The sequence below is a fragment of the Thamnophis elegans genome, chromosome 3 (genome assembly GCF_009769535.1).
Source record: "Thamnophis elegans isolate rThaEle1 chromosome 3, rThaEle1.pri, whole genome shotgun sequence".
Lineage (NCBI taxonomy): Eukaryota > Metazoa > Chordata > Lepidosauria > Squamata > Colubridae > Thamnophis > Thamnophis elegans.
Genome location: NC_045543.1, coordinates 92,794,204 through 92,938,382, shown reverse-complemented (window position 1 = coordinate 92,938,382; position 144,179 = coordinate 92,794,204). Strand labels below are relative to the sequence as shown.

General features: G+C 38.5%; 1 protein-coding gene across 4 annotated transcripts; it reads left to right on the top strand.

Moving 5' to 3' along the window:
- The first annotated feature begins 28,804 nt into the window (after positions 1 to 28,804).
- Positions 28,805 to 106,916, top strand: CSNK1G3 (casein kinase 1 gamma 3). Of its 4 annotated transcripts, none has more exons than XM_032212932.1 (15): positions 28,805 to 31,136; positions 31,604 to 31,841; positions 40,099 to 40,167; positions 44,904 to 45,320; positions 67,554 to 67,594; positions 77,710 to 77,779; positions 79,268 to 79,416; positions 80,033 to 80,267; positions 81,955 to 82,040; positions 82,139 to 82,223; positions 86,163 to 86,311; positions 87,399 to 87,494; positions 90,543 to 90,638; positions 97,783 to 97,889; positions 104,665 to 106,916. In XM_032212932.1, the coding sequence occupies exons 4-15, from the start codon at positions 45,146 to 45,148 to the stop codon at positions 104,717 to 104,719; spliced, it is 1,344 nt and encodes a 447-aa protein (XP_032068823.1). In that variant the 5' UTR covers positions 28,805 to 31,136; positions 31,604 to 31,841; positions 40,099 to 40,167; positions 44,904 to 45,145; the 3' UTR covers positions 104,720 to 106,916. The 4 variants fall into 4 exon arrangements, with proteins under 4 accessions (XP_032068823.1, XP_032068822.1, XP_032068824.1 ...); XM_032212931.1 differs by having other exon boundaries at positions 44,901 to 45,320; XM_032212933.1 differs by lacking the exon at positions 40,099 to 40,167 and having other exon boundaries at positions 44,901 to 45,320.
- Positions 106,917 to 144,179: the final 37,263 nt, after the last annotated feature.

The following is a 144,179-nucleotide window of genomic DNA, read 5'->3' as shown; positions in this document are numbered from 1 at the left end:
GGTGATAAGACTTGGTTTGGACTCTCTCAGATAAGCCATCTGTTTTTCACCAACATACTGTATGTACAGATGCAACTCTCAGTCTTCTGAAAGTTTTTTCCCCCATTTATTTATTTATTTATTTATTTATTTATTTATTGACTTATATACCGCTTCATAGGGCTTTCAGCCCTCTCTAAGCGGTTTATAAATTTTTTTAGCAAATTGAGTCAGCAACTTACCCCCACAGTCCGGGTCCTCATTTCACCCACCGCGGAAGGATGGAAGGCTGAGTCGACCTTGAGCCGGTGAGATTTGAACCGCTGAACTGCAGATCACAGTCAGCTAAAGTGGCCTGCAGTACTGCACCCTAATCACTGCGCCACCTCGGCTCTTTCAATTTTTCAATTTTGGTCTCACCTCAGACAAGTCTCATTACATCACGCTATACAATTCTTGAGGGGGTGAGGAGAATAATACTTCCTCTTGGTTTTCGATCTTCATTTTTCTTTATGAAGATTACTGGGGAACTAATTTTAGCTTGGTAGGGGCGCAGTGGCTCAGTGGCTAAGACGCTGAGGTTGTCGATCAGAAAGGTTGGCAGTTCAGCAGTTCTAATCCCTAGCAGCCCGTAACAGAGTGAGCTCCCCTTACTTGTACTAGTTTAAAAACATGTAAAAATGCAAATAGAAAAATAGGAACCACCTTTCTATGGGGGGAAGGTAACAGCATTCCGTGCGCCTTCGGCGTTTAGTCATGCTGGCCACATGACTACACAGATGTCTTCGGACAGCGCTGGCTCTTCAGTTTGAAACGGAGATGAGCACTTCTCCCTAGATTCGGGAATGACTAGCACATATGTGCAAGGGGAACCTTTACCTTTACCTTTAATTTTAACTTCAGTGATCTTCAGAAGTGGAGCCAAATGCCTTGCTCAGTCTCCAATACTTTTACATTATCTTTCTATCTAGCCTTGTAGATCTTCCGTGGCCTTATTGCAGAGAAACCGTCCTTGGGATGAGATCTATATCTTTAAACTTATAAATTGAGAACCAGAATTTGCACTGAAATAAATATATTGAGCAATTTTTAGATGTATAAAATGTCTTCTGGGAAATCTATATCTATTATTTGCCTCTTCCTGTTAATTACAATATGTCACATGACCTTAGTATGGGAAAAACTATTGAAGAGTTCAAAGCTTCAATTTCAATTCTAGCCTATTTTCAGCAACTTAATGATAGTTGTGTAACATTAAATTTTTCTTATATTTCCATGCTGGGAAAACCTGCCATATGGACCTCTGAGACAGCTGGAATTTGAAATGTCTTCTGCAATGGTTATAACCAATCACAATATGATTCCTACCAACATTTCCATGTTCTTCAGAATACTTCATCCTACGTTCAACATACTTTTAACTGTGCTTTTATTACTACTATATGATAATATTTTTCTATAACCCTATTTTATTCAAATCAGTTACATAACTTTTCATGAGTATGCATCCAAACAACCTGGGATGCATTTAACCTACACCTCTTTCTTCTACCTCTCTCCTACCTCCTTTCTTCCCTCCATCATCCTTTTCTACTCTACTTCCCCTTCCTTTCTCCTTCTCCTCTCTCTTCATTCCACTCCTCCTTATCCTCTTCATCTTCCCCCCTTACTGTCTCTCCTATCCCTCTCTTCCTATCTTTCTTCTCTCCTTTCCCACGCTTTCTCTCATTCACTTGGTGTATTTCGGCTTCTGAGCAAACTCCATTCTGCGCATGCGTGGGAAATAGAATGGCTGCCGAATTCCACCGCTCCGAATGCTTGCGACCAAGAAGATATTAACCGTGGCGCCCAGGACCCCTAACATGGTAACGGAGGGGTTCCTTTTGGGCACCAGCCTTCAGCCTTCCCAGGGAGGTGGTCGTTTAGGGAGGGGACCGCCCTTAAGCGGCTCCAGGAACAGCTCCGGAACGACGAGATCCTCCCTGGCGTGGCTTTTTGCATCGGACTTTCTAAACAGCTGGGAAGCGGCGGCGACGGCTTTGTGCGAGAGGCGGAGGCTTTGGCCCTGCCGTTTGGAGGAGTGCCGAACCCCCTCACTGACTGACCAACATCGTGGGGCTGGCTTATGCCCCGAAGAGGAGGTGGGAGGCCCAGGAGAGATGTCTAGACTGGACTGGGACTGGGACCGGGAGGCAGAGGAATTGATTTCCTGTCTCCGTTACAGCTTCGCTCCTATCCCCCCCTGCATTTTAAAAGGGCGTTTTGCCACGATTTCATCGCTGTTTCTGCAGGACCTTAAAAGGTCTGACCATCTATCGGCTTGGTTTAGGAGTAAAACTGGAAGAACTAATTTACGGACTCCCTGTGGCAGCCATTACCATCAGCTGCCACCATTACAATTATCACTGCCTCAGGAGTGCTGTGTTAGCTGGGAAACTGAACTCCCTCTAGTGGCCATTACGGGTACTTATCTGAAACCTTTACCATCATCCAGCACTATTACATCAGAGAGGCAGTGTGCCAAGAACTTAGACTCCCCCCAGTGGACATTGTTAGCATTTCTTTTTGGACATATACTTTTCTGGACCATTTACAGCTTTCTATCGGACTCCCATTAGACCTTATTAACGAGAAGGCCAATCCTAAGATCCTGCCTTCACCAATTCGCACAACCGTTTAACCGCGCAATTTTTATCTGGTATGATGAGTGCATGGGATTGTATGTGCTTGAGTGAATGATCCCACTTTTATTATTCATTATCATTGTATTTTTATGTGTTTTAACTTTCTGTGGGGACTGCTTGGGTGAATGAATGAGTATGTCTGATTCGGAGGACCTGCCAGGAGAAGCGGGGGCCATGGGGGTGGTTGAGGGAACTAGAGACACGGGAGAGGGTCGGGGTATTATGGTCGTAACAGGGAGGGGCAGATACGGCGGGGACTTCAGGGAAGGCCATTACCGGGGAAGGAGGGTTCGCTACATTACAGAGATCCCTCCTTCCGGCCCTGTGAGTCCCACTCCGAGACCAGATGGCGCAAGTAATCAGGACCCTGGACTCAGGCTGTTGTCGCTAAATGCCAGGTCTGTGGTACATAAAGCTCCTCTCGTCCGGGACTTAATTTTAGACGAGAGGGCAGACCTGGCATGTATTACTGAAACCTGGCTGGGCCCAGAGGGAGGAGTCCCCCTTGTAGAACTGTGCCCAGAAGGATTTCAGGTGCTGCACCAGCCGAGAGCCCAGGGAAGGGGTGGGGGTGTGGCCGCTGTTATCCGGGAGTCGTTAGTTCCTCGTAGGGTCCCTGCTCCGGAGCTTGTCGGGTGTGAGTCTCTGCTGATAAAGTTGGACCTCAAGGGTCAAGTGGGTTTGCTGTTAACGTACCTGCCTCCCAACAGCGTTGCAGCAGCCCTCTCCTCGCTCCTCGAGTCGGTAGCCGAGCTGGCAATTGAGTTCCCTAGGTTGATGGTCCTGGGGGACTTCAATTTGCCTTCGCTCGGTGAAAACTCTGATGGGGCGCAGGAGTTCATGGCTTCCATGACAGCCATGGGCTTGACCCAAGTAATTCGGGGCCCAACCCATTCGGCGGGTCACATGCTCGACCTCGTATTCCTCTCGGAGCAGTGGATTTGTGATCTTGGTCTGAGGGGTAACGACATCATACCCCTGTCGTGGTCAGACCATTGCCTACTGAGGCTCGACTTCCAGAGACCAAACCCCCACTGTAGGGAGGAGGAACCGACCAGGTGGTTCCGCCCCAGGCGACTCATGGAACCATTAAGGTTCCAGACGGAACTTGGGGTCATTCCTGATTCTTTCGCCCACAATCCGGTGGGCGAAAGACTTTGGCTGCTGCCTGGCATTCGGCAGCATCAGAGGCCCTCGACCGGATTGCGCCACTACGGCCCCTCCGAGGCGGCGGATCCCGGAGACCCCCTTGGTTTACCGAGGAACTCCGGGAGATGAAGCGCCGGAGGAGATGCCTAGAGCACCGATGGAGGTCCAATAAGTCCGAATCGAACCGAGCAATGGTAACCACCTGCACCAAGGAATACACCAGAGCAGTTAGGGCAGCGAAAAGATCCCACATAGCCACCTTGGTTGCGTCCGCTGAGTCCCGCCCAGCCGCCCTGTTTAAGATAACCCGCTCCCTATTAAATAAAAGGGAGGCGGGGGAAACCTTGCAGGGCAGAGCTGAGGATTATGCCCAATTCTTAGCGGACAAAATTGCTCGGTTTCGGTCGGACTTGGACTCCACCCCTGCAGTTCCAGCCGAGGCACAAGAGGATCAGATGGAACATCTCTGGGTTGAGTTTCAGGATGTTACCCCCGGGGATGTGGACAAGGCCATGAGGGCTGTGAGTGCCTCCACCTGCGTACTGGACCCGTGTCCCTCATGGCTGGTTACCAACAGCAGTGAGGTGACACGAGGCTGGATCCAGGCGGTCGTGACCGCCTCTCTTCGGGAGGGGAACTTCCCCGCCGCACTGAAAGCGGCGGTGGTGAGACCCCTCCTAAAGAAGCCATCTTTGGATCCAGCTGTCCTTAATAACTATCGTCCAGTCTCCAACCTTCCCTTCCTTGGGAAGGTTGTTGAGAAGGTGGTGGCCTTTCAGCTCCAGCGGTCCTTGGAGGAAGCAAACTATCTCGACCCCTTCCAGTCAGGCTTCAGACCCGGTTACAGCACAGAAACCGCTTTGGTCGCATTGACTGATGATCTCTGGAGAGCCAGAGATGGAGGATTTCCCTCCATCCTGGTTCTCCTTGACCTCTCAGCGGCTTTCGATACCATCGACCATGGTATCCTTCTGCGACGACTGCGAGGGGTGGGAGTGGGAGGCACCGTGCTGCGGTGGTTCTCTTCCTACCTCTCAGACAGGTCGCAGTCGGTGTTAGTGGGGGGGCAGAGATCGTCCCCTAGGCCCCTAACATATGGGGTGCCTCAGGGTTCGGTCTTATCCCCCCTACTATTCAACATCTACATGAAACCGCTGGGAGAGATCATCCGCAGGCACGGGATCAGATACCATCAATATGCGGACGATACTCAACTGTATCTGTCCGCCCCGTGCCAACTCAATGAAGCGGCAGACGTGATGAACCGGGGCCTGGAGGCGGTTATGGACTGGATGAGGGCTAACAAGCTTGTGCTCAACCCAGAAAAGACCGAGTGGCTGTTGTGTTTCCCTCCCAGGGATTCCACCAATATTCCATCTCTCAGGCTGGGGGGTCAAACTCTATACCCCTCAGAGAGGGTCCGCAACTTGGGAGTCCTCCTAGATCCACAGCTATCGTTCGACCACCATTTGACGGCTGTGGCTAGGGGGGCATTCGCCCAGGTTCGCCTGGTGCGCCAGTTGCGACCCTACCTGAATCGGGAGGCACTCACAACAGTCACTCGGGCCCTCGTGACCTCTAGGCTGGAATACTGCAATGTGCTCTACATGGGGCTGCCCTTGAAGAGCATCCGGCGTCTTCAGCTGGTACAGAACGCAGCCGCGCGAGCGATTGTGGGTGCACCGCGGTTCACCCACATTACACCTATCCTCCGCGAGCTGCGCTGGCTACCTGTCGATTTCCGGATGCGCTTCAAGGTGCTGTTAATCACCCATAAAGCCCTACATGGTAGTGGATCTGGATACTTGAGAGACCGCCTTCTGCCAATCACCTCCCTGCGACCAATAAGATCACACAGATTGGGCCTCCTCCGTATTCCATCGGCCAGCCAGTGTCGGCTGGCAACTACAAGGAGGAGGGCCTTCTCAGTAGTCGCCCCGACCCTTGGAACGAACTCCCCGTGGAGATTCGTACCCTCACCACCGTCCAGGCCTTCCGCACAGCCTTGAAGAACTGGCTAGCCCGTCAGGCCTGGGGATGAAGATAGTTGCCCCTCCCGAATGATGAATGCATGTTGGTTACTGTTTTATTATATGTGTCTTTGTTATTGTCTGCATTTCCCCTTCCCTGATTTTATGTGAGCCGCCCTGAGTCCCCTCAGGGAAAAGGGCGGCCTACAAATGTCAATAAAATCTAAAATCTAAATCTAATAATGGGTTAATCTTGGTTGAGAGTTTATAGTTCACTGTTACCAAAAATACATTGCCTCCTCGTTTTTATTGTTTTGTTTTGGGGAATTTTTTGGGGGAGGGAGGGCTATACTCTTCCAAAGGTAGCACTAGAGTACCGATACTCATCATTCCCCTCCCCCTTAGAAGAGTGCTTTAATGATGCAGAAATCTGGCATTTTGCTTTAAAGCATGCCAGTATTCCACTTTTAAAATGTAACATTATCTGGTTAAAGGTCAGAGAAAGCAGGGAGGTAAGAAAGATCTTTGCATGCCAGTTGAATTCTATAACATTGTAATGGTGCAGGTGCACAAGGACATCCTCAGTATAACCGGTCCTGCAGAAAAGTTAGTATTGTCTCATTATGAGAAAAGCTGGAAAACAGTCAGGTAATAACTCAATGCCAATGAAGGGAACAAAAAATATTATTTCCTTAACTTTCCCACCATTTTAGTATAGTATCAGCATTAGCAGCATTAACTCAAAGAAGTAAATTCTTTGCATTTTTTCCAATAACTTATATATGTTTGTTATGATTAAATGCCTATTATAGAAGACTATTTTGCCTGTTATTTCCTAATTCATGCTTTTTAGTAGTTTAGATGAGACAGTGAAATTTAAAAAATTGAATGGCAAAATATCTTCATGTTGTTGTAATTCATGCAGTCAAGGGAATCAAAGTCAGCTCAAGGATGTCTACCTTTAAAAAATTGCCTCAAGAGCTAACTAGGTAATTTCTACTATATATTTGTGGCTATTTTTATATTATTCCTAGTTTTCTTTCCATTCTAGTTATTGAATTAGTGCTGAAGAAGACAATTTGAGTTCCATTTTTTAATGTAGCATGCATCCCAAACTCTTTTTCATCATGTAATTTGAGATGTATATTCAAAGCCATATATTTGTGCATTTTTAAATTGAAGTTGCTTCAATAATTATTTTTTCTTAGTGGAAACAGGGCTCAAATATAAGCCCTGCATTATCATTCTGTGGCATGTCATCCAAAACTTTGTAAAATGCCAACTACATACACTTAAGTAACATTGGGATAATTGCCCACTGGTTTAAATATTTAGATATTATAGATGTTAATGCTTTTAGCAAATAAATAAATATCTAGATGAGGCCAATTTGTTGCCCACAACAAAACATTTTTATTTCATTTTACAAGGAAACAAAAGTGTATTTCCATCTTTTTATTTCAGGGTCCAATTACTGAAATACAGATTGAGTAATAAGGCTCTCAGTTTATTTATAGTAGACATTTTGCCTCCTTTGGTGACAATTCAGCTTTTTCTTGTTCCGTGCATTTTTCTGTGTGAGGAAAAGCAGCCTTTGAGTTCTCCCTCCAAAGGAATTTCTAATTGCTGCTTTATCCTAGGAAGCTTCTCAGTAGGGCTTCCAAAAAACAATAGGCAAGTAGACACAGAATGTGCTGTTTGGGGAGTAGGAACACCTGCCACTCTGTTCAATGTGAAAATTGAGGTCATGCAAATGTTGAATCAGCAATTAGCTTCACTGTTCTGGCTCTGGACTCAGTGGAAATTGATCCAGGCCAGGAACCACTATCTCCTCTTCCCAGCCCTCAACACTGCCAACACTGAAGAGAAGGCATCAAAAGGGGGCACAGGAATGTTTAGTCTTCAAGCAAACCTGGCAAGGCTCCATTACAGTAAGTTGCTGATGGGAGCCAGGTCTGAGCCAGCTGTGATCAGGCAGAATAAGCAATTATTTAGAAAACAACCTGGAATCAGGAATGCTGTTCTATGAAATCCTTACTAATTTCTGCTGTAGAATTCCTAGATACCATTTCCCTCATTTAGTTTCCCTTGCTCCCGCTTCAATTTTATTCTATTTGGTGAGCCTGATAGGGTGTGCCTGAAATGTGGACTGAATTTATGATGTTGAAATAGGCCCAATTGATTTACTGCTGCTTTAAACCTGATAAATCACAACTATTTACTACATGGGACATGGGCAACATCATTTCTCCTTCCCATATTAAAGATGAATCCTACACACTGTACTGTAGCTCTTCTTGAGATGTTCAGCACTGTTTGGTTGGCATTAATAATGCCTATGTGAACAGCACGGTGGCCTAGAGGCAGGGGTGGGTTCCTGCCAGTTCTAACCTCTTCTCTCTATCGGGCGAACTGGTAGTTGTGATCACTGGCTGGGCTCGCCCACCCGCCACTGCGCTATCCTTTCCATTTATAACTAACTTACTGGCTCATTCCTCCTGCCCATGCTGCCCAGCTGAGTTCCGCGCCGTACGTGCTATACTCACCGGAGCTGCCTGATTTGATTAGCTGCATGTTTGAAGCTCTGTTTCTGCCCTGCATGCCCTCACAACCAGCGAACCGGTTGTTAAAGTAAGTGCAGCCCACTTCTGCCTAACGGGGGAGCTCTCGCCTCACAATCAGGTAGCAGCATATATTTCTCTCTCTGGGTGCAATGAATAATTGTCTGCTGTGAACTCTGCATAGGTGTCAGGAAGGGCAACTTGTCAGCAAATGCTCAGTTCCACTCAGTCACACTGATTCTGTCCCAATGCCAGGGGTTAAACAAAACAAAAAAGCTTGTTATGTGAAACTATAAGAGTAACAAGCAATTCATGTTTAATCATGGTTTTTTGATTAAACCAGAGTAGCCAGTAAGCTATAAAAACCTGTACGCTCTTTCTCTATGTCTACAAATATGAATGTATGTGTGTGTGTGTGTTCGTGTGTGTGTGTGTTCGTGTTCGTGTGTGTGTGTACACACACATGTATATGACAATTTCTGTGTGTATGTATATTTTATTTAGTACTTGAATGTGGTAATATAAAAATAATGAAAAAAGAAAATATACTGGTATCCTTCGTTTTATTGTATTTCCTTTGTTGTGCTTCACACATATCACTTTAATTTTTCACAAGATCCTCTATCAGCAAAAAGATTGGTGAAGATTGGTGATGATTACCATTTTAGCTCTAAAGTATTTTTAATTAAGGTACATACATTTTTAAGCACAATACTATCGCATGTTTCATAGTCTATAGTATAGTGAAAGATTAACTTTTATATGCACTGGGAACCAAAGAAAATGTCTTTCACTTTATTGCAAATTGATTTATTGTAGAGGTCTGAAACTAAACACACAATATCTTCCTAATATGCCTATAATAGCAATATAAATATAATAAAATAAAAATAGAAGCCCAAAAAGGAAAAATAAAACAATAAAAACTATGATTTATATATCATATTGGCTAAGCTGAGGTAAAATCAGTTAAACTGGGTTCAAAATGTTTCTAAAGTCTTTTATTGGTATGTCATGTTTCTCATGTATGATCTCTTGTGAGGTATTTCAGCTTCCAAAGATCTTGATAAGAATATAATCAAATTAATTTGGAAAGAGTCCTTTCTGGTGACGGATGTTTATGAAGTTGTCCTAGCTGCTGTTTCATTTTTGCCAGTAGCTGTTTCTTTGAGAATCTGCCAGTATTTTGATACTTCATCATCACCAAAAGGCTTGGTTAAGGCTAGTTCCTTATGCACCATGATTAATTTTAGATTTCATTTGTATAGCAAAGCCAAGGAGCATAATTTTATCAGAATTGAAATGTTATTATTTCTTTATAAATAAATGCTGTAGTTTTAACTATTTTCATATAAAGGGGGAAATAGCTTTTGAACTGAGTGGCTATCATGATCCATAAAATATATGTAGCATATTTTGCAAATCAGTCACATTACTAAAATAATTAATGTTGTTTGTTTTGCAGATGCTGTTAGGAAAATGAACAGTGAATCAATTTCTATATGATTTTTTTCCTCAAAAAAAAAAACCCACAACATTATGCCTACAAGACAATATACAAAATCCTGTTGCTTCTTTTGTGTTTATGCTGCACAAATTAATAAGACTAAGCTGGTCATTTAGTAGTGGAACTATTCATTTATCATATAAAAATCAAATTGGTCAGTCAGCAGCATATAAAATTTACATCTTGTGCTCCAAGCCTCGCTTCCCCATAACTTGTCAAGGAGGCTGAAAAAGGAAAGCAGAGGTTTAGTATTTTCACATATTACAAATTATCAGTTGCATTATAAGAACATAATAGTAAACATTAAATGAAATATTTACATTTTGTCCTTAGTGAAACATACAGCATGTACTTCTTTGGGAATTATGCCATAAATCCATATAATTATAAATAATACATTATTAAAGATTTTAATTCACTGAATAATCTTTCTTTCTTGTCATGATAACCATAGTCATTAGGAATTCTTTATTAACTTATTTTCTTGACCCATTTTCCTGGGCAAATCTATCATAAAAATTTTGAATGTATGTATAAACCATTTCCTGTACAAGATGGCAGAAGAGAAGAATGTATGCTTCACTTATAGCTCCAATACCTTCATTGGACTGCTGCCAATCCTCTCTCTTATGGTTCTTCCTGGTTTATTCATTCCCCCAGAGGCCTTGTATCATATCCAGGAGTGGGCTTCAAATTTTTTAGCAATGGGTTCTCTGCCTGGTTGCTGGGTGGGCAAAGCCATAGTGGGCGTGGCCTAGTTGGCCTCCTGTACAATGGCACAGGGGGAGGGCTTTTCACCCCCCCTGCGCTCCCTAGGCCTTCCTTGAGTCTCCGGGAGGGTGAAAACAGCCTCCCCCAAGCTCCAGAGGTTTTCCTTGAGTGTCCAGGATGGGGAAGACGGCCTTCCCCGGACTCCGGAGGCTGTCTGCAGGCTGGAAACAGCCCAGTTTCTGGACTTGCAGGAGGACCAGTTTTCGCCTTCCCCGGGCCCCGGAGGCTTTCTTTGAGCCCCTGGGAGGGCAAAATCAGCCTCCCCTGGGATCCAGAGGCCCTCCAGACACTAGAAACAGGCCTGTTTCCAGCCTTTTGGAACTTCTGGGAGGCCCGTTTTTCACCCTCCCCAAGGCTCTGCATAGGCTCTGTACTTACCTGGCATTCCAAATGGGCCACGTGGGCTTCTGGGTGGGCCAGGGCGGAGTTGGAGGGGCAGAATGCATGGGGTCATCCAGTGGTGGGATTTACGGGTTTGCTGAAATGGGCAGATCCTTAGCTAGAAAATCACGCGAACCTGTGTGAACCTGCAGCAGCCCACTCCTGATCATATCCTCTCTTATGTCTCACTTGCAAAAGTAGTGAAATGCTCTATACCAGTGATGAAAGAAATGTCCTTCTGGGTTCGGCTCCAAGTGAGGAAAAAGACACTGGAGACATGGAGGCTGCTTGGAAAGATGGTTTATTGTTGGACAGGGCCACATGGCTTGAGCCCTGAACAGAAAAGGTGATCACATGCTTCAATATTGGTGGAGAAGAAGAGAAGGGCTGAGGGAGGGGCTTGCTAGGCTTTTTATAACCTGTTCAGTCCCACCTCTCTGTTTCCTGTTCCTGTGTAAGAAATGTATTCTAATTGGTTGTCAGACTCCCATAGGGCCATGCAGGGGCAACTCTCTAGGCTGTGTTTTGAATCCAGGTTTAGTTGAGTTCTCAGATGCCGTGTGGTCAGTTGAGTAAAGGGCCAATATTATCATGCCTTTACTCCCATCCCCCCTGGGGCTGCAGTGGAGAAGTCTTTATTATGTAAAAGAGACTAGCTTGGCCATCTTAATAGCCCATTAACAGTTGGGATGGGCAGGAAGCTACAGGCAACTATTCTGTCTTTTAAAACATGTTTCTTTCTTTTCATATCCAGAGAAATATTCTGTCTTTTCAATATTTTCTAGGATATTTCATTTTTATGGGAGAGGGCCGGATTATAACTTCCCACACCAGGCTCCTTTAGCTATCTGAGACATCTGCAAAGTTATTATAAGGTTTGGGTTACTCATGCAACCCATAACATTGCAGTTCACTAAAAAAATTTACCTGTTTGTTTGAAAAGAGGTAACAGCTGATTCACCATGGCATATGTTAGGAACTACGGAGACTCAGGCCCAAGTCAAGCTTCAGTCCCCGAAGCTCACCAGGTGACTCCAGGCCAGTCTTCTCAGTCCTGTGAAATAAAATATAACTTCAGCAAGCCATCCTGATTGTTTAAATAATCATAATGGGCTTGTTTACTGAGTTTATTTCACTCATAATCAATGATCGGTAACAACTTGTCCTTCTTGCCAACAGACAAGTACTGTTTCTAATTGGTGTTTCTGCTAGCCAGTAATGAGTACATCATTCTGCCTCTTCAGTTTCACACTATAAATTTTTAAAAAAATCCCCTTTCTAGAAATACATGGTAAAAAGAATTATATTTTTAGCTTTCTGCTTGCTGGTTTCAAAACTGGCACAATCCTCCTGCTGGCAAATATTTTGTTTCATTTAGCAGTTCTGAACCTCATTGATGCTGAAAAACATCTCCACTAAACACAGCTGCTTTTAAGAATTGAACTTTGCTGCCTTCAAGGGGGAGCTTTGTCTTTCAAATGCATACAGACCAATGAAACTTATCCTGAAGGGTTTGATCTCCTATGTTGTGCCATGTGCTTGTGAAGTGGTTGTTTTGTTTCACCAATGTACAGATCTGCACATCTTTCACTGCATTGTATTGCATATATCACATTGCTCATTTTGCATCTGGGTGTTTTATCCTTGGGGTGGACAACTTCTGCCTTAGTGTATTCTTGGGGTTAAAGAAAGTACAAGAATACATTAAGGCAGGAGCTTGTCCACCTCAAGGATAAAACCAACACAACATATATGTACACTTTAAACCCAAGAATACACTAAGGCTGAAGCTCACTCTTTTGAAGACAGAAAAGTCCACATTTTGGATAGAGAGGGCCATCTATGTTAGAATTGAACACCCCTCCCTCAACATGGGGGGGGGAGGAATAAGACACCATTTATCTCCACTTTACAATGCACTCCTTGCATTAGTTCCAAGAAGATTCTACAACCATTGCACCCTTATTTAGCTGAACCTGAGAGAACAAAGAAATTCCCAAGTGGCCTTAACAGCCTTCAGAGAATGCTAATGACTAGATGACTGCAAGAAATAAAATCCTCCCACCCACCCCCCTCACCATCCTATCTCAAAACATATCCTTCCATCACCTCACCATTGAGTCTCAATGATCCATCAGAATTGATCAAGCTTCTTGGATGAGAAGAGAAATATTTTCTTGTTCCTCCTCAAGGAAAAAACAGTCCAGTTGCCTTTTGAAAAAAAAAAGCACCTTTATGCACCCCCCTTTAAATATTAGTTGCTATGGGCAGGATGGGAAAGTCTTTGGTCTGTAAATAAAACATAAGAGTAAGTACACTTTAGTCTTTGGTGTGATGATATACAATATTTCTTTGTTCATAGTTAAATGCTCCTTTTTAGCTACATTGCTTTGGGAGAATTATCACTGAATAGGAAAAAAAAACTTTGGTCAGCTGTGAAGATGCACTTCTGTCATCATAGTCCTGATGATGCCATGGTTATGCTGTTCTGTGGCTTTGATCTTTAGTCCAATTCATCTTTTATAAGTACCATCCAAGAAATAGACTTTGATACAGTATTCCAAAAGGTTACATTTCAGCATTTTAGTAATAACATTACAGTATGTGCCCATTTTGGACCTGATCTAATACTTGCTAAAGTTAATAGCTTGCTAGAGTATTTTTCAGTCTTCAGGCAATCTCTCTTTGCCAATTTTCCACTGTGCACAGAAATAAGGAGTGAATAATAAAGCTGTATCATACTGTACCAGCTGAGATAGTTATACAACCATAAAACCAATTTATCCCAGATGGTATACAATTATCTAATCAAAGCAGAAAGGTAGATACCAGTATCACAAGTTGTTCTACAGCCATATTACAGACTAATCTAAATTATACATTTGGCATACTCATTATAAAATTTCACAAACAGAATATGAAATAGATTAAAAAAAATGTCAGAAAAAAGATGAAAACCTGAACTTGTACAAGATAAAATGGCAAACATTAGAAACAGCTGGGAAAACACTTAAGATGGACCAAGCTATTTCTTAATTGGAGAATGTTGCTTTGTCTAACACATTTGTCTAAAACTGCTGGGTGGAAAAAGTATGATTCATTCCTGGGTCATATTCAGTATGAGCTGAGTCACACAGCAGAATTCACATATTGTGGGAAATTTTGTAGAAGAAATAGGACAATGTAGTGAAATGAAAGGATAGAACAAATGAGAATGAACTCATATAATTAAAAAAGAATTGAGCACATTTCATACTACAGTTTGACATTAAACATAAAGTCAAAATTTGGAAATTACTGATCTAAACACAAAATATGGTTCAAAAGTCGAAAGAAGTAAGAGAATGAACAGTCAGTCATATTCTGCTAAAAGTGAGTGCTGAAAAATCCAGGCGAATGAGCTGCAGGAATTCAGCTCCAGAAGGGATGAAAATCTCTACAGTAGGATATTTATTTCACTTTTATTCCAGGATTCGAACTTTGATGTGTGTGATATATCAAACATGAGGCCACTTGGCAGAGCCCTATTCCCTTTCACAATATTAAGTTACACATTTAAAAATACTAAAACTGGGCTTCAAGAAACTACGAGAACACATTAGGTTTATTTATCACATATTTCTTTAAATCATGGTTTGTTGACTGAGGCACAAAGGTTTACCATAATTCAAGTAACATTTAAATCATAAAGCAAATAACTTTGAGTCATAACGTAGCACACAAACCTAGACTATATTGGTGTGATAAAAGGAAGAGAACCCAAAGATAAAGAATGCAGACTTTTAGAGAACCCATTTTCACATATCAGAATAACTCAAACAAATTTTTTTCTTGGGGACATGGCTGGGCAAAAATGAAAGAGAATGTAATCCAGAAAATTAAATAAAGTTGGATTCTCTTCTAATTTAAAAAGTACAAAAATCATTCTTCCCAGAGGTGGTATTCAGCAGGTTCTGACCAGTTCTGGAGAACCAGTAGCGGAAATTTGAGAAACTGGTAAATACCACTTCTGACTGGCCCCGCCCCCATCTATTCTCTGCCTCCAGCTGATCGGGAGGAAATGGGGATTTTGCAGTAACCTTCCCCTGGAGTGGGGAGGGAATGAAGATTTTATAGTATCCTTTCCCTACCATGCTCACCAAGCTACACCCACCAAGCCATGCCATGCCCACAAAGCCACACTCACAGAATCAGTAATACATTTTTTAAAATCCAATCACTGATTCTTCCACCGATGACCATATATTGCTGCTGCTTTCATGTCAGAAGCACCAAGGTACTTCCACAGTGAAAGGATTAGCTGATGATACTACTGTTGCCCAGGGAATGACCAGTTAAGAGGTTCCCTTCATGTCCCCATTAATGTGCCCGTTAAAGTGGTACCTATCTATCTACTCGTGATTATTCACTTTTGAACTGCTAGGTCAGAATGATCTGGAGTGAATGACAGCAGCTCACTCACCACCTAGCAACACTTTGGTCTCCAACTTACTGATTGTCAACCCAGCATCCTAACCACATGAGCCATGCTCCTCATGAGCCTATATTTAAATGTTATGTGGATTGTTATAAGTGATTATTTTTACCTGAGTCCTCATACCTGAAATACACTAAAGAAAACCCAGCAACTTTGGTTGTTTATGATAAGAAATAAGAGCTTCTCCAGTTGCTGCTATGAATAAGTCAGGGATTTTAATTTACTTGCCAAGAATTCCTAGGAGGCACATTCTGTCAGTAGATGGAAGTGTATTGCTCTGACTTTCCCATCTTTCAGAACTGGTGTTGTTTTTTTCCTGGCTCTTTGCCCAACAGCATTCTCTCTCAAAAGCTTTGGAGTTGTATGTGAAGTGGTATCTGACAACAGATGTTTATTCTAACCAGAATTAGCAAGAGGATTTGCTTGAGAAATATTATAGGTTAAATCTATGGTTACGTTACTGTGTATTTGTTTGTCACAGAGTTTAAGCATATGACTTCCACAAAACAAGGGAATATAAATTGCTTAGAAAAAATGTCATTGTGTTAGAGCTCATGTGTTGGGACATAAGGATTGATTTTATATTGCATTTTGATTAATAGTGCACATGTCACATGAAGCATTTTTAGTTTTACTTAAGTTTATTCATCTGAAGCTACAGATTACAAATTACAGTACTGTATGTCTTAAGTATTATGTGAGCTAACCATCATATGGAAATAGTCCCTACAGGAGGCTTTTTCCAGTCACTCATGGGATTAGCTCAGCAGTTGACCTAATTCTGTTATTACACACCTATCACTGTGGATCAACAGAAGGTTTAAGACCTGGAGAAAACTGGTTTTAAAAGGACAGTTATTCCAAAGAGATACGGTTCATTTGTTTTCTCTCTTTGTTATTCTAAGAGCTAAAGCTAGTTATCATAACAGAAAGTTCTAAAATGCTCTTAAAGATCTGTGGTTCATTGTCCAATACAGTGAACCACAAACTACAGAATATTTTACATTAATCTTATATAAACCCATCCCTTGTGACTAATTTGTTCAATGTATTATATGAACCTAAAGAATCAGATAAGTCATGATTCAATTAACAATGAACAAGCCTGTTATGTGAACACAGACATTGAGAGCAGCAAAGTCATTTAAAAATCATATGATAAATACTGAGAGGATCCTTGGTGCTGTCTGAGCTTGGTTATTTTCTTGCAAAAGTTTCATTACCCAAACTGGCTAACATTATTATTGCTAGTAAGGAGTGGGTTTACTCTATATTTTAGTGGCTTGTCCTATCACTGTTGGTACAAATGGTCTTGGAGGGCTGTTTACTGTTAGCTTGTTTGGATATTGTTTACTTCTTGACTGTTGGTCTGATGTTAATCTTGTTAATATATGGTCATCTGGGTGTTGATTGCTGGTGGGAAGGTGTTTGGGGTTTTGTTGTTCCCTTTTTGGTCATTGTCTCTTTTGTAGAGGATGTAGATATTGTTTATGTCTATGTGTTTATTGATGGGCCATTTTTCAGATTGCCAGTTTACCAGGATTTATCTAGAAGTTTTGGACTTGCCTTGGTTTGCTATGGTCAGTGTTTTTCATTTGAAACTATGGTCTCTCATATGCTGTGAACTACTGCTGCTGTCTTCTAACTACTAGTTGGTGTTCATAGATATGTTCTGTTAGTTTTCTGCCTGTTTGTCTTATGTAGTGGCTTTGCAGTTTTTACACTGTATGTTGTAGATGACCCCTGGTTTTTATTCTGAGCCGGCTGGGTGTTTTGGTTTATTTAGTATGTTTTGGACAGCTTTAGTTGATTTGTGTGCTATACTAATTCCATGTGGTTATAAAAGTGTGTTGGTCGTTTCAGAGACATTTTTGATGCATGGCAGTGTTATCCTTTTTATAGATTGCATTGGTTGTGCTATGTTGGGTTTACTAAGATGAGGAGGAACTTATGTTGTGATGGAATGACTCTGCTTTTGTCAATTGTTGAAAGCTTTGAACTGTCAATCCATTTAGTCATGGCATAAGCTGACAGAACAGGATCGTGGAAACAAACAACTGACTACTTTGATCTTGTTGCCAAGATGGATTTGAGTTTCTCAACCATGGAGAAAACTAAGAAAGAGGTCTTTTAAGTGTGTAGCTCAGGCAAAATATAGACTATATTAAGGTGAAATAGTTGTGCCAGAATGACTAATTATTCCTTTAATGAAGTTTATATAGTACAAAAATCTATTGTAAAAATTGAATTTGAAAAAAAAGCACAGAATTTTTCAAAATAGGGAAGATAGTGAAACAAATATACAAACTGTCCTAATTCATGTACAATAATTTTTAAAATTATTAAAATAGCAGGTTTGCAAAAAGTTGATAACTGCAATTAAAATTGGGGGTTAAATTACTAATAGTTTCATCTAGGCAGATAACACTTTAGCTGAAAGTAATGACAACTTAATTAAATTCATTATATAGGTAAAATTGTCATCTTGCATACTTAATGATTCTTTATAATCAAAACAATGAATGTAAATAATTTTACTGAGCTCATAATAGTTAAAAGTTGATGTCAGCAACTGAAACTAACATAAACTATTTATGAAGTTTTAACTAAATATCCTGAAAAATGGAAAATCCAGATTACTCATGGATAATCCAGTTGTACAAATTAAAACATTTGTGTTAATGTTTTAAAAAATTCAAGGGTGGCATCTGTGGATGGTACTTTTTCATGGTATTTTGGTTAAAAAACTTATTTGCCTTATCTGAAGTTATGTTTCTCATAGCAAAGAAACCATGATCTATAGGTATTCCAGTGATAAGGAGGTAAAGCAGTAATTTTTGAATTAAACAAGGCCTATTTGCTATGTCTCTGATGAAGTATACTGTAGCTTAAAATTCTTGGTAATGTTTGATTCCAATAGTAGAAATTCCAATAATTAATATATGGAAATGCCAGCAATGCTGTGAAAAAATTAGCTAAGAAAATTATTAAAAATAACAAACATGAAGTAATCACTTTTCTGATTATAACATGCACAAATTATTTGGGTGGTATGGAAACACTGGTCAGAGAAAATTATGTTTCTTCTACAATAGACAAAAGAGTGTAGCCTTTCTTTTAAATAAATACAGACCCAATATGAATATTTGTTCTTGTGCATGTAGGTCAAGTGAATCTGGTTTAGTTTCTGCTATATGGCATGATCCTATCCATCATAAGTTTCAGTAAGCTGTTTCATGGTTTGGACTAAACATTTGATCAGTGATAAATTTTCAAAAGCATCTAGTAAGGGCCTGGGTGAATCCTTCTAATATACCCTCTTTCATATTCTCTGATATCTGTTTTTTAGACATGGCCATAAAGGAAACAGAAATCTTGTCAATGCTCAATTCTAATTCTAATATTGAGCATCATCAAAATTAAATAGGGGACATTTGTATGCATCTTGTTGATGAATATTATTGCTTTTAATTCCATATTTATTGCAAATTTTTGCACTTAAAATATATGTTAAAGAAGGCCGAAGACTACCATGAAAGATTACCGTACTGTAAAATCTCAGATTTGTGGGGTTCTTTGATGCTTTCTGACCTTGAATGTTTCCTTGCAGACATCCAAGCTCAAATGTCTCTAAGGAAACCTTGCATTACCTAGGTAATGCAAGGTAGCGGGATCTGCTCTCATTTTATATATTAGTGGTTTGCCCTATCAGTATGGGTGGAAGTGGTCTTGGTTGTCTCATGATTAGGCTGTTTATTGTTAGATTGTTCATCTGAGTTTGCAGTTCCCTGATAGGGATATTGATTCAATATGTGAATATTTAATATTTGGCTTTGTCAGATGCCTTGAGAATAAAAAAAAACTATTGACCAATTTCATTATTAAATAATGAATACAAACTTTTTACTGAAATATTGGCAGGTTTTAGTCTTGTATTCATGAAGACCAATCTTGCCTTTTGCTAAAAGGACAACTAAGAGATACTATAATGTGAGAACTGTTTGGAATGATATAGAATATTTACAATACAACAATGAGAAAAAATATTTCTGGATGTGTAGAAAGCCTCTAACAATTTAAATTGTGTCTTTATGTTTAAAATCTTGGAAGATATGAACTTTGGGAAGAAATTTATTTAAGCAGTTACAGTGATTTAAACTTCATAAAAGCAAATATTATTGATGGAAACTTAAATAAACCATGTGAAATTCAAAAGAGCATGAAACTAGGATGTCCCATATCTCCTTTGTTGTTTATATCGATGTTGGAAATGTTGGCAAGAGATATTAGACATGAAGAGAAAATAAAATAAATAAATAAAAAGGAAGTGTATAAATTGAGGGCTTTTGCTGATGAGTTAGTTATATTTCTATGAGACCCCAAAACTAGTATAGAATACTTGATGAAGCAATTAAATGACTTTGGAGCTTTAGCAGGCTTCAAGAGAAATAAAGAGACACATTCAATGTTATCCAAAGGACCTTGATTCTTTTAAACATTTTTTGGTTACAATAGTTAACTAACTCACATAATTCTTGAGCCCATCAGTTGTAAATTTTATTTAAGGAGGCCATCTGGTGTTTTATAATGTCTTCATTAGAAGACATTAGAAGAAATTTTCAAAGCCTTCTTATGAGCAATTTATAAGCAGTCACTCTTCCCACAGGAAAGGATATTTTTAGTTGACTTCTACATCTTTTTAAAAACCAATTTCATCTAAATTCCTAGTATTTAAAAACTAAAACCACATTTTCATCTCTTTTGCAATTTTTACTTAAAATAAAATGTTACAAAACTAGCAACGAATATTTTTCTTCTTAAACTGATAAAAGAAAGGCTCACTCAGTGAATACAAAGCTTCCAAATTCTGAAGAGTTTTCAATCTTGAAGAGGTTGGATAAGGGATGGATTAAGGGAAGATGATATATTTATTTTCTTGTTTATATTTGTTGTCAAGATTGGAAATTACTGTATTTTCTTTAGCTTTTTCTTTTCTTCAACCTATTTTGAACTTTTTCCTTCTTTTTATTTTCCCTTTTTTCTGAATACAATTTGTATTAGTTTTTATTACAGTAATGAAAAATCTTCAATAGAATATATTGAATATTTTACCTATCCCTGTTTCAATGATTTCATAAGCCAAGTTACATTTTTTTATTAAGATTACCAGATAAATACTAACAATTTATAACATCAGAATTATACAGACCTACCTCATGTAATATTATGGAAATTTTATAGGAGTGCAGTGGCTCACATGGTTAGCCTACTAGGTTGATAATCTGCAAGCTGTGTTCGAAGCTTGAGTGCTGCTTCGTGATTTGCTTCAGCTCCTGCCCACCTAGCAGTTCAAAAGCATGAAAACGAACGTTGGTACTTACCTCAATGTCGCTTCTGTGGGAGGGGCCACTGGTATGCCATGGAGAAAGTGAGGAGATAAATAGGTACCACTTCAGTGGGCTCACTAATGGGAACATGAAAGGAGCCCCCAAATGGATGTCCCCTGGGCTACGGAGATGTCCCTAGTTAATCCTTTCACCACAGAAGCTCTTTGGTGCTTCCGACGTCAAAGTATAGTATGAGGAAAACGTATTAGTACTGTATTTCAAACATGACAGGCTCAAACCTTCTGGAAAAATACTTTGAGACTGGATCATCTACTTAAGATTCTTTGTGGCATAAATTCTTTTAAAATCTATTTTGGCAAGTCATCAAAGAATTAAACATAAAATATAGCATTACATTCTTATAAAGTTGCATTTCATAAACTGCATTCTTCCTTCATTGTGTTGGGGGAGTTGTATACCCATTTTTGGAGAGCATGCTCATTTGGTTATTTGTTCTGATAAAAGTTTTAGGACATTGTGAAAATCTCTCTCTTATTATTTGTAATTCTGCTATTGGTTTAATGGTCAGCTTTATAAACCGGTGTAGCATAAGAAATCAATTATGTTCTTATTGTTATCTGCTAGAAACTGCAAGTTTAAAATACAGTAAACAGAACAGCAAAAAGCTCAGAAGAATTACATTTAGAGAGAGTTTTAGTCAAATCTGGTTGTCATTTTGAAATTATATTAATATTTTATAACAGAAATATTTTTCTAGGTAGAAATAGTGAATATATTGTTTGAACTGCATTTGTAAACTCTTATACCTGTTTTAAAATATTGCAGTCAGGAATTTTTCTCAGCAGTAGCAGAAATGAGAGATGCCAACTTATGTATAATTGGAAGTATTTCATTCTAGGAAGGAAATACATTAAGAAGTGTTCTGATGATGATTTGTATAGTGATTTATGAAGTACAGTCACTTATGAGCTTTGGATTGTTTGCAAAAATAAAATAGGCTCTTTAACACTAGACATTTTCAACAGAAATGTGGAAAACTAGAGTTTGTCAGATGGGCAATTTATCCTATGATGTTTTATATGTAACAAAAAAATGAAGCACGAATATCAACACACTAATAAAAACCAAGATAGTGCTTACACATGATATTGCTATAGCAACATTGATGCTATAATTATGCACCTATTGCCTAGAAAACAAGTTACTGGGCCTTACTCTCAGTAATAGTGCATGGAAACATATCCTAAAGAAATAATAATAAAAAAATCCAATCCATTTGTGCTTGCAGTTCTATGATTTAATCTGATCAGTTTAGTCTGATGTGAATTCTAGCTGAATAAAATAAGTGTTGTGCTGGGAAGAACTGCAGATATCCATTATTTGGCAATTTTCAGTGGATTCGGGGCACCATAGATTAATTTAGAAAAAAATGTATGTTAATAAAAGGAGGACCAGTAAAAAAAAGAAGATATATACTCCACAGCAATGAAGAAAATTCAAAACCAATGGTGTTTTTCATTATTGGATTCTCAGATTAGATCGCTGATGTTCTTCTGTAAATGAGTCTAATGTAATCACTGAAGAGTAAGATTAGAAATAAGAAGGCTCAGCCTCAAAAACCATGTTCAGCCATGCAAATCATTCTGTTGACTCAGTCTCTAACCACAATCTATTTCAAAGGATTATTATTCTTAAGATAGCTTCCATGTGTTGCATATAAATAGAAAGGAGGAGAGAGATGCTTAATTTTTTAAGGACAATGATCCACAATTATGACTCCAGTATCAGGAGAAGTCATTTGGATGGGGTTTAGGATTCTCTTTGACTTGGAAACCTTGAGGATATTGATAGGTATCTGAATCGGTAAAGACAATCAGGCTGCTTTCCTCTGCCTTTTTTGTTCCATAACACTATCCCAGGGGTTGGCAACCTTAAACACTCAAAGAGCCATAAAGATCCTAACTGGAAGCTCCCTGTTCAATTCTGGAACCAACCAGAAGTCCGGTTCCCCACCATAGACACCTCCTAGCACGGCATCCCTTTTCCTCTACCTGTCCTAACTGAAAGTCCTATCAATTGTGGAGCCGACATGCGACAAGGAGCCACAGCAGAGGGTGGAAAGAGCCACATGCGGCTCCAGCAACACGGGTTGCTGACCCCTGCATTATCCCCAAAAGTATCCCACTGAAGTGAAAAATATTATTTTATGGACAAAGTTGTTCTTTCTTAAAAAAAAATTAATACACTTTTTATTAAATGAACTTCTAGGATACACTTGGATATTACTGATTATGTAGACTTATTTCAAGCCACTTTCAGGTGAGATATGGGACTGAGATTAAGTTGGTCACTTTAGATGATCTTGGTGAAGAACTTGGTCTTATCAGTTATTTTGACTTTTCTGTAGCTTATAGAAACCTACTTATCCTTCTACATGCTTTGTGATAAGGTTCTCCAGACTTTGTAGTATTAATACTAAGATGCCTATCAGGTTTTCTGCAGATGCTTTACCAGAGCAATAAATCCAAAGAGAAGTTATGTTATGGACTATGTAGTCTGCATCATTTGAACTCGGGGGTGGGCGTGGGTGTTGGATATTCACTAGAGGCCCTGTGAGGTTCTTATAATATTTTTGCTGCATTCCAAGCTGGTTTGTTCTTAACATGTTTAAATCAGATATCTTTCAAGGACTTTTGTGCGAGAAGAAAAATATTTTTTTCGGGGTCCTCATTTTACCCACCTCGGAAGGATGGAAGGCTAAATCAACCTTGAGTTGGTGAGAATTGAACTGCTGAACTGCAGCCAGCAATCAGCAGTAGTCTGCAGTACTGCCTTCTAACCACTGCTCCACCATGGCTCATATAGCCCTGTATAGTTCGACTTTGTAGTACATGCCTTATAGTTGGGTTCTCTGAATTTCAGAGGATTAAACCAAATGCAAGAGTTTTTCAGTATAATCATGCAAAGTAGGAAAGGATAGTTATAAAATTTATACCGTGTCTAATTTTACTTTTTCATAAAGATCCTGGTATATTTAAAATATTTATTAAACTTATATACTGCCTGACTCCCAACAATTTTGAGTGATTTACAACTTAAAAAATATTTTAAAAATGTATATTTAGGTACTGTGTTTTCCCAAAATAAGCACTTATTTTTGGGGAGGTCATTATTTTTGAGGTGCGGAAGGCGGTGAGCATGGTCACCTCATGGCTGCTGCTGTGTTGCAATATTTTCGGAGCCGGCTTATTTTCGGAGCAGGGCTTATTTTAGCGCTTGTGCTCAAAAGCTCGATTGGACTTATCTGGGGAGGTCTTATTTTCAGGGAAATAGGGCATACACACAGTCATACACCATAACAGATAAAATCAAAGAAGTAAAATACAACAAGACAAGAATAAAAAGAAACAGACCCGCCCGTCCACAGCAAGTCGAAAACTGCCAAGGATGGGACCCATTGGTTGAAGAGACATCATTTTACTATGAAGGATACCAAAGATCCTTCATAGAGGATGAAGGATGAGAAACCAGATGTCTGCTACTGATGCAAAGGAAAATATCATCCCTTTGGGAATTGCTTGTCAACATTCATGCCTGTTGCCTCTACCATGAAGTCAACTGGTATTAAATTTAAATGTGAAACAAAGTCATTTGTTTGGAGATAGTTAAAGATCCCAAGTACTTATTTTAATGATAGCCAAAATATCGCAGAGAAGGAAATACTAGCCACCTTTATACAGATTATCATGATCATGATCATCTTCATTTAACAACCCCATAATCCCTTGTGGGGTGGACTCTAGGCAACTGAATGGAGCTAGCAGAGTGTTTTAATGGTCAGATGGTCTTCCAATGCAAAGTTTTGTTCAGCAGAAATATTCTCAGTGTGCCCAGAGAGAAATATCTCCCTCTACCTAGGATCGAACTCACAGCCTCCTGATTGTGTGGTGAAAGCTCCGCCTCTAGGCCATCGCACCACTCCTACAGATCGCCATGATGCAAATAGTATATTTTACTGTAACACTTGTATTGATTCAAATTGATGATTCAAGCTCAGTTCATAGCATCGTAATTTTATTAATTTTTATCTCAGGATTTATCATGCATTATTTATCTAAAGAAATGGGGTTGACTGAAGACTATGCAAACCAAGATTTGTATTTGCTCTTCATTTTAAACTCTGTGCAGTGTGTGAGTAAAATGTTTATTACATTTTTTGAACAGGGCCCAGGAAGAGGCAACAATCCAATGTACAATTAAGGATGCTTAAGTTCCTTTGAAATAAAAAGAACACAATGGGAATTAATGTGCTTAACAGCATACTGGATGGTGGCCACTTTCTAATCATCTTCAACAAATAGGTTTTGGTTCCAGAGCTTGGGAGCATGTTAAATAATAAAGTGAAATTGACATGGAAATGCAGCTTTTAAAAAGTACATTTTGATATGAGAGACACCATGAAGATTTATGATGGGATATTGAAGTAGCATTTATTTATTTATTGAATTCTTATTAATGCCTATTTGCCCATGGCAACTCAATGAGGCTTGCAGAATATAAAACCACATTGAAAACAATATAACTAACAAAAAGAATCAAATAAATTAATATAGTAACAATAGCATAACAAAATCACTCCCCACCTCCCACCCTGGCGATCCTAGATCACACAATCCATTTAATGGGCTCCATCCCACTCTGGGTTCCCCAGGACCGCTAGCAGAACCAGGTCTTTGGCGCCTTCCAGAAGAATATTAGAGTGGTGGGCATTCTAATCTCTGAGGGAATGATGTTCCAAAGAGAGGGAGCCACCACGGAGAAGGCTGGTCCCACCAGGTATAGCTCCCTCAGGGATGGGACCTGCAACATTCCCTGCCTCCCCACTCTGATAGGTTGGGTAGATGTGACCGGCAAGAGATGGTGCTTCAGATAACCTGGTCCCAAGTCATTTATCTAGCAACAGGCAACAAAGCCAACAGAAACTTTTTTGTTACTTTCAGCAAAAGTAAAACCTATCTTTCTTCTTTCTTGAATTGGTCCAGACCTTTGATGCTTCTGACCACTTTGACAGTGACTTCTGTTGGCTTATCTTCATGTTTTTCATTCTCATCTTTGTTTTGCCATCTAAACTGTTCAGGACCACATTCTCTTTCAATTCAGTCACCCGTTTGGCTCCTACTAGTTGATTATATAAAATATCAGTGGCAGTCATGGAATAAAGCATAAGAGACATTTTTCCTAGGAAGCCAAATGAATTTCATTAATTAAACTGTGTTTTAATACTTGCACATACCTTGAATTATACAAAAAAAGATGTCTGTTACATTCAAGGTAGGTTATCACTACAGAATATTTGACTCCAATTGTATATAAACTGAATCAACCCCTGGGGCACAAGCTGAATGTGAATTAAAATGCTGTGTTAAAATCTAGTTAGTATCCAACTGAATATGCCATTTTACTATTTAGAAGGATGACCTCTTTAATGATTTAAGTTGTGTTTGTCTGAGTTACATAATTCAATAACAACTTTGCATATTCTAAGCTAAAAAGCTCAAAGCTAAAAACATGATAAAACAGCAGAATCAGGAATGAACAGAACTGTTTAAAACACACAAATATTACAAAACAATTCAACAAAAATGCAGGTGCAATATATTTTTAATAAAAGTAACATTTTATTGTGATAAAAGCTTTCAAAAATGCAATAAAGTAAATAGAATTTCCATGAAAGATTTTTATTTTTTAAAAATAAACATAGCATATATTTATAGCGATAAAGCTCTCAAAAATGGCATAAAATAAATAGAATTTCTATGGGATATTTTTTTAAAAAATGCTATTTTTTTCTACTTTTGATTATATTTGTTACTTGGGGTGATTTTAAAAAAAAACTAGGACAATACATGGCTTGTTTTAAAAATAAACATAAAAGGTACATCTTGAATCTTAGATTTACATTACGCAAAGGGATTTAGAAGGAATGTTCTCAGCTATCTTTTTCATCTGTACAATATGCTTAATTACCCATGTTTAGATGCTTACAGGCCTGTTTCATATTACACCAGCAACTGTTGTCCCAGGGTAATGCTAGTATAATTTTCTAACTTCTATGTGCCTTAATCTGCAAAATAGAAAACAAAGAAGTAGTAGATAACATACTAACACTCAGTGCTACAATCAGGAGATCTAAAGTAATTCTGGTTGAATGCGCCAATCATAGCAATGAACAACAGTAGTTTCACAATTTATGTGTACAATTTAAGGCATCATTTGATATGCAGTATCAGTGGTTATACCAGAAACCCAGTATTCCAGAGTTCACTATTCTTTTCTTTATCAAGCAGTTAACAAATAAGAAAAACATCAAATGTTAAGCTAAATCAAGGGAAACGGCAGCTACATGGTTACTTTCAGACAATGGCCAAATCCAACAATCAATGGGAAGGTCCAAAATGGAATGGAAATAAGCAACTAATTCCCTACATCAAAAGATAGGAGCTTTATGTGGATAATTCATAATGCCAGTTGCAAGTGAATGCATATGTTGCAATCAATGGTGTTGCAATAAAATACAACTATTATGGTATTTATGTTTTTCAGCAGGCATGACTTTGATATGAAAACAGGAAACTGATATTTATTACCATATTTTTCGGACTATAAGACTCTCTGAAGTATAAGACACACCTAGCTTTTGAGAAGGAAAACAAAATCTGCCTCTGAGCAAGTTGCCTCCTCACAGCAAAGGGCAAACAATATAGTAAGCTTCCTCACAGCCTGATTTAGCACATGCAGCTGATTGGTGGTTGGAATGGCTCCTGGAATACCTCCTATGAGCTATTCTAGGCTGTAAGTATTGCCACTGCCCATTGCCACCATCACCGCTGCTACCTATCGTTGCCTCCCCATTTTCGGCCTCTGCGCATCCCATTTTCAGCGTCCGCATGCCTGCTTTTTCGGCCTCTGCGCCTCTCATTTTCAACTGGTTCCAGGAGGCAGGGATCCCCGCTATTGCCTATCCCCGCTGCCTGGAGCGGTCCAAAAATGGGATGTGCGGAGGCTGAAAATGGGGCATATGGAGGTGGCGATAGGTGGTAGGGCCGATGGGTGGCAGTGATCCCTGCAGCCTGGAACAACTGATAGGAGGTAATCTGGCAGGCAGATCCAACTGCCAATCAGCTCAGGCTGTGTTAAAGCTGACCATGCTGTTTGCTGCAAGAAGGCAAGTTGCTGGGGGACAGAGGCTGAAGGGTGGGGGGCAGTGGGTAGGCGGGGATTCAACAACATTCACAGTAAAAGATGCACATACATTTCCATCCACTATTTGGAGGGAGAAAAGTATGTCTTATACTCCGAAAAACACGGTATATTTAGATCAGGTCAATTTTACCTGATGAATAATTGCTCTGATGTTTTCCAGTGATTACAAAACTATTTCTAAACATCAAGGTTATTCTGTCTAAACTTCATAGTATTAGTAATAACATTGTTAAGAATAGTCTTGATGACCAGGATTAAAAAACAACAACCATGTAGTCCAGTACTTTGTATGTTATAATGTTCAATTTGAGGCATAATTTAGAAAAAAAAAGGAATTTCCTAAAATAAAGGTAGAAATTAGGTGTCTGTGTTTATTCCCACCTATTACCTATATAAAATACATCTTACCTATTTATCATAAACTCAAATGCTAAAGGCCACATTTCTTGTGGAATTTAGGGAGTCAAACCAGTGATTTGAAACAATTGAAATATGTTCCCAAAAGTTAATTGAGGCAATTAACCAGATTTTCTTTTATCTTTATTCACATACAACTCAAAGCAGTGAATATACCACTCCTCCTATTTTCCCCAGAACAACCACCTTATGAAGTGAGTTGAGTCTAGCTCAGGGATGTCAAACTTGTGGCCCACAGGCCAGATGTGTCACGCACTGGCCATGTCCACCCCCATTTTAGCAAAGGGGAACAAAGTTGTGATATGTCACGTGACAATGTGTCGTTGAGAGTTTGACACTTCTGGTCTAGCCCAAAGTCACCCAACTGGTTTTTCAAGAATCCTGGAGATCAATCTCACAAAGAGCCATAAATCCATTCTTACTACTTCCCATAGAGAGGTCCAGAAATAATGTAGACTCTTAGTTGGGATGAATGGAAATTGTGTTTGGGTGAAGGTGCTGTCTTGTTTCATGGTATGTTAGTAATTAGCTATCAGAAGACAATTTTCTGTTTAAATGCATATATTTTATCTTATGTTTGCTTTAAAACAACTATTATTTATTAAACAAGTTTATATAGCCTCTCAACTAAATGACTCTGGACCACTTACAACTGGTACATGACATAGAAACAAACATAATTAAAGTCTGACTTATAAAAGAGCAGCCATAAAACCTATAGCAGGGTAAGTCTCACATTTTTTTAAATAAATCAAAATTGGCTGAATTTTCACAATGTTCTGACAAAAATGTAAAAAGTCCTCCTGGCTTATGGCAGTATGTGCATCCAAGTATCCAAAATTTCCATATTCTTATCAATTACAATAAAATTAGAAACAGTTAAAGAAATAATGGCTTTTATTCGACCACTAGTTGGAAAGCTAGTTCTGGCAGCAGCACAAAAGAATGAATTTGGTCTTTACAACTTACTTTCACAACAGTAGTAAAAGCACAGCATAAAACTCGGTGATTTTCTTTTAAGCATTTTCAGCTCAGCTTTTCAGTTGTCTAATGTTTTTTTAAAGATTCAAATAATCTGTTTCACTTACAGTATTTTGGTAGTAGAGAATGTACTAATAAATAAGCAAGATAAGGTACTGTCTGAGCTCTGATTTTCTCTCTCTCCTTTCTCCTTTTTGCAATCCTATGACTGAGAATCCATCCACTCCAGTATGTAGCCACAAGCACATGGTGCACTTTAGCTGCAATCCTAATCCTATATCCATCCAGTATGGACCAACCAAGTGTATGATTACACACATTTAATTTCTTACCTTGCTACTAGAAACATGTTCTGTCTTTAAAGCCTCGGATTAATAAATACACCAAACTCTGGCCTTGATTAATGGAATATTCTAAATTTAAATTGTTCTCGATACACCCCCCCCTTCCTAATATGTCCAGACTTACTAATGACTAAAGCAGTTTAGCACTTACCGCTGAGGAAAGCAACAATCCTTCCAGAAGAGAGCTACCTGGCCTGTCAACTATCCACCGGGAAGGCTAAGAGGTTACAAGAAAAGCCATTGTTTGTCCCATCAGATACAATCCTCTGTCCGCTCACTTCGGAGTAAACTCCATTTAATCAGAGGACTGATTTCTGCAGTCAACGCAACCAGGAATGCCTTGCAAAACTGTAATCCTTTGTCAGGTTACTCCTTTCGGTTTACCTTTCGGGTAAACACAGGACAGACCCGCAAACCATGCCTCCAAGCCAATCATTACTCGGGTAAAAAAAGAAAGGAAACCACCGTCCCACAGGTCCGTCTTTCTTCCGGGCAGGTAAAAACATCGCTTGCAAAAGACGGAAACCTTCCTCCTTTCGCTCAGCATGTCTCTCCTGTTGATTGGGCAGAAAATGTGTCTTTCAAACGAAAGATGAAGGCGGGCTCTCCAAACCACTAACCAGAGGCTTAGTTCTCCCGTGGCGCGTTTTCTCACCAGCCGCCCTAACACGTTCCCGAGGCTCCTCCCTCCTCTCCGGCGTGACTCATCCCCGCTCTTAATTCCGCCCACTTCCCCTATTGACTCCGTTTAAAAAAAACAGTCCTCATGGTCGGCTCGCTCGTGGGCGCGGCTCCGCCTCTTTCCAGGAGGCTCCGCCCCCCACTTCAGGCCTGCGGCCCGTATAGCTACGGCTCCTGTGGTTCGTGAGGCGGGGCGAGAAGAGCCAGCGAGGAAGCTCCGTTGCATCAAATCGCCGCAGCCAGTCCCAGAAAAGAGTTCCGTAAGCCGGCTCCTGGCTGAATCGAAACTTCCGGGACAAGGATTCGCGGGGCTCGTTATTCCACCGAGAGGCGGAGGAGAGGCAACCAGAAAGACGACAGTCCAGTCGCTCGCAATCCCGGGGACTCGGTCCCGAAAGCCTCGCCCTCGCTGCCTCCTCACGCCGGCCAGGGGCAGCGCAGACTCCTCCCCTTCCCTCTTTTTCCCACCCTCCCCCGTAACCGCCGCCGCAGCAGTGGCAGCGCCACCTTCCCTCCTTCCTTTTCCCGGTTCCTGCTGCCCCCGAGTCTGAAGAGGCACCTGCACCTCCCGGCCACAGTGAGAGAAGGGCAAGGCCGGAGTCGGCCGCAGTGACTCCTCCAAGGTAAGAGTGGTTTCTGGAGCGCGCCGTGGCCAAAAGGTGGGGGAAGGCGGCGGCCGCCACGGGGATGGAGAGTGGAAAGGAAAAGGCGGCGGCGGGGAGGGGTGGCTTTCCTTGAACGGTGTACAATGGAGAAGGTGGCAAGTGGGGGGGAGTGGGGGGGGGTCTGGGCGGAAGAGACGAAGGCTCGGGGCCCGCTTCTTAGTTGTGAGGCTTGTTGCTCCCCTTTTTGGTGGGAAAAGGGAGTCGCAACCCTGCGGCGGATTGGAGGTGTTTATGTTCCTTGTGCGTGGGCTTCCCTGGAATAAGCCTGGGGGTCCGCGTCGCGAAGGGCAAAGCAGATCTTCTTAGGGGAACAGAGACGTAGGGTGGCTTGCACTGAAATTCCCTCTGTTCTTCCGTGCTGTGTGGAGATGTGGAGCGTGTTGTGTATGGCGTGGTTTTTCTTTCGGGTTTTTCCCCCCCTCCAGAGCGCTTACAGTGGAAAGGATTATGTGTGCATAATACATGAGGGTGGAAGGCTCTCACAACGCGCACGCATCTGCCGTTCCTTGCGAAGGAGTGTTAATGCGATGTGAAGATTGGGGAGAGGTGAGACCAAGGCTCCGCAGTTTGGCTGCTCCTCCAGCCCGAAAAACAGAAGACAATTAGCAGCCTGATCCTTTTCCAATGAGGAACCATCCTCCGCAGACGAGATTTATTATCATGGTAAGAAACCTCTCTCTCTCTTTGCTCGGATGGATCGGATCTTCCTTTCCCAGTCACCCCAGATAGAAAGCAGAGGTGATTACTTTAGATCACTGATGCTTGTCTTAAAAAATCAGAAAAGCTTTCTGTAAATATCTGTTATTAGATGTTTTTCAGAGTTTTAAAAAACTAATGGCAACATGGCAAAACACTGTGAAGGTCTCTTTCTAGAGGCTTACTCCTATCTCTCTCTTTCAGAAATGGCTTTATTAAGTGGCAGTTATGACTTGTATGAATTGTTCAACTGAGAAAAAGTATTTACAAGAGCACTGAATTATCTTAAGAATGAACACTCTTATTTACTTTTAAATGATTTGTGAAGCTCTTTAAATGTTGCATGCATTATACTGGACTTACATGCAAGTTTTGTATTATATTGAGGTATATAATAAGTCAAAATGATATAATGGGCAGAAACCCAATTAGCTTTCAAAGTTGATAATTACTTTGAGTTGTGAGTTGTTACAAAGGGTTTTGTATGTATCATATTTTTAGCCTATTCAAATTCATTTTGAACTAATTCAATCTCTTCTTCAACAAATCCATTAAAAGTATTGCACTCTTTTCTTCTGTAAAGCTATTAGGAATTGTGTTAAGACGGTAAAGTTTGGATTAATGTATAATAGCAGAAGGTCATACAGTAGTATTAATAGCTCTTTATTAGACTTTTCCTATTGCTGTATACCTATATCTGTATAATTTGATATCATTTCTTTCAAGATTTGGATATACGATATGATCTAAAACTGTTTTTGTGTTTTTAATAGATGGCTCATAATGTGCTCATAAAATACTGTTCTCATGTTAGATTATGAAAACTCAAAAGTTTCACAAATATACTGTACATGTACATTAGCTGGTTGTCGGGTTTCTGAGGCGCAGTGGCCAGCTGGTCGTTGGGTTTCTGGTGCTCTGGCACGTGCGCACACACACACACCTTCCAGTTTGGGCACTGTGTGACTAAAACGTTCGCCATCAATGTGCTACTGTATTCTGTGCTTTTAGAGCGTGGGGGTCTAGTAGTGTTTCTCAATCTGGGCAACTTTATGATGTCTGGACTTCAACTCCCAGAATTCCCCTATCATCCATGTTTTAACAAGGCTAATCAGAAATTTAATCAAGCTTGAAAATTAGCCAGCTGACTGAGTAATTCTGGGAATTGAAATCTGGATATCTTAAAGTTTCTCAGGTTGAGAAACACTGGATTCTTGAGTTTATGAGCTGGCTAGATGTAACAATCAGTTATGATTTTTGTAAAGACTGCTAATGCAGAGTAAAGCAAATTTTCCTTCTCTATTCAGAGAGAAACGATACTAGGTGGAAAATTGCCTAATGAAGGATTTGAAGAACCTATTCCCATGCTTAAATTTTTGTTTACCCTTGTTACACTTTTTTATCTATTTTAAAAATGTAATGTGCAATTTTGTCATAAAACAAATAAATATGTGTTCATAGCAGAGATGGCAACTGATTTCAGCTCCATTTCTGAAATCTATAATCAGCATTGTCAAAGTTTCTGGTGTTTCTTGATACAGGTGTTTGTTTTATGAGTATGGACTAGTAAATTAAAAAAAATATTATATGTATTTACAATATGGCAGGATTTACATTAAATATGACCTGGTTTCACCTGATCTGTTGAATAAGTAATGAATACATAACTCAAGTTCTTGAGTTCTTATAATTTGATTGCACCAAATTATTTAATCTCAATGCATATGGAATTTCAAATTCACTGAAAAAGGCTCATGGGTGGACTGGGGATACTTGTTGATTTCCACATAGTCTGATAGTTCAGGTGACTGGTGGTGAAGTATTCCTTTTTTCTACTGCATTCATATTTCTTGGTTAGGACTAAATGGACTCATTCATTACCTTATGAATAGTTTGCTGTAGAACACTTTACATGGGTGAAAATAATCCAGAAACTGCAATGATTCAGGAATCCGGTGGAGAGATTTCTGCCTTGCATTCTCTGTTGGAAGAATGTAGTATGTACTCTGGCTCAGATGCACTAGCTTCCCATTGCTACCTGAGTCAAATTCAGAGTGTCTCTTTTAACATATACAACCCTTTACAGATTTGTCTTGTTTACCTAAAGAACAACTTTATGTTATTAATTGGGATCTCTGTTTATCATCTGTGGGCTTATAGTAAGAACAGCTGAAAATTGGATGGCTTGCTAGAGATGGTTAGGTCGAGGGTCTTTGAAGTGGTGGCACCAATATTGTGAATGGTGAGTGGAGACTTCATCTCTACTGGATGATATTTTTTAAAAAAAATCAAAAAGCTGTTTGTATAAATAAACATTTCCTTATTAATTCCCAGAGTACTTACGACATCTGATATTGATCTTGGTTTTATATATGTTTTATATTGTTTTATTTGATGCTGTTGGAATTTGATTCTATAGTGTCCATGTATAAATTTGATGAGTAAATGAATAAATGCATGAAGTTAGGCATACATTTGAGAAATAGTGATTGACCCCTTTATTGCAAGAAAACATTAGTAATAATGCTTTTAATTTTATTAAGACACAACATTTCTGTTTGCCAGTCTGATCATTGTTTTTCTGATTATCAATTCTAATTCAAGAAGTTCATCATAATGTAGAAGAAGAATGGGGAATATTCGAGCTCAGGTATGCCAACTTCAAATTCCATCATTCCTGGTGGGAATTGTTAACATTATCTAGGACAGTGATGTCTAACCTTTTTGTTTTCGCGTGCCAAAAGGGCACGCATGTACATGACAGTGTGCACACGCATGCCCACACCCATAATACAAAGCGTGCATGACCTTCATGTATGACTCCCTCCCCCGTGCATGCACACACTGTTACAGGTGTTATGCCTGCTTGGAATGCAGCTTTATTCCTCTCTAGCATTCATCTCCATTGTTCAGTGATATATTTCCTGCCTCTGTATGATTTACCTCTATCTGCTCCTGTGAGGCACTTCCTGTTCCTGTTGGATGTATATAGTTATATTCTTGATGGCTTCTATAGTGTTGATTAAACAACACATCCTGTAGAGATCCCAAAATCTATGTGCGCATGGGCTCTATGGCTCATGTGTTGGCAGAGATGCCTCTGTGTGCCACCTGTGACACACATGCCATAGGTTCGCCATCACAGATCTAGGAGGTATATTGATTCCCCATCTCTGATTTCAAAAATGCTAAATGCTCAAATACTTCCCTAGAAAACCTGTTTATTAGAGGCATTCAATTGTTACAGAATCAGAAACACAAAAATAACTAGAGAATTTAGTTCAGATCTTTTTCTTGGTTACAGAGTTGTCGTCCTAACGTGGGGAAGTAGTCTCATAATCCTACTATTCATTGTAGTTAGGATTCATGGGGATTGAAGTCCAAAATATCTGAAAGATGCCAGGTTGCATATCTTGAATTAAGAGTATAATAATCTTAAAATGAATATGTAAACCATGATTCATTTAGCTTTTGTATTGCTTCATTGTAATATAGTTTATTTTTTAGTTTCAGAGTCTTTGCAAATAAAGTGTTATATCATGATATGTGATCTTTTAAAAATAGATACAAATAATATATTTGAGAAAATTGTGTTTTAAAAAGCTGTTCATACCTTCAGTGTTGTGTGATTGGTGGATTGGGGGTCATTCCCAAATTATTCTATTTTTAACTGTTGCAATATAGTTTAAATAAAACAGGATGTCAACCTATAGCTCCTGAAGCTACCAGTGGCTATAACAAATCCTTATAAAGTTTATTTTCATTTTGAAATGGAAACACATGAAAGCTACTGTGTATTCCAAAGAAAACCATTGAACTTCAAAACCTACCCCACTCTGTTTCTCCCATCAACCTCAGATATGTTACATTTTGGTTACCAGTTTTCCCATCCCTTGAAATAGCATTATACAGTATTTGTTCTTAAAATTATGCCCCATGCTTTACTATGACTAATAAGATTTGTAAGGGAAAAAATGTATAATGTTCAACTATCACGCTATTGGGAGATCTCAGTATATCATTACTTCCCAAACTAAAAAAAAGTCATGCAGTTTCTGAATAGTGTAGCTGTTCCAGGAGGGAGCTGTGGGGATTTATTCAACAGTTTTTATATTTAAAGCAATTAGCGAATAAGCTTTAAAGAAGATTTACTCCTTTTTCCTTACATAAGTTCTTTTAATGTAAACAGCAAAAAGTGCTGTTGAGGAACTAAAGTGTCTTTTCCTAAATTGAAGTAAATTTACTTCATTAACCAAAATGAACTTTTCCAATGAAGCTTTTATTATGGAGTTACCATGCCTGATTCATAAAATGTTACACGGAGTCCAGTGGTTTTTATTATTTTTAAAACCTTTTGTGCTGTAAAAAAAATAGCTGAGGAAGAAAATATATAATGGCTACCCTGCAAACATAAGTAGCATTGATGTACATTGTATAAACATTTTGAATGTTCAATATTTCTGCAAAAATATAATCTCAAATTATGTTTTCCACATATCCTAAAACAACCCAATTAAGTGAATACAAAACATACTTGTCCATTTATTTATTGAGGAAAATGAATGAAAGTTACATATAGGTAATCCTTGATGTATGACCATTAGTTGAGTTAGTATCTGAAGTTATGACAGCTGTGCATAAAAGAACTTAGAATGAGCGTACGCCAAGTTCTGGTTGTTACGGAGTCCATGAACAAAATTTAGACACTTGGCAACCAGTTTGCACAGCAGTGTCCCACAGTAACGTGATCACTATTTGTGACCTTCCTGCCAGCTACCCACAAGCAATGTCGGTGAGTAAGCCAGCAATGAAGTGGGGGGACCTCCCTCTCTCTTATCTGATTATTCCCAGGCAGCATTTCTTTCCTTCGTTTCCCCAAATCAGTCCTGTCAAACTGGTGGCCTGCGGACCAGATATGGCCCGCGCAGGCCACCCTACCTCATCTCTGCAAAGGCAAAAAACATTAGGACATGGCACAATATGGCCCGTGATGCAAGCAGTTTGATTCCCCTGGCCCAAATAATCCAAACATTCCATCACATACGCAGCTTGTATCTTCTTTTCCTGGCCTCACTGTGATCACACATATCCCATGCCTTGTTCTCCAAATCCTGTTGGTTTAATAAGACTAAAATAGAACTTTTTCATAAACTTAATAAACTTATAAGCACCACTGTCTAATTAATGAAAGAATACATTTTGAGTTGAACTTGCTTTATAATATAGTGTGGATTTGCCTTGTTTGAAAATATTTAATAGGATATTTAAAACTAGAAAATTGGATTTGTTCTATATTTAGAACACACTAATACAATCCATTTTATTATTTTATTCATCTTATTAGCATAACATTTTAAGGGTAAAATACATAGTTGTATCCTAGAAGATTTTCAAAAGGTTTTTGAACTTGGATGTTTTTGTCTCAAACCCAGCATATTTTGAAAAATCTTACTCCTGTGACATTTTTATTTCTTTTACTAGTGTATTCTTTGGATTATAAGAGGGTTTTAAATCATGGTTTTATGATGTACGTAATTTAAAATATGCGATCCTATCCACTTATAGCCATAACTTTGTTGTTAACTCTTGAGCAAACAAGCATAAGATTGTTCTGTAAATGTTACACATAATTTTAGAATGTTCAGATTGTTAGAATGAACATTTGAAAGCATAGTAACTAATGTAACAAAGACAGCACTGACAAAGTTTAAACAGTCAGATTTAATATTCTACCCCACCTCCAGCTGAAAAAATGTTGAAGGTCTTTAGGCTTTGTATAATTGTATTGAATATAATTTGTTCATCCTAAACTAGAGAAAGCCCCACAGGCCATAAGATCAAAGCTTCACAAAGGTCCCTCTCCCCACTCTATACTCCCAAACAATGAAGGGTTATAGAAAATATTGAGAAGTGTTCGGTATGGTGATTAATTTGAGGAATGAGTATATTTCTGTTTATTTGTTTCCTGTGAAATGGATATTCCATTACTGGTTGCCACATATTATATTAACTATAAGTGAATGGCACCTCCAATTGTAGTCATTTGATAGTATACATGTGACTTACTTAGAATCTCAAATCTGTATCCAGTTGCACAAAAGGAGAAAATATATTCCTGATTTTAGGTTCCGAAAATTATATACAATGTAAAATAGCACTAGGCATTTCATCTTTGGACTTCCTCAGTATATGTGATATTATGGCTTTTTGTGTTTGCCCTCTAGTTGCCTATTATGATCTGAAAGAGCTGTTTGAGTTCTTTGTAGTTATTTTTGATTCACCACTGTAAACAATGTAATTTGCAACAACCTATTCTTACCCACACTTCATTTATATTAAAAGGCACTAGTCCCAATATAGTTCTTGGTATAAATCTGTTTTTGAACAAACGCTTTTTATTATTGTAATTTTTTGTTTTTGCTCAAAACTATTGTGTCACAACTCATCAAGTGAATTCAGATTTTATTGTAAGTAGCCCAAGGTCACCACAAATAGCAGTTAGTAATAGCAGTTAGACATATACCGCTTCATAGGGCTTTCAGCCCTCTCTAAGCAGTTAACAGAGTCAGCATATTGCCCCCAACAACAATCTGGGTCCTCATTTTACCCACCTCGGAAGAATGGAAGGCTGAGTCAACCCTGAGCCAGTGAGATTTGAACAGCTGAACTGCAGAACTGCAGTCAGCTGAAGTAGCCTGCAGTGCTGCATTTAACCACTGCGCCACCTCGGTAAAATTGAATTATAATAGTATTTTTAAAACATTAGTTGCATGAAATATCTATGCAATTTGTAGCAGAATTATTTATGCTAAATAATAATTATTTGTATTCACTTTTATTATACCTTGTTTCCCCAAAATAAGACCTCCCTGGATAATAAGCCCAATCAGGCTTTTGAGTGCATGCGCTAAAATAAGCCCTCCCTGAAAATATTGTAACACAGCAGCAGCCATGAGGTGACCACACTTGCCATCTCTTGCACTTCAATAATAGTAAGACCTCCCCAAAAACAAGGCCAAGTGCTTATTTTAGGGATCAAAAGAAAACAAGACCCTGTCTTATTTTCTGGGAAATACAGCACAACAAACCAAGAAAAATAATATTGTTAATTATATAAAAAATACAGATAGTCCTCAGGCTCCAATGAAAATTGGGACCAAAATTGCTGTTACTAAATGATGCAGTGATAATGTGTGATGTGACTGTATCACTTAGTAACACTAATAATGGCAATTATGGTTGCTGTCATAGCCCCAAGACATTCAGGTTGTTAAGTGGGAAGCAGCAGGAAAGGACTACTTGTACAAGAAACTCTGCAAAGCTGCTTGTTGGTGGAATTTTGAAACTGTCAATATTTTGTTCTTGGAGACTGCATAAAGCAAGCAAAACAATTAGAGCACCTCAGTCTGCCCTATCCTATATGCTCCATTCCATTGCTGGTGTTCCTACATATCTGTTTTGTCTGTATTCCAAAGATACCATCTGGAACTTCTATAGGGTATAGACCAAGTTGAGACAGCAGTTCATAATGTATGTCTCGAGATGGTACTTTTAAAACTTAGATTACCAGGAAAAAATAGAACACATTTTAAACTACCCTGTCTTCCCCAAATCCTGTTTTTCTATGAACGTGATTCTGAAAGCCACTTGAATTGATAAGTTTTAAGTCATGTTCCTTTTGAAAGAATGAAATATGCTGGATCACCCAATTCTAGTGAACGCTGAAAGCCTAAAAAGGTATAGATCTTGTCTTTACAAGAATTATACTGATTCTTTATCAGGCAGATATGTGACTTGATGATAGCTCTCTTTTAAGAGTGTTCAAATGTTATTAAGCTAACTGATGTGTAGTTTCCTGGCTATCCATCCCATTTATTGCTTTTTGAACCTCTATCACTTTCGCTACCTATCAGTCCTCTGGTATGAATGCCAGGTTTTAGTGATAAGAAAGGTGACCAGGATGGTTTAAATGTATTATTGTGGAGTAATACAGGAGTTGAAATCCATAAAGGTCAAAAAATCTCAAGTATGTTCACAATAATATTTTCAGTCAAAATACATTGCTGGTATAGCTTTCATCATCATCCTACATGCATACACATATATTTGATAGGGTAAATTGTAAAATATTAATTGCACCAAGAAGTATTTATATTACAGTATTTTGTGTAGTAAAATACTGAATTATGTTCATTGATAATATTAAGTGAATTTTTATTTTCAGATGCCATGCACAAATAAAACTGTATAGTTTGTGATGAGAAAATATGAAAAATGTGGAACATTTTCTTGGGTGAGTGTGATTTATAAATTATTTTATTTACAGAAGGGGAACAAATGACAGATCACAGGTCTGCGACTAAAAAGCTGTTTGATTATTTTCATCTAATTTCCATGTATTTTGGTGTGCTGAAAACAAAATATTGAAAAAACTCCTAGATGTCATGATTTGCTACAACATGGAAAATTGTCTTCAAATTTATCAATTTTTTTTAAATTTTTGGTATTTTTTTATATTATGAGTTTTTAACCAAATTTAAAGTCCAAATTACTATTAATTAATTCACATAAGTGCATTTAAGATATAAAATGCCCAAAAAACTTTAAAGGGTTTGTCCGAGTTATGTAAAAAAAATGTAGCACTGTAAATCTGATGATCAGCAATATATACATAAGCTAAGCAAGTTTTAAATTTGTGCTTCTAATGGTAGAAGGGGTTAATCTTTCCTGAAGAATCCAGCGGGAGGGAGACACGGCAGATAGCACCATCTCCAGTCAGTGCAGGGGGCGTGGCCAACACTGTGACGTCTCATGTACAGACACAGAGCTGCTCTCTCCTTCATGCCACACTTGTGCATGAATCACCATCAGGTTCTTGGTTCAAGGCTGTTCATACTTTTTCATCGTAATTCATGTTAGCTTGTCATTCTTCAACCGTTATGTTAGGGCTCCGCGAAAGTGTATTAATTCACCAGACAGTTTCTGTTTCATATGTGGTGAATATACAGTGTTGAAGCAATAGCAGAATACTACAGACTTTGTGAAGAAAGTATGCTTTGCATACTTTGGACTAAAAATTGGATATCAAGATAAAGTTTGGCGCCTCATAAAGTGTGCAAACGGTGTGTTGAGGACCTCTGAAACTGGTTCAAGGGTAAGAAAAAATCTTTCCATTATGGGATTCCTATCGTATAGCGAGAGCAAAAGAACCATAGTGATGACTGTTACTTTTGTTCATGCAATGTGAAAGGGTTTAATTCCAAATGGAAGCATTCCATTTCTTACCCCAATCTTCACTCAGCAATTCGTCCCATCCCCCATGGCACAGATATACCAGTACCCAAGCCCCCTGCTACCTTGAAAGAGATACCTAGCTCCGAATAAGGTGAAGTCATACCTGAACCAGATGATGAATCAAGTTCTGACTTAGAAGATGATACAAGACCAAAATTGTTTTCTCAGGAGGAGATGAATGATTTGGTAAAAGACTTGAATCTTCCCAAAGATGCCGCTGAGTTACTTGGTTCAAGGCTGAAAAGCAGGAATTTATTGTTGCCAGGAGTGTCGTCATCCTGGTTCAGACATCGTGAAAAGGAGTTCATTCCTTACTTCGCCCAGGAAGACAAGTTGGTTTATTGCATCGATGTCGAAGATCTGATGGGTCAATTTAAAATCCAATGTGATTCAGAGCAATGGCGTCTTTTTATAGACTCTTCAAAAAGAAGTCTCAAAGCAGTTTTACTTCATAACGGTTTTTACGCTTCCATACCTGTAGGTCATTCCATATACTTGAAGGAAACCTAGGAGAATTTGGAATTGGTTCTTCGTAAACTTAAACGTGAAGACCATGGTTGGCAAGTGTGTGGGGACTTGAAGGTCTGGTGCATACTGCTCGGGCAACAAGCCGGGTATACCAAATACCCTTGTTTTCTGTATCTATGGGACAGTCGAGACCGCTAAAATCACTGGACCAAGAAGAGTTGGCAGCCGAGGGTGCTAACAGTTGGTTTTCTCCTCCGAGAAACTTTAATACCTTCCTATAAAGCTCTTCTATCACCTCTCCTCATAAAATTGGGATTGATGAAGCAATTCATAAAATCACTTTCAAGAGATGGAGAATGCTTCAAATACTTGGTCACCAAGTTTCCATGCCTGTCGGAGGCAAAATTGAAGAAAGGTGTGTTCATCGGACCAGACATTAGAAGGCTTATAGTTGATCAAGAGTTTGTCAATACCATGACGGATTCTCAAAAAGAATGGTGGGTTGCATTTAAAGAAGTCGTACAGAAATTTTTAGGCAATAACAAAGATCCTCACTACAAAAAGATTGTCGGAAGAATGCTGAAAGCATTTCAAGCTTTAGGTTGCCTGATGAGTTTGAAAGTGCATTTCCTCCAGTCCCACTTTGACTACTTTCCTGAAAATTTGGGAGCTGTGAGTGAGGAACAAGGTGAACGATTCCACCAAGACATTAAAGAGATGGAAAGGAGATACCAGGGAAAATGGAGCATTACAATGATGGCAGACTACTGTTTTGGATGCTTCAGAGAGACATTCCAGATGCTACTCACAAGCGTAAATGCACCAAGAGGAGCCTCACAAGGAAGAAGAATCGAGTTTAGTATGTGTAGGTGAGCTCATTTCAGTTCAAAAAAGGATTTTCATGAAAATATTGTAATAAAACTTTAATTTTATAAGTCTGTTTCCATTTATTTTGAGGTATTGCCTTATTTAACATAGTTACCTAAATTGTCAGGAAACATGATGTCCTATGACAAAATGGAGGTCATTTTTGGATTCAGCGCACCAAAAAACATAAAGATTACGTGGAATAATCAAAACAGCTCTTGAAAATTTTTTTTTTGCAGACCTGTGTAATAAGTGTAATTGTAGGGAGTTCAGGAAAGAAATTAAAGTGAACACCTTTAGGAAATAGATTTTTAACTACTCAACAACAGCAGGAGTATTAATTAATAAATTGCCAAGCCAGATTTGTTAGCATTTTTGATTCCTGAAGTTCCCTTTTCTGTTGCTGAAATACTTTGACCTGCACTTATATTTTTGATGACTCATTATTTCTGATATTGATAGGCCTGTCATCCAATTGTGCTGCTTAGTTATTTAGTCTATGAGTTTAGCTCTAATGGGAGTTGGGAGTTTGTAACAGATACAGGTAGTCCTCAGGCTATGACAGAAATTGGAACAGAATTACTGTCGCTAATTGTTGGAGTTCTAAAGCATGATATATCACATGATTGCATTGTTTAATGATGACAGTCCAGATTGCTGTCATAACCCCAGGATCATGCAGAGTGTTAAACAAGGACCTCATGTGATTGTGATGGGGGAAGAGGCAGGAGTTCCAGGCAAGTAGGCTGGCAGGTGAGAGTTACAAGTGGGTACTGTGGGTGGGTGCTACAGAGTACAGATATCCGAGTGCTACAGAGCATGGGTGGGTAGGCATTATGGAGTGCAGGTGGGTAAAAAAGAGCCTGTAGGAGATGACTAGGGTGAACCCCAGGGAGGGGTCAACCTATCATATGTCAAGATGCCTGCAAGAAATCTTAAGTCCAGCCCACCTTCATTCAATGCCTTTCTTATTTCCTGCTGATTTCCCTTGACTACTAGTCGGCCAGATTCATGTAGAGACATTAATCTTGCAATAAATCTTTATACTAATTCTCCTGGGGATAATTAATGCTAAATAAAACAGAAAGTTAAAGTACTTGATGTTACACATAATAACGGTGGCAAGGATTGCTTTTGTGCAATATTGGAAGAATATGCTGCCAGAGGGATTGGTAATCCAAAAAATATTTGATTGTGCAGAAATGGACATGCTTAAGGGAAAGGATGATTCGGAATACTATGCAGTATAGGAGAAATTGTATGAATGGATAGACAATAGAAATAAGAAATGGAAACGTACATAGGCTTAGCATGTTTGGAAATAGAATGTATATAATGTATTGAATATTGATTCTAGTTGTATGAATAATGCCATAGATCTGTTAAATATGGAATAGAGACATGTAAAGGAAAAACTGTGAAATAAAAATAAATATTAAAAAAATCTTTATACTCATATAAACTGCCTGAATCTCCTGATTGCCCCAGCGCTTGGCTTGACAAAGACGGGGCAACTTGCAATCTCCTACTAACTTGCCCATTGAGTTTGTGGGAAGCTGGTAGGCAGAGAAGGTTGCACATGGTAATGATTCGACTGTGGGTCTTGCAGTTGTTGTAAGTGAGAACTGGTTGCCAAGCACCCAAATCGCAAGCATGAGCTGTGATGGCCAAATTTCAAATTTCAGGATCACAAGTCCCCCTCGCTCAGTAACATCATAACTGAATGGCCTCTTAATGAGTGGTTGTAACCTGAAGACTACTTGTTGTTAATGGAAATGCCCAAAGATGTGTTCTAAAAGAAAATGAAGACAAAGGGGTAAAATGGGTTGTAAAAAATGCATTGGTGGTGATTGTAGGACTAGATGACAAGGGCAGATGGCAGTATTGACTAGATGGGCAGCCCAAAAGGCAAGGATGGGGAGAGTGGATAGGCAAGCGGGGATTTCCAGAGCAAGTAGTTCTTTAATTGAGATTTGGAATTTTAAGGGATCAAGTTGGGAGTGGATTTGATTGGGGTCGGGTGGGGTTATTTATTTATTGTATAGCACATTCACATAACATTTCAGTAAAAAGAATACATGAGTAAAATTGAGGGGAATATTTGGTTAAGGACTGATGGGGTTCATTTAAAAATAGCAACAGAGACTGAAATTAAGTTTAGGATTGAGCATATATTATAGTATAGTTGTTTTGATTTGTATTTGTGGGTTTCTGCAACTTAATTTCAGTTTGGTATGAATTATTCTGAATAATTATTTGTGGTATCTTTATTGCTTTTTTCATTGCAGGTATTATAAGAGCATGTGTAGCTTTTATTAAATGTTTATTGTTTTAAGAAATTTAAATTTTCTGCTATATGCAACACAATTCTTTAATTAATTATTATTTTTGTTACAGAAGCACTTTAAACAGTAAATGGTGCTGATAGAAGATCTACTGAGATTTTGCTGTAATAGCTACCAGTGAAAAACACTTTGCGAATGGGATGAATACGCAAAGAGTGACTGCCTGCAGCAGCTTCATAACTCAAAGTAACTAAGTGGAGCACTTAACTAAGGATGTTTTCATTTCTACTTTACCCCATTTGACTTGGTTTGCCTTGATTGGGGAAGACATTCAAAGTGGAGTACCATAAACTTGATATGGATAAAAAAAAAGACAAAGACAAACTGGATGATAGAATGGCAAGGCCCAGTGCACGCTCAAGTCACAATCCACGAGGTAGCAGCTCATCAAATTCTGGTGTGTTAATGGTTGGACCTAACTTCAGAGTTGGAAAGAAAATTGGTTGTGGCAATTTTGGGGAGCTACGATTAGGTAAGCCTTTCTTTATTTAAACAGTCCAGTAAAGACATCTAAAGAGAGTGTGTGTCTAAAGAATAATTTCATTCACTAGGACATTTAAAATCATATCCACTTATATTTGTAACAGTTCTACCAATATGTTTAAACAGGAAGTAATACCGTGTTTCCCCGAAAATAAGATAGGGTCTTATTTTCTTTTGACTCCCCCGAAATAAGCACTTGGCCTTATTTTTGGGGAGGGCTTATTATTTTGAAGGTGAGCATGGTCACCTCCTGGCTGCTGCTGTGTTGTAATATTTTCGGAAAGAGCTTATTTTCAGGACAGGGCTTATTTCAGTGCATGCGCTCAAAAGCCCGATTGGGCTTATTATTCGGTGAGGTCTTATTCTCTGGGAAACAAGGTATATAATATAACACCAGGTTAGATCTTTGGAGTTATTCACATGTAAGACTCACTTGGGATTTTAAACTACAGTCTGTTGAATCATTATAGTCCGTTGGGCCACACTTCATAATAAAACATATTGGGTATAATGTTAAAAAGATAATAGAATAATTTTAGCTGTTCCCACTGGAAGACATAAATGATCAGGCAACCTATGTTAGAATACTGCTTGTTTAATCTTAAACTATACTTCCCAAACAATTTCCACTAAAAGTGATATTTAACTGGCCTGTTTGAAAAAAAATATATACTAGATGATTCAAGCTAGAGTTCAAGTTAACCTTGTAATGTATTAAGAAATTATTAATTCAGTTGGATTTGATATGAATTTATAATCTGATAGTAATTTAATTTGAATTCTAGTTTTTAGAAAAATACTTCTGCAAATAAATGTACATTTGGATCCATGATTGAGCCCAAGATAGAAACTTCTGAGAGAGCAGTTTCAGAATGTTTTATATGATTTCGTACATTGCTCTAAGTCATGTATTGGTTTAACTAAAGATTATTTAATAAACCATTGGTTTACATATCATGCTCAGCTATAACCATGTTTACAAAGCATAGTGAATTGATTTATAATCTTACCCACTCACTCAAAAAAAGAAAAATTGTAGCATGAAAAAAAACAATAGTCAAAAGTACTATTTTGGATGGATGAAAAGCAATTTAGAAAAAAATGAACTTTATAGAGATGTAATTGAGAGAGTGAGATCAAAACAAGCTGCCATGTAAAAAATAAATACGGTTAGTTGGACACAAAAATGGCCTTTGTTAAAAATGTTTTGAACAAATTGGCCAAAGCTTAGTGAGGAGCTCAGGCAGAAGATAGAAAGAAGACAGAAAAGACAAGATGTACTGGGCAGATCTAAGATAATTAAATCAGATAGCAGAAACTGACAGCAAAATGAACATTAAAGGAAATGCATATGCCACTAGACCTAGACCCTGAGTGGGTAAAGCCAATCTCTAAAAGAAAGCTGAGGAATAGCAGGAAACAAGTTGGCAGCTCTTCATAGTGTTGTTCATGTATTTTTCTCAGATTTTTTTGTTTGCTAGTTTTTCTCTGGAATTGTCTTTTTACTTTACTGCTTGGATTTAAAATGTTATGAAAATTTTGAATTTGAATACTGGAATGGTGGTTTAAAGTTGATGATGAAAACAACTGCAAATCAGTTACTTACCTAACGCATGCATAGGAAAGATGAAGTTGGTACCATGACTTGGATTCCAATGATGTGTTTAATCTGTGTGCAGGGTACATGATAGTAAAAGGGGTTGCTGGGAAAAGGGATGTTGCTGGATCTCATTATTAGTTGTCAAGCATATTGATATGAAGACAGGTAAGTTTTGATTAGTAAAGCTAAACCCATCAAATTATTGCATTATTCAAATTTACACTATTCAAAGCAATATTTCTGTAATAGTAATTTGTTCCAATAGTGATAGGCAATGGAAAATTGTAAACATAAATGTTTATATATGTGTGTATGTGTGTGTGTATGCATGTATGTTTATGTAATGAAATACATTCAGAACCTAGATGTACTAGTAGATTACCGTATATAATATTAAATTTAGATTAGATTAGGTTTACTACTATTTATTTAGTAGCAAACAGCTAGTTGGACAAGGGCCCTAAAGATACAGAGTTTTTTTTGCAGTATTTAAGTCTTTTTCTAAGCTTTACTTACACATCAAACTCTTGATTTAGCAATTCATTTACTTATTTATTTACCATTTGTTTAGCAAATTTATCTTCCTATTCATTTTCGACCTCTCATTCCCGTTTCTTTTTTTAACTTTCGTCTTATTGCTCTCTTTGTTTTCTTGCCTCTTTAGTGAAAAAGCAAATCTGCACTAAGCAGAGTGTCATTTTAGTGTAATAATTTATTGGACTTTGATTTGATTCAAAGTCCTGTAACTAAACTTGGAGATCACTGATTGAATTCAAGTAAACTTTAGTCTCTGGTCCAACCTACCTTACAAGGTTGTTGTAGGATTAAAAGGAAGGGATAATTTTCAGTGGGTGCAGATTAGATAGAGGTCTGTTAGAATTGCTTACAGAAATCTTCTGGAGAATGTTCTTATATTTCTTTCATAAATGAGCATCCTAGCAGAGACTCCAACAGAGACTCAGGTGCTCCTAATATTAACCTAACCAGTATGGAAAATAAGGGATGTAATAAGTTATGCTTCAGAAAAGATTCCTTCCCTGTGATGTACATTATAGCTGTATCTTGTTGTTATATATACTGCACAACAGTATGAAATCACAGCTATCATTTCTTTAGTTGGTGTTGGCTCACATTCATATCATATTCTTCTCAAAATCTAGGACGTGCAGATCCAAGTAGTGTAGCCTTTTGTAATTGACAACCGTAAATTTTGTCAATCCACAGGTTTTCTAAGTGTCATCCAAGACCTTTTGATATGGCTTCCAAATGTGCTATATCAGTGATGGTGAATCTTTTTCTTACGGTGTGCCAAAATTGCATGCACATGTGCCCACACCAATTCAATCCTCCTTGCCCATTTGGGCATGCCCGTGCGACACCCCCCCCCCACATTTGTGCACAACCCCTCCCCAGGCTTTGGAGGTTTTCCGAAAGCCCAGGGAGGGCAAAAATCGCTTCAGAAAAGTCTCAGGAGGCTGGAGAGGGTGAAAAATGGTGGGCCAACCGGAAGGTCAGAAACTATCCATTTCCAGCTTCCAGAGGCCCTTTAGGGGGGCAGGGGAAACCATTTTCACTCTCCCCAGGCTTCAGGAAAGCCTCCAAAGGCTGGGGAGAACATAAAACAGGGGCAACAGGCCAACAGGAAGTTCATTCCCAAACTTCCAGTTGGCTTGTTGGGGTCGCTTTTCACTCTCCCCAGCCTCCAGAGGCTTTCCTGAAACCTGGAGAGGGGGAAAACAGCCTCCCCCACCCCTCCAAAAGGCCAAAAATCAGCTGGCTGGCGCATGCATGCGTGCCGGAGCTGACCACTGGCATGCCAGCAAATATGGTTCTTGTGTGTCACGGTGCTATAGCATGCACAGTAAGAAAATACCAATAGCACTTAGACTTATATATGTTTTCATAGTGCTTTTACATCCCTCTCTAAATGGTTAACCCAGACATCCTAATGCCCCCAACAATCTGGGTCCTCATTTTACCCACCTCGGAAGGATGGAAGACTGAGTCAACCTTGTGCTGGTGAGATTTAAACTGCCGAATTCCAACTAGCAGTCAGCTGAAGTAGCCTGCAGTACTGCACTCCAACAACTGCGCCACCTCGGCTCTTCTAAAATAGTTAAATAAATACCTGCTACTCAAATAACACAAAAACCTTAAAATCAGAACCAACAGTAACAATAAAGTGTCAACCCCTCCTCCCATAATGATGAACAATAACTTTTCCAAAGCCTTCTGGAATATCAGCCTTTTTCAGCTTCTGGAAAGCCTTTATCAGTGTGTGTGCCAGGAGGGTTGTATAATTTATACAAGGAGGCTGTTCCAAAATATAAGTGCCCTAGTTGAAAAACTACTTTCTAGTCTCGACTTCCTTCACCTCATAAAAATGGGATATCAGCATATTCTTCTGAGAATATCTCTCATTGGGCAGAGGAACACTATTTATAAATAAAAATTAGTACTTTTAATTGCACCTGGAAACCTAATGGTAATCAATTCAGGTCCTATGAGATTTTGTTATAATCATCTATTTACAGCCATAGTAAGCCCGTTTATTACAAGTTGTGACACTATTTATTATAGTTGTAAGTTGTGACAGTCATTAAGTGAAGTGTTAATGTGATCACATTGCTGAATTACTAAAACTGTGATGGAATCTCCAGTTAGAGTGGGGATGGAGAGGGAGGTGTGATGAGGTTAGCTAGTGTCCTTGCACAGCAGGAAGTGACACAGAACTGACTTCCCCTGGAATCCCTGAAACCCTTATCTGGCTATTGCCAAGAGTCAGTCTGGCAAGATTCTTGCAAATAGGCATGCAACAAAAAGAACCAACTCTGATTAGGTGGTTGTTCTAGTTCCTTGAGCCTGACAGAAATTCCTGCTGTCCCTGTTGTGTCATTAACAGGTTCCTCAGAGGAGGCCCTGAGAAGTCTGGCATAGTCCCAGGTTTGCACAGCAGCACTTCACCAACTTACATATGGTCTGCCCTGGATCTCCCTGGACATTCCTCTCTTCCAAATACCTTCTGAAGTACTCCAGCTAGGGTGGAAGATAATGGAGGGTGGTGGTGCTGCAGCATCCCTGTGGGTTGGTCATAAGGATGGATGAATTACTAAGAGCTTGAATTTTGTTCACATGACTAAGGGGTCATTGCAATGGATGTAACTTGGGGAAAAGGCCATAAGTCTTTTCATTCAGTGCTGTTGTAATTTCAAATGGTCACTGTAAAACAAGCATTATATTTTCAAGCTTACAATATTCTGATACAATACAATACAATAGCAGAGTTGGAAGGGACCTTGGAGGTCTTTTAGTCCAACCCACTGCCTAGGCAGGAAACCATATACCGTTTCAGACAAATGGCTATCCAATATCATCTTAAAGATTTGCAGTGTTGGGGCATTCACAACTTCTGGAGACAAGCTGTTCCACTGATTAATTGTTCTAACTATCAGGAAATTTCTCCTCAGTTCTAAGTTGCTTCTTTCCTTGATTAGTTTCTACCCATTGCTTCTTGTTCTACATTCAGGTGCCTTGGAGAATAGTTTGATTCCCTCTTCTTTGTGGTAACCCCTGAGATATTGGAACACTGCTATCATGTCTCCCCTAGTCCTTCTTTTCATTAAACTAGATATACCCAGTTTCTGCAACCGTTCTTCATATGTTTTAGTCTCCAGTCCCCTAATCATCTTTGTTGCTCTTTGCACTCTTTCTAGAGTCTCCACATCTTTTCTACATCGTGGCAACCAAAACTGAATGCAGTATTCCAAGTGTGGCCTTACCAAGGCATTATAAAGTGGTATTAACACTTCATGTGATCTTGATTCTATCCCTCTGTTTATGTAGCGTAGAACTGTGTTGGCTTTTTTGGCAGCCACTGCACACTGCTGTCTCATATTTAAATGGTTGTCCACTAGGACTACAAGATCCCTCTCACAGTTACTACTATTGAGCAGGGTACCACCTATACTGTACCTGTGCATTTTGTTTTTCTTGCCTAAATGTAGAACCTTACACTTTTCACCATTGAATTTCATTTTATTAGATAGTGCCCAATGTTCAAGTTTTTCAAGATCTTTCTGTATCTTAAGCCTATGATAATGTAGCTTTATATTAAAATAGAACTAGTTTGTCTTGTGCTTCCTGATTGGTTTATCTGGTAAGGCTGACATTATGGCAGCTCCCCTTTTAGAAACAGTAATTCCAAATATTCCTTGTGAAAATGAAGTAGAATGTTTTTTTCTCCCCTCTAAGTATAAAGCTTTATGTCTGTAAGATTGACCTACTTAATAAAGGTATCTTCTAAGCTTGAATATATCCATATTGAAGTAAAACTCATCACATTTCTTGATAATTGTTTCCACTGTCAAATCAACTTTCCTGTAACTTTACAGATCATTAGATCATTTTATATGTCCTGCACTCTAGGACATGAGGAATTAATCTTTTCTGCAAGATCTCTTCAGGTAGATGAAAAATGCTTGTCTGTCTGTCTGTCTGTCTGTCTGTCTCTCTCTCTCTCTCTCATCATCAGCTTTTCTCCTGTTGGAACATACCCAGTTCCCTTAGTCTCAGTTTTAAGGTTTCTAATTTCATGATTTCACTTCTCTAAATCTATTAGTTTCCCTGTATCTTTTTTATAATATACCCAGAACTAGAAGTTAATTCACAAAAAATAGTTTGAAAATATTAGTTCTTCACAAATCTGCACTGATCTTTTGTAATTACTGCAGTTTCTCCACCCTGATTTCATTTACTTTTTTGAATATCTTCTCTATAATTTTTTGAATACTTTCTCTATAATTCCAGTTTTATGTAATCTTTTGTGACCTGACTTGTTTTCCATTTTCAACATATGTCTTTGTTTTGGTTTGTTTCTTTTATTTCTGATCTTTATTAGTCTAGTCCAGTGACGACTAACCCTTTTCCCATCGCGTGCAAAAAGCATAGGGCCGTTTTTTGCTCCCCGGAGGCTTCTGGGAAGTTTCCTTAAGGCTCCGGATGGCAAAAAATGGCAGAAAATGAAAGCCAAAGTCAGCTGGCCAGTGTGCGCATGCACGTTGGAGCTGACAGGACAACACCTCGCATGCCCTAACAAATGACATGGTGTGCCACTTGTGGCACGCGTGCCATAGGTTCACCATTATGGGTCTAGTCTTTAAACCTTGGCCTACTTTTACAAGCTGCTTCTGCTATCTATCTTCAGGGGAAGGTCCTGATAGGATTTTATGGAGCGAGTTTCAACTTGTCGCTCCTGAGGAAGTGGACAAGGCTATGGGAGCGGTGAGTGCCTCCACCTGTTTACTGGACCCGTGTCCCTCCTGGCTGGTCTCGACCAGCAGGGAGGTGACACGTGGCTGGCTCCAGAGGATTGTTAACACCTCTCTTCTGGAGGGATCCTTCCCACATCCTCTAAAGGATGTGGTGGTGAGACCCCTCCTTAAGAAACCATCCCTGGATCCAGCCATTTTAAACAACTATCGCCCAGTCTCCAACCTCCCGTTCGTAGGGAAGGTTGTTGAGAAGGTGGTGGCCTTTCAACTCCGGCAGACCTTGGATGAAGCAGATTATCTGGATCCCTTTCAGTCGGGTTTCAGGCCTGGTTACGGCACAGAAACTGCTTTGGTCGTGCTGATCGATGATCTCTGGCGGGCCAGGGATAGAGGACATTCCTCTATCCTAGTGCTCCTTGACCTCTCAGTGGCCTTTGATACCATCGACCATGGTATCCTTCTGCGACGGTTACAGGAGGTGGGAGTGGGAGGCACCGTTTTAAGGTGGTTCTCCTCCTACCTCTCAGACAGGTCGCAGTCGGTGTTGGTTGGAGGACAGAGATCGACCCCTAGGCCCCTCAAATATGGGGTGCCGCAGGGTTCGGTCCTCTCCCCCCTCCTATTTAACATCTACATGAAGCCGCTGGGTGAGATCATCCGGCAGCACGGGATCAAATATCATCAATATGCGGATGATACTCAATTGTATCTGTCCGCCCCTTGCCAATTCAGCGAAGCAGTGGAAGTGATGTGCCAGTTCCTGGAGGCTGTCAGGGTCTGGATGGGAGCGAACAAGCTTGTAATCAATCCAGACAAGACCGAGTGGCTATTGATGCTGCCTCCCAAGGTTAGTCCAGACATTCCACCTCTTAGCCTGGGGGATGAAATTATACACCCCTCAGAGAGGGCCCGCAATTTGGGTGTCCTCCTGGACCCACAGCTGACGTTAGAGCACCATCTGTAGGCTGTGACCAGGGGGGCTTTCGCCCAGGTTCGCCTGGTGCACCAGTTGCGGCCCTACCTGGACCGGGAGGCACTTCAAATAGTCACTCATGCCCTCGTCACCTCAAGACTGGATTATTGTAATGTGCTCTACATGGGGCTGCCCCTGAAAAGTGTTCGAAGAGTACAGCTGGTCCAGAATGCAGCCGCGTGAGCAATATGGGGTGTATCTAGATACACCCATGTCACACCTATCCTCCGCGAGCTGCACTGGTTTCCTATTGGTCTCCGGACGCGCTTCAAGGTGCTAGTCGTTACTTTTAAAGCCCTACATGGTTTAGGACCTGGCTACCTGAGAGACCGCCTCCTGCCACTTACCTCCCAATGACCAACAAGATCGCACAGGTTGGGCCTCCTCCGGTGCCGTCAACTGGACAATGCCGGCTGGCGGCTCCCCGGGGGAGGGCCTTCTCTGTTGCTGCGCCGGCCCTGTGGAACGATCTACCTGCAGAGATCCGGATCCTTACCACTCTCCCGGCCTTCCGTAAAGCCGTCAAGACCTGGCTGTTCCGGTAGGCCTGGGGCTGTTGATTGATATCCAGCCCCGCTTAGATGGAATGGGTGATATGAATTTTAATATTGTATTTTTTTATTTCTATTTTTTTAAATTTTAAATTTTTCTTTGTCTTGTTGTGAGCCGCCCAGATTCCCAATGGGAGTGGGCGGCATACAAATTCTATTAAACTTGGAAACTTGGAAACTTCCATCAGCAAGGGCATTAAAGATGAAACGTGGCTGGGTCTTTCAGCATGACAATGATCCCAAACACACCGTCCAGGCAATGAAGGAGTGGCTTCGTAAGAAGCATTTCAAGGTCCTGGAGTGGCCTAGCCAGTCTCCAGATCTCAACCCATAGAAAACCTTTGGAGGGAGTTGAAAGTCTGTGTTGCCCAGCGACAGCCCCAAAACATCACTGCTCTAGAGGAGATCTACATGGAGGAACGGGCCAACATACTAGCAACAGTGTGTGCCAACCTTGTGAAGACTTACAGATAACATTTGACCTCTGTCATTGCCAACAAAGGATATATAACAAAGTATTGAGATGAACTTTTGATATTGATGATCAAATACTTAATTTCCACCATAATTTGCAAAAAAAATCTTTCCAAATCAGACAATGTGATTGTCTGGATTTTTTTTTCTCAGTTTGTCTCTCATAGTTGAGGTCTACCTATGATGTCAATTGCAGGCGTCTCTCATATTTTTAAGTGTGGGAACTTGCACAATTGGTGGCTGACTAAGTTCTTTTTTGCCCCACTGTATGCCACAGAACAAGCAAGAGGTTTCTTTAAGGTCTTGGTGTATTTTTAATGTGTCTGGTTTCTTTTGAATCCTTGGTAGAAAGATTTTATTGCCATGATAATTCAACAAACAAAGCTTCACAGGGCACAAAAGTCAATACATACTGCATATACTACTTGACAAACCACTCTTGACAGTGTTCTTTCTAGTTGACAAGCAGCCAAGTTTGTTGGACTGCCGTATAGTTGTTTCTAACACTTTCATCAGACACTATGAATTACATAAACTTGCTTTAGAAGCAGAGTTCAGGAAATAAGCTTTGGTATTTGTTTCAATCCTTGTGTTTAATTGTTTCCCATATCCATAATCATTGCCCTTATGTCATCTCAGTTGAATAAAAATTGGGATATTGGAATCTTAATGCAAATATTATTTTTTGCTATTTAATGAAAGAGGTTTGCAAGCCCCACAATGTTTTGCAGAAGGCTGGTCTGCATGGAAAACTGAGGAACCATTATTTATTACTTTATGGAGAATTTTTAGAGTGGTCTGGTACTTTGGATTTGAAAGCACAAAGATCCTATAAAAGGTATAACAGACTTGAATGTAGCACTTTTCTACAATTTCCTGAACTAAATGTGCTCCTGTACCTGGTATTACAGTATCAAGAGGTAGTTTACATGATCTCTGGAAAAGTGCATGCAGCTGCTTTAAGAAATCATATGCTAGTAGAGTTTAGTATTTTTATTTGGTATTCACTTTTAACTAAGCAAAGCAGAGACCTTTTTTTTTTTTTATAACAACTTTGTCAGATGGGTTGAACTGAGAGCAAGTGAATGGCCCAAAGTGACTCAGTGAACTTCCATGACTAAAGACAGATTTAAACCAGGGTCTTCCCTTTGCTTGTCTAATACTTTATTCATTACACCGCACTGGGTCCCCTTCTCGCTCTCCCTCTCCCTTCAATCTTCAATCTGAAGTGTTACAAATGTCTGCTTTTCTTTTGTTTCTACTGTGTTCTATATCTCTTCCCCTCACCTAGAACAGTGTTTTTCAACTTTTTTTGTGCAAAGGCACACCTTTTTCATGAAAAAAATCACGAGGCACACCACCATTAAGAAAATGTTAAAAAAATTTAACTCTGTGCCTATATTGACTATATATAAAGTGTTTTTCCCATGGCACACCTTACACTATGTCACGGCACACTAGTGTGCCGCGGCACAGTGGTTGAAAAACACTGACCTAGAAGACCATTAATGTAGGTAGCTGAATTCTTACACTGAACCTGATTTGTAAAACTTCCTACTTTGACCTGGTAAAGATGTTATGTGTTTTATACAGTTAGTTTTTGCTTAACAACCATTCCAAGTTATGATAGTACCAAACAAATGATAGTTACAACTTTATATGGTTTAATGGCCATATAAAATTATGTCTCAAATCTCTTTATTAGAATACAACCAGACAATACAGGAAATTTTTATGCAATAGTGTGTGGAATGCAACGCTATATGCTGTCATTGCTAACACTTATAGGTATCCTACCGTTTGATGCCAAAATGACTGCTGTACAAAAATGTCTATTAACACCAGGTTTGTGCAAGACATTCTTGAGAATTACATTTTACAAATATATGTTGTATGACTGTAATTCATTGGAAGCTTGCTAATAAGACAATTTTCAATCACATCATTCCAGTCAAAATGTCAAAGATCACAGAATGTGATAATGAAACCATATTTTTTGCAAGGCCACTCTCAAAAACAAACTTGATATTCTAGATTTGCTATTCAAGCTGTTATAAAGAAATTTGAGATCAAGAGAAGTCAAAGACAGAAAAAGGATTCGAAATCCAAGGAAACTTTGGAATTCTTATGAGAAGTTCCTCATAGTTTTTTCTTTGAGAGACTGGAAGAGTTTAGCAAGGACCTGGCTCAGCATCTGGCAGCTTCATCAGGATGCCAAGTTGGCCCCTCTACAATATGAGAAGCTTGATTGGGAATGGTTTTGATTGGGAAATGGAAGTGTAGCAACCAAAAAAACCCCACTTTTGTACAAGGGGAACAAGGTGAAAAGGCTAAGGCCGGGATGGCGAACCTTATGGCGCGCGCTGGCAAGCTGAGTTCAGCCTTTTTAAAAGCCATTTTTCACACACCCCAGGCTCCAGAGGCTTTATAGGAGCCTGGGAAGTGCGAAAACAGCCTCCCCCCCCCCCCGGAGGCTTCAGGAGCTTCCCTGAAGGCTCCGGAGCACAAAAAAACTGCCCCTATGGGCAAACCGGAAGTTTGGGAACGGACTTCAGGTTTGCTCGTAGGGCTGGTTTAAGCCCTCCAGAGCCTTTAGGGAAGCTTCCTGAAGGTCCCTGAAGGCTCCGGAGGACTAAAAACACCCCTATGAGCAAACCAGAAGTCACTTTCGATTTGCCCGTAGGGCCGGTTTAAGCCCTTCGGAGCCTTCAGGGAAGCCTCCTGAGGGCTCCTGAACACTCCAGAGGGCTAAAATTGGCCCTACAAGAAACCCGGAAGTGACTTCCAGTTTGTTGGTAGGTCATTTTTTTCCCCCTCCAGAGGCTTCAGGGAAGCTCCTGAGGGAGGCAGTTTTCACTCTCCCCAGGCTCCTATAAAGCCTCTGGAGCCTGGAGAGGGCGAAAAAAGCATGCAAAAAATGGGGTATTGCGTCTGTCATGCGCACATGCGTGCTGGGGGGGTCGCACATTGCATTATGGGTGCGGCATGCCCGCGCAAGACCCCCCTCCGCCCCTCCCACTTAGGGCATGCGAGCCAAAAAAGGTTCACCATCGCTGGACTAAGGTATGCTAAAGCTCACAAAAACTGGACTAAGGATCAGTAGAAAAGAATATTATGGAGTGATGAATCTAAATTTGAAATTTTTGGCAATATGTGAGAAGAAGAGTTGGAGATTAATGGAGGAGTGCTTTCAGCCTTCAGTGAAATATGGCAGAGTGTCTGTCTTGGTTTAGGCCAGTGGTTCCCAATGTGGGGCCCACGCCCCACAGAGGGGCAATTTGATTTTTAATGGGGGCAATTTGAACCTTGTTTAAACCAAGTTAATGGCCTTTTAGGCTTCCTCCATGTGAGTAGAATTTGCTTTTTGAGTAAAGTACGAATTATATGTCACGGGGGCATCATAATTTTAGAGATGCTTAAGTGGGGCATGGCCAAAAAAAGGTTGAGAACCACTGGTTTAGGGCTTCATTTCTGCCAGTGGTGTTGGCGATATTGTCCATATTAATGGGATCAGAAATGCTGAAAAGTACAAGTTTTAATTCATCATGCCATTTCTTTTGGAAAACACCCAATTGGGAATAGGTTATTTTCCAGAATGGGTTTGCAGGATGGTCCAGAGATGGTATTATCACAGCCAATTGGCCTCGAGACTGGGTTGAAGCTGAAGCCATGCCTCTGTGCTCCTGTCCTCTGACTGGTGTGGCTGCACTTGAGAGACCGCCTCCTGCCAATTACCTCCCTGCGACCTATTCGATCGCACAGATTAGGCCTCCTCCGAGTTCCATCTGCCAGTCAGTGCCGACTGGCAACTACGCGGAGGAGAGCCTTTTCAGTAGTAGCTCCGACCCTCTGGAACGAGCTCCCCGTGGAGATTCGTACCCTCACCACCCTCCAGACCTTCCGCACAGCCCTCAAGACCTGGCTATCCCGTCAGGCCTGGGGATAAAAATCGTAACCTGCCCCCACCCGAATGATGAATGTTGTGTTTTATTTTTACTTGCACTGTTTTCATGTTTATTGTTTTATTGTCTTGTACCCCCCCTTCCCTATAAATTGTAAGCCGCCCTGAGTCCCCTCAGGGAAAAGGGCGGCCTATAAATAATAAACTCATAAACTCATAAACTCCAGTTTCAATCTAGTCTGGCCAAAGAGAGGTTGTAAATTCTTGACTCCTGATCTGATTCAACATTTCTGGACCATCCTCGACTCAACTTGCTTCCTTCTTACAAGGACACCCTTCCTTCACTTCCCAGTAAGACCCTGCTATTAGCTACGGTTTTTCTAGCTACTCAGGGTTAAATCTCAGGGTTTGGAGGCTCCAGTGGCTGTGTTGCTATCTCGGTGGCCATTTTGGCCTGTGACCACGTGGAGCCCTGAGAGGGCAGATCAGCGTCGGTGGGGCCTAAAGGGCTCTGGTTTCCAGCCCGACAGCCCAGAAACCTAAAAGGAGAGTGTGCCTCACTGCAGCAGCATTAAAAGAGGGTGCAGAAGAGCGTGTGGGCCGTGCGAAGGTTGCAGAAGCCCCAGGAGCGGCAGAGACGGCTGGGAAGCAGTGCGGCAGCAGCAGACTCCCTGAGAAGCCGCAGCAACCCCGAAATGCGCCCAGGTGATGTTTTAAAATTTGAGGCACCTGACGAAAGGAGTGAGGACCTTGCCATTCTAGCTGCGGAGGTGGGGGTGAGGAGCGAATCGCAGGAAGCACGATGAGTGGTCATAAGTAGTTGCATGATGGTGGGTAGATCCCCTTCCCCCCATGTCTCCTGGGGAGGGGACTTCCACCAGGCAGCATCCCACTGCCTCTTCCAGGAGGCTTAAAGCCTCGGCTGACACTCGCCCTTCCTGTGCCAGCCAAAGAGACGAAGCTAGGAGACCCAGGGCCTTGGTGAGAACTTTCTCCAGAGCAGAGGGGTTGAAGACTCTGCAGGACAGGATCAGTCCCTCCCCCTCCAGGTCCAGGTCACCCCTTGGCGGCCCTTCCAGGCAGGATTCTCCTAGGTCACCAGATTCCTTGAGGGAATGCAGTGAGCGGGGGGGGGGGGTTTCCCATTCCCCTCTCCTTTCCATGGAGGATTTTGACCAGGTAGATAACCAGCCTGGGTTTTTATCCCTAGAGACTCAGCTGGGAGGTAGAGATCCATCCAGGCCAACTCTGGCATAGACAGGTGCCTGGGGCATCCAGCTGGGACTCCTTGGATATGGAGGACCTGCCTGTGGGTCTTCAGAACGTCATTGAAAGAGCCATTGCATCTGGTGTGGCTGCAAGCATGCAGCGCCAGGGGCCTTGCTCTGCCTCTCAGGGCAAGGTCATGGTCTCCAGCTCTTCATCAGCCCATCCACAGGGCCCTTCCCAGCCAGTCTGCCCCCCTGGGTCCCCATCCTTGACAAGTGAAGGGTCTGTCCTGGGGGACAAGGCACAGCGTGACCCAGATCTCTCTGAGGAGGAGGAACTGGAGCCTGAACGTCCAGCGTTCACGGGATTGTTCCCTCCTAACTTGTTCCGGTCCCTCCTACGCAAGGCGTGTGCCACTGTTCAGATGGGGGGGGGGTCAAGGGATCAAGGCAGGTGAGCCAGCAAGGAAGCACCAGGGCACGGTCTATTCCGAGTCCAAAGAGGTTAAAGAGGAGATTCCTGCTTCCGACCTTTTTCTGGAAGTAGTTAAGAGACAGTGGGAGACACCTGGGGCTTTCTCCACTCCAGGCAGCAATGACAAACAGTTCTATAACATTGAACCAGATTTCTCCCAAGCATTGCAGATGCTCTCTGTGGATCCATCAGTGGTGGCCTTGGCTGCCCCAGCATCGCTGGTACCCAAGGATGTGGCAGACAGAGGACAGGAAGGTGGAGATGATCCTCAGGAAGACCTTCCAGTTGTCGGCTTGGGCCATTAAGGCGGTGGCCTCCGCCTCGTTTTTCAACCGTATGGCTATCCTTTGGATGGAGCAGATTCAGGAGGATGTACGTGGAGCATTCCACAGGAGGACGTACGCCTACTCCAGGACATAAACAAATAAGTGACGGTTGCTCAGTTCTCAGCTCTCTTCGGGACTTCCCTTTACCCCATCCTGGTGGAGGATAAGAACAAGAAGAAGGCGCTTCCAACATCAACCAAGAAGGCGGACCAGAGGTCCATGTCCTATTATTGCAGGTCAGCACAGCGACCACAGGAACAGGACACCCACCAGAGCAGGTATCCGGGGGGCAGGGCGGATAGGCCATCTGAAAGGTGATTCAATAGGGACAGACCCTGCTTCCAGCCTCAGGGCAAACGGCCCTTTCAAGGAAGGGGTGGTCGGCCCTTCCGCTGGGACAAGTAGGTCGCCTGTGACCCCACACATTGGTGGCTCCCTAGCTCTTTTCGCAGACGCCTGGGCAGAGATATCCATGGATGCCTGGGTCCTCAGTAGGGTGATCCATGGTCTCTGCCTGGAATTCCTTTCCCTTCCCCCCAATTGTTTCCGGGTGTTACCCCGGCCAAGAATGTTGAGAAGCACCAGCAGATGCGCCAGGCATCCAGCACCTGCTCAACATTGCGGCCATAGAGAGAGTCCCTGAGGATCAGGCAGGCAAGGAGTTTTATTCAAACCTAGTGCCAAAATCATTGGGGGGATGGAGAGCCATTTTAGACCTAAAGCTCCTAAACCAATTCTTAGTGAATAGATGTTTTACGATGGCTTCCCTCAAATCCATTCTGGCAGGGATCCGGGAGGGGGACTACATGGCATCCATTTTTCTCACAGAGGCTTACCTGCACATCCCCATCCTCCCCGAGCATAGGTGCCTTCTCCGTTTCTCCTTCTTTGGACTTTATTACCAGTACAGGGCTCTACTGTTTGGGTTGGCTTCGGCTCCCAGGACCTTTACCAAGGTGTTAGCAGTAGCGGCCGCCCATCTGAGAGAGATTCCCATCAGGCTTTTCTGCTATCTGAATGACATCCTTGTCCAGGGGGCGTCTCCTGCTCAGATTAGGTCAGACCTTCAGCAGGTCATTGACACCCTCCAGGGCTTAGGGTTCTCGATTAATTTTGAGAAGAGTACTCTCTCCCCATCTACCCGAATCCTACACTTGGGGGCAGGGATTGATTCCCGGTTGGGTCGAGTGTTTCTTTCGCTGGACCGCAGGTCCAGCTTGTTGAAGTTAATTAACCAGATCCAGAAGGATCGTTGTGTTCCCATAGCCCTTCTTTCCAGCTTGCTGGGAAAGTTCATCTCATGCATCGAGATGGTCCCGTGGGCACGACTACATGCCAGGACGCTCCAATGGAGGCTGCTGCCATATCAGAGGGCCGATTCCAGCAATTCGATGCTCAAGGTACCAGCGACGCCGCAGGTGCTGATTTCTCTCAAGTGGTGGGTGTCCCCAGCTTTGCTCAAGGGCTGCGAATTCAGGGAACAAGAGCACCTCATACTGACACCGGACGCCTGTTTGGTTGGGGGACGACCCTAGGCTCCCAGCTGACACAGGGCCGGTGGTCAAAGAACGACCTTCAACACAACATAAATTGGCTGGAGCTTCGGGCAGTCCACCTTGGCCTACAACGGTTCTAAACCTCAGTAGAAGGTCATCATGTCCTTGTCTTATTATAAATTATTTTATTTTTTTGTTACATAAACAACACATACCCACAACAATGGGGAAAAAAAACAAAGCAAAAAAGAACAAGAAACAAAACAGAAGAAAAAAAACCATCATCACATATAGCATGTCATTTGGTTACAGGTGTTTTAACATTTATCATTCTTATACATTTATTATTTCATTTAATAGGTAATATACGGTTTGGGTTGCTTTGTTTACCATCCCTTTATGTTGAGATGGTACTTCCGCCAACCCAGATATAATTTAGTATCATTTCTTATTCTCTTACCTTTACTAGTTTATCCTAACTATATTTCCCCCCACAGACACACTTTGTATATACACAACAATTAAAAAAAAACACACACAACAAGTATATGTTATAAAAAAGTATATCAGCTGGTTACAAGAGCCGAGGTGGCACAGTGGTTAAATGCAGCACTGCAGGCTACTTCAGCTGACTGCAGTTCAGCAGTTTGGCTGTTCAAATCCCACCAGGCTCAAGGTTGACTCAGCCTTCCATCCTTCCGAGGTGGGTAAAATGAGGACCCAGATTGTTGTTGGGGGCAATATGCTGACTCTGTAAACCGCTTAGAGAGGGCTGAAAGCCCTATGAAGCGGTATATAAGCCTAACTATTGCTATTGCTACAAGTTTTTGTGCATCTCTTCCATTAATTCATATTAATTCAAATATCTTAACTCAAATGTTTACTATATTAACATCATCATACCTCCACTTTTAATTGACTACAGTTATTTAAACATCCTTCATCCTTAACTATACGAAAGATTTAATCCATAACCACATGCTGGCATTTCATTTACTTATTTATAAAATCCTCCATTAACATCAAATCCTCATATCCTGTTTTAGTTAAACATCCATAATATTTAATACCAAAAATTTCATCCTCCATATGTATAATTTATTATCATTCTCCTTTATTTAGTTATATCCTATATCATAGCATTTCCCCCTATTAGTTAAAATTTAACTCTATATAATTTCATTTTATTTTTTATAATTATTATTGTGATTAATAACCTTTATATATAGTACAAATATATTTCTAACCTTCCCTTCTCATATCCAATTATTATTTATCGTAGCAACTCAACATTATATACATTATTATCATTATCAATTATTATTCAACTATACCTATTACAAATGAATTTAACTAGGTTTAACTAATTTTAAATTATACTCTTCCATCTATCAGCCTGTGCCTCTCCAGTAACAGAACAGCCTTAAATCTGTTGCCATTCGTGGGTCCAGTTCTCCAAACATCTTTATGAGCAAGTCCATACGAAGAAATCTTTGCACCTTTTTGCTTATGGTGCCTCTCATATAATGCTGCCGCCCTCTTTTTATTTCCTTTATCAGCTTGTCTTTAATTCTCAGTGGTGGTATCAAATGTTTTGCAGATGGTATTTCATAAAGTATGAATTCTTTAATGCTTCTCACTCCTCCTGCGCCCTGTCTTTTGAAGTAAATCTTCTGTGTGGCTGCTTCCCCTTCAGACATTCCATCTTTTTCTCCCTCAGAAGTAAACCAGTTACCCCGAATATCAGCAAGTTGAGAATCTTTATCTCTGGCATCCTTAGTTTGTATTTGAAGAACATTCTCAGTTTTCTCCTCGTATTTTGTTGCTAAAACGCCAAATAATCCAATTTTCTCTCAATTCTATCTTGTGTGGCAGATAATTTCTGTAACGCTGAAAAAATCATTTGAATAGACGCTTGAATAGACGCCATATTTGTACACAGTTAGTATTTTTTCTTGAGAGCTCTGAGGTATTTGCAAATAAATGCAGCTGGGAATGTGCAGTCTGTGCAACCTTATCAGATCTTAGACCAATACAGCCAAGCAATAAAAGTGTCAAGTTGTAAACAACCAAATTATAGTGAATTAGTTTACAGCCCGCTTGCAGAGGATCAGAGGAGGTGTTGGAGTAATCTATCCTTTGTCTGTGTGAATAACATTTAAAACATTTAAAAGGTAGGATAACCACCATCCAAAAACCAATAAAAAGATCAAAATTGCCGCTAGATTCTTCTGTTCTTTAATTTAAATTAGCTTGAATTTTTAGGCGGACTATTTATCTCTGAGTAATAAAATCATCTTACCAGCTGGAAACACTTTCGACATTCTTTAGGGCTATCTGCAGTTTCAGTTAGCCTTATGGCTAATCTGGAAGTCACTGGCAAAGGAGGTTTTTTACAGATCCCCCAGAGACTTTGCGAACATTTCTGGGCCCACTGGATCTCCTCCTACCTTTCACTGTCTCTCCGGGACAGCTTGGGTCCAAAAAGATACCGTCCAAATGCTTCGGAATAGAGGAGTTTCAGGAGTAGCCTGAAAGTCCGTCTTCTCTCTGCTAAGCCCCGCCTTCTTCCCCATCACGTCCTTGTCTTAACTGACAATGTTGCAGCAAAGGAGCACATAAATTGACAGGGGGGCACATGATCCAGGGCGTTGCACACCAAGGCGATATCGCTGGGATACTGGGCGGAGAAACACCTGCACTCCATCCAAGCGGAACACATCACCAGCGTCAACAACCATCAGGCGGACTGGCTGAGCTGGGAGCTGGGGAGTGGAGTCTGTCCAAGTAGCTCTTCCAGAGGATATGCCAGAGATTCGGGAGACCGGTGATGGACCTGTTCACCACTCCATCCAATGCTCAGCTGCTGCAGTTCTTCTCTCGGTTCCCAACTTGGGGAATGGAGGGGGTCAACGCCCTTCGCTCCAAGTGGCCAATTGGGCTGCTGTACACTTCCCCCCTACCTCTCCTTCATGGGATCATCCAGAAGGTAGTCAGAGAGCAGGCCGAAGTAATCCTAGTGGCCCCCTACTGGCCCAGGAGGGCTTGGTTCGCAGACCTGCTGAATCTGTCGGTAGGGAGACTGTGGAGGATTCCCCGGGGGGAGGTGAGATTGCTACAGGGGAAGTTCGTTCATCCAGATCCACAGTGGCTCCAACTGGCCATGTGGAGATTGAGCGGAAGCGCCTGAGAGGTGCCCTCCTGTCCCAAAAGGTGATCAGAACCATTGAGGACTCCTGCAAAAAATCAACCAACAGGATTTACGATTCCACTTGGGAGACGTTTGTCTCCTGGTGCCAGGCCCCCCACGTGTCCCCCTTCAGGGCCACGGTCCCTCAAGTCCTGGATTTCCTCCAGGAGGGTCTGGACAAGGGCCTGTCCCTAGCCACGGTTAGGAGACAGTTGGTGGCACTAGCCACGGTTCTACCTGGGGAGGGGCCTGTTGGTAAGCTCCCTGTTGGGAGACAGAGTACGTTCAGAGAAGTGTTGTGGGAGTTGTGTTAGATAACACAAACCAGCATACAGAGACACTGCAGTTTAAATAGGCTTTTACTTTCATGGAAATAGAGGTGTCAGAGTCCATCAAACAGTCCAAGTCATACACAGATAAGATAGTCAGTCATCAACGTCTTTCAGTTAAGGGATAATCATTAAAACAGTCTGATACTCAAAGTTTGCTAGCAGTTGCAAAACTTACAATAGCTCATGGCACTTTCTAACAGCCAGTTTCCAAAATACTCACATCAGATCAGCCCAGCATCTAACAAACAGAGAGCTAACAGTCATTCTGGCTCCCTCTTATGGCCGATTGAGGAAAACAGCAACCAATCACATTTTATAATATGATTTAAAGAAACAGGTACAGCATTGTTACATGACTTATATATTGCCAACCCAACCGTTAGATTATATTCCTAATAGGGCCCACTCCGCTACCTCGTTTGCCCTTAGTTAAGAGGTTCCTCAAGGGGGTGACCCACCTTCGTCCAGTCGACAGGTTTCCTACGTGGCACATTCCCATGGTGCTGTGGGCCCTTATGGCCGAGCCTTTTGAACCACTCTGGACGGTTAGCTGGCAGATCTTCACTTGTAAGGTTGTGTTCCTGGTGACTATCACCTTGGCTAGGTGCGTCTTGGAGCTGCGGGCTCTCTCCTCCAGGGAGGATCTATGCACGTTTCACAATAACAGGGTAGTGCTACGCGTGGCCCCGGCTTTCCTGCCAGAGGTAAACACAGACTTTCACTGGGCGCAGGATGTGGTTCTTTCGGACTTCTGCCCAGACCTGACCAGGGAGCGGGAACACAGTTGGCACCATTTAGATGTAAGAAGTGCCTTACGGATTTACCTAAGGCGGACAGCAGAGTTTCGTAGGTCTGAGCTTTGTTTGTGTCATTCCAACCCTTGTCACTAGGGAAGAGGGTCTCCCCATCCACCATTAGCTGGTGGATCCGTCTGGCCATTGCCCTTGCCTACGAGGTGCAGAACTTGCTGGTTACGGCCGGTATCACGGCCCACTCCACTAGGGCCTCCCAGGCCCCTATAGAAGACATCTGCAGGGCCGCGATGTGGGCATCCCCATCGCCCTTCATCCGGCACTACAGGCTGGATGCCTTCGCATCTTCTGACGTGGCGTTCAGCCGCATGGTCCTGCAACAGGTCCTGTCGGATCAGTGACGGCCCACCCTTGGGACAAAACTTGGTTATGTCCCATCTCTGGACCATCCTGCAAACCCACTCTGGAAAATGACAGTTGGTCTTACCTGAACTGTTATTTTAAGAGGTGTTTGCAGCATGGGCCAGTTCCCACTCTAAGTTAGATAGACAGTATTGGGGGTGGAGGTGTCTCCTTTGTGACTTGTTTTCAGGATCTTGGGAGCGCATACTGCATTGAAACTGGAGTCAGAGGAGAGGAGCCCAGAGGTGTGGCTTCAGCTTCAACCCAGTCTCGAGGCCAATTGGCTGTGATAATACCACCTCTGGCCCATCCTGCAAACACCCCTTAAAATAGCAGTTCAGGTAAGACCAACTGTCATTTTTCAGCATGGTAATGATCGCAAGTACACTGCTACTACAGTTAAATCATATTTAGCAAGGAAAACAGCTTGCTAAATATTATACGGACAATATGGGATCACCTGAACAGAGAAACAAATAAAAGAAAACCTGAATCTAAAGGAGAACCCTGGGAAATGCTGAAAGAAGCCAGGTATAATATACTAGAAGATTACCTCAGAAAACCTCAGGATAATCTCCCAAAAGAGTTCAAGATGTGCTTAGAGCCAAGGGAGGTCACACTAAATATTGACTTTTTGCCCGAAGTAACCATTTTGTTCTGAAAACTGTTGTTTGTTTAAATTTTGTGTACATATTTCCTGTATTTTCCATTTGAATCTTAATACTGAAAAATTCATTAAAACAAAGTGGGTGGTGACCTAGGACTTTTGTGCAATACTGTACATTTTGATAATATATCTGCTGTGGCTTGTTTTTCCATTGACATAATGGGAGAATTCTTCACCTATGCCCCCCTTTCACTCATTCCTACAAATCCTAATATCCGTATTTTCAAGCTTCCAAATAATTCTGAAACAAGGAGAAGAGATTGGGTCTTTTGTGCATTATGGAAGAAAAATGAGAATTAAAAACAATGTTTTAAAGTATGTATTGCTGTTTTTTAACTATAAGGCAACATTTGAATGTATTAAATTGTTAGCTACTATGAGCACAGGTAAAAATATTAAAATAATGTTGAGACATTGAAATAATAACATAAAGCAGAAGACTGAGTTATATTAGTGTTTTTGATTTGTAAACTAATGCATGTCAGTTTTGCTTAAGCTATTAAATGTGTTTATGTTTTTTGCTATACTTTCAATGAAGATAATTTGAATTTACTTATATAGAGAGAGTTATAAATTCTAACATTCCTGTTTTTCATTTTTTTAAGGAAAAAATTTGTATACTAATGAATATGTGGCAATTAAACTGGTAAGTTAACATTAGTTATTATTTGAGACAAAAATGCACAAGATTGTAATCTCTTGTCAAGAAGTTTAAAAAATCATTGAGCTTTTTCAAATAATTTCAGTGGAATACAGGCTTTCTTCTTTTATGTGGATATCCCTCCCCTATCACTCTTTTAGATTTTAAATTCCAAGACTGTAAGATATAAATCATCTCAAATTATATACTTTAACATGAAAGTCATAATAAAGAAGCTCTGTGCTGATGTTGTACCATGTTACATAATAAGAGGTTTCCTCATGAAATAATTTTGAAAGCAATAAAATTTCATTTTTCACATCTGAATAACTTATTTCTTAGGATTGGAAGAAAAGTATTTGTATGATTTTAAAAAGTGAGACTTTTCTTGTGAAGTACATTTTCCTTTATGCTTTCATAGATCAATTTACTTTTCATTTCTATAAAGTTAAAAAAGACAACCCAGGAGCATTATTGTCTTTTCCAATCTCTTGCAGGATTGATAATTAATAATTAAATGTTAAACAATACGGCAGTTGACATTTTAATGTAGGAAATACAGAATGTAGGAAATACACACATTTATAATTTAATGCAAAAGTTGCAAACATTTCCAAAATTGCAGTGTAGCCTAAACTCTTACCTCTGACTGTATAAAGAAAAAAAATTATATTAGGGGGTGAAATGTTTGAATGTGCATGCTTATATTTAGAACTGCACAAGATATTTCCAGCCCCCAAACACCCAATAGGTGGGTGCTCTGACTATGATAGAAATATTCAGAACTCAAAAAAGGTGTTTGAACTCAAACACAAAACACTTCTGGAGTGGTCAGTGTATCTTGCTTGAAAATCAAAGGCTCTGCTCTGAACTTCAAATGAACCTTTTGAACTAGAAGCATGAATGTTTTGCACACCTTTGGCTTACATTCACATTCATCTGTCAGTTTATACTGTACAATGACAGTGATGTATTGTATATGGCAGTGATAGTGAACCTTCTTCTGCTTGGATGCCAAAAGGCACCCTTAATGCAATGCCCTCCCCCGCGCATGTGCACACAACACTCCTGCCCCTCCCCACATGCATGCAAGCCTCACTGAAGCCTCTGGATTTCCGGTAGGCCCGTTGGGCCATTTTTTGCCCTCCCCAGGCTCCAGAGCCTGTGGATGACAAAAAATGGGCCCAACAGGCCTACCGGAAGTTCAGAAACTTCCTCCGGAAGGCTGAAAATCAGCTAGCCAGCATGCGCATGCGCGCTAGTACTGACACAGGGCAACGCCTCGTGTGCCCTCAAGCATGGCTCCGCGTGCCATAGGTTCGCCATCACGGGTGTGTGGGATAATATAGAAAAGTTTTTAAAGATTTGGAGATAGGATTGAGATTATTGCTTATTATTGGAAGCAACCAATAGTTTACTCTCTGATGAAATTAAAAGATGCATGTACTATATAATAGTTTTGATGGTTTTTCCAGCAACCAATAGTTCATTACGCAGATGTTATATGACTCCCTATTTAAAGTATCAGTATTGCAATTTTACACTGTTGAAATTTAATTTTTAAGTATCACATCTCATATACAGTATGTGTGAAAAGCCTATACTCACAAAGACACACATACATGCACACTTATTGTTTTCTTTTCTTGACAGTTTTTTGTTTTCTCTTTATTCATTTTTTTAAAATAAGAAGGCAAATTTTAAAAATACCCTAAATGATGGTTGGATAGAATAGTACCTGATTTCCATTATATGAACACATGTACATACACAGACAACTTGTGTGCATGTATGTGTGTGAGTGTGTATTATGTAGAGCATAGTCATTTCAAGTTCACCGAGACAGTTGGGTCAGCACTCAGCTGTTGGCAGCTTCCCAACTTTCCAGCATTTCTCCAATGAATTTCTAGCAATTAAATGTACCATTAGTACAGTTTATGTTACATTTATGTTGACTCTTTACATGAAATTGTAACTGATAATGTCAACCACAGTATCCTTATGAACTGGTTGTGGGGGTTAGGGAGTGGGAGGCACTGTGATTTAGTGGTTCACTGTTTCCTTAGTGGTCAGTTCTAATTGTGTTGACAGAGAGAAAGAGATCGATCATGTCCGTAGCTCCTCACATGCAGGGTGCCTCAGGACTCGATGCTCTCTCCTCTCATATTCAATATCTATATGAAGCCACTGGGTTAGGTCATCCAGAAGTTGAGGTTATGACAAAACCACAATGCTGATGATACCCAGTTCTATATCTCTATCCCAAGTGGCACTGTACAATGTATTGACCCAGTGTTTAGTTTAGTTTTAGTTTAGTTTTATTGAACTTGTATGCCGCCCTATTCCCCGAGGGGACTCAGGGCGGCTAACAAACTAAATAGGGGAAAGGGGAAATACAAAAAACGAAAAGACGGACAAATACAAACAGATTAAAAACTCAACAACAGTGTCTGGAAGCTGTAAGGGTCTGTTGTGGGATAGAATAGACTTCAGCCACAAGACTTGAGTGTGGACTCCCTGGGTTGGGGATGTTACTGTTCTTGATATTGGAGGCAACTATCCTTCCTCATTCAAGATAGGTGCATAACTTGGAGGTCTTTCTGAGTTACAGCTACTGTTTAGTTTATCTTTGCACCGGTCCAACTTGTACTCCAGCTGTGTTCTTTCCTGACACTCATGTCCTGATCACTTAGATTATTGCAATGAATTACATGGGGCTGCCCTTGAAGACCACCCAGAAGCTACAGCTGGTTGAAAATGCAACAGCATGAGTAGTAATGGACACCTTTTGGGGTGCCCATATATAATCACTGCTATGCGAGCTGCATTGGCTGCCAATTGGCTTCTCAGTGCACTTCAGAGTGCTGTTTTTTAATTTATAAAGCCCTGTATGGCATAGGGCCTGGATATCAGAGAAATTACTTGTCTCCAATTGTTTCTGCCCATCCAATACATTTCAGCAATGTGGCTTTGCTTCAGGTCATGTCCATCAAACATTGCTATCTTGTTGAACCTTGGAAATGGTGCCTTCTCTGGTGCGTCTTGTACCATCTGAAATAGCTTCCCCTCAAATATAAGGGTAGTGCTCTCTCTCAGAGTTCTAGAAAGCTTTGAAAACTTGTATTTGGTCCCATGCCTGAGATTGATGTCTATTATTTATTTAATTGATCCTGTTTTGTTTTGTTCATTTTGTTGTTTATTGTTGTTTTAGTCTGGGCTGACTAATTTAATGTTTTAGTTGCTTTATGTTTTTTTTCTAGTTATGCATGCCCCCCACAATCTACTGGAGCTGGATGGCCAATATATTTAATTAAAAATAGATGGATGGGTGGGTGGGTGGATGGATGGATGGATGGATGGATGGATTGATGAACAAAACAAAGACAACATGTAATAAAGATAAATTCTTCAGATTGATTGATCAGAACTGCCATACTTAGAGATCTGGGTTATAATCTACCTTCAGATAATCTTGGCTATTTTTTTCCACTTGCCTCAATTTCTCTCTCTCATGAGATCTTTATATTGTCACTGTTGCTGAGGAGTTTAATATAATTCTTTTGATCTTGGTTTGCATTTTATTTTAAAGTATTCTATCTTTGTTAGGTGCTTTGATTCCTTTTTTATTCAATGCCATCTATTATATTTTGACCCTATAAAAGTTTATACCCATTTTTCCCTTGTATTTTGGCTTTGGTCTGCTTTCTCTGTTCCTCTTTGGCTATTTTCATTTTAATTTAGAAGTCCTGTATGCTTTTATATGTGAGTGTGTGTATTAATCTCTTGTGGTTGGTAGTCCACTGGCCTTACAGCTAAGGTACACGGACTTTGTGAATATGCTCACATGCTATTGTGATAAAGATTCATATCTTGAGCATATCTTGAATTGTTTTGGAGCCAATTTTGATATATGATGACTTTCAGTCATTTTAGTAATTTTAAACTTCTTTGTTTGGATTTTACAAATATACATCTTGGGTTATATACTGTCCAATTGAAGGTAATTTTTGTATTTTTTCTATCTGTTTTTTATTATTTATTAATCCTGCTGCAACTTGCATGGCTGGAATATATCCATTTTTCTGTGTTTCCTTTTATAATATATTGGCAGTCAGCTATGCTATCTACTTAGTTGGAAAGTGAAATCTTCTTGTGTTGTTTTGGATTAAAACAGTTTGTCAAAAAGAGGAATATCTTTTCCTGTTCAAGCTTAAGTATAACTTCCAGAAGTTTCTAAGATGTTGGAATGTTAGCCAGCCTCTGTATTTGTTATACTAAAGATTTCAAATAGCCTTATGCCTCCATTATTGCTATAAACCTTAGAAGCCCAAATTACTTTCCAGTCAATAAAGACATTATTTGAACTTCTTTATGCTATTTAAGCTGTAATTAGTTTACTTTCTTGTTATTATTGAATAAAGGTGGAATTTATGGCTGATTTGCTGAATACAGTGCTTCTTTTAATGAAATGAGAAAAGAGTGGAGATGTGAAGGGATAAAATAAAAATACAATGTTTTTCCTTAACATTTTATTTTTGTTAGGGTTAACTTGAAAGAAAAAGATATATACATTTTTCTAAAATGCTATGCTTTAAATGATAATTATCCTACAATATTTCAGACATTTGTTTTCTTGATATTTAATATAAAGCAGGTTTTAAATTAGAAACACCTTCCAATAAGGTAGAAAAAAATCAGCCCACTTCCACCCAACCACAAGTCGAATAAATAGGTCTTTAAACCCCCTTTAAAGGCTTATCAAATATTCACAAAAATGAAAGGAACAAGCCAATTCCAACATCATGGGGTCAGATGCCTGCAATCTGGAAGCTATATCTGTAGAGAATTGACCGAACAAAAGTCAAAACCTTGAGACTCCAGTGAAGGACACTAGAATAATTTGGGAATCAGTAGACTGGGGGAAAACATAATAAAGAACGAAAGGAACCATCAAGCTGAAACATACCAATCTCCCTATACAGTGAGATGATAAAAGGATATTGAAGATGAAATGTTAATAAGACATTCCAATATAGCTGACTATGTGCATTTATCAAAGACTTCAAAAGACTAATAGATCTGAATATCATCAGCATTGGGTGAGAATTAATTTCTCACACTGATAAGCATAGCAGTAATTACCAAATGAAAGTAATCATTGGACAATCATGAGTAAGACACAAAGAATATTAAGGGTAAACAAAATAGATTTCAGGACTAATTCTCAAGGGTGCCACACAGCATGCATTTCTTAAAGTACAGTATAACTTTACATTTGTTGTGGTAAAAGATAAATTCAGTTAATAAATAATTCATCCCCATATATTAGGTTTTTTTTAGGTTTTATTAGGATTTGTATGCCACCAACTCTCTAGGGACTCAGGGCGGCTTACAGAAAAAAGAGAGGGGACATATAAAAATTAAAAGAACAAACATTCAAATTCCACAACATACATGCAGCTTGGAGTGGGGCTGGATAATTCAACAGCCCCAGGCCTGCCAGAACAGCCAGGTCTTAATCACTTTGCGGAAGGCTGGAAGAGTAGTAAGGGTCCGGATCTCCACGGGGAGATCATTCCATAGGGCCGGAGCAGCTACAGAGAAGGCCCTCCCCGGGGAGTCGCCAGCCAACATTGACCGGCAGATGGAATCCGGAGGAGGCCTAATCTGTGAGATCTTATTGGTCTCTGGGAGGTAAATGGCAGGAGGCAGTCTCTCAGGTAGCCAGGTCCTATTATTATATTATTTTAGATAAATCTAGTTATAGTATGCAAAGCAAAACGTACCTATAAGTCAGAGGTCCTACCGGTTTGCACTGGTTTGGTAGAACTGGTTGGTCAAGTCTACCGAACAGGTGAGAGGAGGTTCCACTGGTGGACCCGGAGTAAGTTCCAGAACGCCTGCTCTGGGCCTGTCGCTCGCTCACGCCCGTCCGGAAGCCGCTCCATTGCTTGCTCCCCCTGCCCGTCCGCACTATCCTAGCCCCACCCACCCTTCACTGATTGGCTATCTCACCAATCTCTCCGCCCGTCTCTAAGAACCCTGTCTAAACCCACTTACCTTTTTTCCTGTTTGGCTCTCTATTGCTGCCTGCCAAGTCCGAGGAGGTAAGCTGCAACTAAGCGTGGGGGGGGGGGTGGCTGCCGTGGCCCTACACTGTAAGCGAGTCCGGTGACCTTTTGCGGCCTTGCAAGGATCCTGGGCTCACTTATAGCACATGGCCGCCAGAAAGCGCGGGGGTGAGGACGGCGGTGGGAGCTTACGCGGTATGGCTGGCGTCTTTGACAAGTTCGGGGACCTCGCAAGGCCTTTGCAAGGTCCCAGGACTTGCCTAAGATGCCTGGCCGCCAGAAAGCACAGGCCTTGCAAGGCCTCGGCGTTTTTTGCATCGGAGCGTGCAGCAAGAGAGAAGGAGTAAAGACCTTTTCCAGATTGTTGGTGGTGAACGTGCGGACCCGTACTCACTAAAGCAAGTCCGAGGATGTCCTTTGCGCCAGCCGGAAAAGGTCTTCACTCCCCCACCTCTTGCAGCACGCCCCGATGCGAAAAATGGCGAGATCAGCACACTTTGGGCTGCTGCTGCGATGCCCAAGGAGGCTAAACCAAGCCGCGCGCCCCTCCCGACTGCTTTTGCGGCTTCCTGGAGCACCAAGAATATCCACACTCTCTGCGCTCCTCTGCTCTTCGCGATGGCAATAGACGTCCAGAAGCAGCGGGGGCTGGAAACCCAAGCCCCCATTAGCCCCAAAAGCCCATCCTGGATATCTGTTGCAGTCGTGAGGAGCCAAGGAGAGTGCGGATAAGAGCACGAAGGTTAGGGTTACTGGGCAACGTTTGTGTGTGTGTGTGTGTGGGAGGCTAGAGCAGTTCCGCTCTGAATGGAGGAAGAGGAAAAAAGTTGGGATTCTCCCTGCTGCAGCCTTTAAATGGCAGAGAGAAGCCAAAGTCCGCCACCCCCATTCACAGAGGAGCTATTGCTCCCTTTATGTCCCCCCGGCCCGCTCTCTCCCAGGAGTAAAACCACCTGAAAGGGACAGGCAGGCTGCCACAGCTCCACTGAGAAGACATTTCTGAGAAGAGAAACTTCTCCGGTCTGGCTGCACCCGAGCTGGTGGAGCGCCTGCAACCAACAGCCCATCGCCAGGGAGACAGCTAGTGCAGGTGAGCCGCGTGGTTGCTCTGATCGCACAGGCGCTCCACCAGCTCGGTGCAGCTGGACCCAAGAAGTTTCTCTTCTCAGAAATGTCTTCTCAGTAAAGCTGTGGCAGCCTGCCTGTCCCATTCAGATGCTTCAACCCCCAGGAGGGAGGGGGCCAGGGGGAGCATAAAGGGAGCCGCAGCTCCTCTGTAAATGGAAGGAGAGGAAAAAAGTTGGCATTCTCCCTTCTGCAGCCTTTTAATGTTAGAGAGAAGCCGAACTGCCCCCCTTCACAGAGGAGTTGCTGCTCCCTTTATGTGGATGTGTGATATTTTGCAAGGACTGGGAAATCTCTCATGCAGTCTCTGAACAAGAAAAATGCATTTGCATTTCCACCTGGGAAACAGGTGGGCTAATTATAATCTTAAACTATTTTTGGCTTACTATACAGATAATTTAGTGCGAAGCTGTGTACAACAGTATTAGATTTCTGTGGTTTTATCTTCCTTGGTTGGTTTTGGGGAGAGCTATGGAAAGCTAAAACAAATGCTGTGTAACAAGCGGGAAACATTCCTTTTGATTCATTAGAGAATTAAAACCAAACATTATTTCAAAGGAGAGAAGATTCATATCATGCAACTTTCATCAAAACTGTTTCACATGCCCTTAAATCTTTGGGGCGGGCGAGACAATAGTGAACATCTAGGAAGTAGGGTAGTAGTGGCAAATATATTAGAATAATACTTTGATACAACTATTATAAATTGTTCAGCAATAATTTAACTAAAAGAATTGTGCATACTATTTATAAATTGTTATTTCTTAGCAGGAAGTCCAATATTTTTTTCTTTGGATTTTCTCATTTGGCTGAGTTTTTCAGTACTCCAACACACTATTCTTTTTTATTGGGGATATATTTATGAATTAATTTTTTTAAGCAACAGGCCAGAACCTTTTCATATTAATAAGTAGGAAATCTATTCGACATCAAGCTTATGTTAAAAGTATCATTATATAGAACTCTTTTTAGTAGTCTGGATTATGAAAGAATTACAGGAAAATATTAGATAAGACAGAAATAAGATAAAATAGGGGTGGTGGTGGTGAATCAACTTCTTGTTTCTTGCCCATGTTTTGTTACAAACTACTTTAATTGCTGCCTGGTTTTTTTTAGCAATAATGATTACATTGAATATGATATTAATATGTAAAGCATGTGATATGGTTCCAGGATTAGAGCTAGTCTATATTTGAATGGCCTGAAGGTGTTTTAACATTCAAGGAAGCTAAAGCTGCAATCTCGGAAAGGCAGTTCTTGGCCCCCTAAGTACTTGGAAAATAGATCACCTGTGAACCATATGTAAAACCACCCTGATTGCCATATAGAAGAAAGTATGAAATAGGCTTGTATAAATCATTTTGTGGGATTTCAAAGCATTGGAAAGTTGTAGGAGTACTTTGGAACATCTGCTTCATTGACCAGATCTGGAGGAGTGCTCAGAATCCTGTAAAATAACTTGCCTAGCTTTAGTACAAATGCTAGGACTGCATGGTACTTTGGATTCTGTTCCAAACAAGACTGTAAATATAGTACCCCATCCACAACTCTTTAAAGTAGATATTTCATGAATCCAGGAAAAAGCTGCCGCTGCTTTAAAAAGTATCAAGTAGATGCTGTGGGATTTACATTCCTATATATTCAAAAACAGTGCATAGCCCTAACAAACATTATTATTTAATGAATTTAAGTTGTTGCCACTGCTTTAAACTTAAATTCAGGTGTATGGATGCCTCTTTCTTTTCTGTGTAATTTATACCTCTATCTTGACTGGGAATGCTGACATTATCTTGGCCATTCCCACCCGGTCACATGGCTGATAAGCCACTCCCACAAAGTAGGCCACACCCACAGAGTAGGTTCCAAAATTTTTTGAAACCCACCACTGCTATAAGTGTACTAAAAAAAGTACTTCATACATTTCAACGCGCCCCCCCCCCCCCCCATTGTTTTCTTCTGTTTCAAATTTTCTGGAGATTTTGACTCAGTTTTTTCTCTTTTGCATGCCTCTAAATATTGATCAAGTCTTCTCTGGAAAGTTGTAGAATATATCTTTAATTATTTTGGGTATTGAATTGGAATGTTAATATATCCTGAAGTATACAGAGAATAAAAATTCTGACATTTAAATATTTGATACAGAACAAAATCTGATAAGGTAGACCTGTATGATTACTCTTTTTTTAAAAAAAAAACATAAACTATATAACAGTAGGTACCTTCTAAATGCTGCAGTACTTTCCAGAAAGTAGGTACTATTACAGAGAAAGTCTATCTGAAGTTGTGACAGAAATCACATGAAATCACAGAAAACTCTAAACACATTTACCAATCCGAGCTGGTAATACATGTTTACATAGCCGTAGATGTCACTTTAACCTCCAGTAAGATCAATCTTTGAACATTTCAGACAATATCCTTGTTCTGTAGGAGGTATATGGTGCCAACTCGAATAAGTATATATCACATGCTGGCTGGGAAATTCTGGAAGCTGAAGTCCACACAGTTGATGAGATTAGAAATACTGTGTATGCACTATATATTTTGTACTTATTTAGGCATGCATCTGATTGATATATTCAACCTCTACATGGGGCTGCCCTTGAAGAGTATCTGGAAGCTGCAGTTGGTACAAAATGCAGCAGCGCGCATGATTTTGTGCACATGTATCATCTCCTGTGGGAGCCACATTGGTTGCCTATTTGCTTCTGGGTGCAATTCAAGGTGCTGGTTGTCACCTTTAAAGCCCTTAATGGCTTGGGACCAGGTGATCCGAGGGACTGTCTCTTGCTGGTCACATATAACCAACCTGTCAGAGCCATTACATATCTGCAAATAAATCTATTTTAGCCTGCCCCTTTTAATTATCTGTATTATATTAGTGTAGAGTTTGGCTTTCAAAACAAAACATTCTGATTTTTCCAGGAGCCAATGAAGTCAAGAGCACCACAACTGCACTTGGAATACAGATTCTACAAGCAGCTAGGGTCTGGAGGTAAAGTATAATTTATAGTGGAATATAAATTATTATTGAAACAAACCTGTACACTAGTACTGGTTTATGCCACTGACTGTCAGAAATATGAGAAAGTTTTCTTGACTAGTCCTCTCAGACCCTGTAAATCTGATAAGGCAGTCAGGCTAGCTTTTGTCCTTTCCTTGACAGGCAAGATTTGATCAGTTCTTACTCAGCCTTTTATCCTTAAGTCAACTTGCAGCTAAAAGTTAAATAACTTGGTTAATTAATTATTTCTAATTGTTTTGCTTTAAATATGTTTTAATTATTTCAATAATGTAACATTGTTTTTATCAATATTTTACTATGTAGTAATTGGGAACTTGTCATTTAGATTATGAAAGCTTATTAACTATAATATTTTTGCTTTACTAGACAGTGAAACATTTAATGATATGTATTATTGATACATAGCAAATTACACATTTCACTGCAGTGACATTTAGCATTTGCCTGATAAGTTATTCACAGGTAAAACCAACCATCAAAGTACCTTTGTCTTCATAATTCATCCTTTTCAAACTGCCTTGTAATTGAAAAAGGAGTTAGTGCTTTAATCATATGTGGCTATAGTTTGACACTACATACACACAGTGAATGTTTAATTAAAAAAAAACTAAAATAAGGTTTGATAAGGTATCATCTATTTAAATAAGATGCTCTATTTCTCATGGATAGAGATAGTTAAAAATTTACAAGCATTTTATACACATTTACCATGACTAGCATTATAAAAGTCATCATTGTGGGATAAGATTTTATAACAACAAATTTATAATAAACGAAGATTTCACTGATTTTTAAAATTGACCAGTTTGTTATTTTAGATACTAATGAAAGGTGGAAATATTTTGATTTGGAGATGCTTACAAATTAACATAGTTTGAGATCCTTGAAGCTTTTAAATTAAGTATATGAGGCTTGCCGCAAAAAGCATTAGCTATTTCCTTCATTTTTTTAAAAGCAGTTTCATTAATTTTTTTATCTATAATGAAAAGGGAATTTGATACAATGAAATTTGAGGAGATATAATGATTTTTAGGAGTAATAATAACCTAAGGTTATGCTTTTGTACAGATTTTTTTCTAGATTTATTATTTGATTTGCTTATGAATCATGTTGCCCAAAATCTAAGAGAACCGAAATTATAACAAAAGAATTACTAATGTGAAATTGGTAACTTGTATAGTTAACCCCTTTAACATATTTTTGTACTGAATATTATGTTCTTCCATATATTTAAGCTTTTCACTTGATACTGTTTCTATGGAAATTGTTAAATAACAGACTGAGACTGAACTGTTGTGAAATTTCATGAAGGATGTTGTTGCCTGATGTGTTTTTCATTTAATGGTTACAATAAGCAAGATAAATTTTCATTTGCAAATATAGCTAAGATAAAGAAAAGCCTGTTTAGGAACTGAATGCAACTAAATGTGATGAATACCATTTGTTTTCACTCTTTAGATGGAATACCTCAGGTTTATTATTTTGGCCCTTGTGGCAAATACAATGCCATGGTGCTGGAACTACTGGGACCTAGTTTGGAAGATTTATTTGATTTGTGTGATAGGACTTTTTCCCTAAAAACTGTACTTATGATAGCCATACAACTGGTGAGTATAGCTTCTCTATAAATTATCTTCTGTGCCTTACACTTAAATAATATAAAAATATCAAGAGTGCGCAAAAAGTGTATCATTATTGGGTTCCTGTTGTTTTTTGAGCTTTCTTCTTTTCCTGCTGATGTTTCATTGCCAGTCCAGGTAACATCAGTGAATGGGAGAGTGGAGTTTGCTAACTGTTTATAAGTGGTAGGTTATGTTATCCGCTTTGATTTGGATATTGTTTTTCCTTGATTGATGTTGGTGCTTTATTATTTTAAACTATGGAGACATATTTGACTTTGAGGTTACTTTCATTAAAAAAAAATAAAGTGGGATGTTATCTTTTCCTTTGTAGTTTGTCTTTAACTGGTGCTGTTTCCTTATCTGGGTATTGATTAATAGGTGTGTGATGAAAAAGGATGTGTTTGTCTTTTTCTTTTAGGTTTGGTTGTTTGCTTTATTATTTTTATTATTTATATTATAAAGCAAAATAAATTAGAAAAGTTTTCATTTTTTAATTTCATTCATGAAAAATTTTAGATTTCAACACAGAAACTCCTTTATTTGTTTTATTACTAAAGATATGACTATTTTAATTTCTTTAAACTTTCATTTTGTTTGACAGATTTCACGAATGGAATATGTTCATTCAAAGAAATTAATATACAGAGATGTAAAACCTGAAAACTTCTTAATAGGACGACCAGGGAACAAAACTCAACAAATTATTCATATTATAGATTTTGGTTTGGCAAAAGAGTATATAGATCCAGAAACAAAGAAGCACATACCATATCGAGAACACAAAAGCCTTACAGGAACTGCTAGATATATGAGTATAAATACACATTTAGGAAAAGGTATGTATATATGTACATGAACACAGCAGTTTCACTAGATTTTTGTAAGCAGCTTGTATATTAATAATGTTTTTATAAATTTATAGTCTATTTCGTTGAAACATATGTAGAAGAGTATGGATATAATTCTTTAATGTTATCGTTGCATGGCAAAATACTAATTTTTAATAAAGGTTTTTAATTGTCAAGTTCAGTTATATTCTTATTAATTAAAATTTAGCCCTAAGGTTGTACAGCTCCTCAGTTTTTTGTATAATGCAGCAGCATTTATTAGATTTAAATAGCCATCCACCTCACATATAACTGCTCTGGATGGCAAACACAATTGCAGGTAGTCCTTGATTTATGAACGTAGTGGAGCCTGTCCATTATGGTCATAAGTTGTGACAGTTGTAAATTACCGTATTTTTCAGAGTATAAGACACACCGGAGTATATGACGCACCAAGATTTTGAAGAAGCAGATTAAAAAAAAGTTTTTGCACTCTGCAGACCTCCCAAAAATCACCTGTTTTTTGTGAAAACGGGCCTGTTTTTTTTTTAAAAAAGGCATGAATAGCCTTTAGGAGGCTTGTAGAGTGCTTCTGGAGGCAGGGGAGGGACAAAATTGAGTAAAAAAACTGCCTGTTCTTCATTCATTTCTGCTCTCCCCACTCCTCAGCAGCATTCTGGAGGTCTCCTAAAAGCTATGCACAGCCATTTTGGTGAAGGGAGCGGGATTTCGGGAGGCCAAAAATGCTGTATTTAATGTATAAGACACACCCAGGTTTTCACCCTCTTTTCTCTACTCCGAAAAATACGGTAGGTCATCATGTGACCAATCTGATTGTATGATTTTGTTTGCAGCAGTCGTTACATGAATCATATTGGTCATTAACTAAATTCATAGTTGTTAAGTCAACATCACAGTTTTAAAGTGAACCTGTTGTTTGCTGTGGGATGTTTTTTGCCAAAATTGCTTTCGAGAAAAATGTAAATCGTGGTCATGTAACTGTAGGATGCTGCAAATGACTGTGAATATGGGCTGGTTTCTGAGTACCCAAAATGCGGTCACATGAGATGGTTTTGGCTGTTGGAACCTGGGTTGTAAGTACTTTTTGGGGAGTTTGTTGTAACTTTGAACAATTGTTAAATGACTGGTCATAAATTGAGAACTACCTGTAAAATATCAGTAGAAAATAAAATCTGTTAGAAAATGAGAAAATAGGAAAAATCAATGAACAATAAATTAATTCAACTCAATGGTCCCAAACCTGAAAAATTGCACTTGTGTCGGTTTTTCTATATTTTCATAATGACAATTTATATAGATTTAAAGAAAGTTTTCTTTCTTTACTTTATAGATTTCTGGGAAAACTTGTTAAAATGTTGGAGAAAACATTTTCTGGGGATCTCTGCCTCTGGAAATCTGTAATCAGCAGATGTAGAGGAAAAAAAGAGAAAGCTTAGAATCACAGCATTCTAATTAGTTCAGCTATGAGTCTATAGTGTCAGTTAATGCTTTTACATTTTGTGGGATTTGTCAAGATTTACTTGATGGAGTTGTTAATTCCAAATTTGCTGTTTGTTTATAATGTTCAGACAATATTACATTGCTTTATACAGTTATGCAGTTTATACATATTTTCCTTTGATTTTATACATCAGTTCAAAAATCTAGCCTTCATATTTTCAATTTACATTTTCAGAGCAAAGTAGAAGAGATGATTTGGAAGCTTTAGGTCATATGTTCATGTATTTTTTAAGAGGCAGCCTTCCCTGGCAAGGCTTAAAGGTAGTATGAATTCTTTTGATTTGCCTTGTTTCTTCTGATATTACCAAAGTTTCATAGAATGTTTCTGAAGCAGTTAACTTGATGCTCTTTCAATTTAGGCAGATACACTGAAAGAACGGTATCAGAAAATTGGAGATACTAAGAGAGCAACTCCTATTGAAGTACTATGTGAAAACTTCCCAGGTAAAGAGTTCTGCTATTGAGTAGGCTGTGAGTGGCTATATTGCTTGTTACATAATATATTATAGTGCCAGATAGTGCAATTAATGATGCAATAATTAGACTCAGAGTTGGAAAGGCCATTTAGGCCACCAAATAGCTTCCTGCACAGTTCGAGAATTGAAATTAAATCTGTCTAGACTTCCCTTGAACACTGCAAATGATGAGTAGCACATCCCTTCTCCGATTAATTAACTGCAGTGTGAAGCTGCTCATAAGGTTAGGAAGCTTTGTGTAACATTCAGCCAGAATAGGTTCCTTCCTGTAACAAAGATTCACCATTTCCTGTCTTAAGTCTGTAACAAGAGAGATCAGGTTTTGACCTAGTTTTTGTATGACATACTTAATGGGTATTTTGATGAATGCTGACTATTCTAATATTTCTAGTATTCTGTTATCCTTATTGCCGTTTTCTGAACCTGTTTCACTGTCACTGAATTCTTAAAATTATATGTCTAGAACGGGACATAGTATTTCATATGGTATCATAACAAAGCAGAATAAAGTAGAATAATTACTTGCTATGAATTGTTTTGTTGATGTCGTTTAAATTTAAACTGTAAATGCACACTGCTGGCTATACAGTATTCAGTTTGCAAACATTCAAAGACCTTTTTTTACAAGTGTCTTTACTAAGGCAAGTATCCTCCAGCCTATATATACAGTGCATTCAGAAAGTCTTCAGACCACCTTCATTTGTCATGCTTCAACCTACAGTTGTTGAAATTCATTTTTATCATTAATCTATATTTAGTGCCCCATAATGACAAAGTGAAAACTGAATTTTCACTTTAGAAATATCTGTAAATTTATTAAAAAGAAAAAAAATGAAATGTCACATTGGCCCAAGTATTCAGACCCTTTGCAACAACACATGAAATTCAGCTCTGGTGCCTCCCATTTCTCTTGATAGTTGCTGACATGTTTCTACCCCTTGATTGGAGTTCACCTGTGGTAAATTGATTATTTGGAAAGGCACACACCACTTTATAGAAGGCATATAGATGACAATGCATACTGCAGCAGAGCAAAAGTCATGCGATCAAAGGAATTGCCTGCAGAGCTAATAGACAAGATTATTGCAAGGCACTGATCTGGGGAAGGCTACAATAAAATCTGCTGCACTGAAGGTTCCTAAAAGTACAGTGCCCTCCATAACTCTCAAATGGAAGAAGTTTGGCACAACGGAGACTTCCAAGAGGCGGTTGCCCGGTCAAACTGAGCAATTGAGGGAGAATGGCCTTAGTAAGAAGTGACCAAGAACCTGATGGTCATTCTGACTCGGCTCCAAAGATCCTGTCTATAGTTGGGACAGAGTTCTAGAAGGACCACCATCACTGCAGCCGTCCCAGTTGGAGTTTGCAAAAAAGTACCTGAAGTACTCTCAAGACTTGAGGAACAAGATTCTCTGGTGTGATGAAATCAAGATTGAACTGTTTGGCCTCAGTTCTAAATGATATGTCTGGAGGAAACCAGGCACCTCATCACTTGCCCAATACCATCCTAACAGTGAAGCATGGTGGTGGCAGCATCATGCTGGGGAGAGGAGTGTTTCAGCAGCAGGCACTAGGAGACTGGTCACGGTTGTGGGAAAGGTGAATGGAGCAAAATACAGGAATATCCTCAATGAAAACCTCTTCCACAGTGCTCAGGACCTCAGCCTGGGCCAAAGGTTCACTTTGAAACATGACAATGATCCTAAGCACACAGTCAAGACATCACAGAAGTGGCTTAGATACAGGAGTAGCTTAAAATGTCCAAGAGTGACCCGCCAGAGCCTTGAATTGAACCCTATTGAACATCTCTGGACGGACCTGTAAATGGTTGTCTACCGACAGCCTCCATTCAACCTGACTAAGCTTGAAAGGATTTTCAAGGAAGAATGGCAGAAAATCTCCCAAACCAGATGTGCAAAGCTTGCCGTGTAATATCCCAAAAGACTGAAGGCTGCAATTGCATACTATCTGAATGTACTGTACATGCATTTATTATTTTTCCCTGAATGAAGAATTTTGCACTAATTCTACTGCTTTTAACCTGTTTCTCTAATATTATGCTCTTTAATCAGGGTGTATATCATACCTTCCACCACCCGCATGATTATTTCTTGATTTTTGATAGGCACCATGAAAAAGAAGGAAGTAATGAATTTGTTCATCTGGTTGATTTTTTTTAAAAAAATGTTCAGTTTTCCTTGTTTATGTGTTTGTCAGAACACATAACGTTTGTCATTTGTATTTGGTATCCTGAGTTGTCTCCATCTACAACTCAGTAGAAATATCAGTAATTTAAAAGCATGTGCAACTCATGTTACTTGAACATTTGAATTGGTTATTTGAATCCTTGTATATTTGTTAATATGCCATGAGAAATATAAGAAGTTTTGAAACTATGCTTCCAAATATAAATGATTCTCATCATTACCTATCAAACTTGCATATACACTTAGGCTTGTTATTGAAAGAGGCTTTAGAATAGCTCACCATTTCTGTAAACATTTTCAAATGAAGCGATGAAACTTTCTCAACTTTAATCATCTTCATGAAAAACATCCAAGCAAAAATGATAAAGACTTTGAATATTTCAGAAATGTTCATAGGTTATTTATTAAACATTAAACAATACTTGTTACATTAAAAATGTTCTAAGAATGCCAAAAAGACTTTACTCATTTTACTGTATTTCAAAGTTTATTGCTAACATAGCATTGATAAATGCCATGTTTGCAGGAAGTTATTTCTATAATAATGCATCAAGAACCAACTGAACTATTGAAACTCTTACCAAATAGTAATATTGTGGTACAAAGAAGCATTGATAAAATGGGTAATGTTATTGAAAACAATAAAATTTTCCCTATGGTTGGATAAAGCTGTGGACAGCAAAGTTTTATTAATGGGCTGTATACTATATTTTGAAGATAACTTTATATCCTATAAGAAGATATGCAGCTACAAAAAGTCTTATAGCTATAGCAAATCAATTTTGCTGCATTAAAAGCATACCTTGAAAATGCCAGTATTCCATTAAGTAACATTATTGCTGTGTGTAGTTGATAAGAGTTCTGCGGAAGGAAAATACTGCAGATTTATGGCATTTTTTAAAAAGCAACTCCAAACATTTTCTGTATTTGTATACTTCATAAGAATTGCTTTGCTGACCATTTTATGTCCAGACGTACACAATTCACTAAATATTGTGGTAAGTGAAGTGAATAAGATTAAATTCAATTATGAAAGAATAAATTGTTTCAGCAACTTTGTTAAGATAACAACAGTTTGTTCACTTATTTAACATGGATATTTGGTAGATTTTGATACAGATTTTGATTTTGCTGTTTGATACAGCTGTGGACTTATTCAAGATTAGGTTTGCATTTTATCATAAGGAAAAAAAATGGATTTCTGCAACAGAAATATCGCTGGCTATAAATTTTAGAATAGTGACAACATGCTATGATACAAATGATGTCATCCAAGCTCTCAGTTTCATCTACTGATATCCCTCCCCCCAAAGCAGTATTAATTTCACTGATTGTTACCCATTAATTTTGAAATTGAACTGGCTGCAACATGGTTTTATAATAATATTTAATAAATGATATATTTATTTATTTATAGTGGCTTTTCATCCCCCGCCCCTTCAGTGGAATAAAAGGTTGGAAAAATAGGTTGCATGAGTATTTTTTTTCTATACTCCCTTCTCCCTCCAGATCTTCTAATCACAAATTTGTTAGAAAGACACATACAATTTGAATAAATGTAATTGACAAGATTGGCAGTACGTATATTAAATGGTAATTTATAAAGATATTTTCTCCTACGCGAAGAAGCTGAGGCTTATAGTAATTGATGCTAAGTTTTCTAGCAGTTAGTATTACCAATGTTTTCTTTATTCCTGTAGAAGAAATGGCTACCTACCTTCGTTATGTGAGAAGGCTAGATTTCTTTGAAAAACCAGATTACGACTACTTAAGAAAGCTCTTTGCAGACTTATTTGATCGGAAGGGTTATATGTTTGATTATGAATATGACTGGATTGGTAAACAACTGGTAAGTATGTGATCACCATTTGCAATCTTCCCAGTTACCTTCTGACAAGTAACGTCAATGAGGGAAGCCAGATTCATGTAATAGCCATGTGATTTACTTGGCTATTGCAGTGATTCTCTTAACAACTGTTGCAAAAAGGTTATAAATTGGAAGCAACTCACTTAACAACTGCTTTAACATCCTGTTCCCAATTGTGGTCATATGTCAAGAACCACTTCTATGTCTTTGGTTCTCTGAGTTTAGTTGTTTGCTTGCTGATTATTACCAAACCAGGTAACATCAATGCTGATGAGTGTGGGATTTGCTTCTTGTTTATAAACAGTGGTTTGCCTTGCCAGTGTTGGTAGGTGGTGTGGTTTTCTCCTTGTTAATTCTTTGATTAGGGTATTGTTTTCTGCTTGATAGTTCAACTGGTATTAATCACTACTTATTTGAGTGTTGGCTTTTGGAAGGTGGGGTGACGTGTTTTGATTTTTGTTTCCTTCTTAGCTTTTGTTTCTTTTGAATTGTAACTATAGTTTATTTTTATATGTCTGATTTCTGATTTGTATATTTTTATATGTGTGATGGCTGATTTGTTTCAATGCCAAGCTTCCAGAAATTCCTCAGCATTTTTGGATTTGGCTTGGTCTAGGGTACTCTCAGAAACTGTGGTTGAGTTTTTCCATGTGTTGTGAAATTAATTTTTATTATGTTTTCAGACTGCTTATTAGTGTTCAGGAATGCAATGTGCTATTTTCTGTCTGCCTATCCTACATAATAGCTGTTACAGTACTTAAATACTCAAGTTGTAAATGGCTCCCTTAGGCTTCTGTTTTTCTTCTTGGGTAACTGGATCTTTTGATTTAAGATATTTTAAAGGGATTTAATTGATTTGTCTGTTGTGGTGATGAATTTACTTATTGTAAGTTAATCTTATAATCAGTGAAATTATTTCCCTCTGTCCACATGTGCCAATACTAAAGGTTTGCAAGTCAGGTTATCATGGAAACTAAAAATAATCTTTCACTATTTCTCAAAATAAATATATTAATAGTTACTGTCGTCCCAGTTTTCTTATCATGTACCTCTAATACTTTTTGTGCAGCCTACTCCAGTGGGTTCCATCCATTCAGATCCTGCGATAACTTCCAATAGAGAAGCACATCCACACAGAGATAAGATGCAGCAGTCCAAAAATCAGGTATGCCATCTAGCAATATTGTATGCCAGTTTCATGTTGCATTGTAATAGTAATAGGTTGTGACTAAAATTATATATCATTGTTTCTTTGAAGAAATATTTACTCATATCATTTTTTTGACTCTAGACTTTAAATAATCTTGTGTAATACTTTATTGTACAATATAATGTTAAAAAGTTATTATTGTTAATACAGGCATAATTAAATGGAATTTTAAAGTTTAATAGTGGATTTGAGATTATCCCATTGCTGTCTTCAAAGAGAATTTCTCCCTGTCTTCACAGTGGTTAAACATATTATCATGGGAATTAATTAAAGTTCTGTATAATCAGCATCCTCTTTAGATCAGGATTTGAAGCCCGCTTCAAATTCACATTTTACATATTTTTATTACTGAATTTTGTTTCTTTTGAGAGGTAATATTGAGGCTTCTAAACTAATTTTTTTGGCCTAAGAAAGGGAAAATTCATTCTAAAGAAGTGATCCACAGCTTTCATTTGGTCTTTTTATAATCATTGAAGTTGTTTATTATTATCAATCTTTTTTTTAATTTTAAAAAGTAAAACAATGACCTTTGAGTGTAAAATTAATATTATTATACTTCCTGTAACTAATTCGGCTTTTCTTAGAATTTTTGGAATGAAAAATAACTACATGGAAAATAATTTTTGTGAGCAAGAATGAGTGATAACTTATTATACTGTACTTTATCTTAATTGAGTGATAATATACTATATTCTATTTTATCTTAATTTTTGTCTTTGCGTATACTCAAGTTTTTCCAGCTCTGTTGCATAAAACCTGAGAAAGGAAGTGGGGAAGGAAGTAAGGAAGAGGGGCAGGGAAGAAAGCTAGGATGAAAGGAAGGGTGAGATACATGAAGTAACAGAGGAAGGAAGAAACTGGAAGAAAGGAAACGGAGGGAAGAAAGAAAGATTTCCAGCACTACCCGCCAGCTTCCCACAAGGAAACTCAATAGGGAAGCTGGCAGGAAGTCTGAAGGTGCTTCCGCTCCAACTGCCCCTCCCCACTTGTGATCATCCTCTTTCTCTGTTCCTCACTAAGGAAATATCTCTGAAACAGTATGCCAATGGGGCACAATTTGCTAGTAATAAAATGTATATTAATTTTGCCATCTTGACATGATCTTTAAATGTAAAATAAGTTATAACTTTAAAATATAGTAAGATAGGTTATGGACATATAATATTTTTAGTATTTAAACATTAAATTTGACTATAATTTGATATGTATAAGTTAAGTTTGCATGCCATGAAAATACTGAAGTTTTCATTTTATTATTTTGTGCTCCTCAGTGAAAATTCTTGAGGTGTTTATGAAATGGGAAACGAAACAGTATTTTTAACAGAACAACCTGCCTAAAATATTCTGTTAGAATATTTTAAGTTAGCTATGTTCAGCTATTCTATGTCTTAATGGAACAGAACTAAAAACATTTCAAGTATTGTGGCCATAAATAGCAGTGGACACTCAGAAGTTCCTTGCTCCCTTTGTTTTTCATCCACATGAGGATGTAAGAATAGATAGAATAGTAGTCCATTATTACATCTTTCTCCAAAAAGGTGTGTGGTTCATGTATGTGTGCCTTCTTCAATTAGTATCTGCATCTACAAATATAAATGCTCTCAATTAAATTGACACTTCATAAAGCACAAATTGAGTTGTGATGAAGCTGAAGCCAAGCATTACATAAGAATAACTGTATAGCTATGCTGACTGCAGAAAAGTGTTACTTAATTATACAGCTACTTTGTATTAATGAATATCACTCATTCCCACTATTATTATTTTGACAGACTTTGCCAATAGCAATGCCCACATTTACAGCTCATATGCAAAATAAAGAGTTGTTGTTTTATATACTTATTGCAAACCTATATTTCTGCAGAATAAAATACAACTGATATTTAATATTCTGTGATATTTTCAATTTCTGAAAGGGATCCTGAAGTTCAATGTCAAGATAGCACAGAAGTACTTAGAAACCAAAATAGCTTCCATCTGGTTCAATAAATGAAATCAGCATAAAATCATTTTTGCATTTCTAAATGCATGCTGGAGATTCTTATCTGTAGGCAAATGTCCAGACTGCATACAGAAAGTCTCAACAGAGTACAGCAAGACAGCATCTTTTCATCACTTTAAATGCACTTGGTAACTCCATATTAATAAGCACAATAGATAAGATCAGAAAATAAGTACAATATTCTAAAATCAGGATTAAAAAATGAAATCCCAAAGAGGGCTTGCTTTAGAGAGCATGCAGATGTAATATATACTCAGCAACACAAGCATAAGTTATAGTGACGCCACCATAATCGCATGTTCCTGACAGCACTCCTTTTCTTCTTTTTATGTTTCTATCAAGAAAAGTTGAATCGGGAATGGCTACTGACTTAATCATATGGTGTGTAATTACTTCCCATTGCTCCAGTAGTTCATTTTTCTGTTACCCAAGCATATATTAAACTTGATATTAAGTTTAGAAAATAAAATCCCAATCTCAGGAAGTAAGAAACACTCAAGTTGCTTGAAGCAATACTTGAAATGATGACAATTTTAAAAAGTTCAATTTTGCTCCATTCTCAAACTCTCAAAACACCCTCAGATCATGGGTGTTTTATTTCAGGAAGATATTGCTTGATCAGCTGATTCATAATCAAAATGGTTCTTCTTGGAATCATTTTGCATGCCCCTAATTATTCAGAATAATTTAGAAATTAGTGTGTATAATTGTATAATTTCCAAAATTAGTTCGCCAAATATTTTTATTCTGCATGGGATTCCATGTTTGACATGTTGTTAAATGATTTAACTCATTGTTGAACTCTTTTTAAAAGGGGGGACTTTAAACTGATTTGTTTCTGCATTTGTACATGTTTTATTACACATGCATTGGCTTCTATGCATTTTTGTGCTCTATATTTAGAATAAAATACCATTGATTAGCTGTATGATGTATTTAATATATTTTGGGTTCTTTTTCCTCCTCTTTTATGCATGCTTAATGCATTATATTACTGGCAGTCAACAGACCATAGGGCAGCTTGGGACCCCCATTCGGCCAATCCCCATCACTTGAGAGCTCACCTGGCAGCAGACAGACATGGTGGCTCGGTACAGGTATTTTCTGTTTTTTGTATGACTATTTCCGCATCTTAAACTCCTTGGACAAAAATGGCATGCATTTAGTTGCCATTTACTTCTAATTGTGTCCATAACTATACATCTTCTGTTATAAAAGCCATAATAAAAACATCAGGCAAAAATTGTTTTTGTTTCTACAAGTGCTTGTAGAAGAACAGCCATCTGCATTTTGAAATATAGTTGGATGATTCCTAGGCAATAAAATTGTTATTGAATGATGTGTAGTGAAAAATGGCAGTACCATTAGAGCTTCAAATGATTGCTGACTCTTATAATTTGATCATATGAATCACCCGTTATAGTAACAATTTCCAGCTCTTATTTAATGTCCTTTTATGCTTATGATTGAAAACAATATTGATATTCCTGTTATTATAATAATCCATTGGAAGTGTAGTCAAATCTACCTCCCCTCGATATATTATCTGCCTAGTTTGTGAATGTTATATTTGCTTAATTAGTGAATAATATCTGAAATATATTATGCCTCTGTTCATTTTCCCTAAAACAGTCTTGAAAAACAAGTTTACTAAATCCAGTAAAAGTTGTTGCAGTCCATGTGATGTAAAGAGAGCTCATGTATCTATGATTATACAAATTTGTGCAAAAGAGAGAAGCAGATGGAATGTTCCCTGTCACCTACTATTCCTTCTCTGTTTCAATAAGGATCTGGATTATTTCCTGCTGCTTTCTTAGCAGTTCTTTTATACCTTTTCTTTTACTTTTACTTCTACCAAAGGGCTTATTTCATTTTTTTAAACCACCAATATCTCTCCATTGCTAATATATCTTTCTTATGTATTTTTGAATGGCTATATAGCAATTTGAAATCACCCAGACCCTTTGAAAAGGTATATTTGAAGAATCATTTGTCTAGCTGTAGTTGTCTAGTCTGCTGTTGTCTCCCATACTTAATGATAATCTAATTTCCTATATTAAATTACTGTAATTTGCATCTGAGACAGGATTAGTGATTTAGGGATAAGCCATAGAGATAATAATGCTTTACTGCATGATACATTCTGCTTTGTTGAAAGAAAATTAGACGGCTTCATTTTTTTAAAACTGCCCATAATTCCTAAGTAAAAAATATGTGTGCATTAACTAATATTGAAGTACCGTATATACTCGAGTATAGGCCGACCCGAATATAAGCCGAGGCACCCAATTTTACCACAAAAAAACTGGAAAAGTTATTGACTCGAGTATAAGCCTAGGGTGGGAAATGCAGCAGCTACCGGTAAATTTCAAAAATAAAAATAGATACCAATAATGTTTTTGAATATTTATTTCAAAGAAAAACAGTAAACTAGCGGTGTATTCAATGAAATACTTCACTCACCTCATGATGCTGATGTCCCGCTGTGATGATGATGTCCCGTGCAGCCGCGGGAGCGATGTCCCGCCTCCTATGACACACGGCACAGTGATTCCTATCATTGGATCACTGTACCAGAGGAGGTGGGACATCGCTATGTGGCTGCTTGCCATAACAAGGAGGAGGTGGGACATCGTTGCAGAGCGGCAGGAGGGGGAGGAAGGGGAATCGTAAGACAGCCCTGCATTACATTAGAACGTGAGGAGGGGGGATGGTGCGGTGCGCGCTGCACGGCAAACTGACACAGAGGGAGGGGAAACTCACAGGGGCACTGGGCCATTCACGAGTGTCACCCAGCGGCATGGCCCCGCCCCTTTTTCTCCTCCATTTCGGGCAAATTTTTCACTGACTCGAGTATAAGCCGAGGCGGCTTTTTTCAGCCCAAAAAGTGGGCTGAAAAACTAGGCTTATACTCGAGTATATACAGTATAACATTATCTCCAAGGAAATGCACTTTGTTAATTATTGTTTTTTCTGTTGTTCCTGTAAAATTTCAGATTGTAGTCTTCAGCTTATATAGCCTTTAAAAAAAATCTATCAAGTACCATATTTTTCGGAGTATAAGATGCACCGAACTATAAAACACACCAAGATTTTGAAGAGGCAAAAAAAAAATATATATTTTTTTGCACTCTGCAGACCTCCCAAAAACGGCCCGTATTTTGCAAAAAGGGCAGGTTTTTGTCAAAAAAGGGCATGCATAGCCTTTAGGAATCTTATAGAGTGCTCCGGGGGGCTAGGGGGGAGCAAAAACAAGCAAAAAACAGCCAATTTTTCGCTAATTTTTGCCTTCCCCAGCCCCCAGAAGCACTCTATAAACCTCCTAAAGGCTATGCCATTTTTGCAAAGGGGATGGGGTTTCAGGAGGCCAAAAATACTCTATTCAATGTATAAGAGGCTCCCAGATTTTCACCCTTTTTTGAGGAAAAAAAGTCCGTCTTATTCTCGAAAAATACGGTAAATTTTTTTAGGGTTGTTTATTACAGTTTTTGGAAAACATGTAACAAACTTCTTTAATACACCTTAACAGCATGCCTGAAAGATGATATGATTTCTCTTTTGGGTATTTCTCACCTTACTCAACCTTCCGTAATCTCTTTGTCAACCTTTGTAATAGATGTAGGAAATAATTGTCATTCTGCCTAGTTGGTGGAGATAGCATCCAGGATGGGTTAACTCTGTTCAGTATCCACTGAGTGTACAGTTATGATGTCACGCCTCCTCTGGTGAATCCTCCCAGCTTTAGACTTAGTCCGATCAAAGGAGTGGATGTTTTCTCAGGGGTTGCCACAAAAAAGAGGGAGTCAAACTATTCTCCAAGGCACCTGAGGGTAGAACAAGAAACTAATCAAGAAGAGAAGGAACTTAGAACTGAGGAGAAATTTCCTGACAGTTAGAACAATTAATCAGTGGAACAGCTTGCCTCCAGAAGTTGTGAATGCCCCAACACTGGAAGTCTTTAAGAAGATGTTGGATAGCCATTTGTCTGAAGCTGAATAGGGTTTCCTGCCTAGACAGGGGGTTGGAGTAGAAGACCTCCAAGGTCCCTACCAACTCTGCTATTGTATTGTATTATTGTATGTATTCCCTTAGCTCTCCTCCAAATTAGCTAGCTAGATGAAAAGAACTTTTTTCCTTTCAATTGGCTTCCTGCTTGAATTTCATCTAGAGTTCCAAAACATCAAAATCTCTGATCGGGGTCCGTTCCTCCCCCCCGCATTGCGCGAGCCTCGCCTCACATGGGGCACCTGCCCCACCTTGCTTGATGGCCAGCAAAGCATACGGCGAATAGCGAGCGCCACACATTTGCTCTGGAGCGTTCCGCAAGATTTTTCTCAGCGGACAAGCCCCCTGGCGGTAACATAACAATCTCTGTCCTTTTCAGACCAGCAATCAGCACCATTTGCATCTATTCTTTTGGCATGAGTCAGCAGCGGCCATTTTATTTCAGCGCAAAGAGGTGGTGGCCATTTTCCCCAAGACTGGGTGAGCTTTCCCAAGCGCATCGACCTCCCTCAGGTCCTTATAGCCACGAATCATGACCTCTCTGGTCAGGGGTGGAACAGGATCTTTTCAGTGGCCCACAGCCATCCCTTCCTGACAGTCTGATTGCCGACGTCAAGACAGACAATAAACAGGCAGCCCCAGATCCACGATTCAAAGGACTCCCGGCCAAAGCTTCTAAGGCAACGCAAAAGGCGAAGCCTCATCGCCAATGGTTGTTGGACAAAGAGTTCCTCTCCCCTTTGGAGAGCTAGTCCTGCCTAACTTTTCTCTCTCTCCAAGACCTAGGCTTGAGTGCAAATAGCACACACTCTTGATGTATGACACACACTCCAAATTTACATCAAACGGACTGCTGGGTTCAGACACACATAGGCGTTGTTCGTCTCATTTCAGCAGACCGGACTGGGCTCCAAGGTATCTTCAAAGTCTATTGGACGCTGGATCAGATCCTGCATTTTAAAGTCCTACGGGTCCCAGGCCTTGCTGACTCCTCAACATATGACGGCCCATTCTACCAGGAGCGCCGCCACGTCAGTGGCATGGTCCACTCAGGCCTCGGTCGAGGAGATCTGCAAAGTGATTACGTGGACATCTCCTTCTCTCTTTGGTATTTCTTTGAAAACGATCAAGTCCTGTCCATCAATTCGCAGCCTGTTATTATAAAACTCTTGTAATATCGCATTTCTGGATTCTCTTGTAGCAAAATATATAATTATATCTCTCGGAAGCTGTCTCTGTTTTGCCGCCCACGAATTATGGCGGTAAATTTTTTGGATCTGCCAATCAAAGTTGAGTCCCGGACTTCCCACCAAACGACTGAAAGCCTCAGAAAAAGTCTGTTTCAAATTCTCCTGTTCATTTTCACGCAATCCCCTAACTCTTATTGCAAGCGCCGTCTTTTTATAATTTGTCATAACAAGTTGTTTTTCTGCATTTTCAACTTCCTGTTGCAACACTTCAATTTTAGATGTCAGATTAGAATTAGCTTCCTCCAAGAGTTCCAGCTTATCTTCCATTCCAGCAATATAATCTGTCATTACAGTTATGACTCATATCATATCCTCCTTTGTTTGAGCAATCTTGGCATCAAGCTTGTCACATAAGTCCGAAATAAGTTGCTTCATTTCCTCTCTAAATTCTTTAAGAGTTTCAAAAAGAAATTCTTTCGTTGACAAATCTCCAGTAGAGGGCGTAGAAGGCAAGAGCTGCGGCTTTGTAACAATTACTTGGGATGTGTTGTTAAAAAAACGTCTGGGCTGCTTTGATTTCGGAGCCATTATAAATTTCGGAGCCATTATAAAAGGGAAACAAACAGAGTCTCTGCTCACGTTGGTTTAAGATAAGGTACTTTCAATAAACTTTTAGCAATTGATAAAAAGAAGTCTTCAAGGAAACAGGGCTAATTAATTTGTGAGAAGTTATTCCCTTGATTCTGTGCCAGGAAGGTGGAAATATATCGTATAACAAATGCAGAAGCTATAAAATCGCCATTTTAAAAAACAATTAAACAAAGGAGTTTTTTATAAAATTGAAGCTGGTATTTTGAATAATAATTTTAAAAAAAGGGTTCTTAGGAATGGTCACTGCTCGGATTGATTTTAAATAACTTAGTTTCAAAAATTTGTCCTGAGGGGGGAGGGTAACTTGCCTTGAGCTGAAAAAAGACAGCTGAGAAGATCTGGCCGGAGTGAATGACTCAGCTTTTGTTGAACCTTCTTCTCCGTTCACAGCCAAAAAAAAAAGAGCTGTGAACTACAAAGAGGATTCTAACGACTGAGTCCCTCCCTGCTTCTTTCTTGCCTGAAAAAAGAGATATCTATAGATTTTAAATAGATATACGAACCAGAACTCTGACGGCAGCTCCGTTGAGCTACCGGCGACGGCAAGCCCCTCCCCTCGGAAGCCTGACATCTCCTTCTCTCTTTGTATGTCATTATCGCTTGGATAGTTTTGCATCGGCGGATGCTGCCTTTGGAAGAAGAGTGTTGCAGCAGGTCCTCTCAACACAGAACACTGAGGTCCAGACATCAACCCTCCCTTGAGGCCAGGCCAGGCCAGGCGTTGGTATGTCCCATCCTGGATGCTATCTCCACCAACTAGGGAGAATGGGCGTTGGTTCTTACCTGAGATGCCCGTTCTCTGGGTGGAGATAGCATCCATCCCCACCCTGTATTAGCCGAACCTTATAATAAGGAATAGGGACATCTTAGGGCACTTGTGATAGGTACTGGAGGAGAATGTTGGCTTGAAGGATTCCTGTTTACACCATATGTCAGTCTACAGATTCTCTTTGTCAAAAGCTGGGAGGAGTCACCAGAGGAGAGGTGACATCACAACTGTAGACTCAGTCCAATTGAATACCGGACAGAGTTAACCCATCCTGCATGCTATCTCCACCACCCAAAGAACTGGCGTCTCAGGTAAGAACCAATGCCCATTTTCATTCTGAATGGGAATCTGGTTCAATTACTATGGCCTGTCTTACGTTTTGGGAAAATAGTTCTATGTACTGAGAAACATAAGTGTTTATCAGTTTTTACTAAAGGTTCTCAGTGATGAGAGAAGTAGTAGTTCCATCTATGCAAAATGGTTTTATTTTTGTGCATTTTGTTCCTGGTAATGAATGGACTTTATTCATTTTCTTTAACATAGTTTCCCAGCATTTGAAATACTGCTCTATATTACTAAATTAGGCAATCATAAAGCAATTAGCAGCATCTTTAAAGAGAAGATTTTTGGAATTGAAATTCTCTGACTTGAATTGAAACAATCTGTTTCAATTCCAATGTTGGTAATGATTATATTTTTAAGTCACTCAGAATTGCAATTTGGTTATTTCTGTATTCTGCCTTCAGTTTTATTCTGTATTTTCCATTTCCACTAAAGCTTGGATGTCCAACTGGGGGCCCATGGGCTGGATTTATCATGCACAGCAGTGGTGGGTTCTGGGCGATATGGCCCGGTACGGCCATACCGGTAGTAGCCGGGAGAAGCGGCCACCGGACCGGTATGGTGGCTTGTTTGGCCCACTGCGTTCCATGGCCCTTTAATAATGAGATTGGCCCATTGCACATGTGCACACAACGTGCGGCGCCTGCACGACCTCCGCTGGCCAGCTGGGTGTTGTAGGGCGGTTGGGTGCACATGCACATGCAGCGCGTGTGCCCATTTAGGATGCCCAGCCTCTTGCGCAGCATACCAGCTGCGCCGGGGTCCAGAACCCACCACTGATGCACAGGCACGTCCACCCCAGCTCCGTGAAGAGAAAAAATCTTGCAATATTTTGTATTGCTTACCACCATTTTTGTAGATGGCTTTTTCTATAAGCAGTTGGAGAATTATTAGTAATTAATAAAGGCAGATATATGTGTCCAAGGATAATGTTGCAAGACCCAAACTGGGTTGGTCACTGGGACCAGAGGTTTACTATTCTGAGCTTTCAGACTTGTACAGGAGCCCATCCTCGGGATCAAAAAACCTCTTCCAGTAGAGAAAAGTTTCCTGATGAGTCCAAAACCTCAGAAGTGTAAACCTCTGGTCTCAGTGACTGATCCAGATTGGATCTTGCAATGATTAGTAATAGAAACGTTTGACTGAATAAAAAAAAAAACATACTACCATCTTTGAAATAATATGTTCATACACTAATTCCAACTCTTTGCTGTCATAATAAACCAGTCTAGTAAATGTAGGTAATTGTTATTGCATAATTTTTGAATCTGTTTGCCATTGCAGGTTGTAAGCTCAACAAATGGAGAACTCAACACCGATGATCCTACAGCTGATTGTTCAAATGCACCCATCACAGCCCCTACTGAAGTAGAAGTTATGGATGAAACCAAGTATGTAGGCTTTGAAATAAACTCTTTAGAAACAGCACATTTTGTGAGATTCAATTCTCCAATTGAAACTCTCACGATATTTAAGTTCTTAACTATTACAAGTAAAACATGAAGCCCTTAAACAGTTCTTTTTTTAAACTCTTAAGAGACAAAGGAAATGTGTTCCAGAATTCCAGAGAAAAATAGTTACCTATAACTATTTTAACTACCTAACCTATAAATTGGTTTCTTAGTTGAACCTATTAGACTCTCTAGGCCAGTGATGGGCAACCTTTTTGGCGTGGTGTGTCAAAAATCGGCAACAAATCGAGCATAACTCACGTTGTGTGTCACTTCGAAAAAACATAATTTTGCTCAATTTATAGTTGCTGCTAATGGCGCTCACAGTTCCCGTTGGCACTCTGCTGTTCCCTGCTGTGGTACGGTCGTAACCGACAGTCCCAGGAGTAGACTCTCTGTGCCGGCCTGACTGGAGAGAGGCGCGCACTGTTCCCGCGCTCCTCTCCTGCGGGTCCTCCCTCCCCGCGCTGATGACGTGTGTGCGCACGGCACACACGCCTTACCAGCAGCCCCTGCGCTCAGAAAGGGGCGGCGGCGATACAGTAAGTGAGTGTGGGCGGGGGAGATCACACGTCCCGCCCCCCCGTTCCTCTAGCACATATTCTTTCATCCTCGGCGGCCGTGCAGGAGCCGAGGATGAATCGCATGAAATCCTGTGCGTGTCACCCCAAATGGCTACACGTGTCAGCACTGACACGCGTGTCATAGGTTCGCCATCACTGCTCTAGGCTGTACAATTTCTCCATCATATATATAATACTACTAGAATAAATACTAGTACAATAATGTGATAGAGGGATTTTGCCATTATGCAGCTTGCTGTTATTTACAACAGCATTTTGCGCATTTATAAGAAAGCAAAAAAATAGCATTTCCCAAAACTTTTTAAAAGAATGTACAAAATACTCTAACTCACAATACAGCAAAGTATGCAGTTTTTATACAGGAAAACACTTCGGATTTTATACATGAAAGCAATTCATTTTTCTCTCCTGAAGTGCATCAAAACTCTGAAGGGAATGGGATATATAACCCAGAGTCAAATTTGCCATCTACAAAGAATAGTGTTAGTGACAGGCACAATTGAAATTAGCTAAAAATATTTCAATCTCTGCATATAAAATTCTCTACCACATTAAAACACCAGAAATAATTATGATCTATGCAACAAAGTAAGCAAGATATGTACATTTGTTGTACCATAAACTATTTGAAGAAATTCCTAAACTACAAGCTGAAATTTGAAAACGAAATACTATAATATTTTAAAAGGCATTGTTGGTTTGATCCATTTGGTCTTCATTAATTTAACTGATGTCACTGTCTTACTCATTACTTGACTGTATGTTCAAATATAAGTTTTCTTTATAATGTGCTGCATTCTGATTTTTTCCCCCTTCCTTGTATTTTCCTCATATTAGCTGCCAGAAAGTGTTGAACATGTGGTGAGTTTTAAAGCACAGGCAGGCAGAAATAGCTCCAGAGCATATAAAAACAAAAGTACAATTGGAAAAAAAACCAAAATAATTTTAATTGTTTTAATATTGGTTTTCTTTAATACAAAAAAAAATTTAATACAAAAAACTTGCTAGCATATTGAGGAGCACTTTTGCCTGCTTCAATTCTTGTTTGTTTTGAAGTGATGTAGAATTTATGTATTTTTATCTAATACGTCTGAATTTATGCTTTAATTTCAATTTATGCTTTAATACAGTTGTTTTGCCCATCGATTTGCCATTTTAAAGGGAAAACAACAATTTCAGGTATTTTAACTTCCACAGTAATACCTTAACTTCATGAATAATTAAATATTTTAATAGCACTAAATTACAGTATGTGCTTTCATCCATATTTACTGAGTTGTTAGCGATTGATAAATTGCTAACTAGTAAACTCAGAGAACAATTACTCCTATCAAATTTGTATTTTAGTGCTTTTCCACACTTCATTGTACTCATCTCAAAAATCAGTCTATAAAACATTTTCACTTTTAATTTATTATTGACAAATTTAGTTTTGGATGGAATGAAAAAATTTCTAAAATGATTTTATTTTTCTAACTTATGAATGCTAATAATTGCACCAGATAGGGAGGCTATATTCATAATATCATTGGAAGTTCTTTTTATTTTTTAAATAACCAATATTTGGATATAATTAGTGAAATTGTATTTATTGGTTTGGAAAAAAACACCCCATTCTTCCGGTCCTCTCCTCATAACTTGTCATCATCAACTTTTCATTATCAAAACTGGAAGAAATAAACTTATTAAACATTTATTTCCTCCACTTTTCAATCTTCCATACATGATATAAACAGAAAAATGCAGATGAAAATAATGGCTTAAAATATTAATTTCTAGCTACTCATCATGACATAAAACTACCGTAAATATATTATAAAACCCATAGCTTTAGATATAGTGGTATAAAAAAGCTATAGTAAAACTACAGAAAGTGGCAGTGATGTTGCATAAAGCTACTATCCCTTCTAATAAATTAATACACCTTCATTTTGAAGAAGGATACTGGAGAAACCATAATAATATATCCTTAGTTATTTGTAGGATAATATAGTTAGATACAGTACAGGAGAGTATGTCAAAATTTTCTATCTATTGGTCCTTTTAACCTGTTTTTTATGCTTGAAATTGAATTTTAATTGCTGTGGCTAGGACATATTATTTACATAGTTTTTTTTTTAATCATGCAACTATATTTAGGTGGATGCAAAAATATCAATTCAGTCCCTCTAAATATAGTTAAACATTTTTAATATATATAATAATATATATTATGTAAATATATTTAGTATTTATTTTGTATATGTTTTACAGATAGCATTTAATTTATGCTAGATTTTTATATAGTGAAGTATATTTGATTTTCTGTATTACCATATAATTTAGCCCTTACATTGTCAGTATGGTAACCACCATAAATTTTGTCTTCCATTGTATCTGTTTGCACAACCCATCACAATTTACATTGTGAAATGAGTTTTATTGGTGGGTTTACCAAAGAGTTGGAAGTATAGGAAAAACAGTAATGCATAATTTTACCACAAAAATAACATTCTTTCAGTTGCAGATTTTAGATGGGAAATGTATGCATATTGAAGTTTCTTGTGATTTTATCTATTTATTTATTAACCATATTTGTATGCTGCTGCAATAAAAAATGATTCTTGGCAGCTTACGTAAAAAGAAAACAACACCAAAAAGAAATAAAATTACATCAGCACTAGAAAAATAAGAAGAAAATAAAATATGGCAACAATAAGAACTCTTATCAGGGGAAGACTCTTAAAAAAATCTTGATCTTCAGGTGCTTATAGCAAACCAGTATAGAAGAGCCAGTCTAATCTCTACACGGAGGGGCTATGCCACACAGTGTCAGCATTGCAACAGAAAAATAGGGCCTTTTTGCCTCACCCACCCACCCCCCAAAGTAGAATTTGCAGCAGTTTCTCCTAGCTAGATCTAATTGGTCAGTCAGAATTTGGCTGGACAAGGTGGAAAAGGGACCTAAGTGCCAAGCCACGTAAGGCTTTATAGGTTAAAACCAGCACCATATACAGATGGACATTCACATAGCTGAAATGGAACAAGTAAGGATTGTGAGGGAGGTGATTGGGTTGATAGGAATATTTGAATTTTATTTTGCTGCTGCTAAGTCAGTCTAGTCCCGTGATGGTGAACCTATGGCATCTAGAGGTGGCATGCAAAGTCACCCCAGGTCAGATCTCTGTGGCCTTTCTTTCGTGAGCTTTTCTTTCCCTGCAAAGGACGAAACAGAAGCTCATGAAAGAAAAAGATTTTATCACTTGCCGCGCTTCCGGTGTTGAGATGCCCTGCCTGCCACCAGCCAGCTGAGTCTAGAACTCACAGTTCCTTGATTTCTAGCCTGGTGCCTTAACCACTAGACAAAACTGGCTCACAGATAAAATTATAAAGGTTGTTTCTTATTAGATACATTCTACCAAATGTAGCACCAGTGTCCCCTGAGGATAAATTTTGGATGCTTTAGCTGGAAAATTTCTCTCTTTGGAAAATATTTAGATGCAAATTATCAAGGTTGCCTAGCCAAGGAACAAGTCTTATATTAAAGATCCCACTTTTTACTCTCATTCTTAGAAGATAAAAGTATATTCCCAAGTAACTAATCAAATGCTTAATACATCATTCAAGAAAGGATCAGTTTTCAAAGCAGGCTTAATGTCATGTAAAATGACAAGCATGAACACTTTCAAAAGAAATGCTTTGTATTGTACTCCAATGTATTCAGAAGAAGCCTTTTAAACACATAATACAATTACATAAAACAGATTGAGTCGTAATAAAAAGTTATGTTATTACTTTTCTATATCATATATGATTCTAGCCTTTTTCTGAATCTAAGGGTAGGATCAAGTGCTTAACATTTGAAAGTGAGTCTCTTTAGTTGCAACGATGCTTCAGTTGGAGTTGGGAGTACAGAAACTACAAAATATACTTGCTCTATTGGTTAGAGTACACAGTGGTATCTATATTGCCAATCAAGAATAAACTAAACTAAACTATTCCAGCTCATTTTTTCTGACACTTTAATAGCAAGAACCTAGGCCAAAGAAATTCTTTTTTTAGTATCCTCCATATACATTTTGACTATCAGCATTCCCAATATAACCTTTTCAGAGAAAGTACGTCTCTGTTTTTCCCCCTTCCTCTGGTTTTATTTTCATATTATGGCAGATGGTTGGGTTTTGTCCATAATTAAAAGTATCTTTCTTCCAGAGATCATCACTGCAAAAAGCTGCAGTAGAAACAATACCATAAGGCAAACAATGGTCTCTTGAAAAACAGTTCACCATTCTGAGTAGGACTAGCTGATTAATCCCATTTAAGATCTATTAATCACTGTATTCATACTAATAGATTAACATATGTTTGCATTCTCTAATGTAGTTTCTCTGAAAAATGTTTTTCAACAAATTCCTGGTAAACAGTGAATTTCTGTTTCCTGTATAAGATCTGAAACATTTTAGAATATCTTAATGCATGGTAGAATAAATTAGTATAGACTAACTTTAACTTTTAATAATAGTTTTAATATAAATGTTGGCTTCACAAACATTTGAGTCCTTGAGGAGAAGAGAGAGAGAGAAGAGAATAGAATTTGGAAATGTTTAGCAAATGTTTAGTACATATGAGAGTGAGGCCCTCTAGTGACCATTTACTTAAGAGCACACATTTCGCTGGAGTTATGGTAGTTCTTTTATTGTATTTAAATACTGTACTTTTTAACACAGCTGAAATCTTACAGAATGTCTCTATGTCCGAAGAAATGGAGATGATGTTAGCATTTAAGACATGATACTGTTCTCATTTTCTTCAGTTCTACAGTGAATCACACCAATACATCATCCCTTAAGATTAATTACAAATTTATTTAGAAGAACAGACATTTACAGTTTCTGTCTGGTGGGACAATGTTTGATTTGTCATGGTTTTAAAGGCTAGATGATACGTTCTGCTAAGGGATTATACACAGAATTTGTTCTAAAATGAGGCTTGGTTCAGTCCCTAGTTGATATGTTTTTTAAATTCCCTGATACTATAATAAATCAATTTGGAGATCCAAGTTTAAGTCCTGATTCATATGCTTGAATTTCTGAGTTTCTCATTACTGTTCATTCAAGCAGAGATTTATTTAACTTCCTTAGAAATTGAATGAACATTGCAGATATAGTAGTTCTTATAGACAAAAATGCCAAGCTTTGAAGAAATTTTAAAATTTCTTATTCATTTAATTGCTGATATTTCTTGAAAGATGCATACATTTTGTAGGCAATACTGACCCCACCAAGAGATCCAAAATGAATATATGCAGTTGAATATATATCTTTACCTTGCAAGCCCACTAGTGTCTTCTGAAGTTCAGCTGCTGTGCAAGGTTTTAGTGAAACAGCAATGTCATTTTTTTTTTTCGTTTCCAGGATCTTAGGCAATTTTATTGATAACATAGTTTTACTTGATGTAATTATCTTTTATAATATGGTCTATACACTATTATAAAAACAGCAGAAGCAGTCCAGAATGCTTTCCTATTGATAAACTGGTAGGAATGTTCACTACATTTGTTGTTTGTCAATCTTAATTCTGCAGTATACAATAAGCGTTTAGATTTTAGTAATACTATAGCTAACATTAAACAACAAAGAAATTAAACAGATATTAATTACCTAGAGACTTTTTAGAACTCATAGAATTATGTAGATGTATTGCTACACACTAGTACTAATTTTAGAACTGCAGTTATCTCAGCTGTTCAGGGCAAAGGAGAATCTGTTTTTTTTTTAAAGACTATCCTCTCAAATACCCACAAAATCTGTGCAATGTATTAAAATAATAGGCTAATTGTAATAGTGGGACATAGCAATACATAAATAATATATTGTTTCTAAACACTGATTAAACCAGATAAGAAAATGCCTGCATTGTGCTTATTTTGATGTTTGGCTATGACTGTACTATCTCATCACACCATCTATTTAGATACATAATGGAGTGGCTTGTATTATGTGTCTTCATTATTATACATTTTTGTTTGCTATAATGCATTTTAATATTATCTGAATGGCTTCAATTTCAAAACTTCATGATAACTTTCAAGGTAACCTTTATTAAGCATGTTTTTTCTGTTTATATAAGATTGTTTTTATGAATAATTTTAGGTGCTGCTGTTTCTTCAAGCGAAGGAAAAGGAAAACCATTCAACGTCACAAATGACTTTGGAGGAAAGGAGACGGTGTGGAATTACTCACTTACTCATCTGCTATATCATGATAAGTCATCTCTAGTTGCCACTCATTTTTCCAGCATCATCTTTAAGTGAGAAGGTTCTCATACCTGCTTTGATTTTCTGGTTCAACATATTTTTAATTTGGATCATCTCTCCTGGGAGCTTTACTGCTGTGTCAACATAAGTACCTTTTTGATCACCAAGATACAAAAAAATGGTCTTTTTCCTCAGAAAATTTGACTTAGAAAACATTAGCAGTGATTAGCTGAAGACCAGATACTTTATAAACCTGGTATTTGCTAAGGTTTGGGAGATGCCATACGGAAAACGATTAAAAAAAGGAACACTGGAAATTAAGCTATTATTGTCCAAGCATTTAAAATATCTTGCTTTAAGATTTCTTCTCAGTAATAGCGTTTTTTTAACACCCCCCCCCCCCCCAGTTGTTGCTCTGGTGGTACTACATTTCCAATCTTGCCACTTAATATTATTACAAATATGGTAGAGTCACTGCCTGGTGGTACTAAGACAGAAGCTGGATGAATCATTTGAAGACAAGCCTAAATGCTGTGCTTTCTAAGGGAGGAAGTGTATCAGTGTTTGTAAAATCTGGGCTTTCAAATCTGCTTTTGCTGTACCTCTAGTTGAGATGCGGTGTAGTTAAAGTGGCAATAGTGCTTGTACTGAAATGCAAATATTTGTATAATGCAAGTTGTGCTTCCAGTTATGTATGACATCAATGCTGAAACATCAACTGAAAGTTGCTTAAGGGTTATAAAACCACACTCCTAGGAAGTAACTGCAAACATGTAGAATGGGAAATCACAAAACCTTAATCAAACATTATTGTTGAATCATAGTTTTAAAAATGAAGGTCTGGATGTACCAAGTAACAAACTGAAGTATGCATATTATTGATTTAAGAAAGGAAAAATGGAAGTCGGTTAAACATAATGCTTCCTTCAATGAATGTTAGCCTGTGGTTTATGATTGCCACTGGGGGTTTCTAGAACATGCTTACATTTCAACAAAATACTGCATCACTAAAATACAGATGATTGGATTGATTAGGTACTTTCCCGATAATTCCTTAAAGTGCCTGTGTTAGGAAATAACAGTTCATTAGAAAAGGCAGTTCTTTCTCTTCCTCCTCCCTTCAGTTTGCTTTGTTTAAAGCCATAATGACCGAAGCGTATGTTTATCATGTTAAGCTGCCAGTATCATAAGGATTTGAGTAAAGGAAATAAAATGGCTAGACAGATTTGTTGACCAAAATTCAAATTATGTGTCTTCTTACAAAAAGGGTTTCCTAGAGCTAACTTTTGTCTATCAGTGCATGCCTTTGGGCATAATTATTTATTTTTAATATCTTATGGTAACATTCAAACTGTGTATTAATTGATAAATGCACACCAGTTGAATTCATTATTGCATTACAGGGATTGTTTTATAATTTATTTTTCTTAACTGCCAAACTGCAGTGTGTTTTCTTGAATTAGGCACACATATAAACACATTGTGCAAATCTGGCTGTTGTTAATCACTGTTGCTGTTAATAATTGTAATAAAATTTTAATTTACCAACTTGATCTGATCAATAAAAGCATAAACTAAATGATTTGATAAAAAAAGTTCCACTTGACCATTTCAGCTGATTATACTTTAAGCACTAAGAGGCTGATTTTTTTAAAAAAAGAAGGTAGGTGGATAACACCTTCTTTGCAGTATTTGACCAAATTTCTTTTCTCTATTATATTTGTAAATACTTGCAATATATTTCTTATCATACACCTAGCCGTTTCAAGGTTTTCTTTGCCCTGTACAGTGTTTATATGATCTGAATTCCTTACACATAACACTGTGTATATTAATCCAGTTATGATGAAGATTAAATCAATGTAAAGCTTGTTCGTTTACTGCAAAGACTGGAATCTAGACATTGCTGTTTAGCAATATTTTAAGTACACCATTTTAATGCTAAGGAGAATGTTCTCACACACAACTTGGTCAGTAGAAAGTTACACAGTTGTGTTCAGGTTAAATCAACAATGTCTGCATTTATATGCTTTTTCCGGGTCTAAACTAATAAAATCAACATTGCCTGAATGTATGAATAATAAAACACATCCCTGTTTAAAAATATGTAATGGATGAAGAAGAAAAAATAAAGGTAGTTTTTTTTAACCCTTGCTTTCATTTTTTTGGTAGCACTGAACTAATGAATCTAAGTGATAAGAAAGTGGATGCTTACAGACAGCTTCATATTCTGATGTTTTCATTTAACGAATATGCCAGATATCATAGACATTTAACTTTATTACATGCTTTCTAATGTTGAGTGCCTACGCCTGGAATAATTGGGAAGTAGGAGATATGGTGTAATCCTAGTATTAAAAATCTACTTAAACTAGTTTGAAATTCTGAAAATGAGAAAAATTATAGAGAATGTCAAATCAAAGGGAAGTAGACCTGCAGGGGTCAAAGACTGCATCTTTAGGAATTGTTGATCCTCTCTCTTTCAAGCACCCAAGAAAGGAAGAGAGATGGGTGGAAAGGTGAAAAGATAAAACATAACCAGCATGCTTTAGATTAATGGTATGTAAAAATGTATGAAGCTCAAGATATCTTTTTAAGTGTATGTGCTTGAAACAATATTCATGTATTCCAAGAGTTTGTTTCAAGGTCAGAACAAAATATGCTGTTCCAAACTGAGAATGAAACTTAGTCATTATGAGCAGCAAATTTCAATGTTATGGTCACAGAAAACTGAAATGAACCATTCCAACCTTGAAATAGATTGATGCAAGGCTTCCATGCTTGAAACCACAAAAAATTGCCACAGAAATGTACATTTTGATCTGACATTCATGAAGCACATTGGAGTGAATTCACTGTTCTTGTTTCTTTGCTTAACTCAGTTCCATGGCTATTTGTACTGGCAAGTTGCAAGACTTAATTTTTTTAAAAGAGCTGAATCTAGTGAGGCAGCAACTAGCAGTTCTCAGACTAGAGAAGACTATTATGTAGCCTAAGGCTACCAAGCAAACTGCCAAGTTAACGTTCATTGGTGGAAGAAAAAAGCCTAGAGTTCAATTTCTGGAAATTAGAAAAGACTTTGCATGAAAGGGCCAAATCATCTGTATATTATTCTTATCTACAATTAAGTTGCTAATCTATCCATCATACCTAAGAATCATCTGCCAAGTAAATATGTTCGTTATATACTGAATCACTGCTTTCATTGATAAGTATGAGAGTTGGGATGAAAAATCTCCTTTGCCTATTTTTTAAAATAAGATGGTATATACATGTGTAAGGCTATCGTCCTACCTTCTTTGTGACTTTACCAAGAGAGAGAGAGAGGGAGAGGGAGGGAGGGAGGGAGGAGCAGAAATGTTTCAAAATCCCACTGACTCTTATTTAAAACATCTACATAAATTGTTTCCTTAACAGGACACAAATTCAAACTTACTGGGGGAATATTCCAACTGGAGGTAGAGCTGCTCAAAATAAAACTCTTCAATATCTGTGTTGAACTCTTTCTAAAAATAATATTTTATTTATGAGTAATTATTAATATTTTTACCTCCTAGATGTTCTCATAGCATTAGCTCTACATTTTTTATGCTAAATGAAAGAAAGTGATTTCTTAATTTGTACTTATTTGTTCTACTTGTACCAGGTACTGTTGGTTAACAACAGTAATTGGAACCAGAATTTGAATTGCATTGCTTTTCTTTGCACTACCCTTTAATTCCTTGTTTCAGAGTGGAGTCAGGGCAACTGAGTGGAACTGAGTGTTTACTGGCCGGATGCCCTTCTTGATACCTATGTGGATCGGAAGCCACCAAGTCTACATGGTATAAATGTACTTACAGATTTTGTTTGCCTAAGCCCTTGTCTTGTTGCTCCACAAATCTGCCATTGAGTGGAGGGACGGTCTTGTCTCCTGGTAACATTTTTGTGATCTTTATCAATGTTGTGCCTTGTTATCTACCTCCCAAAGGGATCATTTTGACAAGCTTTTGCCCTCTACATACATGCCTTTTCCATTTTTAGGTTATGTCTACTTCAGCTGAACCTCCTATTGCTAAAAGACAGACTAGGAATACAAATTAAAGTAGGCAGGAAAATGGTAGGCAAAGATGAAAAGCAAAGATAGGAAAGAAAAAGAACTAAAACACGTCAAGGAAGCCCTCAGAACTTGTAGCTATCTCAACTGGGCCTTCATCAAATAACTAAAAGAAGGAATGAAGGAAGGAATGAAGGAGGAAGGAAAGAAGGAAAGAAAGAAGGAAAGGAAAAGAAAGAACCAGCAGGAGTGTCTCCATAACAGACAAAAAACAACAAGGAAAGCAACATTGTCATTCCAAATATTGCAGGGATATGTGAAAAGTTCAGGAGGATTTTCAACCAACACTATACATACAGACTTTAAACCCCAAATAAACTAAGGCAGAAACTTGTCCACCCTGAAGCTAAAACATCCAGACACAAACTGAGCAATGTGATATACGCAGTGCAATGTGGATGTGCAGATCTGTACAATGGAGAAACAAAACAACCACTTCAAACACATAACACAACATAGAACAAATCCATTAGGGCAAGATTCAGCAATCCATCTGCATAAAAGTTACTCTTTCGAAGATAGTAAAAGTTCACATTCTGGATAGAGAGGACCTCTAGCTTGAAAGAGGTCATCTACATTAAGATTGAACAGCCCTCTCAACAGATACAGCACCATCCTGTTTACAACCCAGTCCTTTCAGCAGTTCCAAGAAGGTTTCACAGCCATTTGCACTATTCAGGTGAGACTGAGGATACAGATCAGTGGTGCGTTTCAAAATTTTTTGGAACGTCTTCTGTAGGTGTGGCCTGCTTTGTGGGAGTGGCTTGCTGGCCATGTGACTGAGTGGGAGTGGCTTGCCAGCCATGTAACTGGGTGAGAGTGGCTTGGCAGTCATGTGACCAGATGTGAGTGGCCAAGACGATGTCGCTGAATTCTTTGCCCCAATGGATCTACAAAAAAAAGATAAAAAAGGAAATGTATTATTTTGTGCACTTACTACTTAAAAAAGATTAAAATAAGTCACAAAACAATGAAAGAGCTACTTACAGAAGGAAGATGACTGTCCTTGCCAGTCTTCAGTATCACTGACTCCAGTGAATGGCCTGCACAAAGAAGATACACTGCATGCACTGCATTAGGATGAAACCAGCACACAAAACAAAGACAGCTACTTACAGAGAAAGGATGACTGTCCTAGCGGTCATGCTCTGTTGCCTCTTCATCCTGTTAAATAATTAAACTGCAGAAGAAATAAAACAATATTGGACTTGATTGTGGTTGTAAGCTGAGGACTACACTACAGGTAACAGGGATCTCTGTTTTCACCCAACAATGTACAGTCTTTTCAGGAAGGATGTCCCCCAACAAATAGGAAAGAGATAGTTTTTCATCTAAGAAGCTAGATCAAGAATGAATGTCATAGGTAGATTCACAGAGCAAGATTTCTTTTTCTGAAATTTATTCCTCAGTTCAAAAAAACAGGAATATATGAATTAGGTACAGTACTTAGGACAGACCAAGTAGCCATTCAAGAGTTAGTGGTGTCATGGTTAGAAGCAATGGTAAAGCAAGATATGGATTTAAAACCAGTAATATTTTGTTGTGTATTTCAAAGGGAATACAATACATATTTAATTTTACAGCTGCTGGAATTGTGTTTGCAGAACAGTGGAAAAACAAGGATATGAAAATGAATAAATATTAGAATGTGCAGGAATGAATAAATTGACAATTAAAATCAAGAAGTCTTCAAATACTTTTTCACGTGGGATTTGTTTTATCAATTGCTAACTAACAGAAACAGAAATTAGAAATCTAAAAGTATGAAAGAAAACACAAATTATGCAATGAAAGGTCAGTAAAATGTATAAGGAAATAGTAATAATACTTTATCATTATTAATGTGTAGATAACTGCGGGACATTACACACCCACAAACTATGACAATGCCAGGAAAACACCAAAAAATAACAATTCCCCCCCAAAAGACTGCAGATGAAACCAGCTCCCCCCCCCCAACCCTAAAGACAGGAAAGACAAAGCCACTGGAACAAAAACCATCAAGGCATTGTGGGAAATTATAAAGGACTGCCAGGAAGCTCAAAGAACCAGCAATCACCAGGTATCGCACAGAAACACACACTGATGATGTTACTTAGTTTGGTAATGAAATGTCTGCAAGCTCAACACCCAGGACCCCTCATTTCAACCGGGAGCTATCAAGAGTCTCTTCTGTTGGAGAACCTTGATGCAAGGGAAAACTGAAAGTTTTAATTTTAATTCAGTTTTAGCATAATCATCTTTGCCTCTTTCAAATTTTATATGCTTTTTAAAAAAGTTTTAATGTTTTATTTGTACACTGCCCAGAGTTCCTTTGTGAGGGAGATGGTTGGTTTCAAAATTTGATCAAATAAATAAATCAAAGCAGGGGCTGAGAAAAAATATGGAGGTGTGGTGCTGTGCCTAAGACACAAACATAAAAAGACCATCCCTGCAGTGTTTCATCCTCATGGATTTTTAGCCTTCATTTAATTGTTAATATTAATGCTTGTCTATTAGCTTTTATGGCATTGTAAGCTGTCCCGAATCAGTTAAGCTAGTGAGATGGGATATATAAATTTAATAAATAGACAAACTCGTTTATAGACATGCAGAACAAATTAGAAGTCTTTAAATGATGGATTACAATTGGTGATTCTCACACAAGTCATTCCTCTACCCTTTCAAGAATATTTATTTTTTTAAAAAACTGGTGGGGATGTTACCTTTGCATATAATCTGGCTTTTACTTTACTTACAAGTAATTTAGGTTCCTTCTGATAAAGACCCTTTTAACATTCTGAATTTGCAAAAGATGCCAATCGTCTCTTGTTGGAGCACGAGTCACACAAGAGCTAAACAATCTTAGCATTAGTCCTGATTTTCATCTGTCCCACTAAACCACAATAGGGTTGATTGGGTTCCAGTTGAGTAAACCCCAATTTGGGGTACTGAAAACACAATTTGCAATCTGTGGATTGACCCCAGGACCAAGTCCAGTAGCCCCCAAAGTTTCTATTTTAATGATTTGCCTATTTGAATTTATTAGCCGGCCAACTCCAATGGACTTCCCTGTCCAGTATCCCTCCCCACTCACTCCTTTCGCCCACTGTGTGTACACTACAGGCCCCAACCAAGGCAAGAGCAAACTGGCGAACCCATCCAGATACAGAAGGTGGGAACACGGTGGAGCCTTAAGGGGAAACTCCCCATTTTGCAAAAAAACCCGTTGCATGAGACTTTCCACCAAACCATGTGGGGAAAATCCTCCCAAGCCGCTTCCCCCTCTGCGTTAGCCCCAAGAGCCATGGCTACCGACACACATGGAAACCGGTCAAGTCCGCAGCCTCGAAAAGATAGGGGGGGGGGGTTAATGCCACCGTCCCCACCCCGGTGCCCATGCTTGCTGGTGGCCAGGCATCTTAGGCAAGTCTGGGGACCTTGCAAAGGCCTTGCGAGGTCCCCGAACTTGCCAAAGACGCTGGTTGCGCCCTCCCCATCGTTATGATTTATATTTATATTTATTGTTTCTTGATTGCTTATTTGTATCCTATGATTATCATTAAGTATAGTACCTTATGATTCTTGATGAACATATCTTATCTATTTATGCACACTGAGAACATATGCACCAAAGACAAATTCCTTGTGTGTCCAATCACACTTGGCTAATAAAGAATTCTATTCTATTCTATTCTATTCTATTCTATTCTATTCTATTCTATTCTATTCTATTCAGTGAGCAGATGTTAAGTGTGTACTACCTACAGAATGGAGTGAGTGGAAGGGTTAACCACCTGGACAGAGAAATTGGCAGCATATTTACTTATGGATAAATATGCGCAGGACTTAACTGGGGCTCTGCTTCTAGCGTAAAGAGCCAGAACTAGGAGCAACATGATAGCATTGTTGCAGTATTTGTGGGGCTGCCACAAAGAAAATCCAAATCAAAGTTTCTTGTAAAATGATAGCCTAGCTTTTGCTTGAACACATCTAAAGGTGGACCTTATCAATTGCTTCACTAGCTTGATAAATTTCCCTGTTATATTAGTTTGTTTTGTTAGAAAGCCTATTACTATGCTCAATGTTTTCTTGTAACTTAAAACAGCTACTCTTTATCCTGAAGTGAGAAACATTACAAAGCAGACCATGACCTTCCATGGGATTCCCTTTATATATTTATTATCTTATACTCTATCAGTTCATAATTTAAATCAGGTAAAGTGATAGAATAAATATCCATTGCTGCTTGTACAAAGGTATTTATGTTCTGAAGTTACAGGCAATATGCTATTTAGTGTTCCCCATATCCTTCCATAAAAAAGGGTTGTGGTGGCTAAGACACTGAGCTTATCAATAAAAAGGTCAGCAGTTCAGTGGTTTGAATTGCTAGTGCTGTGTAACAGAGTGAGCTCCTGTTACTTGCCCCAGCCTCTGCTAACCTAGCAGTTTGAAGGCATGTAAAAAAATGCAAGTAGAAAAATAGGAACCACCTTTGGTGGGAAGGTAACAGTATTCCGTGCACCTTTGGTGTTTAGTCATGCCGATAACACAATCACGGAGACGTCTTTGGAGAATGGGCTCTTTGGCTTTGAAACAGAGATGAGCACCGCCCCTAGAGTCGAGAATGATTAGCACATACTGTATGTGCGAGGGGAACCTTTACCTTTACCTATATCCTTCCATAAAAATGCTGGCTAAGCAAAGTTCCCTGCCCACTGTATCTTTCAACTTTCTCTCCCAATTCTGTTCTTGACAGGAGGCAATGCTGAAAGATGGGAATGAAAGGGCCCTTCATATGAATGAAAGTTCACATGGACATCACTGACAGAGCTCATTAAATAAAATTGAGAATAGTTATTGGATAGGCTAGAATTTAATTTAAAAAAAATTAAAACATGTAAACACATTAAAATTAAACACAATCAATGTGATTATAATCCCACGTTTGTAATGATTTGCCCCATCACTTTAAAATATAATTATCTGGCAATCATTCAAATGATTTTGGAGGTTAAATCCCAGACTTTCAAGATGTTCATGTGACTTTCAGGTCACAAAATGGTGCATTCTCATTTTATGATGCTGCCCTTAAATTTGAATGAATTCTCAAAGCAATCATAGACTAATACTTTTAAACTTTTAATTAACAGTGCAAGTAGCAAGAGTGTTATCAAACAAATGAAACAACTGAAATTGTAAAAGCCCATCTAGTTTAAATGAGCTATCTGGCATCCTGGAAAACCTGTCCATACGAAAAATGATTCTGACACAGCACAGACATTATATTTGATGCTATGGCAATCTGGTATTTCATCTACAGCTAAGAATCTTGAGTTACTATCTGCCTAATTAAGAGTCTTTTGAGATGGAACAACTTCCTGTCTATCTTTGTTCCATTTTTAAGGCTGCTTGATCCCATGTGCTACTTTGCAGGAAGAAAAATATGTGGGAGGCTGGGTGTGTAAGAATTCAACTGTCCCTCAAGAGTCTTAAATAGGGACATAAAAAGAGATTCAGATGCAAACACATAGCAGACTTCCGAATACACGATGCTTGAGGCTGTCATGTCATGAAAGGTTAAATAGAAGTATTTTATATAGCAATCACAAAGAGGACCAGCAGCTTACATGCTATGCAAAAGAACTGCCAAAATGAGCAGAGGCGTGTGACAGTTTTCAAAGATGACTTTACAAAAACGTGTTCTAGTAGTAAACTCTGGAAGGTATCAGCATGAACCACAAACAATGTTATACTGTAAATGCTTCAGTCCATTCCAGTAACAATCTATTTTAAGATCCAGTCTCCTTTCTTTCCTGTCCCTTGCACTGTTAATGCACTCCTGCTTTATTTCACAGTGGCACCAACTAATAATTTTGCCACTTGATGGCAGCATTGCCTATGTAGTTAAACTTGATGGCCCCCTTTTCCTTCTGACTGCTTAAATGTTGGCTGTGGGAAAAGATTGATAGCAATGCAAATGTATTTATAACCACTAGAGATAGTCACCTTCCACCCCAATTAGCCCCTGAATTGATTTAGTGAGGGAAAAACATCTATTACAGAACAGCTCTACGGATTTCTGTGACATTATTTCAGGATGTTTTTGGGAAATTTTGTGCAGGCAGAAACCTTGCATGTGTAAACTTAATATAAGATGACAAAAAGGGTGGGGGAGCCAAAATAACCGAGGAAGTGGGAGAGGCATGTGCTGTATTTAAAATGCACTGATTAGAACAAATCATGTGTAGGAAATTCTGTTGAATTTTTTAAATTATTTTCACCTCTGTGTTTGAAGGATGTATTTATAAGAACGTTGCTTAGAATGAAAGAAGTGATGTACCAAAAACACTTTTTAATGCAAGCTAGCAGAAATCAATTATAGTTTTGAATTAAAGCCCATTTCATTAAAAAAAAAACCCCAAACCCTGCAGGTACTAAACCATACCTCAGCAGATCAGCATGACATCTCAGGGCTTTTTCCTCTGTTGAAAGAAAAATAATAATTGCATAATATGACTGCAAAACAATTATTTGTGTGAGAGTTGAAGCCACAGAGGAAACTCTGCTGAGAGAACCTTTGTAAAAAGATTAGAATCATCAATTTTTGCAGAACAAGGATTAAGTCACAGCTGTTGAGGACTACTGTCAGAAGAAACATCTAAGTACCCCACCCAATGAAACAAGGATCGGCAAGTATAGGATGGTTGCGATTAATTGTTTATTATTGGTTTGTCTGTGTGTGTATATTTGTATAAAGTTGTTCTTGTCTTAGTTAACATTGGATCAATATAATAAAAAGCTATTTTCTATCTGTAATATGAATAAGCTATCTTGTATGAAAGAAGTTCAACATGAACAAATAAGAATTGCAAATGTTCAGCTATACTGTAACATAAAGTCCATAAAATTCCATTAGTGTGAAAGCCAATGTTGAGTTAAGGGTAAAACTGCCTGACTTTTCCAACTTTCTCTGGGTTAATTTGCTTTTAGCATAGCAAATCAATAGGATAAAGTGAGATATTAATTCAGATTTAATTTTAGAGTGTTTATAATAAGTCATAGGCTGTTTTTACCATCCTATTGATTTTTGTTGTTTCTGGAACAAACATTAGATTACTGGTTAAGTTAAATGATATATGTTATATATGATTCCATTGTATTTAGGGAATTGAGGATGCCGCAATTATTGTCTTTATCAGTCAGCTGATGAAATGATCTGCAAGGATTTCTGAGCTGCTCTGGCAGTATTAAAATGATGCAGGTTGCCATTTTACATTCCCAATGATGACAGGAATCTTATGGGAACTGTGAAATAATAGCCACTCAGTTTTAATCAATAAAGTGATGACACCATCACTGATGACCACAAATTGTGAATATATATATATATATATATATATATATATATATATATATATATATATATATATATATATATATATATGTGTGTGTGTGTGTGTGTGTGTGTGTGTGTGTGTGTGTGTGTATTGGTGCATGCCCTGTTGGTACCCTGTTAGATGGCTAGCTATGTAATATTCCCCAAATATGATCTCATCATATGGAAACATAGTTTGGAATACTTGGTGCTCTCTGAGCTTGGTTGTTGCCTTGCAGACATTTCATTACCTGATTAGGTAACATCATTAGTGCATGGATAAAGAAACATCTGAAAGCCAACAACCAAGTTCAGGGAGCACCAAGACTCCACAGTTCAACTCTTTTATAGTTGGCTCTGTAGTATACAAAGGCAATTTCACACTTAATATGTAATACCCTGTTTCCCTGAAAATAAGATCTCCCTGGATAATAAGCCCAATCGCGCTTTTGAGCACATGCGCTAAAATAAGCCCTCCCCCTAAAATATTGCAACAGAGCAGCAGCCATGAGGTGACTACACTCACCGCCTCCTGCACCTTAAAAATAATAATAAGACCTCCCCCAAAATAAGGCCAAGTGCTTATTTCAGAGGTCAAAAAAATAAGACCCTGTCTTATTTGTGGAGAAACACAGTAGTTGCATAAATATTTTTTTCTTATTGTGGTTATTCTGCCTTTTTTCCCCTAATCATCAGCACCTGTGGTAGAGAATATGTGGCTTTTGGGCCAAGTGCCTTTTTTTATCCAATGATACTAATTAATTTTACCAAAACAACTTAATTTTTGACACACAAAATAATAGCTGTGTTGCAAACCAGGCTTCATATGGTAAAATAAACTAAGAGGAACCCAATCTTATTTTTTGCCAAGAAAACTGGGGGGGGGGGGAGATTCAGTCCTGCCTATCCATGTGACATGACTACACCCATTATACCTCCTCTTTCATATATTCCCCCCCCCAAAAAAAATCTTAAACATGGTCAAAGGTGCATTATTTAAATATGCAGTGGGTTCTTCCAATAATGTTAAATCTCATGCCCCTAAATTATGCATTTAGTATGATTATGTAGAGATCAACCAGAGCTTTTCCAAGAATTCTATAAATGGCCCAATCCATTCTACTTCCCTTCCAGAAACACGTGACTTGACTTGCACCCGGTCAGAATATTTGCTCTCCTATTTATTTAATCTGGGGAAAACATAAATGGCTACAATGATTTTGTTTCTTTTTACCATAACAGGATGAAATTTTGCAAAAAGGTTAGAATCATCCGTTTTTGCCAGAACAAATATTAAGCTGAATCTCTTTTTAAAGTACTCATGTTTTTCCTATTTTAATGGATAATGTTTACAGGAAATCTAGATTATTATTAAGGCTGAAATATGAGCAGTTTCCTAGAAATTTGTGTAAAGGTTCTCAAACTACACTCTCTTTATAAATATTTTACAACCCTTAATTTTTGTTTGTTTTGGGAAAAATACACTGAAATGAAGAGCAAAAAGAGTTCCTCTAGTGGAGAAAATGTATAGCATATTTCACAGATTAAAATGGTTCATACAAGAGAAAGGGTAATTCTTTACTCTGATTATCCCCCCCTCCCTTTTTGAGTTGTAAGCCGCCCTGAGCCCCCCCAGGGAAAAGGGCGGCATATAAATAAACTTCTCAATTATTGTGACAGAGAGAGGAGATATTGAGGAGAAAAAAATATCAACCATTATTTTACATCTCTGACATCTGTAAAAAAAAAGAAAAAAGGGATGAGGCTTTAGTCACATGGTTGCTGCTGTCCTCTTGACCTTTGTGGCACTCCCAAATATCCCTGCTCCAATTTTCATTCTTGGGCCATGAAATTTGGCCTCCTCTGCAGGCTACATAAATTACTTTCAGTGCTTCCATTGTTCCAAAATCATTGAAAGTTAAGCAATGCTTATTGCTTATTGCTCTGGTCATACGGTTACTATAACCTAGAACTGTGGATCACTAAAGCCAGTACTCCACCTCTGTCCTTCCTTACTCTGGCATCTTATATTACTGAATAGTATTTAAGATATCTGCATTTGCAATGCGTTAAATCAGTGGATCAAGATGATAATTTTGAAATGGATTGTGCCATTTAAATCCTTACAATCTATTTTGAGTAAATAAGATCTGTTGTAAATCACCATAACCTGCCTTGAGTTTCAGCACTGCCTATTTCTGGAGAATAATCCCAGCAGAAAATCAAGCTGTAGATCTTATAAAGAAGTGAAATGGAAAAAAAAAGGGTTGGGGCCTTTATTTCAAAACAATTCTTCACTTTTAAAAAGAAAACAAAACAAGAAGCTTTTGCAGAATACTGGAAAACTGGGGCCTTTATAACTATTGAGTGAAAGAGATTTCCCAGATGGTATAGCAAAACTCAATTTCTCAGCACATATTTTGTTCAAATTCATTACATTCACCCAATAACCTCATTTCTCTAGCAGTGTATCAAATACACAGAAAGTGTGTTATGAAAAATTTCTATGAATCCATTCTACCTATTATAAATACTTTATCTTTAGATAAATACTTTATGATGATGGCCATGGTGAGCAGGCCTAACAACTAACACTTCACTTATTTCCCCTGTGTGTGTGTGTGTGTGTGTGTGTGTGTGGTGTAAAACAACAATAATAACTACCTTTCAAAGCTTAAATGCAAAACAAAAGGAAAGCTGTAGCTCCAAAATATCTTAATTGCTCTAAGAAATTAATTTGCTGTTTTTGTTCTCAATGGCATTTATTTTGAATGAATTGAGCAATTAGCAGCATTTTGAACATTCCCCAATTGCTTTCCCCATTGTGATCCTGTGGGAAAGGTTTTTTCCTCTGTCCACCTCCCCCCTGAATCCTATTCATTTTAAACTTTTTCATGGATTCTTCTACCCAACCAAATGTGGGTTTGTACTTTTTACTTTTCACAACTATGTCATATTCTCTGATTTTTCAATCTACCTTCCAACCTATTGTTCCTTGAAAATCTCCCATCCAAATAGTAAATAGGCTCAATGCTTGCTTAACTTTCAGACTAATCATGTTCCTGTTTAGATTCTGAAATATTGGCAGATATATATTTGCACATAAAAACTTCTAAACTCCCCCAAACCACAACAAAACCAACCAGCTAACCAAATTTGCTACAGATATAATATACATAAAATCGTTGTAATCCTTATCCTTTTTAAAGCAAAAAGTTCTAAAATATTCAATTCATAGATATATCAGTTTTTCATTGTATTGTTGTTAATCTATTTCACAGCATGGTTGTGTTACAGTCCATTATTTTTCGAATAATTTCTTCCTGTTTTGGTATTGTTTCATTTTTCCAGTTTTTTACAAATACGATTCTGGCTGCTGTTAACACGTTTACAATCAGATATTGTAAAGCACCTAGCTACTGAGGCCATGTTCTACCTCCAGCACTAATTCAGAAGAAAGATTTTAACATTTGCTTTAGTTCTTATGTTTCTGAGCCACTTCAAAACAACAACTAAATTATAATTATCTACCACTTCTAGTTAGTTTCTAATACACTTCAAAAGCTCAAATGCATTTCCGAAAACAATGATGGGGCAAAAGGCAAAAAAAGTTGCTTTGCAATACACCAGTTTTCAATGTGTGTGTGCGCATGCGTGTTTGTTGTGTAGTCCATGAGTGCAACTTTTGGCTTGCCTAGGCCTGTTTGAGGAATTGTCATGGGCTGCAAAATATATAATATAGTTTATATATATATTATTGTGTGATATATATATATATCACACAATAATGATAAAGTTTACAATTTTGTGAGACTAGCTGTCCAGGGCAGTATGTATCCTGCAGGACATGGCTTGGACATGCCTGGTGTAGACAGACAGATAGCCAGCTACTTTCCTACGTTGTATTGTTATAAACTTCAGAGTTTCATGAATACTAGTATACCCAAAAGATGGCTTATAGAAGTCCATTACATCCAGCAATATCATATTAGTCCAATCCAGTTATATATGTTGAAATGATGCCAAATGCTTTTGCTAGAAAGCTTGTTAGAAGAATAAAGAACAAATGCAATAAATGCATTTGTAAGAGCTACCAACTTATTTTTGAGATACTATGGTCAGTTTAGATATAGTTATTCTTCAGCTAAAATGTACCATGTAGCATTACTGAAGAAAGAACAGGATATAAAAAGTTGATACTATTAATTTCCTGAAAGAATAGCGGAATGTTCCAGCTGTGTTTTAACACTGATTTCCTCCCCCCCCCCTAGAATGTTTCAAATGCACTTGAACAATGGAGTGTGAACAATGTCTATTGTTTGCCTGAAGCTATGACTCCAAGCAAAGGGGCATGTAATCGTGACCCCCACTGTGTGCTGCTCAGGGTCACTGTCTGGACTGTTTTGCTGAATACCCAGCCAGGCTGTCTTGACAGGCAGGATGTCTTTTGCTTTTTACAGACTCATAGTCTTACATTAAGCTTGGCCTTAACTTGTCTGTCACATTGCCAGCTCCTCAAAGAATGACAGTCATTCCAATGCATCAGCACAAAGCATCTTGCCCATTTTAATATTCAACTTGAGGCTCTCTTCTAGGCATAGAAATACAATTATAAATGGCAAAGCTTAAATAAGGAAATTTAGCAGCTTTTCCAAATCATTTTCTCTTAAAAATGTGAATCAATAGGTGTTATTTTGGGAGGCAAGTAGGGAGCTACAAAGCATTTTCAGCCAGTCCAATCTTTGATAAATAGTAAAAAAAAATTGTTTCTATCGCTCATGTTTAACTGGTTCGCTTTCTCTCTCTTTTTTTCTCTCTCTCCACCCTCCTTCCCTCCCTCCCTTCTTCTCTTCACTCTCTCTGTGTGTGCCTCCAAAATTCTAGGTTTTAAAATTAACGTAGGCTTTCCTTTCCTCTTCAAAGTTTTTGTTACATTTTGTTCTTCCTGTCTTATTTTCTATCAGTTTTCTCCCCTCTAATTTGGCTAAAGTATAATTGGTGTGCTATAATCTTTTGTTTTCCACCAGCTCATTGATTGATGCTTGTGGAAAAAAAATGTTTCCATGGTAACAAAGGCTTGTCGGAAGAAGACTTGGTGAGCATGTGATTTACGTTCTTGCTCTTGAGCTTAATTTAATGTAAAATGAAGTAAACTTTGACCATTTAGGATGGTAACATTTCAAAGTGCTGGAAAAAACAATATCCACATGCTTCTGAATGCTGCTTGCAAGTCAATAAAATGCTGACTGCTTTCCATCTTCTTTTGGTAGAGCATTGGATATGTTATATTATCTGGTGATAAGAGTACAAAAGCATATGGTATCTTAATCATATCTATTCTTGTATATTTTAAACAAATAACAGGGTTTGGAGGAGATGTTAAGGCAGAGAACTGCTTAATGTTTTCACAGCGAATTAATGGAAGACAAAAGATATTCCCTGAGACATGTCTTTTGGTGTGTCTTGACTTTTTAATTATATATAATCAAACCTATGTTATCAGATAACATAGGAAGTTGTGGCCTTTTAGTGGCAAGTTACAGTTTTGTATCCAAATAAGAAGCTCTTAAGCCATGTTTAACTGGACTGCAAAATGAGAAGAAAACCAGATGTTTCCTTATGATAATGACTTAAGGAAAAATAGCGCTAAGGGCAAAGCAACTGGGTGGTAGTCACACTAGTGGAGAGACAAACACAATATTCACCTTGGTCTATCGGTAGGGGATATGTAGAGCCTATAGAGGATGCCCTATGGGCAGGTAGCAAAGAATGATGACCCATACTGCCCATACAGCAGAACATCTGGGAATAAATATGTTCTGCAGCAGAGTACTGCCACTTCTCTCCTTTTGATCTTGGATTTATTATATGTAGCATCTGCTACAGTTCTACCTACAATGGATGATTGCTGTTATCAGGTTTCCAGCAGAAGGTGAATGCAATAGAAATAAGTTCATACAGTTGGTCCTTGGCTAAAACCATTTATTCAGAATTGCAATCACACTGAAGAAAAATAAGTTAGAAAGGGTGAGCTGTTGTAGTGTCTCTTGGCCCTGGGATCACAATTTCCTACATTCCCTGGCAACTTCCCACAAGCAAACTCAATGGGGAAGCTGCCAGGAAGTCACTTAATGATCTTTGTGGTCCTTGCTTAATGACAAGATAGAAGATGTCTGGAATTGCCACCAGTGACAGACATAGTCACATGATATCACGCTTTATGATCACTTCACTTAATAATGGCAATTCAGTCCCAATTGTCATGATCATTTGAGGACTGTATTCATTTTAAAATTCATTTCAAACTGAATTTTAATATTCAATTATGAATATTAAATAACTATTATTTAGAGCGTGGTATCACAGTGGTTAGAATGCAGTATTGCAGGCTAATTCTGCTTACTGTCAGCAATTCAGTTCTCACCAGCTCAAGGTTGACTCAGCTTTCCTTCCAAGATCGGTAAAATCAGGACTCAGATTGTTGAAGCAATATGCTGATTTTGTAAACCACTTAGAGAAGGCTGTAAAGCACTATGAAGTGATATATAAGCCTCAATGCTATTATCTGCAGATTCCACGTAGCTTAAATTATAGTTTAGTTCCAGAACAATTATTGACATGAATCTGGCTTTCTCTATTATTTAATTTTGAGAAAATCATAATGTTATTAATATGATTTTAAAATTACTGCTGATTGTTAAACATGCATCTGTTTTCTTGTCTTTAGCATATGAAATCTATTTTTATGTATCAACAATAAGTCAAATGGCAAGGAACTAAAATAATTATTATAGAGCATTGGAAAAATAATTCCTATCCCAATTTGTAGCAATGTATTGTTGGTATATATTCTCTCTCATTGTTTGAATTGGCTTTTTCTCAATAGAAAGGCAAAGAATAAGACTGCCAAGCAAACTGATCTAATTTTAGCTGTCATCTTGATTATATATTCCACTATTTTTCTATTTTGGCATTATGTATGAACATATTAATATATTAGATACTGTGTTTGCTGTTTTCCTACTTTAGACCACATTTTTATTCAATACATATAATCTATTCCATCTGATAGTTGAATTGGTATTTTTATTTATTTCTGGCAAAAACAATTGGGTCACACAAACCACAATCTAACTTTTAAAAGCAAGGACTAAAAGTAGCTAAGCAGGTGAACTATGAATAGATTACATTAAGGCATAACCATAACACATCCATTTACAGTATGCAATGTAAACTTACGGAGCTTATTCTAGAAAATATTTATTCACCTTTAAACTGAGGCTTAGATAAACTGGTTTAAAATGATCAGTTGCACCCTGTTGAAAAGTATTCCAAGTGCACATCATGCAGATTTCCAAGAAACTTGAACTATTTTGTCATAAACTGGATTTCTGTCAGAATTCAGACCTTCTCATACAATTAAGATGGCTTTGATTGCACTTGTCATGACTTTTATCAGGCTTGGAGTTACATTAGTGCATCTGTCATAGTTGGCTTTCTACCCAAACCCCACTTATAACCAGACATCAGCAACGGGAAGGGAGAGAAATGCATTGGAATGCAAGCAGGCAAGCCGGGGAGGGTAAAGGAATGCAAGTGTGCCAACTTGAAGCTTGAGGTAGATCCAGTTCTCCAAGGTAATCAACTGGGAAAGTCTGAAGTGGAGAGACTGTTCCCAAAACAATGTGAGTGTAACCAATTGGGTAGAGAAATAGAAAGTGTGAGGACCAGAAGTAAAAGAGAAGTTTTCCTATGCTGTTTGTGTGTGAAAATGTTAGAATTGGCTTTTCCACTTATGTACCCACATGGAATTTTCAGAAAAGATATATTCTTGGTAAAAAGATGTCCTAGGAGTCTCCTTTGCTGTTTCAACTAGTGGGATGGTTGACAGTCTCCAACCTGACCCTCATTGATTTCTCTGTAGTCTTCAATACTATAGTCTTCAATAATTCAACACTGTAGTCTTCAAATCTTGCTTATTCAACCAATTTTATTGTATTTAAGTACAATGACAATAAAGATTATACTTATTCTTCTGAGATGGCTGAGGAGCTGTGAGTAAGAGGCACTATTATTCAGCAGTTCTCTTCTTTTCACTGATACTGGTTCCAGTTGGTGTTGGAGGAAGGGAGAGTCTGAAGCTGAAGGTCCTGCTGTATTGGGTGTCCTAGTATTCACCTTCTTGCCACTCCTATTTAACATTTATATGAAGCTATATGATACTTCATTTTTCAGTACAGGGTGCAAGATCATCAGTATGTTGTTAATTATTGTATATTTTCCCTTGTTCAGATTAGGTAATGCTTTTGAAGTTATCTTCCTGTGCCCGGTGGATGAATGATATGAACAGGAGCAAAAAAAAAAAAAAGAGCAAATTGCCATATAACACTTATTGAGCTCTCAAATCCATCTTCTGAGCCACGTGCAAACTGGGGAGAAGAAGAGATACTTTTCTTTTGCTACCAGAATAAACTTTCAGATGTTTTGCCTAAAAGTACTGTGCTTTAAAAGTTTAAAGTTAGTTTAAAAAACATTAGAATTTCCCAAATATTTAATTTGGGATGCATGAAGAATTTTGTCACAGCAAGTATCAGAACCAGATTTCAGAAAAACTAAGTAAGATCAAAGCTACTTAGTATTATTAGGAATTCCCATGGCTATAAACTAGACTAAGAAGTTAAATAAACAAACAATCCAGAAGATAGCACAACAAATTGATTGATTGACTGATTATGTGCCATAGATTTTCTCCATGACAATCTGAGTTCAACCTGATCCTTCAGGTCTTTCAATGTTACACATGTCTTACTGCTGATTTCCCAGACTTATAGACTTCTTCAGAGACCTAAGTCTTCACATAAAGTATGATAATCGGAGCTTTTGCTACTCAATTGTGAACTATAGATTTATTTGTTCAGTGATCCATTGTTTGTTTTCTTGGATATCCATAATCTTCTGCAACATCAACCCCAAAGCTTAAAAGTGCCACTACTCTTTCTATCCTGATTCTTCAAAGGACAACTTTCAGTTCTATGACTGTTGCAAGAAAACCATTCCCTACACAGTTCTGATTTTTATAGTTATAGACATGTCTCAGTATCTGACATATTTTCCAAAAACTGAATTTCTATTCTATCAAATCAATGGCATATTGCTTGGTCCTTTACTTTTAAAATTTAATTAATACTAAAAGAAATTATTCACAATTTCATTATCTTTATTGTCAGTTTCAAGCTGGTTGGTGTACCTGTTATCATAGTTTTCTTTATACTTTATACCTGTTGTTATAGTTTTCTTTATACTTCATCTTAGTTCCATTTTTTATTGTGCTCCTTGACTTTCATTATTAGAACCTGTGAAACATCTGCATTTTCAGCTATCAAAATAATGTCATCAGCATAGCATAAGTGGCAAACTATTTACATATTACTGTGAGGAAAGAGGGAAGCAAGGATGGATTTGGCCATGTACCAGTAATTAGCAAGAGCTAAGCTTAATACATTTTTTTTTAGCTTTTCAGAATGTTTGTGCTTCTACAATTGCTCAAAGATAAGCAAAAAGCAAATAACTGATCTCCTGAAAATTGCCCAAAAAACTATAAAAATAGTCTAAGTGAACAGCACAAGTCTGGCAACTTATGTAAGATGACACAAAAAATCTCAGAAGGATATCCAGGTGGTGTTTTCTTATCTAAAGTTGGTGCTCATGAATCCATCTTCAAAAGAGATGTGAATAAAAGTAAGATTCCTAGAAAAGCATGAAGAGCAGACAACGTAGTTTATGTGGTAGAATTTTCTACAGAGGATGAGTGAAAAGTGGAATTCTTTGGATTGCATGAATGTAATCTGGTTTGTGGAAAAGCAGACACTGTATTCCACAATACGAACCTCATATCACCCTTCAAGCATGAAGATGGCATTGACAAAATTTAGAGATATGTTGCTACGCAGACATCATGCCTTTATTGAAAGAAGACTGCATCTTGCTTTGTATCAGAGAACTGTATAGACAGTATTAGGCCCCTGAGGCTAAAGTGAAAGAGGTCATACAGAAAGGCAATAATCTAAATGTACAAGCAAGGTTATAAGAAAAGAAATAAGACATTTGTTGTTTTATAGCCAAAGTCTAGATCTAAACTCAAAGAAATATTGTGCCAGGATCTGGAACAAATGATTTATGTCAGAAAGCCTTCAGATATTATTGAGTCAAAGCAAATAGCCGTTGAGGAATGAGCCAAAATTCCTACCCAATGACAAGACAGGCTGATCACTTATGGGAAGAATTTAATTGGCACTTATTGCAGCCAAAGGTGAACAACTAATTAGAGAATTTGAGGGATAATTACTTTTCGTTGGAAGACTTCATTTTATGAGATAAATGAAGGAAGCAACAGCCAAAATTGATTATTTGTTCAACCAAATTCTCTATATGCATCAGCTGGCCTTGCATGACACTCTGATCATATTTAGTAGAAAAAATATGCAAAAATTCAGAAAATCTGAAAGGGGACCAAAAGTCACAGAAACCTGCCCTCCAGGTATGTTACAAAGGAACACATATCAGCTAAATAGCTGATGGAGTTATTTGTTGCTGTTGTTGTTTGGCCTATCTTTTTTTTTTTTCCGTCTAATTGCAGCAATTCACTAAGCTGAAAAATAGCATAATTCTCTTAGCAAGTAAAATTGGTTAATAAAGACACAGTGGGAGAAACATTTCCTTGGCAAATGAATGATACGTTGTGGATAAAATTAATTCCTTGGCAATTGGGAATTTCTGATGGTAGGATCAGAACTGGCTATTCAGGACACAGAAGTGCTTTTGCTGGCCCTTCCTTCACAGTATATGAGAAGAAACATAACAAGGTTTTTTTTTAGATGTACTTCTTTCCTGCACTGGTATTTTCCTACTTTACCTGTGGTTGAGTATATATTGTACAGGGTAATTTTATTTCCATTTGGTCCGTATTATTTCTGTACAGGATGAATTGGCTATATATTCTTTTATCTTTACCTTTTTTATTTTGGTTTTTAATATTTACTATGGATACAGTTTTGACTATACCTTGTTTTGAATGTTTCCCTCTCTTTATTATGATTTATAAACTTTTTATATTGTAGTATTCTATGCTGGTCTTTGACCATAATAAAGTATAAGTAAAGGTTGTAGAACCAGTTCCCGTCTGGCAGTGCATATTTGCAAATCATTTTTTTCACCCTTCTCTCCTCTCTTCCTTTTTTAATGTGTATTATAAATTCATTAGGTTAATTTAAAGTAGCTTTACTTTTGGCTCTCTGCAGTTACATTAGTAAGTCCCTTAATTAATTGCTACCTGAATGTTGGTCCCTGAGTGAGTTTTCTTAATATCCACAGCATAAATTAGCGGTTTAAGATAAAAGTCAACTATGCCTTTACTTTGTTTTTTTTAAAAAAAATATCTATTTGCAATCCTATAAAGTAGAATTCTGCAAAAGCTATCAGTTGTGTGTGTGTGTATGTATAGTGAGATGATAGATAAGTAGAGATAGCTAGCTTTTGTCCTTTTTGCCTCTGTACAGTATACTAAAAATATCACAATGCAGTGAAAGAAGAGGACAGTATATAAAAAAAGTTAAAACGTCCCACAAACATTAAAAGAGAGAAAAAAAAAGCAAAAATTATTCTGATCAAAAGGTTGCATTCATTTAAAAAAAATGGAGAAAAAAAAAGGAGGAACACAGAAGATTTGCCCTTTTCTAGAATGTACTTTAAGCAGAGAGGAAGAGAGCCTTGCAATCCTCAGTATGTGGCAAAAGTCTGCAGAATTCCCTTTTGCTGATATTGTAGAAAGTACTAATACTGATTTATTAGTGCTATAGCCAAACTGCTGGTTCTCAAATAGGTAGCATCCTATTTCCCCTCACCTCTAGCCATACTGGGATGATCAGGACCTGGCAACCCCTAATGTCTGAATGTAGTGGGTTGATAAAAGTCAGGAGGGTCATGGAAAAGTATATATAGGAATTAAACTGGTTAGATAGAGTTGACTTCAGGTGCTCCTGGAAGCTTCTGTCTAGGTTCTTGTCTAGGTTCTTCAAACCAAAAGCAATAATTTTGTTTAATAGAATACATTAAAATAAACAAATCATACTATAATTTATGTGCTGTGTGAACTCATTTATATTGCTGGATATTTTCCACCATAATTAATAAGTTCATAACGGTGGAATGCAAGGCAATGCAAGGTAAAAGAAAAGAGAAGCAGTAAGACACTAGATATTTATGGTGATAACTATATAAACAAATAGATGAAAGCCATATTATGTGCTTTTATCTTGGGACTAAAGGAAAGAACTATCATTCAAAATCTTATTTGGACCAATTAGGTATCATTATGTCTATAAGCATGCTTAAGATAAGCAAATAAGAGAAGCCTGATGAAGCCTGTGATTGGTTGGCTGGACTAGACTGGGGAGGTCAGTATGGAAGTCACCAAAGTTCACTGAAGGATTTTAGGCTAGTCAAAACCTATCTTAGTGGGCCTATGGAAGGAGTCTAATTAGGCCACTACAGCCTAATCAACATTCTCCTTCCAGTGGACCAATGCCCGAAGGATTTGGGGCAATGTGCCAGGATCATAGATAGGGTGGGAAAGAGGAGCACAGGGGGGGAGAAGGGAGAGGGCAGGAATGATGGGCATGGGAGTAGGGGGAATAAAGGCTTCTGGCAGATAAACGGTTCCCTGTCAGGCAAACACTTCAATGTCTATAAATACCCGTACAATGCCGGGTCAGCAGCTAATGTGAAATAAATATAGTCTTGTCCTTAATTCAAATCTACTTCCTGACTTCCTGGACTCCCTCATAAAACGTTGTGACCTGCTATTACCTTGTCCTGGTATCTTTGGTCAACTTTCCAGTTTATCCTATAGCTATAGTATAAACTGGACAGGTAGTCCTTAACTTATGACCATAATTGAGTCAAAAATTTCTGTTGCTAAGTGAGGCATTTGTTAAGTGAGTTTTGCCCCATTTTACAACCTTTCTTGCCACAGTTGTTAAGTGAATCACTTCAGTGGTTAAATTAGTAACATGGTTGTTAAATGAATCTGGCTTCCCCATTGTCTTTGCTTGTCAGGTCGCAAAAGTTGATTCACCCTAGGACACTGCAATCATCATAAATAGGAACCAATTGCCAAGCTTCCAAATTTTGAGCATGCGACTATGGGGATGCAGCAATGTTCATAAGTATGAAAAATGATCATGTTATTTTTGTTAGTTCCATTGTAACTTTGAATGGTCACTAAATGGACTGTTGTAAGAAGGATTACCTATATTATCCAAGATCAACCCTATTTTGCTGCTGAATTCAGGCAAGGCCAGCCAGATCCTGCTATTTATTGAAGCATAATTAAACAGGATGACCTTTAAAAACCCCAACCATATTCCTCATTTTCATTAAAAAAAAAATTCCAGACAGATGATTAGGCTAAAACGTATGAAGGATGCTTGTAGGAATTGGGTTTATCTAGTAGATAAAAGAAGCCCTAGGGATGACATGAGAGAAGTGTTCCAATATTTGAGTGTCTGCCACAATGAAGAAGGGGTCTACGATTTTCCAAAGCATCAGTATGGAAAACAAGAAACAATGGATGGAAACTGATCAAGGAGAGAAGCAACCTGGAACTAAGGAGACCTTTTATAACAGGGAGAACAATTAACCAGTGGAACAGTTTGTCTCCAGAAGTTGTGGGTGCTCCATCATTGGAGGCTTTTAAGAAGAGACTGGACAGCCACTTGTCTGGAATTATATAGGGTTACCTGCTGTAGCAGGAGGTTGGACTACCCCGTTTTCCCCAAAATAACACCTCTCCAGATAATAAGCTTGTTGGGCTTTTGAGTGCATGCTCTAAAATAAACCGTCCCACAAAAATAAGCCTTCTCCGAAAATATTGCAACACTGCAGCAGCCATGAGGTGACCACGCTCGCCACTTCCTGCACCTCAAAATTAATAAGACCTCCTCAAAAATAAGGCAAAATGCTTGTTTTGGGGGTCAAAAGAAAATAAGACCCTGTCTTATTTTCGGAGGGAAATGGTAGAAAACCTCCAAGGTCCCTTCCAACCAGTGATGGATTTCAAAGATTTTTAGAACCTATTCTGCAGGTATGGCCTATTTTGTGGGAGTGGCTTGGTGGTCATGTGACTGGGTGGGTGTGGCTTGGTGGTCATGAGACTGGGTGGGCATGGCCAACTTGGAAAATGTGGTGAAACTCACTTAACAATGCTCTTGCTTAGCAACCAAAAATTTGGCCTCAATTGTGGTCATAAGTTTTCTTTCTGTCTTTCTGTCTTTCTGTCTTTCTGTCTTTTTTTCTTTCTTTCTTTCCTTCCTTCCTTCTTCCTTCCTTCTTTCCTTCTTTCCTTCCTTCCTTCATTCGTTCCTTCCTTTTGTTTCGCTCCCCTCTTTTTTTTCTTTCTTTCTTTCTTTCTTTCTTTCTTTCTTTCTTTCTTTCTTTCTTTCTTTCTTTCTTTTCCTGGGCAGAGTCATGCACCCGCCCGCCTGTCTGTCTTGCCTTATACAAGTTGGTTTGGAGTGGGAAAAGGCTGTTCCTTCTGCTCAGCTTACACGCGATTCCACATCTGCAGCTGATCTCTTCCTGGCCAAAAGGGCACCTTTTCAGTCCCAGCGGTGCTTCTGGAAGAGAGTGGCCAAAGCGGCTTTGCTCTCCTCCTCCTGCCAGCTGAAGGAAAAGCCGCTGAGAGATATTGATACAAAGTCAATCACCTCACGGTGTGGCCGGTAATTACCCTGTCAAGCATCTACAGCTGATTCAAGTGCCGATTGGAACAGAGATAAACGCAGAAAATCGGCCTCAATAGATGGCTCAGCTTGTGTAGCAGTGGCTGGCTGGCTCACTCCCCAACGGTTGTAATCTGCACTAAAAGCCGAACTGTGACTTTCCAGTAGAATGGACTAGGATCCGTGTGAGCCAAATGGTACTTGTTGATCGCTCCCAGATGCCAGCCACTCCTCTCCTATCTATTTTGCTACATTTAGCAGAGAGCTAGATCGTAACACCGGACCGGCGATCCAGCTCTTCGCGGTGTGGCTAGGTTAGACAGCCCCCTCTACAGCCACCTCAATCCTTTCAATTTAGTAAGCCAATCATTGGACATTGGACATTTAAAATATCCAATATCTCCCTGGGACTTTTCCTTCGGCTGCCCAGGAAAACATAGAAGGTGCAGAATCAGCTCTGCTTGAAGGCAAAAAAGACTTAAATCTCCCTCTGTACATGTGCCAGTCAAAACCTCCCAGAAGGCTTCTGCTGGCAGGCAAGCAGGCGGAGGGGCAGGCCAGGGGAGGAACCATTCTGATACCTGCTCTCCAGAAGCCCTGGTACAGGAAGCCATACTAAATTCTTTCAACCGGTACGTACGTACCAGATAGGACTGGCTGAAACCCACTTCTGCTTCCAACTCTGTTATTATCTTCTGTTTAGCATGCTCAGTTTACCACACTGATATTATGCAAGCAAGCACAACCAATCCTAAACTAGGTGTTACTGAACTAAGAAATATGATGCATGCTGGGGTGTGGCATGAAGAAGATACACAAGAATAATTGCATTTTCAGTTTAAAAGATTTCATCTAGACTAAAATGACTGTGAAAGTTTTGCCTCGTAAAAACAAGTGTCATGTTTCAAGTGCTCTTTGTGCAACTAAATTACAAACAATTCAATAGATTTCTTTCTTCATAGTGCTTAAAATATTATCTTCACCTTCTGTGTGTTCGGTCAGCATCACAGTGACCGTAGGGCAACAGTATGAAGAACATTTCTTAAAATAACTTTCCTGGCATACTTAATGATATACTTTAGATCCTCAGTGGCACACAGGTTCTTTCCTTTATCTTTAAAGGTCAGCCATGGCATAATTGCAAATCGGCTTGTCAGATTTATTTGCACAAGGCTAACAGTTCTGGGATGCAAACATTTAGAAGAGGGAAGTAGCCATGTCTTTGACACCATCTACTGATTGTCTGGATATTTGCTCCCCAGATGTGGTAGCATTTTAAAATACACATGAGAAAAACTATTTTAAAATGTCTCTATCAGTACAGCTTCGCCTATTGGGCTTGAATTTTTTGGGTGTGTGTTGTCTACCTTGCAAATTTTCCTCATTTTCTTAGAAACAATAAATGTCAGATCAAAGACCCTATAAAAATAAATATTTAAAACCTTAAATCCAATTCCGTAATTGTCTCCAGCACTGTAGAAATCATTGTTACATAGAAATAACTAGAGCAGTTTGCATATCACTGATCTTAACCAGATATTCATTTTTCAGTATTTTTTTCAATGGCCTCTCACAAAAATGTCCATTTTCTGATCAAACAACTTGTGCTTTTCTCCTGATTTTTGCATTCTGACATTGCCAAGAAACAGCATTTTCAGCTTTTCTAAAAATTTATCGACACCTTAATGGTTTTACTTCTCAAGGTACCTGTTTATGCAAGTCCTTATGACTTTCTTATGTTGCTTTCTACTATGACTGCAGTAGAAGTTCAATTCTCTTTTTCCTCTTCTTGCCTGATAATAGATTTGGAGATTTCAAAAATTCTTCACAATGCTTAATGTACTAGTTTGGTTTAACAAAGATATTGCCAGTACATGTGCTTGAATCATACTTAAAGCCTGCTTAGAGTTACCTTCAAATAAGCTGTTCATTTTGATACCAGACACAGATGTTCTGCTTATACTGAACTATTTATAAATAGCTGTATTTAAATGATGTGTAGGACACTAAAGTTGGAAATAATCATTAATCAATTCTGTCTCCACCTTTCCCCCTGATGTGTACACATTGGTGCATGCTGTTTAGTGGAGTATGTCATTGAGAGGATGTAAATAAGTTTTCTAGGTAAACCACTGCCTTTCTCTTCTCAAACTGAAATGTATTAGGAAAAGTTCTTTGGGAATTGCTTGTATGATTTTGTTTCTAAGGTCTACATTCCAAATCTCTCCCAAGGAGTTCTGGACGATCTAAAAATGCCACTTATGACAGAATCAGAGACATCTATAGGATATGATAAAAAAAGAGTCAAGACAATAACCATGACAATGGAATTAAAGTGTTGCCACCATCTTGATTTTTAAAAGTGAATCCTGAAGACATTCCTGACATGACCACTTAAATAAGTAAACTGAGAGGTTTATCCTATCTGCAGGTACCTACTTGCCATTGTATTTATGCTTCTATGCATTTTATTATTGTATGATGCTCTAAAGGATACTGTATAGCAGCGGTTCTCAACCTATGGGTTGCGACCTCTTTTGGGTCAAATGACCGTTTCACAGGGGTTGCTGAGACCAGCACAACTCTAAAGTTTAGACTCCACCTTGTGTTCCTTGAAAGCCCTGTGGATGGGCTCCAGAATGGCCATGCAGAGCATTGCCGTGGCTCCACGCCATAAAAAAATAGGTGTGCATGCACACCCCCTACAATTAGCCTCGGAGACTTCGTAATGGAGGGAAAGTGTTCCTGAGAGGGAGGAAGGGGCCTAGGTCCTGCTCTGGGCAGTAATTATGTGGGGCGTACACGCGGCTATGTTTTCCACACCACTGCCAGGTACTTTTAACTATATCTAAATATGCAACCAGACCTGTCATCAAGAGCCAAGCTCAGGAGCCCAAAATGGCCCATTCACACAATGAAAACCTGCTTGCTAAAAGTACCATAAACTATGCATAAAGGAAAAGAGCAAAAAAAAAAAAGCAATGCAAGATAGTAATTTAAAAAATTACTGGAATTATTGGAATTATTATTAGAAATAAAAGTGGAATTATTATTAGAAATAAAATGTAACAGAGAAAATGATATGTATGAAAATATAAAGTTGGGTTTCCTGAAATGCCACTCTGAGAAGCCATCAGAGAAAGTAAGTAAGCAAGGGCAACAATGGAAAGGAGGAAAGATCAGGAGGGAAAGGAAGAAAGGGTAAAGCAGAGGGAGTAAAGGAGGGGAATCAAGAGTAGAAGAGAGGGTAAGAGAGAGGAGAAGAGAGGAGGATGGGAGGAAAGAGAGGGGAAGAAGAAGGGAGGAAGGAGGAGGAGGGAAAGGAAGAAAGGGTAAAAACAAAGGAAGTAAAGGAGGGAAATCAAGAGTAGAAGAGAGGGTAAGGGAGAAGAAGAGAGGAGTAGGGGAGGAAAGAGGGGAAGAAGAAGGGAGGAAGGAGGAGGAGGGAAAAGAAGAAAGGGTAAAGCAGAGGAAGTGAAGGAGAGGAAGAGTAGGAGACAGGGTAAGAAGGAGAAGAGGAGGAGGAGGAGAGGAAAGAGAGGGGAAGAAGAAGGGAGGAAGGAGAGGAGGAAAGAAGAAGGCAGAGAAGGGAGGTAGAGAAGATAGAAGGAGCAAAGTTGTTGCAAAATAAAATTGGGTGGCAAGAAAGTGACCCAAACTGTATTCTATATATTTGTAAGAAAATAACTGTAAATGATTAATGATAATGATGTAATTAATGGTAATTATAATAGTGTATATTTGTCAATGACCTTGAAAGAGAAAATAAAAAACTTTTTTTAAAAAAAATAAAAATAAACAATGCATAATGTTTGCCCAATAAATTAAGGTTAAGCTTACCACCATCACCAAGGTTAAGAGCACTCCTGCAAACAACCCCAAACCAGGTTGAAGATCCATCCAGGCAGGGTAAGCAAGTTTGTGAATGCAGAGGCAGGCAACTTAGTTAAGGAGGCTGTGAGAATAAAGCCACTGTGTGTCTCTGTGTATGTATGTGTATGATTGTATAGCAGCTGAGGTTGTCCAGCCTCCAGGATGTGATTCTTTTCAGACCCAAAATTTAGAAGCAGAAAAGATGTTGGCTGCCTCTATAAAAAAGATGTGGAGAATAGTCAGTGGTGGGATTCAAATAATTTAAGAACCAGTCCTCTGCCCTAATGACCAGCTGGGTAGGCGTGGCTTGGTGGTCTTGTGACTGGGTGGGTGTGGCAAACTCAATGTCACTCATGTCGCCTTAGCTGTTACAATGGAATAAGGGTGAACCAGAGAGGCAGTTTCTGTAAGCAGGACAGTAAAGATTAGGCTAGAAACAACAGCAGAATGTTTTCTTCCTGCCTTCCTTACAGGATTAGCCCTGTAAAGTGGGGAAAAAACAAAAGGAGATTTCTTCCAACAACCGGTTCTCCGAACTGCTTAGAAAGTTACCAACTGATTCTCCTGAATAGGTGCGAACTGTCTGAATCCCACCACTGAGACTAGTCTAGAAAAAGTGCAAAGAAGAGCAACCAAGAGGATTAGGGGACCGGAAGCTCAAACATATGAAGAACAATTGCAGGAACTGGGTATGTCTGGTTGAATGAAAAGAAGGATGATATGATAGCAGTCTTCCAATATCAATATCTACATTATGATTCATAACAGTAGCAAAAGTACAGTTATAGAGTAGCAACGGGAAAAATATGGTTGGGGGTCACCACAACATGAGAACTGCATTAAAGGGTCGTGGAATTAGGAAGGTTGAGAACCACTGCTCTATAGGAAGTAGAAGTTGAAACCTCTGTCTCTTAAACTATTGCATCAAGGAAACATTCCTCCATTACACTGAAAATTACTCACATTAGATGCTCATTGGGATACAAGGATCTCTTATCTAAGCTTGTCTCACAAAACATATAACCCAGTGTCTGTCCACATATCCCAGTAGGCCAAGTAGTGTACCACAAAATGCCTTGGGCCACCACTGGAGGAAACTGAACCTCTTTTGATTAGGTGCAGAGGATGGTGTGCACATTTTCTTTCTGCAATTTGCAAGCCATAGATGCCTCAGAGCAATGTTGTGCAACCTGAAACTCTACTTAATTGCTACAGTTTTCTTTGAGTTACTGCTGAGATAGAAATACAGGTGGGCAAGCATAAACATATCAGCATCACTCAAGTGTCATGTAACACTTATCCTCTAGCAATGACTTACATTTTTAAGAAAAAAAAACTGGTATTCATTTATTTTGCAAGTAAATCCATCCAGTGCTTTCATATGCTGTAAATAAGTTATGAAATTTAATTGTCTTTACATTTTGATTAGCATTCAGATTAATTGTTGAAAGTGATACAAAAAGTAGTAGGTTCCAGAAAACCAACACCTCATTGTTATTCTGTTGTCTTCTTCCTTTCCTTTCCTTTCCTTTCCTTTCCTTTCCTTTCCTTTCCTTTCCTTTCCTTTCCTTTCCTTTCCTTTCAGTCTTGTAAGAGTTAGAAATGAACATCTCCTTTTACTTTTTTTGTCTGCAATAAATCCTTTGGCAAAGCCTCTTGAGTAGAAGGCATTGCCACTGTACTATCTTTGAAAGTCCTCACTATTTAAAGTATTTGTACACAATTATTTTACTCAAAATATAATAGATCTATTGCAGCACATATGTGAATATTGTTTACTGGATTTATACCACCAAAATTTGGAAACCATTATTTAAATTATCTTCAAATCTTTCACAACCAATACAATTTGGTTTACTTTTTCAAGTAAATCTTCATAAATTATTTAGATGAGGATGAATTTATGAGGAATAAGAATTTTCCTGTCATAATCAACCAACTAACATTCAAATAGCTTTAAAGCTATAGTATAGTCATTACTTTTTCTTATACTTTCGCCCATGTTGTTGAGTCATGTGACTGGCTTAATACTTCCATTGCAAAGATTTATTTTTACTATAAATTACAAGACAGCTTGATGATTTATATGATTTAGATAATCCATAAATTATTTAAAAAACTTTCATAAATGGTTTAGATGAGGGGATAGAAGTGGAACTCATCAAATTTGCAGGCAAGCTGGCAGGAATAGTTAACTTCCCAAAGATAGGCTCAACATCCAGAACGATCTTGATAAATTGAACACTAGACAAACAAAACCAAATGCACAGGTACAGAATAGGTGGAACCTAGCTCAATAGCAGTAACTAAAGAGGGAACTAAGAGTCCTAGTGGTCAACCTCTTAAGTGTGAGCCAATAGTGTGCTGCAGCTGCAAATAACCTAATGTAGTCCTAGCCTGCATTAAAAGAGGGATAGAATCAAGATCATGTGAATTGTTAGTGCTACTTTATAATGGCTTGGTATGACCACCCTTGGAATACAACAGTCCCTTTTGGTCACCACAATATAAAAGTATGGTGATAGTCTAGAATGCGTGCAGAGAAGAGCTACAAAGATGACTAGGGGACTGAAAGTTAAACATTAAAAAATGGTTGTAGGAAATGGGTGTGCCTTATCTAGTGAAAAGAAGTACTAAGGATGACATCATGATAGCAGTGTTTTAATATGTGAGGGCTGCCACAAAGAAGAGGGAAGTTCAATATCCTTTGCAAAGCATCCGAAGGCAGGACAAGTAGCAATAGGTTTATTTATAGATTTATTTCATTTATATGCCGCATTGGATAGAAACTAATCACCAGAATTAGAAGCAACGTAAAACTAAGGAAAAATTGCCTGATAGTGAGAATAATAAGCGAGTGGAATGGGTTGCCTCCGGAAGTTGGTGATGCTCCATCACTGGAGGTTATTAAGAAGAGATTGGGTAGCCATTTCTCTGGAATGGTATAGGCTCTCCTGCTTGTGCAGGTAGTTGGACTAGAAGACCTCCAAGGTCCCGTTTCAACTCTGCTATTAGGACATGCTTTATATATCCAATTGATGGACAAAGTTCTGAGTCCTAAGATGATTTAAATGAAATTGTTGGACTGGGATAAAAACTTTCTTATATAGATGTATGCATATACAAACTCTTCTCACTTTTGCATACATTTTATCCCTTTTCATCCTTATGCACTTCCTCTCCCTTGACCTTTTAGCAACTCACTACAATCAAATGAATGGCAGACTGGCCCAGAACCAGCAGGTTTTCATCTACCCAAAAGGAAAAGTAGGTGCGAAGCTATGGAGAACTTTTTTCTTCTTAATGGCGGTTCATAATTGCTAATCCAAAGGTACAGAAAGGCACTGTCATCAAAAAGCTATGATTGATTACACCTCCTGGTCAGAGGTGGGTTGCTCCCGGTTCAGCCTGGATCATGTGAACCGGTAATAGGAGTAGCGGGAGGCTCCGCTCACCCACCCGGATCCTTCTGTGCATGGGCAGAAGCCTCGCATATGTGAACGCACCCAAACAGGTAGTAAAAAAAATGGCAACCCACCATTGCTCCTAGTGGATAGAATGCTTGCAGAGATTTCAGTTTTGCTTCTGCATAATGTGTGAAATGTTCCTCAGGAGGAGTTCTGGAAAATGAAACTCATTTCCCCTGAACTGTAGTGTAGTTAGGAAGAAAAGGAAATGTTTATTACTATTTGTTTATTACAAAAACTGATGAAGGTCTACAATTAAAATTGGGAAACTGCCTTGTAATGTATAGTAAAAAATCTTTGTAATACAAGGATTAAGCTATTGACATAATTTGACATAAATAAAGAGAAAGTATTTATTTGCTTATAAAATGTATTGGCTGCATATCTTACCATCGGGTCACACTGAGTGGTTTACAATCATATTATACATACATACATACATACATACATACATACATACATACATACATACATACGTTGTATTTGTGCTGATAAATAAATGAAGGGAGCACAAATACAATACAAATGTAACAAAGGCAACAGTAAAAATATTGGGTTTCTGTCTGGATGGTCTCTTATGATGAACCAATGGACAGAGAATGGAAGCAGTGAACTTCCTCCCATATTTGGGCATACCAGGGGTTGTGACTTTATATATATATATATATATATATATATATATATATATATATATATATATATATATATATATATATATATATATATATATATATATATATATATATATATATAAACTTGGGCATACCAGGGGTTGTGACTTTAAGTATATACCTCCCACCCTGGCTGGCTGATAAGGAGTCGTTCTCTGTAGCTCAAATGGTTAACTCCCTGCCTGGGAGGGAATGGAGCACAGGTTCGATTCCCAAAACTTGGGTATGGCTAGCTGATGAGAGCTAAATAGCTTGAAATAGATCTATACTAGTCTCCCTTTATTTATTTATCAGCATAAATATAACATATATATATATATATATATATATATATATATATATATATATATATATATGTGTGTGTGTGTGTGTGTGTGTGTGTGTGTGTGTGTGTGTGTGTGTGTGTGTGTGTGTGTGTAGGTAGAGAGAGAGATGATAGATAGACAGACAGACAGAAAGATAGATATAGATATAGATATAGATATAGATATAGATATAGATATAGATATAGATATAGATATAGATATAGATATAGATATAGATATAGAGATATAGAGATATAGAGATATAGAGATATAGATATATATGATATAGATATAGATATAGCAATAGCAGTAGACTTATATACCGCTTCATAGGGCTTTCAGCCCTCTCTAAGCGGTTTACAGAGAGTCAGCATATTGCCCCCAACAATCCGGGTCCTCATTTTACCCACCTCGGAAGGATGGAAGGCTGAGTCAACCCTGAGCCGGTGAGATTTGAACCGCTGAACTGCTGATCTAGCAGTAGCCTGCAGTGCCGCATTTAACCACTGCGCCACCTTGGCTCTTGTATATATAGATATAGATATAAATATAGATGATATAGATATAGATATAGATGATATAGATATAGATATAGATATAGATATAGATATAGATATAGATATAGATATAGATATAGATATAGATATAGATATAGATATAGATATAGATTAGATATAGATATAGATATAGATATAGATATAGATATAGATATAGATATAGATATAGATATAGATATAGATATAGATATAGATACAGATAGATAGATGATAGATAGATGATAAATAGATACAGATGTTGCATTTGGGTCTTTTCCCATGTAAAATTGAGATTGTCTTGGCAATGTTTCAGCGAGGTCCCACTCACCATCTTCAGACTTGTATTTTTGGCTTCGTGCTTGTGCGAGTAAAGCGTGGTCGGAGCTGCCGTCTTTCTATAAATCTTGGTGTGTGTGTGTGTGTGTGTGGAGTACGGCTTTGTTGCTGTAAGTGGGTGACTAGGGCTGGTTTCCAGATGTCTGGTAGGTGGGAGGTATCCTCACATTTAATCATGTTGTGGGGGTATTTCTCTGTTTCGATGGCTTCCATAATTATTCTCTTGTTTAAGTGTTCTGTTTTGGAGATTAATTTGTTGCTTTAAGGTGCTGGAAAAGGGAGGAAGTTTTTTCTTTTTTTCTGACTGCGTTCTTGTGTTCTGCGATGCATGCATTTATTCTCCTATTAATTTGTCCAATGTATGTGGCCGGGCAGTTTTTGCATGGTATTTCGTAGACTCCTTGGTTTTCTAGCTGGATCTTGTCTTTGGGGTTTCTTAAGATGTTGGCTATTTTTTGGTCAGTGCTGAAGGTTGTCTTAATATTGTGCTTGTGGAGCATTTTGCTGATTTTATCTGTAGTGCCTTTGATGTAAGGGAGGAGGGCGATGCCGTTGTCCTTTCTGTATCTTGATTCTTGGGTGTCTCCCTTTGGATTAGGTTGGTAATTGTTTTTCTTTGGAATCCGTTGGATGTGTGTGTGTGTGTGTGTGTGTGATGTATGTATGTATGTATATATGTATATATGTATATATATGTATGTGTGTGTGTGTATGTATGCATACACACACATACATACTCATGCATGCATGCATGCATGCATGCATTCATTCATTCAATGGACAAGAACTAGGATGGGACAGGTCTACCATCAGTCATGAATTGGTCTGCCATCAGTCATGAAAACTCATGGGATGAACTTGGGGCAGTCATTTCCCATAAGTTCAAACTACTTCCAAGGTTTGTGATAAGGAAAATAGGAGGAAAGCATGGTATGCACATTGCTTAAGCTATTGGAAAAAGTATAATATAAATTTAACTAATACATAAATTTAATAAATTGATATAACATAATATGTATCAGTGCAGTGCAATAGCAATCCTGGTTTTTTTTTTTAGCTTGCATGCTTGTCCTTGGAATACATAGAAAAAGATAACATAGACAACTGCTTTATTTGCATGGCTTGGGAAGTGCAAGATGTTTGCAATTAGCAGCTGTTCAACAGCTGGATCCAACAGTATAACTATATAATCTTTTCTTATAAAGCTGGCAGTGCTGAACTTGGTGGTTTGCATTGCATTTTCATTCTTTTTATTTAATTCATAAGAATGCAGTGCCTCTTGAATAAACCACTTTGACATTTTCCAGACATGCTGCTTTACATTTCCAATTATCCTGACCGCCACAGCAAGGGTGATGGAAGTTGCAGCCAAAAACATCTGGAGTATATCTGATGGGAAGGCTCAAACATACAAGGAGTTCACAAACTCATCAAAAGCTAGACAGAAATTGTGCATGCCAGTTGGGCATCTAAATGTGAAGTCAACTATCAATTAAATAAACAGTGATTCAGAAGTCGAACAAATGGAGAGTGTGCCCTTCACCTGATGTGATATTTGTTTGATCGCTTTGATTCTGCTTCCAGTAAACAAGGAATGATAACACAGTATTTTCCTGACAATTGACGCATTCAGGACATAAATGAGTAAATAAATGATGAAAAAGGCCACATGAACACTTACCACATTGCATATTCATTTTTAATGTGCAATCCTCAAAAGAAGTTTAAATTACATGCAAGTTAAATTTCCCTTGCTGATTTGTTAATGTAATCTAAATTCTAGACAAAGGTAATGATAGAACAATGTAGAATTATTTTGTAGAAGTTAAAAACCTCATAGCACCTCAAAGCTCTCAATTCATTTTTATGTGAGTATCCAGATATGATGCAGAGAGATTACAGTCTTATTGTTTTCTCTCCCCCACCGCCCATGAATACATAAATGAATAATAAGTTCAACAAATACCACTTTCCTACTGGGTATGTCAAACAAATCATTCTGTATGGTGCTTTGAATTTAAATCAATCATTCTCGGTGCCATTTGCCCCTCTATGATTTCTGTTTTAACAGCATTTGGAACTGTTATAAATGGCCTTGAGCTGAAAGACGAAGGCTGGAGAATACAAGGTACAATTCTGTGTTGTACCTGTCTATCACCTTTGGAAAGCATTGTCTGGATTAAATTAGAATGCAAATATTCTCTCCTCGGGTCACTTTTCTTGAATGGTATGGAGTTATCAGATGGAAACCAATTATGATTCTAATCAGTATACTGGAACATTACCCATTTTGACATCATTAATACTGAAATAGAACGTGATGAAAGTCGAACAAATGAGCACTCTCACATTTGGAGGACTAATATCCCTAATATAAATAGAATTTTGAGAAGCCAACTCCTGCCCTCTAAACATTTAGTGTATACCATATTTTTTGGAGTATAAGACGCTCTGGAATATAAGACACACCTTAGTTTTGGGGGGAGGAAAATAAGAAGAAAAAAAATTCTGCCTCTGCCTACCAGCATCCATGATATTCAGCTTGCTAGCTTCCTAACTTGGACCACATGGTAGAAGGTCAGTCAATGAATAGGCATAGGAAATAAATCAGCCAATGGACTCTGAAACAGTATTTGCTGTGTGAGCAACAAGGAGACAGGAAGGAGCCCGGCTTAACTGAGAAAAGTGTTTTGCTTGTATTTACTGCTACCTTGGAAAATCTGCTTTTGGTATTGTATTGTATATTATTATTATTTTTGAATCCTGCTGAATCAGTTATTTGTGTGGTTTCTGAATGTGATTGCTGCTGCAGCCAGGTCAGCTTCAGCACTTATTGCAGCCTGATTCAGCACAGCTGATTGGTGGGGTGGATTGGACTCCTGGAATATCCCCAATCAGCTGTTCCAGGCTGCAGGGATTGCCTCAGACCATCACTGCCTCCATGCCTCGCATTTTTTTTGAATTTTTTTTTATTTTAATTGAACAAAAACACAAAAAAGAATCATCCTTCATTACATCTTGTAGAAAGTGTGTCGTTTGGTTACAGATAACTTTCGTGCATTTCTTCCACAGCCATTACTTATAGTTCATATTAGATTATACACTTTAAGTCAAAAATCTTTGTATATCTTACTATCAATGTACCACAATTCTCAATTGACTACAATTATTTGAATATGCTTTTACCTCAAATCATTCATACTTAAAGACACAACCACATAATGGCATTCATTAGCTATTTCAAAAAAATTCTCCAATAACATTACACCTTTATAGCATTTTTTAAGTAAAACTCAATTAATAAAGTTTCTAAGCCTTCCCCCCCTTTTTTCCATGCTCAGTGACTAAAATTTATATCCAAGTTACTTTAGCCAATACCATAGGATGTATATATTGTTAAACAATGTCCATTAACATTTCCTTGTTGTTATTATAATTGGCTAAAAATCATTACTATATATGTCTCCTCTCATCAGCCCCCCCCCAAAAAAAAACCCTTACACCTTTATAACAAGATCTAAATGAAAATTTGTTAATAAAACGTATAGGTCTTTTTTCCAAGTCACAATTTACAATTTATATCCAAATTTCTTTTACTAAATTGTCAATACATGTATATATCATTATGCTGCATCCATTATCATTTCATTATTATTATTTATAGTTAATTAATTGTTAGCGAGTAAATATTTAATAACAATCTAAAACAATCTAGGAGTTACAAAATTCCTACTTATTAATCACCAATAATAAAAAAACAAACTATTTTTTATTACCAACTTTCATTGTCAACCTGTATCTTTCCAGTAACAAAACAGTCTTATCTCTCTTGCCAATTGTCCCCAATTTTTGGGGATCCAACCCCATCATCTTTTGCTGTGAGGAAGACTAGTCTTTCCAACTTCTTCTCAATTATCCCATATCCTTCCAATAGATTTTGAATTCCAGCCAAGATATTTTGAAATTTTACGGTTTCCTCATCTAAGTATTGAC

Excerpts from the sequence above, each read along its gene's own strand:
- CSNK1G3 (XM_032212934.1), top strand. The coding sequence starts at position 45,146 with ATGGATAAAAAAAAAGACAAAGACAAACTGGATGATAGAATGGCAAGG. Across the intron at positions 77,780-79,267 it reads CAAGCAGCTAGGGTCTGGAG|ATGGAATACCTCAGGTTTAT; the intron begins GTAAAGTATAAT and ends TTCACTCTTTAG. Across the intron at positions 79,417-80,032 it reads TTATGATAGCCATACAACTG|ATTTCACGAATGGAATATGT; the intron begins GTGAGTATAGCT and ends TTTGTTTGACAG.